This window comes from Hemitrygon akajei, chromosome 18, assembly GCF_048418815.1.
Source record: "Hemitrygon akajei chromosome 18, sHemAka1.3, whole genome shotgun sequence".
Taxonomy (NCBI): domain Eukaryota; kingdom Metazoa; phylum Chordata; class Chondrichthyes; order Myliobatiformes; family Dasyatidae; genus Hemitrygon; species Hemitrygon akajei.
This window is the reverse complement of record NC_133141.1, coordinates 27094269-27217679: the sequence shown is the minus strand read 5'-3', so window position 1 is coordinate 27217679 and position 123411 is coordinate 27094269. Positions and strand designations below refer to the sequence as shown.

The window sequence follows — 123411 nt, the reverse complement described above, 5'->3', positions numbered from 1 at the left end:
TATACCTTATGGTTTTATTGCCTCTTTGTCTGTGATATCACCTTCTGACTGTCTCCATTAACTCATTTGACCTGACACCCACTAAAACCCATCCCCATAGCAACCCTATCACAGATATTTTCTCTGTCCCATCCATCCCTCCTGCCACTCTCTCTGCAACTTAAAGCAAACTTTTTATTATATCTTTTGAAGGAACAAGAGATGCAGATGCTGGAGTCCAGATAAGAGTTTTGACCTGAAACATCAACAGTCCACCTGCCCTCCCCCCCACCCCATGGATGCTGCTTCACCTGTTGAGTTCCTCAAGTATCTTGTGTGTTGTTTTTTTAAATTCAGGTGGAAGTCTTTGACAGAAAACTTTGTCTCTCTCTCTCCACAGGTGCTGCCACTTTACCTTTTTATTTGATGCATATGGGCACTGCCAGGCACGGCAACTCTGCATACACACCCCACTCACGCCATCCTCTCCACTGTCGCCAATTATAAAACTCAGCATTCCCAGAGTCAGGAGGAAGAAAAGTTAGTCATGGTTTCTCCTGCTGTTCCAAAGTATCGCTGATGGAGAGTGTGGGTGTCAGGTGGATGACAGGACTGGAATTTTCTCCTGGTGGAATTGTCCACTGATACCCATTGCCGAGATTGAAGTCCCAGGCTGAGTCAGTGCACAGGGAGATATTGGATCACTCTGGTGCCTGAGTGTGCTGTGTCTTGGAGTGGGCAACTCTCGGGGCTGTAGCAACAAGGAGAAAGCACACTTCCTTGAGGCTGAATAGTAAATGCTGCCCTGGTCTTCCACGGCAACACACACAAAATGCTGGAGGAACTCAGCAGGCCAGGCAGCATCTATGGAAAAGAGTACAGTCGAGTTTTGGGGCTGAGACCCTTCGGCAGGACTGGAGAAAAAAAGCTGAGTAGATTTGAAAGGTGGGGGGAGGGAAGAGAGAAACACCAGGCCATAGGTGAAGCGGAGGGGGAGGGATGAAGCAAAGAGCTGGGAAGTTGACTGGTGAAAGAGACAGAAGGCCATGGAAGAAAGAAAAAGGGGAGGGGGCACCAGAGGGAGGTGATGGGCGGGCTTGTTCTGGCGGACGGAACATACATGCTCAGCGAAGCAGTCCCCCCATCTACATCGGGCGTCACCGATATACAAGATGCCACACTAGAAGCTCCGAACACAGTAGATGACCCCAACAGACTTACAGGTGAAGTGTCTGAATGGTAGTGAGGGAGGAGGTGTAGCACTTTAACTTTTCTAAAGGGAAGTCCTTTTATTGTGAGCTGGGACATCATGTTACAGCTGTACAGGTTGCTGGTGAGAGCACACATGGAATACTGTAGCTCTGGTCATCCAGCTATATGAAAGATGTCATGAAACTAGAAATGGTGCAGAAAAGGTTCATGTGGATAACAGGTTTATTATCACTGGCATATGTTGTGAAATTTATTGTTTTGTGGCAGCAGACCACCTTCTCAAGGGCAACTAGGGATGGGCAATAAATGCTGGCTTAGCTGGCAACACCCGCGTCCCGTAAATGAATGCATTTTTTAAAAAATGGCCCATGAAGAGAGGGGGGAGGCTGAGGTAAGGCATAAATGAAGCCATGGAGCAGGAGGGAACCAAATGGCCTGTTTCAGTCTTCTCCACTACTACAACAGCACAGACTCACTCACAGACAGCTGCCGATGGGCGTTGGAAGGAAAAGCAATACCAAAAGAAGTCATAAGTAAAGCAGCAAACTTTTATTCCATTCTTCTGATTGAATCTGGTTTATTACTTCTGTGGAAATGCTTTGATTAAAATATATTCTAAGTATGACATTTATGGGATTAATGTAATTACATAATACAGACAAAATAGATGTTTCTTTTATATAATTGCACACAAGCATCATCACAGAACATTAAGAATGTGCAAACTTTCAAGAATTAATTAGATTTATAATTTGTCTCACTAAATATGGTAGGAGCTTTAACTTTAGCTCAGTTGCCTTCTCCAGTCCTGAAGCCAATGGTAGTTGGGGCTCATTTACGTCACCTAAAACCCAGCCGGTCCTCTCATCAGCTGATTTCTGCACATTCGCACAGGTCAAAAGTCACTGGATACTAGTCAGAATCAGGTATCCTGGTGAATTTCTGCAGCAGCCTTCTCCTCCACTGAGACCCTAGCCCTCATGTTCTCAGGGGTCCTGAGAAGATTGGAAGACCCTGATGGCTATTCCAACTCTGGGCAGCTAAATGTGCACAGATCACACAAAACACAAGAAATCAGCAGCAGGAATAGGCCACTCAGCCCCTTTAAGTCTCCCCCATCATTTAATAAAATCGTACTGACGTACCCCAGACCTCACCTTCTCTTCTGTGGCAGGTCCCCATCACCCTCAATCCCCTCCAACCTTTCAGAAGTATACCCACCTACATATTCAATACTGCTAATAACCCAGCTTCCACCATCCGCAGGGCAGAGAATTCCAGAGATTCACCCCTCTTTGAGAGAAGAAATTTCTACGCACCTCAATTTTAATGACCACCCCCAAACCTTGTCTCCTTGTTTAAGATCCTCCCATGAGTGGGAACGCCTTGATAACTTCCCTGTCAATCCCCTTCAGGATCTTGTACAGTATGTTTCAAGAAGGTCACCCCTCATTCTCCTAAACTCAAAAGAATACAGAGCCAAAATATCCAGTCTCTCCTGGTGGATAACCCCTCATCCCAGGAGCAGGCCTAGTGAATCTCCTTTGGACTGCCTCCAATGCAACACCAAGACCCTATACAGCTGTAATACATGAATCAAAACCTCACTCTGTAAACCTGACCATCACTCCATGCTTTGTGCTTTAACTGCTAGGCTTAGGGAGAACCAAATGTGATCTTACAAAATATATACACTCAGTGGCCACTTTATTAGGTACACCTGCTCGTTAATGCAAATATCCAATCAGCCAATCACGTGGCAGCAGCTCAATGCATAAAAGCGTGCAGACATGGTCAAGAGGTTCAGTTGTTGTTCACACCAAACATCAGGACGGGAAAGAAATGTGATCTAAGTGACTTTGACCGTGGAATGGTTGTTGGTGCCAGACGGGATGATTTGAGTATCTCAGGAAATGCTGATCTCTTGGGATTTTCACACACAACAGCACAGCAGTCTCTAGAGTTTAAAGAGGATGATGCGAAAAACAAAAAATCATCCAGTGAGCGGTAGTTCTGTGGGGGAAAACGCCTTGTTAATGAGAGAGGTCGGAGGAGAACGGCCAGACTGGTTCAAGCTGACGGGAAAGTGACAGTAACTCAAATAATCACACATTACAACAGTGGTGCACAGAAGCGCATCTCTGAATGCACAACACATCAAACCTTGAAATGGATGGGCTACAGCAGCTGAAGACCACGAACATGCACTCAGTGGCCACTTTATTAGGTATAGGAGATGCATAATAAAGGAGCCACTGGGTGTCTGTCCATCCACACATCACAAGCGATGGGAAAGTTTGAATTATTTCTCCCACTTCTTTCTTTTAACACAGCGAGTCGGAGTCACAGTCTGCCCCAGGTCCACGTGAGTTATTAGGGGTACATCTGCTATCCCAGAACCACATCAATTGGGTCCTTCAGCAGAGGATGGCTGGTAATATGAGGTGTAGTGACATCCTGATTGTAAAAGGGATGGGTTTGTAGAGGTGGGTATTCCTTAGTCCACATCTTGTGACCTTATACAATCTTCTTCACTGTCCACCACAACACCAATTTAGGTGTCTTCTGCAAACTTACTAACCAAGCCATCTCCATTTTCACCCAAACTGTAAAACTAAATGACAAACAACAGCACACCACTGGTCACAAACTTCCTCTGACTCCTACCTCCAAGACAATTTTGTGTTTGATTAGCTAGCTCACCCTGAATCCCATGCGATCCAATCTTTGGATCATTCTGGACCTTGATAAAAGCTTTTTTGAAGTCCACATAGACAAGATGGACAATCATGTGCTAAACTGTCCACAAAACCAAGATCGCTCGTATTTACATCGTGGAGCAGGGTCTCTAACATCTGACTGATAAGTCTGCCCCCCACCCCCACATCAATATTACCATTCTGTTGTTGTATGCAATCCTACCCCAGAACTGGCAGCCTGCAGAATCAGTGTACATTAGGTAAACTGGTGCCAGCTCTATTAGCTGTGGCATCTGGCCTGGCATAAAAGCCAATCAGCTGTACCCAGCCCCTGGAAAAGTGCCATGAGCTGTTTCTCTGCTCGGAGGTGTTGCAGGAAAGGTGTGTTCCCTGGTGTAAGTGTGGAGAATGAGCAGTAAATTCAACCGCAGTTTTATTAACAGATTAATTGAAGCATTCTGTTGTAAACAGCAGTATCATTATTTCAAAACACGGTTTCGCTGGTTGGCAGGAGGAATGCTTTCTGTCACTGTCAAGGTCTGTGCGCAGTAATGTGTGTGCAAGGGTGGATCGCTGGCCCAGCTCCTGTTAGTGGCAAGAGGCACTGAAACAGCAGACCCACAGAGCGGGAAACAGGCCTTTCGGCCCAGCTGTCCACACTGACCAAGCTGCCCATCTACGCCAGTCCCACTTCCTCACATTTGGCCCATATTCCTCTAAACCTTTCCGATCCATGTACCTGTACAAATATCTTTTAAATGATGTTATCGTGACCACTTCTGACGTTTCTGCTAGCAACTTGTTTCATCCCTCTGTGTGAAAAACCTGCTCTCCTTGTCCCTATTAAATTTTTCCCTTCTCACCTTAAACCTGTGCCCTGTAGTTTTCGACTCCCTTAACCTGGGTAAAGGACTGTGACCATCCACCTTATTAATACCCCTCATGAGTTTGTAAACCTCTAAAAGGTCACTCCTCAGTTTCCTTCACTCCAGGGAAAACAGTCCCAGTGTATCTGGTCCCTCCTTGTATCTCAAGCCCTCCAGTCCAGGTAACATCCTTCTGAATTGTTTCTTCACCCTTTCCAATCTAACAACATCCTTTCTGTATCTGGGCGACCAGAACTGTGCACAGTACTCCAAGCATGGTCTCAGCAGCACCTTGTACAGCTGTAACATGACGTCCCATCTCCCTGTACTCAACGCCCTGACTGATGAAGGCCGGTGTGCCAAAGATCTTTTCCGCCACCGTGTTTACCTGTGTAGGAACTATGTACCTGAGCAATTGTCATCTGAGTGGGATATCATGAGATTGAGAAAGGGCATTGTACAAACATCAGTCTTTCCTTCACAGCTTTAATTTTAAGTCTCAGGTTCTGGCCCTTTTTAAAAGTCCTTTTTCTTTATGATATTCTTCCTCTTGGTCTCCCGATCCATTAAAAATTCCATTTCCTTTCTCTTCTGAAGGTGCTGATGAACTACCTTGGTCAAAGTCCCATCATCAGCCTTGGCCATTTGACATCTTTAAGGCACAATTTCAGATGACGGCTATCACTCAGCCGTGTGACTGCGGTGAGCACCACAGTTGGGGTCTATCCAGCCCTCATCCAAGGTCCATAATTACACTGGGATAAATTAGTAAAAGAAGCTAAAGAGAATGTGGGAAATTTTCAGGGAAGCCTGTTAGCATCTAAATACTCCTAAGCTTGGTCAAGCTGGACGTTGACACGCAATGCTGTCATCTGGTTGTCTGCCTTTCTTCAGCAGTGTGCTCAATAGGAAAAGATGGGTATCATCGCCTCAACTCCACCTTACCTGTGGCATTGAAGATATCTGGTGGATTGTGATGATTCACCCTCCAACTCTTGTGTCTCTGCCTTTCCTGAAGCTTGTGAGCTTTCCACAATAATGAACCAGCAACATCAGTGATGCTCTGTGTTGGCCAAGTCATTGCTGTGTTACCAGCAGCCTCTCTGTATGAATTTTGCTGCAGTTGACCATAACGTGCAATGTCTCTACTCTTCTCCTCACTTCTATCACCTCCTTCTAGTACACCTTCTCCTTCCCTTTCTCCCATGGTCCACTCTCCTCTCCTATCAGATTCCTTTGTCTTAGCCCTTTACCTTTTCCACCTATCAGCTCCCAGTTTCTTAATTCATCCCCTCTCCCCAGTCACTCACCTTCCCCCTCACCTGGTCTCTTCCAGCTTGTACTCCTTCCCTTCCCTCACCTTCTTATTCCGGCATCTGCCCCCTTCCCTTCCAGTTCTAACGTAAAATCTCAGCCTGCAACACTGACTGTTTAGTTCTCTCCACAGATGCTCCCTGACCTGCTGAGCTCCTCCAGCATTTTGTGTGTGTTACCCAGGATTTCCAACATCTGCAGAACTTCTTGAGTTTATAACATGCAATATGTAGCATCCACTTAGACAGAGGTCAAAAACGATCACCCAAATGTGTTAAGTCATTGAATTTTTAGCCCAGGGTGTTTTAGCAACATGTGAACTGCTTTTCAAGGTTCCTTGCTGTGAGATACGTGCGTGACCCCGTCCTCGCCACAGATACTGCCTGACCCACTCAATTGTTGGCTCGAGTAGATCCAGAGGTAACGTGGAAAGTTTGTGCCTTGGGTTGACTCTGAGGCCCAAATCACGAGTGTCTACAGTACCAGGATGAACTCCTGTGCTCAGATGTGTCCTCGCCATCCAATTACACCATGTGACCAATTATTCCACAAATCCATACAAATTGGGAATGTGGGAGGAAACCAGAGCACCTGGAGGAAACCCACGTGGACACAGGGAGAACGTACATGCTCCCTACAGATGGTGGCAGGAATTGAACCCGGGTCGCCGACGCTGTGGTAGTGTTAGGCTAACCACTATGCTACTGCACCACCCCAAACCCCCATATAAATTCCTCAGCCCTCTCGTTCGTCCCGTGCCCTGTTCTGATGTTACATGTGGCCAAGCCCGATGTCTGGTGAGGCTGGGCTATTGTTAGCCACTCGTGCTGGGGTTTTCACGTCTTCGATGGTGTTACTCAGCACTGACATTGAACATGAAGTGCCATCGCTGCAGGTTTCATAGGTCAAGAAAACCAGCACGAATTCTTTTGATTACAATACTTAAGTTTATATTAGGACTATAAAACACGTATATAGTAATTAAAATCTCCATGGTAATTATGCATTTGATTTTTCTTTCTTATCTTATAGCAAGGTTTTCTGTCAAATGTTTACAAAACCTGAGCAGCATTCTATTCACTATTAGTCCTCACCGCCGCTCCTGCTGTTTGTGGCATACTCTGTAAAAACTGTCCTGAATAATTCTGTTTGCTGACCTCTTAGTGCAAGGCAACAGTCTATAATAATCCAATAGAATCTATTTTGAGCTCACCAGTAAAGCTCCATGTGTGGTACCTCATTGGACGCTGGAATCTTGCTGAGCATTGTGTCAGTCCAATACCACAGCAAGTGCTACACTTAACACAGCAGTGTGCAAATTGCTCTGAGAGATTTCAATGTAGGAATTTCTTTTGTTCTTTCTTCTTCTTGTGTGTTTGAGGGGTCACTTGACAGCTTTGTTTAAGAGCTTGCAAAGCTTGACCCCAAAATGTCTTGATCCCCACATTCTTTCCAGTCCGGGGTCAGTTGGGAGCAGAATCCAAACGTGGAGCAGATGCTTGAGAGTGTTTGCTTGCAAGCTAGAAGGACATTAGGCAGGGCTGGGATGGATTAACTGTCTGAGATTTAAGAGCTTTTCTTTTGAGGATCAAATTAAAAAGAGTTAGCAGTCTGGCTTGAGCTTGTGCAGCGTGATGTCTGCATTGGCCAGGTTGGTTAGGGTCTTTTTGATGCGGAGAGCCGTCAGCCTAGCAGAGGGGCTCTGATACCAACATTCCTTCATCAGTTTAGCAAGAGAGGACAAAATCTAAAATAAAAAAGAAAGAAACATAAGCTCACGGAAAGAGGCTGGTGGTTAGTAAATTGGCCTTAACGTCGTCCCTAGCAGGCCAATATTTTCTTGAATACAAAATGGTAACACTGTGGGAGATGAATATTCTCAAGATTTTGCTGATCAGCCACCTTGTGGACTGATGCAAAACCTCCTCCGACAGTGGACAGAACAGTTTACATTTCTGTAGCCTCATCATCGCCCAAAACGTCCCAAAGTCAATAATCCACGCTTGAAGCCTGACACTTGAAATTTAGGGACACACACATCCAAATGGAACACAATAAACAAAAATAAAGCCGATGATCTGGGCATTTTAGATGCTGGTTTGTAATTATTGACAGAAAAACATGACTAAATATTGTAACAACTGCATGTAAGGTTTTTGGAAACAAATGTGTTCACTATTCAAGATTATTAATACATAGAAAATAATTTAAACCACAGAAAATAGTTGGATATCCTACAAGGATCAGTGTTCAGATATCTGATTCACCATTCATATTTTAAATCAAAAATACAACTTGAGGCTGAAGCAAGACTAGGGGATAGGGTCAATACTGAGGAGGTTGCGACAAATGACAAAACATTAATACATTTGCAGTATTGGGTTATAATTTACAAATGAACCAGCCAGATAAGCATACATAAGTCTCTGGTATCCTATTTTCCAAGTAATATAAAGAGATGGCATATTACTTGGAAAATCAGAAACCAGTGAATGAAACCAATGAACCTCCAATTAGAAATACCTAAAAGCCTAGAAGCAGCAAGGTTTGTCAGTGTGGTCAATATTTTGCTCACCCATGCTCATTTTACACTGGGCTAGACCACACAGTTTCAGTCCTTATTATAACCTTGGTCCGAATGTGGACCAAAGAGCTAATTTCCAGGGGTGAGGTTTGAGTGACTGCCCTTAATGTTAACACAGGATTTGGCTGAGTGTAGAACCCTGGTAAACTGGTCAATGAGAGTGTTCCTGACCAGCTGCATCATCTTTCTCTCACAAGGTCAGAAGTGGGGATGTTCACTGATGACGTTCAAGTTCCGTTGTAATTCAGAATTGGGTTTATTATCACTGACATATGTTGGGAAGTTTGTTGTTTTGTAGCAGCGATGCAGTGCAAGACATAAAAAGCACCATAAATTACAAAAAGAAATATACAGTATATAAAAAAGCATTGAATAAGTAATGCAAAAGGGGGCAACAATAGTGAGGTAGTGTTCATGGGTTCATTGTCCATTCAGAAATGTTATGGCAGAGTGGCAGAGGGGAAGAAGCTGTTCCTGAAACATTGAGTGTGTGTCCTCAGGCTCCTGTACCCCCTCCTTGATGGTAGCAATGAGAAAAGGGAATGTCTGGGCTAATGGGGGTCCTTAATGATGGATGCCACTTTCTTGAGGGACCAACTTTTGAAGATGTCCTGGATGGTGGGGAGACTAGTGCCCATGATAGATACTCAGCCCATGGCTGAGTTTCCAACCCTCTGCAGCTTTTCTGATCCTGTGCACTGGCTCCTCCACACCAGTCGGTGATGGAACCAGTCAGAATGTTCTCCACAGTACTTCTGTAGAAATCTGCTAGAGTCTTAGGTGACGTACCAAATCTCCTCAAACCCCTGAAGAAATTTAATTGCTGACGTGCCTTTTTTGTAATTGCATCATATGTTAGGCCCAGGATAGATCTCCTGAGAAATTCCTCAGTAAAGCAAGTAACATCCATGTCACAAAAGTTCTGGGCAATAACCTTCCCCATGATATTCAGCAACATCTCTGTCACAGAGGCTCTGCTATCGACATCTGAGGAATGACTACTGACCAAAAGCTTAACTAACCCAACCAGTTAATACATTACCATGAGAGCAAGTCATGGCTCGACTCCCCTAAAGCACTTCCAACAGCTGCAAAACATAGCTAGGTGTGTGACAGAACACTCCCTACCTGCCTGGATGGGTAGAGCTCCAACAACTCTCAGGATGCTCCAAGCTATTCAGTAGAAAGTAGGTCATTCAATCGGCTCCCTACCCAGCAGCCTAAACACTCCCTCTCTCCACCACTGGTGTACACTGTAGACAAAATGCACTGCCTCTGTGGACAAGAAGGGCAAGGAGACTGGAGGTCTCTCCTGGAGTTGGAGGACGGAGGAAAGAGGCTTGCTTTGACGTTGTTTTGTTGTTTGTTGTGTTCTGCGTTGTTCTGCCGAGCATTGTGGGCGTGCTATGTTGGTGTGGGCATCTGTGGTGACACTTCTGGGCTTCCCCCAGCACATCCTTAGGTTGTACTGGTTGTTGACAAAAATGACACATTTCACTGTATGTTTAAAGTTCAAAGTAAATTTATTATCAAACTACATAAATGTCACCATATACAACCCTGAGATCCATTTTCTTGCAGGCATTCACAGTAAATACAAGAAACACGGTAGAATCAATGAAAGACCTCACCCAACTGGACAAACAATCAGTGTATAAAAGACAACAAACTGTGCAAATACAAAAAGAAAAAAAAGAAACAATAATAATAAATAAGCAATAAATATAAAGAACACAAAATGAAGAGTTCTTGAAAGTGAGTCCATAGGTTGTGGGAACAGTTCAGTTATGGGAAAAGTGAAGTTATCCCCTTTGGTTCAAGAGCCAGATGGTTGAGAGGTAATAACCTTTCCTGAACCTGGTGGTGTGGGTCCTGAGGCCTTACTGATGGCAGCAGTGAGAGGAGAGCATGATCTGTGTGGTGGGGGATACTTGATGATGGATGCTGCTTTCCTGTCACAGGGCTCCGTGTAGGTGTGTTCAATGGTGGGGACAGCTTTACCCGTGATGGACTGGGCCAATGTACACGTGAGAAATAAATCCAAACTAAATCTGAATTTGAGTCTGAAAAGAAGGAAAAGGGGAACAGGTGCATGTAGTGTTGATGTTCAAGGAGTATTCTTGTACACAAGTCAAATGTAGCAAGCAATTATGGAGGATATGGTATATTAAGACTATAAGATCATAAGACATTGGAGCCGAATTAGGCCATTCGGCCCATTGAGTCTGCTCTGCCATTCCATCATGGCTGATTTATCATCCCTCTCAACCCCATTCTTCTGCCTTCTCCCCATGACCTTTGACACCTTTTCAACTGTAATCAAGAAACTATCAAGCTCCACTTTCACCCTACGCAATGACTTGGCCTCCACATGTGTCTGTGGCAATGAATTCCACAGATCCACCACTTTCTGGCTCAACAAATCCCTCCTCGTCTCTGTTCTAAAGGGATGTCCTTCTATTCTGAGTCTGTGCCCTCTGGACGTAAACTCACCCACTACAGGAAACACCTGCTCCAAGCGCACTCTATCTAGGCCTTTCAATATTTGATAGGTTTCATTGAGCACCCCCCCCCCCCCCCACTCATTCTTCTAAACTTTAGCAATTCCAGGCCCAGGGCCATCAACCTTGCCTGATGTGTTAACCCTTTAATTCCTAGGATCATTCTCAGGAACCTCCTCTGGACCTTCTTCACTGCTAGCACATCCTTTCTTAGATAAGGGGCCCAAAACTGCTCACAATACTCCAAGTGTGGTCTGACCAATGCCTTATAAAGCCTCAGCATTACATCCTTAATTCGCATGTCAAACCTGGTTCATCTGTACTGTGGATAAATCTGGTCACTCTAGTATAAAAAGGGTACAGGGAAGAACGGACAAAAGGTTTGGCAACATACTTGAACAGAGAATGTCTGTTGTGTGGGTCTGATGGGGAGGAAGCATTGACCAGTTCCAAGTTAGCAGGCTGCAGGTCAGCAAAGTCAGAGAGTGACGTTTTTGTCTGTCATTATATTCGAAGTAGGGCACATTGAATCATGGAGTCATATGGATGTGGGCTCTTCAGTTCAACTAGTCCATGTTGGCCATGGTGCAATACACAGCTAGTCCCAGTTTCCTGCATTCCGAGTCTAGACCCTCCATGTACCACCCAAGTGCTTCCTAAATAATATTATTGTACCAGGCTCAACCACATCCTCGGGCAGTTTGCTAAACTCACCACCCCCTGTGTGAAAACTTTGTCCCTCAGGTCCCTTTTAGATCTTCCTCCTCTCACCTAAACCTATGACGCCTAGTTTTAGGTTCTCCTACCTTGGGATAATACCGTCAGTGCCTCTCATCATTTTAAACACTTTAGTAGGGTTGCCTCTCATTCTCCTAGGTTCTAAGGAATAAACGCCTAGCCTGGCGAACCTCTCCCTGCAATTCAGACCCTCTAGTCCTGGCAATATCCTTCTCTGCCCACTCTGATTGGGTAACTTGTATGTCCTGAGTCAGAAGGGCACAGGCTGAACTCCCAACTCCTGAGGCCTGAGCACAGAGTCCAGCTCTGTGGGACCATTGACAGTTGGGAGGTGGCATCTTTCACAGGAGATTCTGCACAACGGCTCCACCTGCCCCCTCAGGTAAATGGAAAGATCCCGTGACAATATTCCAAGAAGAGCAGGCAAGTGCATCAGTACTTATTCCATTGTTAATATTACTGAGGCACAGTCAGTCATTGGCATTTGTGCCATCTTTCTTTGGCTGAGTGAGGAGGCAGTTTTGCAGCTGTATAGAGCTTTAGTTGGGCCGTGCTTGGAGTGCTGTATGCAGTTCTGGTTGCTCTCATGACATGAAGGATATAGAGGCTCTGGAGGGGGTAAAGAGGAGATATGCTCTGTTCGGCCTGGATTTGAGGCTATAAGGAGAGGTTGAATCTTTTTCCCCAGGTAGAAACGTCAAGTACTAGATGACATGCATTTAAGGTGAGAGGTGAAATGTTAAAGGAGATGCGCAAGACAAGTTTTTCTTCCTCACTGAGAATGGTGGGTGCCTGGAACAGGCTGCCAGGGGTGTTGGTGGTGTTTAAGAAGCTGTTAAACTGACGCATGTTGATTTAATTTAGCATCATGGTCAGCACAGACATTGTGGGCTGAAGGGCCTGTTCCTCGTTCTATGTTCTCTGAGTACTGTGTGCAGTTCTGGTTGCCCTGGATGTCAATAAACTGAAGTGTGTGTGAAAAGGACTTACAAGGATGTTACAGGGCTGACGGACATGTGTGACAAAGAGAGACTGAATATGCTGTGTGCATTTTCCCTGGGGTGTCGGAGGCTTATAAATTCATGGGGGGCATAGATAAGCTGGATAGTCAGTCTTTTTCCCAAGGTAGTGGAGTCTAAAAATATAGGGGTTAGGTTTAAGGTGAGAGGAGAAAGATTTAAAAGGAGCTGAGGGACAACTTTTCCACATGGAGCTGGTGAGTATATGGAAGAGGAAGTGGTAGAGGCAAGTGCAATTATATTTGAAGCTATTTGAATGGGTTTGTGGATAGGAAAGGTTCAGAGGGATACGGGACAAATGCAGGTAAATGGGACTCACTGAGTGAGGCAACTTGTTTGCCACAGACGAGCTAAGCCTGTTGCATAACTCCTTCACCCTGTGACTCTGTTACCCATTCAATGTCTGTAACAATTTTGGGTGCCTTAATGGACAAAAGTGGCAGATTCGTGATAGAGAGACTAAGGAAAGGCAGACTGTCCACAACCTCAGTGCCCCACAGGAACTGAGGTGTGTCCACTGCACCACGATCACCCTATGTGACTTCACCTGACTCGGCTTCAGCTCCTACTACTGGCACTCTCTCCATCCATTGTAGCTCTTCCAATATTGGCCAGCCTCCCTTGTTCTATTTTACAGCCTGTCCTTATCTAAAGCTCTGCTTAACTCGCACCAAGTCCCATTTAGTCATTTGCTTTGTGCTCTCTGAGTCCAACAATGCTTTGATTTATATCAAATATCCAAGATTTAAGATTCAAGTTTGTCACATGTCCATTGAAATATAGAGTGAAAAAGCATTGTTTGCGTTAACAACCACCACACCCAAGGGTGCGCTGGGGGCAGCCCGCAAGTGTTGCCACATTTTTCGGCACCAACATAACATACCCACAATGCTCGGCAGAACAATACAGAACACAACAAACAACAAAACAACAACAGCAAAAACAAGCCCTGTTCCTCCCTCCCACCCGTTCCCATACACAGTCCTTTATCCCCAGAATAGGCCTCCAGTCTGCAGTCTTCAGTGGACGCAGACTCGGGCCAGTAGATCACTGGCCATCGACATCCCCAGCGGACTCACGGAGATTTGCAGGCTCGGCTCTGGTCAAAGGACCTTGACTTCTGGACTTCTAATTCAACCCTTTGGTCTTGATCGTCAGCATCCGCTGATCACCAAATACTAGGCCTCGAACTCCAGTCTCGTCAATGAACTCCGGTCTCAGGGGGTCACAAGAACTCATTCCTCCTGTCCGCACAGACCTCCAACTCCAGAACCCACCAACAACTCAATTTAACAATGCCCTTGATATCTTTGTTAATTTCAGTAGCCTTCCATCTTCGAAACCCTCCAAATTCGTTGCTAGGTCATTCCTAGTTCCAGCATTGGTAGCTATGCCTTCATCAGCTCAGACCCCAACATCTTGAACTTGCCTCATACGGTACCTATGTGCATTTGTCTTTTCCTCTACACTGCTTCTTATAGGCTACTTCTTTGACCCAGACCTTGGCTATTGGCCCTCATATCTCATGATGCGGCCTGGTGTCAAATTTTGTTTAATAACGTGGCTTTGAAACAACTTGCAATGCTTAATTACAAAAGAAAGCTGCAATGTAAACGCATCCCACTGGAGTAGATGTTTGCGCGTAACCATTTTCCTCGTAGAGCAGTAGAGAGTTACATCACAGAAACAGGCTCTCTGGCCCACTGAGTCTGTGCTGACCATCAACCAACTATTTACACTGAAACCATTTTATTGTCCCCATGTTCCCATCAACCCCAGCCAGATTTTACCCCTCTCCCACACACCAGAGGCAATTTACAGCAGGCAATTAACCCCCCAAACCGTCCGTCTCTGGGATATGGGAAAAACCAAAGCTGCCAGAGGAAACCCACACAGTCACAGGGTGAATGGGCACACTCCACACCAATGGCCATGGCGAACTTGAACTTTAACAAGAGAGCAAAGTCCTTCAAATCAGGGAATGCCAAAAAAAAGGAGCAGATACATACCGGATCAGAAAACCATCTGTTGGGGACGTTGGGTCGCTGCTGATCAGTGCAGACGACTTTCCTCATGTCTTCAAAGCTGGGGTCAGTGGGAACCAAGTCATAAAATGGAGGCTTGTACTCTTCTGTGATTCCTGTTTCCAACACAAAGAACAATTAAGGAGCCTTTAGTCATATGTTCAAAACTGATCACTGCTTTTGTCCTGTGAATGATCTCTTGCATCAGCAGAGCAATGCGAGTTTACCAGTCCTGAACTCTGAGGCACAAAGGTGCAGCTGTATGGCCTAAGGCTCACACGGGAGGATGAGGAGTTGGTAGATAGGAGCCACAGAGAGTAGCCATTCCTAAGTCAGTCATTTTGGATTCGCAACAACATCTCCATCAGCACAGGCACACCACAAGGCTGTGTGCTTAGCCCCCTGCTCTACTCACTTTACATTATGACTGTGAGGGTAAACACAGCTCCAATGCCTTGTTCAAGTTTGCTGACGACACCACTGTCACTGACTGAATCAGAGGTGGTGACGAATTGGCATATAGGAGAGAGATTGGAAATCTGGTTGAGTGGTGCCACAACAGCAACCTCTCACTCAAAGTCAGCAAAACCAAGGAGCTGGTTAATGACTACAGGAATAAGAAGCAGGAGGTCTATGAGCCAGTCCTCATTGGGGGATCAGGGGTGGAGAGGGTCAGAAATTTTAAATTCCTTGCATTACTGTATCAGAGATTCTGTGCTGAGACCAGCATGTAGCTGCCATTGCAAAGAAGACACAGCAGTGCCTCTACTTCCTTAGATGTTTACGTAGCTTTTGGCAGCTAATACTTTGACAAACTTCTATAGATGCATGGTGACTGGTTGCTTCACACCCTGGTATGGAAACATCAGTGCTCTTGAACAGAAAAGCCTACAAAAAGTATCAGCTCAGTCCATCACAGGAAAAGACCCTCTCCACAATTGAACGCATTTACAATGAGCACTGACACTAGAAAGCATCATCCATCATCAAGGACTTCTGCCGTCCAGGCCGTGCTCTCCTTTCACAGCTGCTATCAGGAAAGAGGTACAAGAGCCATCGGTCCCACACCATCAGGTTCAGGAACAGTTATTATCCTACAAGCACCAGACTCCTGAACTAATGTGGATAATTTCACTCGCCTCAACACTGAACTGATTCCACAACCTATAGACTTACTTTCAAGGACTCAGTATTATTATAATAATAATTTTTTTTTTTGTATTTGCACTTTGTCTTATTTCGCACATTATTTGTCTGTCAGTCTTTGTGTGTAGTTTCTCACTGATTCTGCTGTGTCCACTGTGAAAATGAATCTCAGGGTGGTATATGGTGACATACAGTGTACGTACTTCGATAATAAGTTTACTTTGAACTTTGAACTGAACTTAAGTGGCAGGAGGCAGGTATCTGGGTAAACTGTCAGGACAGGGAATTGGAATAGGCAGACAGTGCAGAGTAACCCCATGGCTGTTTCCCTCAATAACAAGTGGACACTGTTGGCAGGGATGACTAGCAGAGGAAAGCCACAGCGACCAATTCTCTGGCTCTGTGGCTCAGAGGGAAGTGTGTGTGTGTGTGTGTGTGTGTGGGGGGGGGGGGGTTTGAGAAGAGGACTGCAGCGGAGATAGGGTTAGGGGAACAGACAGCAGATTCTGTGAACATGAGGAGACACCCAGGTGGTGCGTTGCCTCTCAGGCGCCAGAGTCAGGGATGTCTTGGATCGTGTCCACAGCATTCTAAAGGGGGAGGGTGAGCAGCCAAAAGTTGCGGTACATATTGGAACCAATGAGATGGGTAGGAAAAGGGAGGTGGTTCTGGGGAGAGAATGTAGGGAGCTGGGTAGAAAGCTGAAAAGCAGAACATCCTGCGTAGTAATCTCTGGATTGCTGCCTGAGCCACATGCCAGTGAGGGTAAGAAAAGGATGATTTGGCAGATGAATGTGTGGCTGAGGAACTGGTGCAGAGGACAGGGCTTCAGGTTCTTGGATCATCTACGGGAGGGATAACCAGTACAAAGAGAATGAATTATACCTGAACATGAGGGGGACAAATATCTTTGCAGGCAGATTTGCTCAAGCTGTTTGGGAGTGTTTAAACTAGTTTGACAGGGGGATGGGAACTAGAGTGATAGGTCAAAGGATGGGGCAGTCGGTGTACAGCGTTTAGAGATACTATGAGGAAGGATAGGCAGTTAATATGGCAAAACTGCAGTCAGTGGATGGGTTAAAGTGTGTTCATTTTAATGCAAGAATTATCAGGAACAAGGGTGATGAACTCAGACCAAAGGTCACTACGTGGAGCTACAACATTGTGACCATTTCGGAGACTTCGCTGTTGCTGGATGTTCTGGGGTTTAGATGTTTCCGAAAGGGACAGGGAGGGAGTGGCATTGCTAATCAGGGACAGTATCACAGCTGCAGAAAGGGAGGGTGTCATGGCAGTGTTGTTTACTGAGTCAGTGTGAGTGGAAGTAAGAAACAGGAAGGGAGAAATCACTCTACTGGGAGTAGCCATAGACGCCCCCCCATAGTGAGCAACACTGAGGAAAGTATTAGGTGGTAGATTTTGGAAAGGCGCAAAACTAACAGGGTTTTGTCATGGGGGAATTCAACTTCCCTAATATTGATTGGCACCCCCTTGGTACAAAATATATAGATGGGGCAGAATTTGATAAGTGTGTCCAGAAAGGATACCTGACAAAGTACTTACACAGGAAACTAGAGAGGCCATTCTGCATCTGGTGCAAGGTTAATGGCAGAATTCTTGGCAATGTGGTGGAACAGAGGGATCACAGTGTCCATACCCATAGATCCCTCAAAGTTGCTGCACAAGTTGATAGGGTAGCTTAGAAGGTGTATGATGTGCTGGTCTTCATTAGCTGGGGGATTGAGTTCAAGAGCCGCAAGGCAATTCTGCAGCTCTATAGAACCCTGATTAGACGACACTTGGAATATTGTGTTCAGTTCTGGTCACCTCATTGTAGGAAGGATGTGGAAGCTTTAGAGAGGGTACAGAGGAGATCTACCAGGATGCTGTTTGGATTACAGAGCATGTATTGTGAGGTTAGGCTGAGAGAGCTGGGGCTTTTCTCTTTGGAGTGAAGGAGATGAGTGATGAATTGATAGAGGTGTACAAGATGATTAGAGGAATAGATTAAGTGAATAGCTGGAGACTTTTAACCAGGGTGGAAATGGCTAGTACAAGGGGACATAATGTTAAGGTGATTGGAGGGAAGTATAGAGGGAAGGGTAAGTTTTTTTTTACACAAAGTGGTGGTGTGGAATGTGCTGTCAGGGCTGGTGCTAGAGGCAGATACATTAGGAACATTTAAGAAAATCTTAGATAGAAGATGGAGTGCTATGTAGGAGGGAAGGGTTAGATTGATCAGAGTCAGCTGAAAGGTTGGTGCACCAGGGCCCATGGGCCTGTACTGTGCTCTTTACTCCTAAGCAATAAAATTGGATGATTTGCATGCCTGGGATTTTATTTGACCTTGAGACCTTTGCGAACTGCAGGCTTTATGCTTCAGGTGCACTCCTGTGTGGCCCTGGTGAGTCTCGAGCCTCAGTAATTTTCAGAGTGTTCTCAAATGGGAAGCAGTATTGATTACATTAGAGCTGCTGATTATGTGTTGGGTTGATGCCAACATGGAGTGGTTGGGTCTGCTTTTGTTTTGCAATTTATTTATCATTCTCTATTTGTTCAAAATTAATGCCCAGGTATGATGGCAGTATTATAGTAGGCTAATCACAACACAGGACGTTTGAGTGACAACTAAGAAGAGTGTGCTAGGCACAAGACTATATACTGTAAATCTAAATTGCTGTTTGTGCACAGTTAATGCCAGTGTATATTTTTGGCATAGGCTGTTGGTCTACATCTGTGAAACATAGATTACCTTTGAGTCAAACAAAGGAGAGCTTTGGAGCTTTTTTTTACAAAACACCATTAACTGATAAACATTTGGAAAGTCAAAGTTCAAAGTAAAATTTATTATTAGAGTACATACATGCCACCACATACAACCCTGAGAATCTTTTCCTGCGGGCAAATCTATGGAACAGTAACTGTAAACAGGATCAACAGACACCAAACTGTGCAAATGCAGATATAAATTAATAGCAATAGATAACGAGCATGAAATAACAAGGTTAAAAGGTCAAACATTATTTAAGCAACTCTTACATTACTCACAACCTGGAGGAGAGCTATTCAGCCTGTTAAATCTATGCCAGATCTCCAGAGCAATCGCATTCCTCTCACTGAAAGCATCCCATCCAACTGGTACGGTAACTGCTCTGGCTGAGACCACAAGGAACCGTAGAGAGTCATGGACACGGCTCAGCACATCACAAAAAACAGCCTCTCCTCCACGGACTCTGTCTACACTTCCCACTGCCTCCGTGAACATAATCAGAGACCCCACCCACCCCAGACATTCTCTCATCTCTCCTCTCCCATTGGGCAGAAGATACAAAAGCCTGAAAGGATGTACCACCAGGCTCAAGAACAGCTTCTATCCCAGTTATAAAATTACTGAATAGACTCCTTTGTGTGATAAGATGGACTCTTCACCTCACAATCTCCCTTGTCATAGCCTTGCACCTTATTCTCTGTCTGCACTGCACTTTCTCTGTAAATGTTAACACTTCATTCAGTGTTCTGTTACCCTTGTACTAGCTCAGTGTACTGTTGTGGTGAAGTTATCTGCATGAACAAAGCTTTTCCCAACCGAGATACATGTGGCAATAATAAACCAATTTACCAATTTCCATCCCCCTACTTTGCTCCTTGTAGTCTATTCTACTGTATCTCGCACAGCCACCAGCTCTCCCAACACACGCTACTTGAGAGATCACTTACTGCGGCCAGTGAACCGACCAGCTCACGTGTCATGACGTGGGAGGAAACTGGAGCGCCTGGGTGAAACGGAGCCATTCACAGGGAGAACATGCAAACTCTACGCAGACAGAGTTCAATCAGGTCCAGATTGAACTCTGATGGCTGGAGCTGTGAGACAGCACCACATATTAAATCGGAATTAGTGACCGTGACTTATATGGCTGTGAGATAAAATACAGGTCGGCCACCTCGAAACGGCAATCAGTAATTCGGTCCCGCTGCTGGTTCGGACATCATTATCGCCAGCCTAGTTTCAAATTTCCCTCATCGCCCTGCTGCTGTTTTAGCAGAATCAACTGTTGCCAAGGTCTTTAAAAGAAGCACTTATTTTCATGACCTGTGCTATCTGGCCCCAGTCACGTCTTCATTGAATAAAGGAAGTGCTTCTCGCAGGGTAAAATGCAAACACCATTCGTTATCTATACAAGATGAGGTGGAAGTTCTGAAAATACTTGACAGCGGTGTGTCTGTGAAAAGCATACACGACTTGTATAACATTGGATCTTCCACAGTTTATGATGGAACAAAATGAAAAGTTGCTCCAGTTCTTTGCAGAGAATTAAAAAAACAGATGTGAACGTTGGACATAGAAATCTACAGCACATCACAGGCCCTTCGGCCCACAATGTTGTGCCGACCATGTAACCTACTCTAGAGACTGCCTAGAATTACCCTAGTGCATAGCCTTCTATTTTTCTAAGCTCCATGCACCTATCTAAGAGTCTCTTAAAAAACTCTATTGTATCCGTCTCCACCACCTTCGCTGGCAGTGCACAAGGAAAACAATGCAAGATGTTCACAACTAGATAAAGTTCTCAGAAAGTGGTTTAAACTCCGTGCCAGCGAAGGCGTAGAACTGTCAGGAGAGATGGTGAAGGAACAAGCGAAGTTATCTCATGAAGAATTAGGACTGGATTATCAATATGATTACAGTGAAGGGTGGCTTCAGCGTTTCAAACCGTCATGGTCCGGTCCGAAGTCTGCATTCTGGTTCATGGTCTGGTCCGTGGACTCCGGACTCCGGGTCCTCCGGCTGTCCCTTGTTTCGATTGGACTCAACCATAAGCACCTGATGCTCATCCTGGGGCTGGGAATATAAGTGGCCCTGGGATTGAGTGTGGTTGGGGGGGGGGGGGGGGGGGTTGTCTTGTCAAGGTTCCCTGGGGGCTAGAATGGCCACTTGCCATCTTTAGGCTGAGCTGGAGAACCATTGCTTCTGGGAGCCTTGCTGTCAGTGGTCAGAGCTCTCATTGTGGTATGGATTTGGCTGTTTCCCGGGCCAGCTGGGTGGCTGTCAGCCACTCTGAGCTAGGTAGGGATCCGGTTGTTTCTGTAGCCAGCCAAGGCTGCTGGCTGTGACTGTGACTTGGAACAACCCTAATGAAGAGATGGAACTGTCTGTTGTTCTTTGGTGTTTGGCTCTTCCTGTCCTTGCCCTGTGGGGTAAGTCAGTGTTCTGGAGTTGCCCTGTGGGATGATCTGTCTTGTCTAGTCCTTGCCTCTGTGGGGTAAATCAGAGTGTTCTGCTGTTGCATTGTGGGGGGGTGGGGGGAATCTGTCTTGTCTTGTCTTTGCCTTTGCTGGGTAAGTCAGGCTGTTCTGCTGTTACCTGACAGATGGTCCTGCCCCACCTTGGTGTGGAGTGAAAGTTGAGTCCCGGCTTGTCAAAGGAGAAGTCCTGGCTCTATGTTGATGTACAGTTCCTAGGTCAAGACTCAGGTTCTGGGTCCTTGTCCAGTCTCGTGCTCGGAGTCCACCCCAGGCGCCTTGTTCCCAGTCCCTCATCTTGGTCCTGCTTCCCTAGCCTTGTCTGTGACCTGTCCCATCCTGTTCCTAGTACTTCAGTGTCTGTGTCCTGCATTTGGGTCCAGTCCCAATGCCCCCCTTATGACACAAACAGTGACATGGCATAAAATTTCATGCAGTGTGGTGAAAAACGGTCAGCAGATAAGGAAGCTACTGGCTGTGCTTGATGAGTTTGCTAAGTTAGTTTCTGATGAAGTCTACAATGCTGACAAAACTACCAATTAACCTAACCACCTGTGAGTTGGCAAAATCACTAATCTGGCACTGCACAAATCCAGAACGATTGGGACCTGTGGGAGTCAACCTGTACCATTTCCCAGCTGAATTTGTAGCCACTGAGTTCATTACCTGCTGTTGAGTTAATCTGACATTTGAGAACCCTTTCATTTATTCTCCAAATCTTTGACCAAGCTATTGCACTCTGAGACCTGCTACCCACTGCTATGTACATCTTTCCTGGGAACACGTCTTCGCCGCCAGTTTCTACCACATGCTTTCCAGATTCGGTTCCGAGCTCGTCGATTCGGACCCCAGGTACTCACTTTCCATTGACCGCTTCGCCCACCGCGTTCTACATGCCATGCTTTCCGGCACGAGGAGGTACCTGGCGTCCCTCTCCCAGTCACTTCCACACTCCGGGAATCTCTCCGCCGCCAGTAAGGGACCTGTCCGTTACTTTGTCCTCCGCCGGTTCTTTGACTTTCTCACGTCCTACAAGGATGGGAAAATCGTCCCGGCGTCTCCAGACCGCGATCCCTGCTACCGACCTCAACGGCTCCAACAATCCGGAGCGGATTCAGCTCCCGGGCTCCAGCGACCCCGCACGCCTTCAAAGTGCCGATTGTGCAGCCTCCAACTCCGGCTCCAGCCTGGGACTTGACGCGCTGCCTCTGGAACCCCCACCACCACTCCACAATCCTGTCTGTCTCTCAGGTCCCACCGCATCTCCAGGGCCCTCGGAGACTCCATCTTCATCTCACGCCACCGTCCCTGAATACCCCAAACCTCCTTCCCTTGTCCTCTAACACTACCAACCCCCTCCCTCCCACCGCCCCTCCGATCCCAGCTCTCGTCTATCCCCTCTCTGAGGCAGAACATTCTGTCCTCAGTAAGGGCCTCACCTTTGTCTCCCACGCCCACCATGACACTGAGCTCTTCTAACGCCGCTTCCGTCTCCCAGTCTGTCTTTGGCAAGAACTCCACCCCGCATCGATGATCCTTCAACCCTTCTCTGCTTCCAGGACACCATGCCCTGGTCTTCTGCCTGCTCTGCACCTTTTCATTGCAACTGCTGACGAGACACCAACCGTCTAGACTTCAACACTCCTCTCTCCAATTCCAACCTCACTCCTTCTGAATGCTCGGCTCTCCACACCAACCCTAACTTCACCATCAAACCCACAGGTAAGGAGGGTGCTGCAGTAGTCTGGTGTACTGACGTCTACATGCTGAGGCCACCACTCAGCCACCTCCTCTTACGCCTCGAACAGGATGCCACTAAGGAACACTAGGCCATTGTCGCCCACACCATCACCAACCTTATTACCTCTGGGGATCTCCCATCCACCGCCACCAACCTCATAGTTTCCACACCCCACACTTCCTGTTTCTATGTCCTACCCAAGATCCACAAACCTGCTTGTCCAGGTAGACCCTTTATCTCAGCTTGTTCCTGACCCACTGAACTCACGTCTGCATGCCTCGACTCTGTTTTATCCCCCTGGTTCAATCCCTTTCTACCTACATCCGTGACACTTCACATGCTCTGGATCTTTTTAATGACTTCAGGTTCCTTGGTCCCTATCATCTTATTTTTCATATGAATGTCCAGACCCTGTAGGCCTCCATGCCCCACCAGGAAGGCCTCAAAGCTCTCCGTTTCTTTCTGGACACCAGATCCAACCAGTTCCCCTCCACCACCACTCTCCTCTGCCTAGTGGAAACTTGCCCTCACTCTAATTAATTTCTCCTTTGGCTCCTCCCACTTTTTCCTACAAAAGATGTAGCCATGGGCATTCACTTGGGTCCCAGCTATACCTGCCTGTTTGTTGGCTACATGGAACAGTCCATGTTCCAAGCCTACACTGGTGACCAGCCCGCACTTTTCCTGCGCCACATCGACGACTGCATTGATGCTGCTTCCTGCACCCGTGCTGAACTCGTCAACTTCATCAACTTTGCCGCCAACTTCCATCCTGCCCTCAAATCCACCTGGTCCATTTCCCACACCTCTATCCCCTTCCCTTTCTCGATCTCTCTGTCTCTATCTCTGGAGACAGCTTATCCACCAATTGCTTATTATAAACCAACGGACTCTCACAGCTACCTGGACTATAACTCATCCAACCCTGCTACTTGTAAAAATGCCACCTCCTTCTCTCAATTCCTCCATCTCCACTGCATCTGCTCTCAGGCTGAGGCTTTTCATTCTAGAACGAAGGAGATGTCCTCCTTTTTCAAAGAAAGGGGCTTCCCCTCCTCCACCATCAATGCTGCCTTCAACCGCATCTCTTCCATTTCACACATGTCTGTTCTTACCCCATCCTCCTGCCACCCCACCAGCCTCTGCATCCAGCACATAATTCTCCATAACTTCCAAAATCTCCAATGGGATCCCACCACCAAGCACATATTCCCCCACCATACTTTCTGCTTTCTGCAACTCCTTTATCCATACGTCCCTCCTCACCTATCTCCCTCCTGGCACTTACCCTTGTAAGCAGAACAAGTGCTCCACCTGTCCCTACACCTCCTCCCTCACTACTGTTCAGGGGCCCAAACAGTCCTTCCAGGTGAGGCGACACTTCACCTGTGAGTCTGTTGGGGTCATCTACTGTGTCCGGTGCTCCTGGTGTGGCCTCTTGCATATCAGTTTGGCCCGATGTAGATTAACAGACTGCTTCGCTGAATATCTATGTTCTGTCCGCCAGAAAAAGTGGAATCTCCCAGTGGCCACCCATTTTAATTCCACTTCCCATTCCCATTCCGACATGTCAGTCCATGGCCTCCTCCACTGCCGTGATGAGGCCACACTCAGGTTGGAGGAACAGCACCTTGTATTCCATTTGGGTAGCCTCCAACCTGATGGCATAAACATCGATTTCTCAAACTTCCAGTAATGCCCCCTCCCCTTCACCATTTCCCATCCCCTTGTCCCTCTCTCACCTTATCTCCTTGCCTGCCCATTGTTTCCCTCTGGTGCTCCTCTTGCCCCGTTTTTCTTTCTTCCATGGCCTTCTGTCTCTTTCACTAGTCAACTTCCCAGCTCTTTGCTTCATCCCTCCCCCTCCAAGTTTCACCTGTCACCTAGCGTTTCTCTCTCTCCCTTCCCCACCTTTCAAATCTACTCCTCAGCCTTTTTTCTCCAGTCCTGTCGAAGGATCTCGGCCTGAAACGTCAACTGTGCTTTTTTCCATAGACGCTGCCTGGCCTGTTGAGTTCCTTCAGCATTTTGTATGTGCTGCTTATTTATCTGTGATCTTTGCTCCTGTTGTAATAAGACCGTAAGACATAGGAGCAGAATGAAGCCATTTGGCCCATTGGGTCTGCTCTGCTTTTCCATCATGGCTGATTTTTTTTCTCAACCCTATTCTCCTGCCCTCTCCCTATAATCCTTAACCCCCTTGTTAATTACCAAAGACTCATTGTTATTATTCTTTTGAACAGACCTTTTGTACAGTAAGATGGACTCTTGGCCTCACAATCTCCCTCATTAGGATCTTGCACTTTATTGTTTACCTGCACTGGACTTTCTCAGTAGCTCTTGCACTTTATTCTGCATCGTTATTGTTTTCCCTTGTTCTAGCTCAGTGCAGTGTGATGATTTGATCGGTATGGACAGTGTGTAAGACGAGCCTTTTCAGTACGTCTAGGTACAATCTCTGCCTTAAATCTACCCAATGACTTGACTTCCACAGCCCTCCGTGGCAAAGAACTGGATGATCCACCATCCTCTGGTTGATGCAAATCCTCTTCACTCCGTTTTAAAGAGAAGTCCCTTTATTCTGAGGCTGTCTCCTCAGATCCAACACTCTCCTACTCTTTCCACATCCACTTTAACCAGACCTTTTTTAAGTATCTGGTCTCAATGAGATTCTTCTTTGTCCTTCTGAATTCCAACATGTAAAGGCATAAAGACATCAAACACTCCTCATTCATTAACCCTTTCATTCCTGGGATCATTCTTGAGAACTTCCTCTGGACCCTCTCCAGGGCCAGCACATCTTTCCATAGATGTGGGGCCCAAAATTGCTCAGTGTTCCAAATGCAGTCTGACCAATGCTTAATAACACATCAGCAGTACATCCTGGCTCTCTTGAAATGAATGCTTACTTACTCACTTATTTTCCTTATTCAACCTGTAAATTAGAGGATCCTGCTCTAGGATTCCCAGGCCTCTTTGCATCAATGATTTCTAAATTCCCACCCCACTTAGAAAACTACCTACACTTTTATTCTTCTTGCCCTTAGTAACTCTTCAAGCCAGTTCCCTTAGTGATTCAATGACATATTTCCTTGGAGAAGACTAAGGAAATCATTGTGGACTTCAGGAAGGTGCCAATGAACCATCACCCCCTGAAAATGCATATGGCTCATCCTCGGCAGAGTTAAGTCTGACAAATTCCTGTGAGTTCACGTCACAGATGACTTCACCTGAACAAAAAGACACTGCAGCACCTCCACTTCCTAAGAAGACTGAGGCAAGCAAGGTGCCTCCCCACCCACATCGTAACTGTGTTTTACAGGAGCACCATTGAGAGCATCCTGACAAGTTGCATCTCCATCTGATATAGGAGCAGTCGAACATCAGACCAAATGTCACCACAAAAGGACTGTGAGAACAGCTGAGAGGATCATAGGGGTCTCCCTACCATGTATCAGGGACATTTATCAGGAGTGCTGCGTACAGAAATATTATTAGTATGAAGGATCCAACATCCTCTTTGACTTTCTACCATCAGGCAGGAGACTACGTTGCATCAAAACAATGGTCAGGGTGGGAAGCAGTTTCTTCCCTCAGGCCATTTAGCTTCTGAAGTTCCTGCTGCATCGTATTCGAAATGGCACTAAGTAATCTGTTTCGTACCTTACAGTATTTAATTCATGCATTTTAGTTTGTTATTTACACGTGATTCATCTGTAGATTTTACCTTTACCTTCGTAAGTTATCATGTGTTATGTGTACTATGCTTTACTCCCTGGTTCGGAGAAACATCGTCTCATTTCTTTCTACATTATATGATTATATATGTTACATACATGTACATCATATGTTAAATAAACTTGATATTGTTTAAACTGAAATGTACAAGACGAATTGTCAGACAGAACTTGGCACTGAGCCACATTGGGGACCAGGACCTTGGTCAGAGTAGTAGGTTTTACATTAGGAGAGAAGTTCAGGAAGGGAAACACAGAGCCTGGGCAAGCCTACACAAAGACTAAATCAAAGGATGTTTGGCAAATTCCTGCAAGCCTTTTGGCAGCTGCCTGATAGCGTTCACTGGGGCACACTTTCAAAATCTATGCTCAGAGCACCCTCTAATGGACGAGGTTGGTAGCTGCAGCCTCCTTTGTGGGACCGAGATCACGCAGACCCACACCACACCTCAGGACAATATTTTATTTAGAGCAATACACTCAAAGAAAATAATGAATTGCTGCACTGAGACAGTGTCACCTTTGTCCTTCCCCCTCCAAAAGCAACTTTATTGATTGAACAGATATATACAAACATGGCCTGGATTGAAAAAAAATCAGCGTGGTAGCTGTGCTCTGGAACCTGACAGGCATTTCAAGAGGATTTATTAGTGACTTGCAGAAGGAAAATTGTGAAGTACTTAAAGCTTTGGTGAGCGAACCAATGGGAATGGAGCTAATTAGACAGAACATTCAAGCAGATAAGAAATACAGTGCAGCACAGGAACAGTCCCTTCAGCCCACTGGTCTGCTGACCACGATGCCAATTCAAACTAATCCCATCTGCCTGCACATGATTCCTCTCCCTCCATCCCCTGCCTCCTCATGTGTTTGTCTAGATGCCTCTTAAACATTGCGATTGTATCTACTCCTACCATGTCCCTTGGCAGCCCATTCCAGGTTCCACTCTGCCTTGTAAACTCCCTTTAAACTTACCTCTCTGACCTTAAACCTACTCCCTGTAGTATTTGACATTTCCACCTGGGAAAAAAGACTTTGACTATCTAACTGTGCAGAAGTCTTGGGCTCATATATAGCTAGGGTGCCTAAGACTATTGCACAGTAATTTTATGTATTGCCTTGTATTGCTGCCACAAAAAAAACCAAATTTCATGACATATGTGAGTGATGAGAAACCTGATTCTGATATGGGTCTCTATTGTGGACTGAGAGTGGGAAGGGGACAGGGAGAGGGGAAGCATGGTTGGGAAAAGTGGAAGGGAGAGGGGCTGGGGGTGGGAAGCACCAGAGGTTCATTCTATAAAGATCAATAAACCAATTGTTTGGAATCAAATTACCTTGCCTGGTGTCTCAGGGCTGGGTGTGTCTGCACCCACTCCACCCCCTGCCTCTAGCACTCCTTCTCTGCCACCTGCCCCACACCCCTCCCAGGGCGCTCCACTCTCGCCATTCCCAACATCCTTTGTTCCCACCAGACTGACAAACTTACTTTCTGATCCACGTTGACTAACACAGAGCTACACAAGTCTTAGGCACCCTACCTAAATATATGTGCCAAAGACTTTTGCTCAGTACTGTATGTCTCTCATGATTTTATCAACTCCTATCAGGCTGCCCCCTCAACTGCTGATGCTCCAGAGAAAACAATCCAAGTTGGTCCAGCCTCTCCTCTTAGCTAATACTCTCTACTCCAGGTCTATCTCTTTCTGCAGCTTCTCCAATGTTTTCACATCCTTCCTGTAATGAGGTAACCAGTACTGCGGTCTAGCCAGAGTTTTATACAGCTGCAAAATGACTTCTCAACTTTTATACTCAATGCCCAATTGATGAGGACAAGCATGCCACATGCTTCCTTACCATTCATCTACTTGTTGCCCCTCAGAGAGTTATGCATTTGCACTACAAGATCCCTTGTTACATCAATGCTCCTGAGGGTATAACCATCATTTACTGTATAACCATGACAGAATAATTAAAATAGGCCATAGGGTCCACTTGTGTGCTATATAATTATATGATTCTTGAAAGAAACAGATTCATTCTAACTCACTTAGGGTCATAGAGTCAAATATTTATGTTCGTTTTATTCCGTATCTGTACTTCAACCTCTAACTTTAATTTGTATATCATTCTTTATTCATTTCCTTGATTGTCATTTTTTGTTGCACATCACAAATTGGCCAATGCATTACAGCAAATTCCTAACACAAGTAAATGCATATGGTAAACAAAGATGATCCTTGATAAAATGGCTACTATGTTCTGCACGTTGCAACACTTCCTAAGTATTTCATTGCCTGCAGAGATTCTTAAAGGTGTGGCATAAATGCAAATTTTCATACTTTTCTATCATTGCAAGCAAACCTGATTGAATACATAGACTGTGTGTAGATGTTTCCTGAGGAAAGCTGGGCAGGAATGGTATGGGCCTTGTCAATAGCGTCACATCAGCTCCAGTCAAGCTGACACACGCATCCCAATGCCGAACATCACCCGATCTGAGGTAAGTCCCCTCTTGAAGGAGTGCAGTCTGCGCGGTAAGACGTGCCACAGCCTGAGTGCCAGAGCTATGCTGAGAAATTGAAGGAGACAGTGGAGATCACGTCTGCGGATTTGTGATCCTCCTAACATCTGGCTCATTGTCAACATAAATGGAAAGGGTTGTCGTTCATTCAATTTCCCAATCCTGCAGAGTCTCTGCTGTCTCTCAGAATCAAAAATCAGGTTTGTTATCTCTGACATGTGTTGTGATATTTGTTGCTTTCTGGCAGCGGTACAGTGCAGGACACAAAAAATTATCATAAGCTGCGATAAATAAATAAATAAATAAACAGTGGAAAAGAGGAACAGCGAGGTCACGTCCATGGGTTCATGAACCATTCAGAAATAGGATGGTAGAAGGGAAGAAGATGATGCGAAAATGTTGTGTGTGTGTCGTCAGGCTCCTGTGCCTCTTCCCCGATGGTGGTAATAAGAATCCAGCAAAGGTGCTGTCTGTCAAAACCACTCCACTTTTGCTTGCTAAATGCATCGCTGAAAAGGGACCATGTGGTCTGACAGATGGCTTCTGTGGTGGTGAGACCCCATCGTCACTCACTCAGCTGCTTGGGGAAGGCCTTGTCGGTGGAAGCTGTCCGTAAGTCAGCTGAGGACAGACATTATAGTTCAGATGACATAGCTGGATCTGAGTTGGAGTACAAGGAGATATCGTGCCTAATGATGTGGTGTCATGACAACAACCTTTCCCTCAATGTCAGCAAAAATAAAGAGCTGGTTATTGGCTTCAGGAAGCAAGGTTCAGCACAACACCCGTATAGACCAATGGTTCTTAAGTCCATGTGGCTATCCTCCATTTTCCTGCCACATTCCAAAGACACACTAGTTAGGGTTAGTAAGGTGTTGCTGCCAGAAGCTGGGTGACACTTGCGGGCTGCCCCCAGCACATCTTCAGACTGAGATGGTTGTTGATGCAAGTATCACCAGTTGGTGTAAATATCACCAAGAGCTTGTTCTGATCCAACAAAGTAGATGTCATGGCCAAACCCACCCATACCTCTACTTCCACAGAAGGCCAGAATGTCCCCGTGAAGCTCATGAATTATAGGTGTACCATCCTATCCAGATGCATCACAGGTTGGTACAATAACCACTCTGCCTGTGACCACAAGAAACTGCAGAGAGTTGTGGGCACAGCTCAGCACATCACTGAGACCAGACTTCCCACTGTGGACTCTGTCTACAGCTCGCAGCCAACATAATCAAGGACCCCTTCCAATGCAGACATCCTCCCTTCTCTCCCTCCCATCAGGCAGACGGTACAAATGTGTGAAAACTCGGACCACCAGCTTCCATCCCACTGCTACAAGTCTCTTGAATGAACCTCCTGTCAGATAAAGATGGACTCTTGACCTCCCAGTCTAGCTCATCATGGCATCTGTCTACCTGCACGGCACTTTCTTGGTAAATGGAATGTTATATTCTGCATTCTTTATTCGTTTTCCCTTGTACTACCTCAATGTACCGATGTGATGAAATTATCTATATGAATAGCATACAGTTACCTATTACTAAGTGAGTGCGCAAAAGAAAAAGTCAATTAGCCCAAAAAGTTAGTGTTTATGCTCCATATAAGCCTAATGATAGCCTACTTCATCTCACTCCATCACCATGTCCTTCTCTTGTGTTCTTCTTAAATACTCTTCACCTCAAACACTCTCTGTGGCAGTGCTTTCCACATTCTGACCTTTCCTCTGGTAAGTAACTTCCTTCTGATTGCTTACTGGACTTATCCCTGGCTGTTATTGATCGCTCCCAGATTTGGAAACATCTGCAATCAGTGATATCATTTCTACATCCACCCCAGCAGCAGTTGTAAAGCCTTCCATCCACTCACTCCTCAGGTTTTTCTTTATTGGATGAAGAGGCTGAAATGTGGCTCTGGAGTGACCAACAGATCAGGTGGGGTTGCCCTTGTAGATTCATCCATCCCAGAGTAACATAAGCACCAAGAAGATAGAAGCCCCTCTGCCCATCAACTCTCCCCCATCTTCCAATATGATCTTGGCTGATCTGCCCCAGATCTCCCCCTTTTCTGTGTCAGTTACTCTGACCCTTCAATCCTCCAACCCTTCACAAATATATTTTCTACCATGTGGCAGTGGTGGAAAGTGTGAGCGTATTCAAGTTCCTGGGTATGAACATCTCAGAAGATCTAACCTGGGCCCAACATGTTGATGCAATCATGAAGAAGGCACACCAGTGGCTCCACTTCATCAGGAGCTTGAGGAGATTTGGTTTGTCACCAAAGACCTTTACAAATTTTGCAAAGATGTACAACAGAGAGCATTTTAACTGATTGCATCACTGTCTGGTATGGAGGGTCCAATGCACAAGATTGAAAAAATGCTGTAGAAGGTTATAGACTCATCCAGCTCCATCAGGGGCAAAAGCCACCCCACCATCAAGGACATCTTCAAATGCCGGTGCCTCAAGAAGGAGACATCCATCATTAAGGATCCTTATCATCCGGGACATTCCCTCTTCTCATTACTGTTATCAGGGAAGAGGTTCAGGAGCCTGGAGACGCACACTCGATGTTTTAGGAATAGCTTCTTCCCCTCTGCCATTAAATTTCTGAATAGACCATGAACACTACCTCACTATCCTATTTTGCACTATTTATTTATTTATTTATTTATTTATATTTATTGTGATATAGTAATTGTTTTATGTCTTGCACTGTACTGCTGCCACAAGAAAATACATTTCACAATGTGGTGGTGATAATAAACGGGACTCTGATTCTGATTCTGCTCCTTAAATACCCACATCCCTGCGGGGTAGAGAGCTCCAAAGATCCCCGCTTACTACACTGTCTATCCTATAGCTATTCGGTATCCTGTCCACTCAGGAATCCTTTCAGGATCACGATACACTGCAACTGTGAGGGATGGTTCAATCGCACCTCAGCTCCTGACAGGAAGGTAAGGAGACTTAGACCACGCCTGCTCTTGTAAACTCTCAGTGTCACATTGAAACAACCTTTGGACATGATTGGCTAGGTGGCTGGAATGTTTTGCAGATTATTTGCATTTTCCAAAATGGCTGCCACACTGAGAAACGGTTTGCTCATCGTCAGTACTTCTAGTATGGATATTGTTTTTTTATTGTCACTTTGTACTGGAATACAGTGAAAAGCTTGGCTTTGCAAGCCATCCATATAGATCATTCAGAAACGTTAAGTACTTTGATGTGGTACAAAGGAAAAGTAGTAAGAGAATGCAGAATATTCATGGGATAGTCCTGATGAAGGGTTTCAACCCAAACTATCAACTGTTCGTTTCCCTCCATTGGTGCTGCCTGACCTGCTGAGTTCCTCCAGCATCTTGTGTGTGTTGCTGCAGAATATAGTGTTATAGTATAATGCAGCCTGTCAATAGATTCTCCAGCACACATCAATAGAAGTTTTGGATGACATGCCGAATCTTCGCAAACTTCTAAGCAAGTAGAGGCGCTGCTGTGCTTTCTTCAAAATTTCACTTACTTGCTGGTCCCAGGACAGGGCGTCTGAAATGATAACCCCAAGGAATTTCAAATTGCTGACCCTCTCCAACTCTGCTCCACCGATAAGGAGTGGCTCATGAACCTCCAGTTTCCTCCTCCTGAAGTCAAGAATCGGCTCCTTGGTCTTGCTGAGATTGAGTAAGAGTTTCCCCCAGACATTGTGGCTACAACACTCCGGCCAGACATAGTCCTGTGGTCCACAACAGCCAAGCTGGCATATGTTGTGGAATTGACAGTACCATGGGAAGATGGCGTTGAAGAAGCTTATGAGAAGAAAAAGACCAAGTACTCTGAACTGGCAACTGAAGCTGCTCAGAACGGCTGGAAGACCAAGATTTTCCCTGTAGAAGTGGGATGCAGGGGATTCGTGGCTACATCTGCAACCAGTCTATTGAAGAAGATGGGGCTGAGGGGTTATTCACTCCAATGAGCAAACAAGTCCTTGTCAAATGCAGCAGACAAAAGCAGTAACTGGATTTGGATTAAAAGGAAAGACAACAACTGGGCTGCAAGATGAAGACAGGAGGGTATGGAACTGAGGGGGGTGTATCTGGGACACCAGGTAGTACGGTTGAGCCCTCTGGAGACACCGTGGGCTTATCAACACAACGTCAAAGTAGGAGGGTGCCCACCTGATGACCCCGATGAGGTACCTACTCTCGTCGCCACTCCAAACCCACTGCCAACATCGTGAGTGCCGACTTATCATAGGGGTTGAAATATCAAGTCCTAGTAGCTCTACTACTGTACTGATGTTGTGGCACTACTCAGCTGGATTTTGAATCTCCCTCCTTCGTCGCCAACTTTGATTCAGCCAACAACACTGGTGTTGTCAGCAAACTTGAATATGGCATTGGAGATGTGCTCAGCCACGTCATAAGTGTAGAGTGAGTAGAGCAGGGGGCTAAATGCACAGATCCTTGTGGTGCACCTGTGCTGATGGAGATTGTGGAGGAGATGTTGTTGCCAATCCAAACTGACTGGAGTCTGCAAGTGAGGAAATTAAGGATCCAATTGCACAAGGAGGTATTAAGGCCAAGGTCTTGAAACTTATTGATTAGTTTTGAGGGGGTGGTAGTATTGAACGCCGAGCTGTAGTTGATAAATCCTGCTGTCCAGATGTTCCAGGGTTGAGTGAAGAGCCAATGAAATGGCATCTGCTGTTGACCTGTTCTGTTGGTAGGCAAAATGGAGCAGATCCAAGTTGCTTCTCAGGTAGGACTTGATATGGTTCATCACCAATTTCTCAAAACACTTTATCACAGTGGATGTAAGTGTTACTGGGTCATTGTCAATTGAGGTAGGTTGCTACATTATTCTTAGGCACCAGTATAATTGGAGCCTACTCGAAACATATGGATACCTCAGACTGTCGAAGTGAGAGGTTAAAGATCTCAGTGAACACTCCAGGTCTTTAGTACCTGGCCAGGTGCCCCATCTGGGCCGGATGCTTTCTGTGAGCCCACCCTCCTGAAAGATACTGTCACATCAGTCTTAGAGACTGAAATCACAGGATCATCAGGACTGTGAGAGTTCGGGATGTCTTCTCCATGTTTTGATGATCAAAGTGAGAATAGAAGGCATTGAGCTCACCTGGAAGCGAAGCCCTGCTGTCTCCCATGTCGCTTGCTTTAACTTTGTAAGAGGTGATAGTATTCAAGCCCTGAAACACCTATTGAGCATCCTTCAGTGATCAAGTTTAGTCTGGACTTGCTACTTCACCTGTGAGATGGCTTTGCGGAGTTCATACCTGGACCTCTTGTAACTTTCTTGGTCGCTAGACTGGAATGTATCTGATTTGGCCCTCAGCTGATTGCGGATCTCATGGTTCATCCAGGGCTTTTGGTTGGGGAAGAATCTGAATGATTTTGTGTGGACACTCTCGTCTATAACTATTTTTATGAAGTCTGTGACTCAGAGAAAAGCCACACGTTCGTGGGGAGGAAGTACGAGCTCATATAGACGGTGCCGGAATTGAACTCTGAACTCTGACATTGTGAACTGTAATAGCATCATGCTACTGTGGTGCCCATAAATACTTTTTGAGATGGTGCAAAGGAAAAGCAATAACAGAATGCAGGATATTCATGGGGTAGTCCTGATGAAGGGTCTCACTCCAAAACATCGACTGTCCATTTCCCTCAGAAGATGCTGCCCGACCTGCTGAGTTCCATCCAGCATTTTGTGTGCAGAATATAGGGTTACAGTTACAGAGAATGGTAAATCGGTTTGTTATTGTCACCTTCTAAAGAAATACAATCGTTCACAATCTCACACACATTAATATTGGGGAAAATGAGACTTCCTGAATTTCATAAAGCCCTAAACTCTATAAAACTCTGCTTAGACCACACTTGGAGTATTGTGTTCAGTTCTGATCGCCTCATTATAGAAAGAACATGGAAGCTTTCAAGAGGGTGCAGAGGAGATTTATCGGGGTGCTGCCTGGATTGGAGAGCATGTTTTATGAGGATAGGTTGAGTGCACTCGGGCTTTTCTCTTTGGACTGAAGGAGGATGAGAGGTGGCTTCATAGAGGTGTACAAGATGATAAGAGAGATAGATCTAGTGGATAGCCAGAGACTTTCTCCCAGGGTGGACATGGCTAATCCATGGAGGCAGAATCTTAAGGTGATTGTGGGAAAGTATAGGTTGGATGTCAGAGGTAGGCTTTTTACATAGAGGTGGGTACATGGATGCCCTGCTAGGGGTGGCAATACAGGCAGATATATTTGGGGCACTTAAGAAAATCTTAGACACATGGATAATAGAAAAATGGAGGGCCATGTAGGAGGAATTGATCTTAGAGTAGGTTAAAAGATTGGCATAACATCATGAGACAAAGGGCCTTAACTGTGTTGTACTGTTCTATGTTCTATATTCCATGGTTAAACTTGGAATGGAGTGGTGATGAGAGAAATATTTATCATCTCAACAGCTTCCACAGAATGACTGGATTTCCAACACAGAAAAAATCTGAAATAGCATTGCTATTTCCAGAAACACCAACCCTCATGAACTTCTTCCCACACTCTTCCTTTTCCATACATCTCCAATAACGAAAGCCTGATAAGATTAGAGCAGCCAGACAACCACTTCTGTCTTGTTTCTAATGAAGAAGATTATATCCCGTTACTCTGTCTCTGTCCAAACTAGTGCTGACATGAGATTAAACTGTTTTCAGTGAATGATAATTCATCTTGAAATAAACATAAGATTAAGTAACTCTGAACGAGCGGAGAGAGTTGATGACAGGAGTCTATCAGTCACAACTATGTGAAAGTAGATTATCAGTTTCCTGGGGTCACAAGTTTGGCAATCTGCTTTATTTGTTAATCGCTGGAGAAGTTGTCCAGTTTAGTTACTCACTGAATTCTGCAGAGAGAGAGAACGTTACAGTATAGAAAGAGACTATTTTAGAGGCATAGAGTCACAGAGCATTACAGATGAGGAACAGACTCTTCAGCCCATCTAGTCCATGCCAAACTGTTATTTAGCCTAGTCCCATCGACCTGCACCTGGAGCATAGCCTCCTATACCACTCTCATCCAAATTTCTCTCAAATGTTGAAATCAAACCTGCAACCATCACTTCCACTGGCAGTTCGGCCACACTCTCACCACCCTCTGAGTAAAGGAGTTCCCCCCCAGGTCCTTTCACCTTTCACCTATGGCTTCTAGTTCTAGTCTCAACTGACATAAGTGGAGAATACCTGTTTGCATTTTCAACTTCTGGTCAGTGTTTGACATTTCTGAGTACTAGTTAGGGTTTATTAGCCAAGGTTGGTACCATTGGCTAGATCTAGAAACTACACTCTTTTATCGTCAGCCATACACACTGATTTCCCATTTTCCCAATATGGCATTGCGGACCAATTGCCGTTTATAATGCATCCCTCATTGCACTGAGAGAGTCGTATGCACCACCTTCTTGAACCACCGGCTGTTTGATCCAAGTGAGTGGCTCCCTCGGGAAGCAATTAAAAGATAAACCAAAAAATATGGCACAATTTCCACAGGTTGGCCAGACAAAGTAAGGAAGGACTGATTCCCTTCCACCTTAAGTGCACCTGTTTTCAACAATCCAATACTTTTCCCCTTAGCTCCTGAGAGTTAAATAAAGAGTGCTTCAAATTCTCAGATTACCATGATAAGAGTGAATTTATGGTCACCAGACTTTTAGTCTAAGCTTCCGGATTGCAAGATCAGCAACATGCTCCTCGGAGGGAAATTGGAACTCAGCCTCTGTTTATTGCTGAGGGCAGGAGATTGAATGAAGTTCTGGCTCTCAGCCATCCTAAGGGTCTGGACAGTGTGAAGATGATATTTCTCCCTGTGGGAGAATCTGGAACCAGGGGCCACTGTTTAAAAATAACAGGTTCTCTGTTTTAAGACAGAGATGAGACCAAGTTATTTTTTTCTCAAGGTGAGTGGTGAGTCTTTGAAACTCTCTTCCTCGAGGGCAGTGGAAGCAGAGTCCGTGAATATCTTTAAGGCAGAGCTAAAATAGGTTCTCGATAAGCAAGCAAGGGTGGTGAGATGTTACTGAAGAACGAAGAGCTGAGGTCACAATCAGATTAGCTAAGACCTTATTGAATGTTGAAATAGGCTCAAGGAGCCGAGAGGACTATTCCTGCTCTTATTTTCTTAAGACCTTAAGGTCATAAGACATAGGTACAGAATTAGGCCATTTGGTCCACTGTGCCTTCTCTGCAAATTCAATCCTAGCCGATTTATTTTTCCTCTCAACCCCATTCTACTGCTTCTTCCCTGTAAGTTTGACACCCTGACTAATCCAGAACTTATCAACCACCACTTTAAATATACCTAATTATCTGGCCTCTATGACCATCTGTGTCAATGGATTTCACAGTTTCACCATCTTCTGGCTAAAGAAATCCCTCCTTATCTCTGTTCTAAAGGGACATCACTCTATTCTGAGGCTGTGCCCTCTGGTCTCTGACTGCCCCACTACAGGAAACATCCTCTCCACGTCCAGTCTGATCAGGCCTTTCAATATTCAATGAGTTTCAATGAGATTCCCCTCTCATTCTTCTAAACACCAGCGAAGAGTCTAGTACAGGTCCAGAGCCATCAAACTTCTATTAATATGAGAAATTTGGTTCAGCCATTTTGGAGCAGAATAGCTAATAGTATGAGAATTTTGTTTTGAAGGAAACCAAGAACAGCAAGTCTGTACCTGGAGTAAATGCAAAGCTGGATAAGTGCAGGATTAAAAGCTCATGGCACAGATACGGTCCAAATGTTCTTCCCAATAGTTGAACAGAGTAGTGGAACAGGGAAGTATGTCTAGGGAGATATCCTTGCAGCAGACACCCTTGAGATGCAGGTGAAGAGCTGCCCATTTATAGATAGAAACACATGGCAGCAAAAGCGAGGAATGTCACTGTGTCACTCAAAATGGAAATGGGTCTTTTGGAAGTCTCTGCCGGTCATCAATGACCCATTTGCACAGATCTTACACTATACCTATCATCTGTCTCCAGATTCTACCACTCATCTTTGCACAAGGGGCAAGTTACACCTACTAGCCCACCGACCCACGCATCTTTGGGAGGTGGGTGGAGACCAGAGTCACCAGGGGAAACTTCACATGGTCAAACAGTACTTAATTCATTCTGGCTCCTTTGTTTTCCATTACTAATTCTCCAGACTCACTTTCTATAGGACCGATATTAGATTTGTTAACTTTACAAAATACATATTTATGGAAACTCTCACTGTTTTTCATTTCTAGCTGGCTTCATCCCATACTCTCATTGCTCTGTCCAGTTTAATCTTTCATCCGCACTTTGCGGTTTTTCATCTTCCGTCCAGTTTCTTGACCAGGCATCCATCTTGGCCCAATAATGTGTTTATTTATTAAGTCTGTTACTACTCTTAGTTTATTTAGTGAACCACGGGAATTTTCTTTCTCATTGGAATGTATCTGTTCTGTGTATTCTGAACGATTCCCATCAACATCTGCCACTGTGTCTCCACTGACTGAACCCAGCTCACTTTAGCCAGCTCTGCTTGTTGTCCCCTCTTTGTCGTTCTTATGTAAGTTTAAAATACTTTTCTCGGACCCACTCCTCTCTCTCCCCGACTGAACGTAAGATTCAATCACCTTCTGATCGCTGCTACTGAGAGGTGCCTTCACTGTGAGGTCATTGATACTGTCTCATTGTACAATACCTGGTCTAGTGTAGACTGCTCTCTGCTTGGTTCTAGAGTGTGCTGTTCTACAGAATCGCCCTGAAAACGTTGTGAACTGCCCATCCGCACAGCATGCGTACATCTGAGTTTCTAGTCTACTGTATGAATAGACTGAAACTTCCCCACTCACTTCACTCTGCCTTTCTGACAAGCTCCCATTACTTTTGTTCACTCTTCCAGGGCCTGTACAGCATTCTCACAAGCAACTTTAAGCCCTTTATTGTTCCCTGTAACAGCTGATTCTCCCCACATTCCCACCAACTCTCCGCAGGTCAGGATTAAATCTGGATCTCTGGAACTGGGGGGAACAGGAACTCTATAACTCCTTAAATGCCAGAATGGGTGATTTCTTCATGCTCCCATGCTTCACTCTACTTCAAGGCCCCGCTACTAATATTTCCCAACAGCACGCCCGTCCCCTCGATGGCACTTACCATTGGTCACCGTCCTCCTGGCAATCTCCCACAGCACAAGACCAAATGCCCAGACATCTGTCCACTTGTACGACTCAAAACGATCGGTGCGGATGGTCTCATCCAGGACCTCTGGGGCCATGTAACGCTTGGTCCCCACTTTAGGGTTGTTTCCAATGTCCAGGAAGTCGTTGTTCTGAGAGTGCATGACAGCCAAACCTGTAGTGCGGTGAAGGAGAATGTTACGATGACTTGGAAAACGTTACGTCAGACTGAGGCACAGACATATCAAGGAAAGGAAGATCGGATTTGGTCAATGTGTGTGGCTGTCGCCAGTGTACTTAGAAAACTTAACCTCAATACTGCTCAGGTACAACTCCCCCAGGAAGTGGGAAAATATGCCACCACCGTTCTAGAGGCCCACAAAGCCCCCACCAATACCTGTGCCAGGAAGGAGAGCACAACCCTGGCACGACTAGTTGTTACAATCAAATGCAGTGTTCATACAAAGCATTCATCTGATTCAATGCCGTGCAACACTTCCGTAAAAAAACCGGTCACCCGACCCACTCATCCACATTCTCACAGCCAAGTCTGACTCTCATTGTTTGCGCGTTCTTCCCCCTTGTAAGTTTATTATCAAAGTACATATATATGAATCCATATACTACCCTGAGATTCATTTTCTTGCGAGCATTCTCAGTAGAATAAAGAAATACAATAGGATCAATGAAAAACTACACGGAAAGGCTGATGGCCAACGAATGTGCAAGATGTGTTGACCTGTTACCAATTGCTTGCCGCTGATTAGATAGAGAACAGTTACTGATGATTGCTTACCGATTGTGTCCAGCCAGCTTGCTGCCTACAAACAACCGGAATGATGCTCATCGACTATTGACTGTAATCTGACAGTTCACAGCTTGACAGCTGATTTGCAGGCGTTTCACTGCTTGTGCACAGGCAACCTGCTGTTGATTTACAATCAACTGTCTGGTGATTTATAGACACCTTACTGCTGATCGCATTTTGGCATATTTACAGGCAGCTTGCTGTTGAGGCAACTGATTGCATTCGGCCAACTTACCCCTCATCTACAGGTAATGTTGCGTATTTACAGGCAATGTACTGTTTATTTACAGGCGACTTGCTGTTTATTTACAGGCAACGTGCTGTTTATTTACAGGCGACTTGCTGTTTATTTACAGGCAATGTGCTGTTTATTTACAGGCGACTTGCTGTTTATTTACAGGCGACTTGCTGTTTATTTACAGGCGACTTGCTGTTTATTTACAGGCAACGTGCTGTTTATTTACAAGCGACTTGCTGTTTATTTACAGGCAACGTGCTGTTTATTTACAAGCGACTTGCTGTTGACTGACAGGCAACTTACTGCAAATTGACTGCTGCCTGCATTGGGCCAATCTGCTGTTGTTTTACAGTCGACTTGTTGCTGATTGACTACTGATGGCATTTTGTTAATTTAATCAGGAATCCTGATGAAGGGTCTCAGCCCAAAACGGCATTTCTTTATTCCCCTCATCAGATGCTGCCTGACCTGCTAAGTTCCTCCAGCATTTGGATTTACAGGTGATCTGTTATTGATCTACAGAAAACTCGCCACCGATTGACAGACAAACTGCTGTTGAGTTGCAGGTAACTTGCTTCTTGTTTACAGGCAGCTTTGCGGCTCATTGGCTACTGATTGCTTTCAACCAATAAGCTGTTGAGCAGAAGCAGCTTGCTGCTGAACGTTACAGGCAACGTGCTGATTGGACAGCATTTGTACACTTGCAACCTGTCAACGTTGTCCGTGGATTTAATCTTGGCAATTAGCTGATTGGACAAGCCGGCATCTAGACTCAGTTGCTGGCAGGATAATGTTTGTATTTAGACCCTGCTTAATTGACTAAAGTGGTAATTTGCGTTAAATTGGCTGTTGCATGTGATTAGGCAGTTGCTACTGATTGGCTAAAGCTTGCTAATCACTCGCAACTTGTTTCTCATTGGCTTTCGTTTGCATAAAGCCAATTGTTACTGCTGATTTGCTGGCAAATGCATGCATGCAATTTTGCCGCCAGTTGACAAATCATTGCATCAGACAGCTTGCTACTGATTGGCTATCAAATGCATACAAGTAATTTGCTGAAAGTGTACAATAATCTTGTTCCTTGTTGGTTAATATTTCATTATGGCAGTTCACTCCACACAAGAACTTAGTGCATGCAGGAAACTGGCGCTTTTTTTTTGCATGTTTGTCCTTCAAGACTGGCCTCACGGTATGCCTAGAAACACAAATCGGTTGTGAGGGATCTTCCACGCACAGCATCATCCTTATCACCTGCACAACAAAAGCACCAAGAAAGAGTAAATTAAAATAGTAGCTCACCAGACTTGTGTCACATTTTAACATGGATCACTTTGAACAGTGGTTGTTAAGTTGATACACACAGCACTAAGTTTGTGTGTGGCAGTAACTGAGCGACAAAGTCATTTGTTCTGCTGGTAATTTTATCTCCATACGGAGCCATGAAATACAGAGTGACAGGGAAACTGGCATTCCACTGCACCTTTCACAACGTCAAGGTGGCCCTGACAGCTTTGCAATCACTTTTTGAAGTGTTCGAAGTTTTGAAATGTACCTATACGCACGCAGAAAGCCAGTGCATGCAATACTAACCAGAAAGTGGGCATTGGTAATGTTGATAGAGGGAAGAGCATTGGCTAGACCATCAGTGCTACTTCCCAAAATCTTCTTTAAAATAGTGCTGTGGGAAGCTGCTGTCTCAGTGTTTTCAGTTTTTATGCCACTGTGTGCGATTGAGTCAACTTTATTTGATGCAAATACAGGTGTGCTTCCAACAACCCCAACTAATGCAGCGGAACAGAGAGGGGGGATTTTAATTTAACACTGTACTTGAAGGATAACACCTTCATCAGCACTGCACTGGATTATACAACCTCTCACGGTCCCAGAACACATTTCACACAGTCAGGAAAACTCACTAACATTCTGCTTTCTGAGGAGGCTGAAGAGAGCTGGACTGTGCACATCCATACTCACGTCAATCTACAGATGCACACTAGAGAGCATCCTAACATGCTGCGTCACTTCGTGGTACGGAAACTACACTGTGGCGGACTGGAAGGTTCGACACCGGGCAGTCAAAACTGCCCAACACATCACTGGCACCAGCCTACCCGCCATCAAGGAGGTATATACACAAGGGTGCCAGAAAAAGGACAGTAAAACAGTTACTTTCCCCAAGTAGTAAGATTGATCAACACCTCCACCCACTAACCCACCCCTCCACACCTCCAACCACCACTACTTTATCATTTCCTGTTGTCACCTCATGTACAGACACTCCTGTGCCTCCCAAAATACAATCAATCTGTGTATATAAGCTATCTATATATTTATATTGATTGTTTTTTATTGTGTTCTTTATCTTATTGTGTTTTTTATGCAGCATCAGTTCTTCTTGTACTGGAAATGAGCCCATGCCCTCCAATTACTCCCAAGTGACCAATTACCCTACTAACTCCGTACGTCTTTGGAATGTGGGAGGAAACCGGAGCACCCGGACGAAACCCAGGTGGTCATATGGGGAACGTACAAACTCCTTACCGACAGCAGCCGGAATTGAACCTGCGAGGTTGTGCGCCGACCGCTATGCTACCGTGCCGCCCATGAAAACCATCAGGAGATTTTATGAGAGAGAAAGGAGGGAACGTGAATAAGGAAACCTCAAAACGCAATAACAATATATTATGATGGCGTGTCATCCCCGAGCTTACTCCATCAAAATAACCAGTGCACCCAATGATATCCTCATCCTTTCTTTCCTCCCCAACAGCACTGTGGGAGAACCTTCACAAGAAGGACTGTAGCAGTTGAAAGAGATGGCTTCCCCCACCCCCCCACCTTTTCGAGGGCAGTGGGGAGATGGGGAATAGGGGAATAAATGCTGGTCTTGCCGTTGATGCCCACCTTCTATCGCATCACTTTAATGAAAGCTTGTATTTTAGTTCATTATGCAGACAAATGAGCGCCGTGTTCAAGCTCACCTGTTCAGAGGTGGTGAGCGGAGTCTGGGCAGTGTGCCAACTACAACAGACCGCCAGTGCCCCCTGAGGGAGAAAAGATCAGCCGAGGTTCCTGCGCCTCACCACAATTCCAGAAACCTCGGTCAGAATATGAGTGTGTTTGTGGGTGTGCAAGTGCAGTTGCGAGTGCAAATGAGAGTGTGTACACACGTGTGCCTAAATATGTGTGCTTGAAAGTGAGTGTGTGTGTGTGTGTGCTCATTTCTGAAGGTGTCCAGGATTTGGCCTGCTCACTCTCACTCTCCTGGTAGAAGACCTTCTGTTGGGGCCTCTACATCCATTTTGCCTGAATGTTGAAGCAAGGGGCACAGTCTCAGAATGCAAGGATGTCCCTTTCGAACAGGGGTGAGGGGTAATTTCTTTAGTAAGAGGGTGGTGAATCTGTGGAGTTCATTGCCACAGACGGCTATAGAGACCAAGTCATTGGGTATATTTAAAGTGGAGGTTGCTAGGTTCTTGATTAGTCAGGGCGTTAAAGGTTACAGGGGGAAGGAAGGAGAATCGGGTTGAGAGGGACAATAAATCAACCATGGTGGAACAGTGAAGGAGACTCGATGGGCCAAATGGCCTAATTCTGCTCCTATGTCTTATGGTCTAAAAGGGGGATCCAATCGGAAGGGAAGCTGCCCATGGTGTTGAACAGAGAGCAGAGCGGCTGTGTAAGTTTTGATCAATGGCGAGCAGGTAGGAAGCAGCATCAGTAAAGCAGGTAGACAGTCATCACTGGCCACCAGGATGTCAGGACAGCTGGAGACCAGAGGACCCCTGCATCCATGTCCAGGAGTGTGGGCAGTGGGCTGAAGCAGCCTTCCGAGACACAGGAGCACTGGGGTTATTGATGTGCAGGAAAATGCTTGGCACAAGAAGGGAACTGAAGCTTCTTCGTGACTGGAAGACAAAATGTAAGGTGAAGGATGTTGAACCGCGAAGAACTGAGCAGGATGTTGCTTTGCTTGTTTACCCAACTTCATTAAAGGAGGCACTGGAGAGAGCATATCTGGAGAGTAGTTGTTACCTAAGTCTGCTATGCAGCATTGCTTGTTTCTCTTGACAAGAATATTTCTGCTTTTCAGGTCCCGGTGGGCGATGGCTGCTTTGCCCGGTGTTCCAATGATTTCTGCGTGTAAGTGGACCAGGCCGCTGATGATGGAAAGTGCAAGCTTCATGCAGCCCTGCGTGTTGACAGCGTTGCACTGAAGGTAGTCGTACAGTGATCCGTTCTCATGGTAGTGGGTTATGAGCCAGAGCTGGGTGCTTGAGTTTCTGGACGTCATGTCTGAGGCGATGAAGCCTGGGGAGGGAGGAGGCAAGCACAACTGGTTAGAATGTGTTGGGCATCCCAAAATTTTCATGCTGTGTCACGGAGTACAGCACGTGGGAGAGGAGTTAGGTGGGGAGGAGTGGGGAGCTTGCTCACGTTCCACAGAATGGACATTATGAACCCACTGGCCCAAGAAAGTGTTTTTGTTCCACACTAGTTCTTCCCATCCTACTCTCTCACTCTGTCAGCAAATACTCATGTGCATTTCTCTCCCTCTTGTATGAGCGCGTTTTCCCTGAAATGCATCAACGTGCCCCATTACAGGAGAGACGTGGAGGCCTTGGAAAGGGCGCAAGGATGCTGCCTGGATTTGAGAGCATGTCTTATGAGGGTAGATTCAGCGAGCTAGGACTTTTCTCTCCGGACCGAAGGAGGATGAGAGGTGACTTGATAGAGGTGTACAAGATGGCAAAAGGCATAGATGAAGTGGAGAGACAGAGTCTTTTTGCCAGGGCGAAAATGGCTAATATTAAGGGGCATAAGTTTTATGTGATTGCAGGAAAGTAGAGGGAGGATGTCAGAATCAGGTTTTTTTTACACAGAAAGTGATTGAGTGCTTGGAACACCCTGCCATGGGTGGTGGGAGAGGCAGATACATTGGGGACATTTAAGAAACTGGCATGTAGATAGGCACATAGATGATAGAAAAATGGAAGGCTACATGGGAGGGAAGATTTAGATTGTTCTTAAGGTAGGCTAAAAGTTCGGGACAACATTATGGGCTGAAGGGCCTGTACTGTGCTGTACCGTTCAATGTTTTAAAGGGTATGAACTATAAGGAGAGGCAGGAGAAACTTGGGTGGTTTTCTTTTCAGCATCAGAGACTGAGGGGGGAACTGATGGAAGTACAGGTTGACCACCGATTTTCCAGAAACTGACGGTTCAGCACCACTTTTAATTACAAGGCCAAGTATCGCTCATTATTCATGAAATGTATGTTAGATGAGGTGAATGCTGGCAATTCTGTACAGACACTTATTAAAGAATTTAACATGAAAGACATTCTTTGGTTCATTACTCGAGGATGGGGGAAGGTAGAAGCGTCAACACTAAAGAATGGCTGCCATAAGCTGAATGTTTGATAATGTGCCTGAAGAAAAACTTGACGATGATTTTACAGGATTTCGTGTACCAAAGGAGAAAGCAGTTGTTCATGATTTGTTTGTGTATAATCAAAGATATAGCAAGTAGTTGAGAATCAGTTCAAAATCAAATAAACTGCAGATGCCGGAATTCTGAAATAAAAACAGAAACTGTTAGAAACACTCAGCAGGTCAGCCAGTCGAGGGAAGAACAGGGTTAAGGTTTCGGACCTGGGAAAGAGAGAGAAAATTGTTTTTCAGAAACAGAGAAGATGATGGAGACGACTGGATGGGACAAGGAAAATAGCTGTGATAGGGTGAGGCCAGTGTTGCCATGGGGATGTTCGAACAATTCATCCTGCATTTAGAAGATGACAAAGAAACATTGTGTGTTGCAAGCTGTTGCCAGACTATGCTAATTGAGAGAGAAAAAGTCCTGAGTCGACATCACAGAGACACAAAAAACTAGAGAACTGGAGATGCGGGTATCTGGAGCAACACAAAAAATGCTGGAGGAACTCAGCAGGCCAGGCAGCAACTGTGGAGGTAAATGGACAGTCAATATTTTTAATCAGGGATGAAGGTTGGGTTTTGGTTCAACAATGAAGGGAAATGCCCCAGGCTCTTGTGATGTAGATAGAGATATTGAAGGCTTGCTGTTAATACTCAAAGTGGGATGGTTGAGCTCAGGAAGATGGAGGTTGTTACAGAGGGTGTTGGAGGAGTGGGAAGAGACTGGGAAAGAAGTGAAAGGTAGAAGCTAAGATAGGATGAAATTAGTTCCATAGGGAAAGAATGGGCTAAAATAATATTGGAACTATGTTGCTTGTGCATTTTCAGGACGAGGTAGAGCTGTGGTTGGACTACTGTGAGGATGGAGGGAGTGACCCCCCAGTGAGATGTGGTCACTCTGATGATCTCTCATTCCCAGTTCTGCAGCACTTACCTAGAATGTTATCGTGCCTCAGTAAGACTGTGTTGTAGATCTCTGTCTCCCGAAACCAGGACTGTTCATCTCTTGAAGAGAAGATCTTAACGGCTACATTTTCCCCCTGCCACATGCCTCTCCACACTTCACCGTAGCGTCCTTTCCCTAAGCAAAGGCAAACAAAGATTAGGAAACAGGAGCTGGGATTTTCCAGTGGCTTTGCAGTGGGAAGGGAGGCAGCGAAGGTTGGACATTCATTTCTCGCTGTGGAACCAAACTGTACACCAAACGCCCAGTTTGAATTGAAGCCGAGTCAACTGATTTTTAACAGAGGTAATATTTGACCTGAGTCGGGGAAAATAGACAAGTGCGCCATGGTAGTGTCGTGGTTAATACAACTCGGGGTGCTCCAAAGTTCGGAGTTCAGTTCTAGTTGGTGCTGTTCTGTAAGGAGTCTCTGTACGTCCTCCCCATGGAACGTGTGGGTTTTCTCTGGGTACTATATACTGCACGTAAAATATATAATTATCTTACAGCTAAGCTGGGAAGAGTGTTGTGCATTTAATATTTCAGTAGTATAGTACATATATTGTTTGACTAAGCACTCTTTGTTGTTTACTTAAGTCATTACAGGTTATGTGTAAAAGTACATGAATGGCACACATCACCATGTCATATGTGCGTGCTTCACTAAAGTAAAAATTAAGTAGACACATTCATCCCTGGGCTTGTGTTTTTCTTTCAATTAGTTTTGAAGTTACAAAACATAACACTGATGAAGGGTCTCAGCCCAAAACACAGTTTATTCCTTTCCGCAGATGCTGCCTGACCCGCTGAGTTCTTCCAGCACTTTGTATGCATTACTCTTTGATCCACAGGCTAAGTTAATGCGACTCAGTAGGAATGGCTATTGCCACTGACTCAGAAGGTTTCTGGTTCAAGTCCCATTCTGTAGACTGGAACACTGCCATGCTGAGGCAATGGGCTGCTTACAACAAGACCATCATTTCTACTGAAATAGACAGGCTTAAATAAGGCCTCCGTCACACACACCTGAAGACGATGTTACTATAAATGGCAGAGAATGATCCTTAACTCTCTTTTATTTACCTGACTTGGCTGAAGGCAATCATGTTGCTTGTATGGGGAATCACTGTCGTCGTTTTGGTCCTGAGAACTGTTTCTCTCGAGCTTTTATGTCTCTTTTCAAATACACTTTGTAGATTGCATGTGACACTGTGCTGTTTAAGTTGACCCTCGTTGCTGAGCAAATGAGTTTTGATTGTTCAAGAATAGCATGTTTACTCCAGCTGGGTGAATCCGCTCACCCCCTCCAGCCCATTAGCTGACCGTGTTGTCCACTGACTTTTAATTCCTTCTAATTCCCATTAATTGGAAGCTCAGCACTCTTTGGTCAGTACATATACTCGCTGCAGAGGTGCAGGGTAACTGGCAGTACTTGGGAGTTGGTAGTCATGTGTGACTCGGCTGTCCGCTGTGCCTAGCCACCCATGACTGAGATGGTAGACACAGCACAAACAGCACCTATGAAAATGCCAATTTCAGTAGAATCTCAGACGGTGACGAGGAGGCGTACAGGAGTGGGGTAGATCAGCTTGTTGAGTGGTGTTGAAACAACAACCTTGCACTTAACATGAGTAAGACCAAAGAATTGATTGTGGACTTCAGGAACGGGAAGTCGAAGAAACACACAACAGTCGTCATCGAGGGATCAGAAATGGAAAGGGTGAGCAGTTTCAAGTTCCTGGGTGTCAACATCTCTGAGGATCTATCCTGGGCCCAACATATTGATGCAATTATGAAGAGTGCACAACAGCAGCTACATTTCATTAGGAGTTTGAGGAGAATTAGTATGTCATCAGAGACTCAAGTGAATTTCTACTGATGTACTGTGGAGACCATTCTAACTGGTTGCACCACTGTCTTGTATGGAGAGTCACTGCACAAGATCAGGAAAAGCTGCAGAAAGTTGTAAACTCAGCCAGTTCCATCATGGGCACTAGCCTCCCCCGCACTGAGAACACCTTCAAAAAGCAATGCCTCAAAAAGGCGGCGTTCATCACTAAGAACCCCCATCACCCAGGACAGGCCCTCTTCTCATTGGTACCATCAGGGAGGAGGTACAGGAACCTGAAGACACACACTCAACATTTTAGAAACAGCTTCTTCCCCTCTGCCATCCGATTCTGAATGGGCACTGAACCCATGAACATCACCTCACTATTTTTGCTCTCTTTCTACACTACTTATTCAATTTTTATATATATTTCTCATTTCTTAAGATTTATATTATACCATGTACACCGTGCTGCTAGTGTTAACCAACACACTTCACGACATACAGTTTGTCAGTGATTATAAACCTGATTCCAATTCTGACTAAGAACATTGTGTTTTGTTTGTGATGACAATGGGAAAAATTGGGAACTGTTTCTTGCCTCACTACAAGTCAATTGGGCATAAAATGCTTTGAAGTATCCTGAGGTAATGAAAGACACCATGTAAATGCAGTACTGTTTTAACAGAAGGAATCCATACAGCTTGGCATAGCTTAACCCAGAACAATCTAAGACATATCTCTCCAACCAGCTCCCTCCACATCTTACTGCGTTTCAGACCCTTCATTAAAATGCTTTCCCCCTCAAGGCACGATGCTAAGGTTAACAAAGCATGAAAATGAATTCTAAGAAGGTAAAGAGGGTGCTTGGAATAGTTTGTACTAACCTACACATTCGATCAGTGTGATTTGCCTGGCCACTGTTCTCTGAACAAGGAAAGGGAGACCAGAGCCACTACCAGAGGTGCAGGAATGATCAAACAGGTCCTAAGGTGAGAAACAAAAAAGAGGCATTTTAATTAAGGATTAGAGCAATTCTTTGCAAGAACTCACAAGACATGAACAGCAGTTGAAGACATCATTGTTTAACAAAATTGTACGTGACATCACAGAAAGAGGCCGATAAACCCTCTTGCTCCATGTGGGATTCTCTTATATTCCTCATATAGTTGGAAGAATTTGGGAACATAATATCCAATCCTCTTTCTCAGGAATTATATAAGGCACTGGAGAGGGAACACTTGGAGTACCGTGAACAATTTTGGTCACTCTGTTAGAGAAAGATCTTATTAAACAAGAAAAAGTGCAGAAAAGGTTTGCCAGGATGTTACCTGGACTTGGGGGCCTCAATTACAGGAGGGGTTGCATAGACTAGGTACATATTTATTCTCTGAAACGTGGGAGATTGAGTGGTGACCTGATAGAGGTGCTGTATATAGAATCATGAAGAGCATAGACAGGATGAAATCACGTAGTCTTTTCACCAGGGACGAGTAAAGATGAATAAACTCTTTCAGGCTTCCAGCTGAGTACAGGTATCGATTATAACCGATGTTTCGATGACAAACTGCCATCTTCTTCAAGGAAAGAGGGCATAGGTTTAAGATCAAAGGGTGAGATTTAAAAGAGATCTCAGGGGCATCTTTCTCACACAAAGAACGGTGCATACTTGGAGTGAGCTCCATAGTGATTGAGGTGGGAATATTGGCAGCATTTAAAAGCCATCTAAGATTAGTACGTGGATAGGTGAAGTTTAGAGGGCTATGGGCCAAATGCAGGCAAGTGGGACTATCTTACTGGGCAACACAGTCGGCAAGGACATCTTGGGCCGAAGGGCCAGTTTCCATTCTGTATGGCTCTATGACTCTACGACTGGAATTCAGAGATGGGTGCTCGGTGACGTATGGTAGTAAGGGAGATATTGGTGGTAGGTGAAGGAAGAGCCAGGCTTAGTAGTAACTCACGTCACTGCTGGTGACCACTGTCACTCACCGACATTAGCATTTGTATAACATCTTAGTGAAGATGCCTCCCCCACCATGAATCACATGGATTAGGAGAAAGAGGAGTGGAAATAATAAAGTGGTCGGGAATTTCCAGTCTGTTATACCGAACAGTCCAGGTGGCAAGAGGGTCTGCTGGTTGGATGAGAATTGAATTTGCCCCGATGTACATTTCTTTGTGTTAGCAAGATATGACTGTAATTACAGAGGGTGACAGTAAACCTCACTGTGCCAATAGCCCTTTAGAACCACCCATTCCTTTTCCATTTGTACCCTTCAACAGCTGATAGGGCTATTGTGTTCCCTGCTGTGATGAACATCCATAGAGTTGTTTCACTCTTAACCTGCCCTGCATTAAGCCAGCGTTTGTGTTTCCCAGCTCCTGGACATTTTGTTACTCACAGACCAAAGGAAAGGACGCTCCCAGTTTGCTCTTTCAGAAACATTTTACCTGCTCTTCCTCAGAGAGCAACTTCACAGTTGGTCAATCGTGCCAACTCTTGTTTCCCTTCTATGCTACGTTTACAGAATTCTGCAGGCAAGGAGAGACTGAAAACTTACGCCAATTGTGTTGTCTCCAAGCTCAGCTATTTTCAGCATTTCTGTCTGGTTCAGTTCTTCGTCCTTGTTCAAAAATGGCATCATTTTGTTTTTACAGAGTTTCTGGTGGAACAGCAGCAACAGGACTACCAGAACACACAGCACCACAACTGGGACTACCACTGTGACCAGGGAAGAGAAGTTTTCCTTTGTTTCTGAGAAAAGAGAAATCACAGGAGACAATGAGCAGTAAGTATCAACCTCATAGTGTCACATGTTCATGCAGCCCAGAAACAAGTCCTTGGCCCAACTGGTCCACGCAGACCAGGATTACCATCTAAGGTGGTCCCAATATCCTGCGTTTGGCCCATATCCCTCTAAATCTTTCCTATCCATGTACCAGTCCAAGTATCTTTTAAATGTTGTTAATGTATCCACCTCAACTGCTTCCTCTGGCAGCTGGTTCTATATACCTGTGGTAAACTATGTGTATACCTGTCTGGACACGCCCCTCTGCTGACTGCTCCTGTGGCTCCTCCCACAGACCCCTGTATAAAGGCGATTGGAGGCAGTGCTCCTCCCTCAGTCTCCAGGATGTCGTGGTCACGTTTGCAGCTAATAAAAGCCTATCTTTTGCCGCCCGTCTCTGAGAGTTTTTGATGGTGCATCAATACCCACCACATTCTGGGTAAAAAAGTTGCCTCTCATGTTCCTATAAAAGATCTGCCCTCTCAACTTTAACCTATGCCATCTTGTTCTTGATTCCCCAAATCTGGGAAAAAGACTATGCGTATTCACCCTATCTATGCCCTCATGGTTCATCCACCTCTATAGGATCTCCTCTCATTCTCCTGTGCTCTAATAAATAAATTCTAACCTCTCAATCTCTCTCCACAACTCAGTCTGTTGAGTCCTGGCAACATCCTCATAAATATCCTCTGCACTCTTTCCAGCATAATGACATCTTTCCTATAGCAGGGTGACTAAAACTGAACACAACGCTTCAAATGCAGCCTCAACAATGTCTTGTATAACTGCAACATAACATCTCAGCTTCTATACTTAATGCCCTGACTGATGAAGGACAGCATGCCAAAAGCCTTCTTTACCACCCTGTCTACCCGTGACGCCAATTTTCAGGGATCTATATGCTTATTCTTGTAGGCTCCTCTCTTCTACAACATTGCAACCTCTACACCAGGGCCTCTGCTGTTTGTGATGTATACAAATGACCTGGATGAGAATATAAATGGATGGGTTAGTAATTTTGCAGATGATATGAAGATTAGTGGAGTTGTGGATAGCATAAGAAGACTGGCAAAGAATACAGCGCAATACAGATCAATTGCAGATAAGGGCGGAGAAATGGCAGATGGAGTTTAACCTGGACAAATGTGAGGTGTTGCACCTCGGTAGGGCAAATGTAAAGAGACAGCACACTGTTAAGAGCAAGACCCTTATCAGTGTTGATGACAGAGGAATCTTGGGGTCCACGTTTATAGCTTCTTGAAAGTGGCAACACAGCACGGGTTGATGGGGTGGTTAAGAAGGTATATGGCATACGTGCCTTTATTAGTCTAGGAATTGAGTTCAAAAGTCAGGAAGTTATGCTGCAGCTTTTTGAACACCAGTTAGGCTGCATCTGGAGTATTGGATACAGTCCTGGTCACCCCATTACAGGAAAGGTGTCGAGGCTTTGGAGAGGGTGTAGAAAAGGTTTAGCATGATGCTCCCTGGATTAGAGGGCATGTGCTATAATGAGAGGTTGGACATACATGAGTTATTTTCTCTGAAATGGCGGAGGCTGAAGGGAGATCTAATAGAGGTTTATAAGATTATAAGAGGGATAGATAGAGTAGACAGACAGTATCTTTTTGCCGGGGTTGAAATGTCTAATACCAGAGGTCATACACTTAAGGTGAGAGGGAGTAATTTCAAAGCAGATGTGAAGGGCAATTTTATTTACACACAGAGCCTGGAATGCACTGCCTAGGGTGGTGGTAGAGGCAGAAACATCAGGGTCTTTTAATGATGTTTAGATAAGAACATAAATATGAGAGAAATGGAAGGATATGGACATTGTGTAGGACGAAGGGATTAGTTTAGTTGGCCATTTGATTACTAATTTAAGTAATTCAGAACAATCTTCTGGGCCAAAGGGCCTGTTCCTGTGCTGTGTTCTATGTTGACATTACCCAAGGCCCTACTGTTCACTGTACAAGTCCTACCCTGGTCAGTCTTCCCAAGATGCACCACCTCATATTTTGCTGAATTAAACTCCATTTGCCATTTCTCAGCCCACTTACCCAGCTGATCAAGATCCTTCTGTAATCCATGGTAACTAACTTCACTATCTATTCACCATAACTGGGTGGTAAACACACATTCTAACATGGGTACAGGAGGAGGTCACCCAGCTTCTCCAACCTATTCCAGCATTCAGTGACTGATCTGTATGTTCCCTTCATCTACATGTACGAACAGTTGGTTTTGTCTCCATTTCCTGCCTATTCCCCAGAACTTTTCCCTATTTCACATCATCAAGAGCCTGGCTCTATTCCACTTCATTCCCTGAAGAAAAAACTGATCATTCTTGGATATAACATTTCCAATGATCGACCATCCTCAACAAACTGTGGAGGGAGGGTATTCTATACTGGACCCCAGTATTCCATAGTCCACCTCTTAGTTTTATGTGTCTTTTCTCTGAGTGTTCTCACTTGATGAAACAACTTTCATCAGAGATCAGAGATCTCTCTCCACTTGAGGTACCCCACTTGACCACCCCACCGAATTTCCTGCCCTCCCAGAAATTTAAGATACCTTGTTCCCAATAGAATACAGTCACAAAGGAAGACACCAAGTTCTCTTACCACTTTGTTTAAGTCATATTTAACTTCTGCAGTGTTTACTATGAGTGGAAAAGTTGATTTATTGACTTTAGGGGTGCAATATAATTTCTAGAAAAAAATCCCATTCAAAGGAAATGAGTACTAATTGGAAATGATTACATGGAGTTGGAAAAGTTGAATATCAAAATATTCCAGTGAAAGGTTTTAAACTAAACTGGTTTCCCTCAGGTGGAGAACTAACACTGGACAGTAAAACACACACAAACTGCTGGAGGAGCTCAGTAGGCCATCAACACCTATGGAGAGGAATAAACAGTCAAAATTTCAGGGCAAGAGCCTTCCTCAGGACTGAAAAGGAAGGGGGAAAATCCAGAGTAAGATGGCGGAGGGGAGGGGAAGGAGTAAAAGCTGACAGGTGAAAAATGAAACCAGGTGAGGGGTAGGTATGTGGGTGGGCGGGGAGGGGAAATAAAGTGAGAAGCTGGGAGATGATAGGTGGAAAAGGTAAAGCACTGAAGAAGGAATCTGACAGGAGAGGAGAGTGAACCATGGGAGAAAGGGAAGGAGAGGCACCAGAGGGAGGTGATAGGCAGGTGAGGAGAAGAGAAGGGGTGATAGGGGAGCCAGAATGAGGAATGGAGAAGGGGGGGGGGGGGAAGTTAGAAAAATCAATATTCACGCTATCAGGCTGGAGGCTACCCAGATGGAAATTGAGGTATTGCTCCTCCAACCTGAGAGTGGCCTCATCGTGGCAGCAAAGGAGGGCATGGACTGCCAGTGTCAGAATGGGAATGGGAAGCAAAGTTAAAATGGGTGGCTACCAGGAAATTTCACCTTTCCTGGTGGATGGAGCAACGGTGCTCGACAGTGAATGTGGGAAACACGTAGAGTATATTGGAATATATACAGACATGGTCCCATGTTCTGTACAGGTGATTTCAAGAGTTATTTGGATTTAAAACCCTGTGTGTGACATGTGCTTCCTGTGCACATATCTTACTTTCTTTTGTTGTTATTAAATCCATGCTTTTCTGATAAGATGCCAATGCCAAGGTTTCCAATGTTACGATGTTAACAGTCAGAATGTGCAGGCTTTGACCACAAGGTGGCTCCAAAGTGGCATTTGCAGCTTAATCTTTTCGACTGTGAGGCTTCCTCTCTTGGGTCAGGTGGCTTGAACAGGCAAAGGTCAGAATGAAAAGGCACAACCTTGAGCTTATGGTTACCACCAGTGGTAGATCTTCCCCGAGTCAAGAAACCAAGCCACCTTGTGCCACTCTGCACCAGTCTCTCTATGCCCAGTCTCAAGCGGTACATGTAGTACCATTCACGACTTTAGGATTTAGAACCCAAGAAATAGGAGCGGGAGTAATCCATCCTGTTATTCATTATAATCAGGACTGATCTTTTTACCACCATTTCCATATCCCTGATATCGTTAATATCCAGAGATCTATCAATCTCTTTTTGACTGAGCACCTGTAAGATTCCAGGGTAGAGAATTACTAAGTTTTCCCACCCTGTGAGGGAAAGATTTTATCCCCTCATCTCAATGTTAAATAGACCACCCCTGATTCTGAGAAGGTATCCTCAGCCAATGGAAACACCCTGGATCTATCCTTTCAAGTCCTTTGACTATTTTTCAAATTTTGATGAGATCTTCTCTTATTCTTCTAAACTCTGGAGAACACAGTCCGAGTTGACTCAATCTCTCCTCACGTGAGAAACCCACCATCCCTGGACCACTCTAGAGAATCCTCGCTGCACTCTCAGTGGCAATTAGAGGTGAAGAGATCAGAACTGCCCACGGTACTCCAGGTGTGGTCTCACCAAGACCCTATACAATTGGAATAGGATTTTCCTTATTTCTGTACTCAAACCTTCTTATAACAAAGGCTAACATATCACTTGTCCTCTTAATCACTTGCTACACCTGCATATTGACTTTCATTTTCTTGCATATGAGCACATCCAAGTCCATTTGAACATCATCACCACTGATCTCTTATCATTTACCATATCCTCTGCTTATCCATATCCCTGTTCCCTCAGCTTATCCATATCCCTGTTCCCTCAGCTTATCCATATCCCTGTTCCCTCTGCTTATCCATATCCCTGTTCCCTCAGCTTATCCATATCCCTGTTCCCTCAGCTTATCCATATCCCTGTTCCCTCAGCTTATCCATATGCTCCCAACCCCAACACCTCTGTGCATCCCCCTCCCCACTCACACCCTCACCTAGTGTAGGAACAAAAGCAAACTCAGAAACAGGACAGTTGGGTGACCTTGGGCAAACAGCTGGTCCAGGCTGTGAACAGCTGGTTCCTTGAGATACCCTCCTAGTCCTACCATTATCCCCATTCTTTGCATTCTGCCTGATAATTAATTTCTGTGCTCTCACCTTGTCGACTTGTCTCCTATGGGACCGTATTGAAAGTTTCTGGAACTCCAAGTGCACTTCATCTATTGGTTTCCCCATCTACACCAGCAGATTTCTCTTCATACTGTAAATCTATGTTGCTTTTCTTCAAAGTATCTGTTATTATATCTTCCATTTTAATATTTTTCAGACATTAGGTGACCAGCTCAGATTCTTCTTTCCTTCTTTTCTTAAACAGTGTGATCACATTTTCTCCCATTCATTCCATGGGCATCATTCCTGGATCTATGGAATTTTGGAAGATGAGAACCAGATCATCTATCTCTATGGCCATGTCTTTCCAAACTTCAGGGTGTAGATTATTGTGTTGTTGGCTTTCAAGCTCATGAACTTGTCTAGTTTTATTTTGTTGATCAATACTTATTTCCTTTGCTCCTCATTCTCACACAACCCTTGATTCTCTAACGTACCTGTCAGATTCTCCACTGTTGTCTTCAATGAAGACAGATACAAAGTAATTGTTTAATTTCACAGCCAGTTATTCCCAATTATAAATTCTCCTGCCCCTTTCTACAAGGGGGTACTTTTGCCCTCATTAAACTTTCCCTTTTAATGTTCCTGTAACATTCCTACAGTCCTTTTTTATGTTCCTCACCAGTTCACTCTCAAGTTTGGCCTTCTCTTTGTTTACTGTTTTTTTGCTCCTTTGGTGCTGAACTCCCAATTCTCGGTCTACTGCTATTTCTGGCATCTTTCTGGGTTTTATTTCTTTCATTAATTTATCTTGTCACCCACAACAAAATCATTTTCCAAATTTCTGTGCTTCAGAGGATTTTTTTTTGCTACTTATGCATTCTTTTAGTGAACACTAACCATTGCCTGCTCTTCATTAGGAATATAAGGAGATTTGGTTTGTCAACATCGACTCTTGGAAGATTCTCCAGATGTACATTGGAGAACATTTTGACTGGTTGCATCATCACCTGGTATGGAGAGGCCAATGCAGAGGGTTGTAAACTCAACAAACTCCATTAGGGACACGACTGTCCCCACCTTCAAGAGGCGATGCCCTAAGAAGGCAGCATTCATCATTAAGGACCGTCACCATCTAGGACATGCCCTCTTCTCATTACCACCATCAGAGAGGAGGTACAGGAACAGCTTCTTCCCCTCTGCCATTAGATTTCTGAGTGCTCCATTAACCCATGAATCTTATTTTTTTGCACTGTTTGTTATTTTTGTAATTTAAAGCAATTTTATGTACTTGCACTGTACTGCTGCCACAAAGCAACACACTTCACCTCATATAAGTCAATGATGATAAATTTGATTCCAATTCTGGTTCACCGTCACTCCTTTCAATGTATTCTCTAAATCAACTACAACCAATTCCCTCATACCTTCATGGCTTCCTCTGTTTAGATTTAAGGGTTTAGTTTCATATGAAATTATATTTCTTTCAAACTGAGGTAACATTCTGTCACATTATGGTCATTCTTCCCCAAAGGTCCCTTAAATAACAAAATGATTAATTAACCCTTTCTCATTCCACAAGGTCTACACTAGTCCTTTCCCTAGTTGGTTCCTTAAGATATTGATCTAAGAAACCATCCTCCGTGAAATGCTCCTCCTCTCTATCACAGCTGACTTGACTTCTCCACTCTATTATGACTCTGTTACTCTTCTTAAACGCTTCTCTAAGTTCCAGGCCTATTCTGTGCCTGGTATTACAACTACTATTTGGTGGTTCTCAATAATGCCTACCAATATTTTCTGCCTTTTTCTCTTTTTTGACTCCACCCAATATGGCTGTACTTCCCCATCAGGTCTTGCTGAGCCAAGGTCCTTTCTAACCACAATACTGATCTACCTTCCTATTTATAGCACCACCCTGCCTCCTTTTACGTTCTGCCTTGTCCTTCTTAAGCATTGAACACCCATGACTATTTAATTCCCAGATCCTGTCAATGAGACCTGAACCTTTAATTAATCTTGTGCCATTAGCTCATCTACCCTGTGGATGTTAGTGTCTTTTGCTATTCTAGCTTTTAAAATTATACCTCAAATGGCCTATCAACCAATCATGACAATATAGTTTGGACAGGACACAAGGAAAATTCTGTGGAATTCAACATGAAGCTATATGATCTTCTACCTTCCACGTGATAGAGATGATGAAGCCTTAGCTTAGTATTTAATCTGCAAGGCAGCCTCTTTAGCAGTGTAGTCCTATCTCAGACTGCCTTTGGATTAAGCACACCTTTGGATAAGATTTGAACCTACAACCTTTCAACTCAGAGAGCGTTAACGACTGAGCCAAGGTTGTCCCAAGATATACTTCCAAAATGTAATCACCTCCTGGGAATACACAGATTGATGATATTAGAAACAGGCAGCCTAACTCCGTTGTAACAGTGAGGTATCAGCCTTATTGGCAAAACCAGATGTTTACATAGCAGCAGTGTCACTACAGCTTCTGAAGGAAATAATGACCCTGAAATTTCATGGGGGTTCTTACTGGGAAGGATGCACCATGTCCTGCTGTGACACAAAGGTAATGTTGCGAGGCTGCTGGGGACTTCTTGTTCTTTTCCTTCATTTGGGACCCAGTATCTGGACAAGCCCAATCATTCTCTTCCCACCACTCGACCACCATAACTCTGACACCCATAAAATAGTCAGGCTGGATTTCCACCATAAACGCAGGCAGCAAGTCAGTGCAGGAGGACACCAGCAGATTGCATCTCTCCAGATCTTCAAAGCTGTTCCAGCACTAGTGACTGCCCTCTGCCTTGCTCCAGGACAGTAGTCTGTGCCTGTTCAAGCCAAGGCACATGATAAAAACCATACAGCTTTGTCCCATTGATCTACAGAGGTAAATGTAACAGAGGAACACCCACAAAATGCTGGAAGAATTCCGCAGGCCAGGCAGCATCTATGGAAAAGAGTACAGTCAATGTTTTGGGCCGAGACCCTTCATCAGGCCTGGATGACGAAGGGTTTCAGCCTGAAACATTGACTGTTTACTCTTTTCCATAGATGCTGCCTGGCCTGCTGAGGTCCTCCAGCATTTTGTGGGTGTTGCTCGGGTTTCCAGTATCTGCAGATTTTCTCTTAAGCGTAACCGAGAGACCCGTTTACCTTCCACTTTTTTCACGGTGAGGTTGCGGTTACAGAAGTGGCCTACGCAGCATTGCATGCTGACAGATGGTGGTGAGTTGTCACAGGGTGCCTCTTGAAGGTCGTTTGTTAAACAGCCTTTCACCACCTCATCTGGGAATTCACTGATCACTGAGACATAACACTTGGAGCCAGTACATTGGTCCTCGGTACAATATCCGTTCTGACACACACAGTCATACTTCTCCGATGTCCCTGAAAATGTGATGGAAGCAATTAAACATGGCATTATTAAGGACTTCATATCAAGTCTTACAGTGTTACCCTGGTCTCACAGCACCAGGTGCTGTGGCCGTTACTGGAAGGAACATGTCCATTATTACTGTTCCGGGAAGGCAGGGGTTGCGCTGGGACATTGACAGGATGCAGAACTGGACTGAGAAGTGGCGGATGGTCAACCTAGAAAAATGTGAAGTGATTCCTTTTGGAAGGTTGAGTTTGAAGGTGGAATACGGGGTTAATGACAGGATTCTAAGCAGTGTGGAGGAACAGAGGGATATTGGGGTTCACTTCCATAGGTCCCTCAAAGCTGCCACACAAGTTGAAAAGGTAGTTAGCCTTCACTAGTTGGGGGATTGAGTTCAAGAGCTGCAAGGTAATTTTGCAGCTTGTAACATCCTAGTTAGACCATACTTGGAGTATTGTATTCAAATCTGGTCATCTCATTATAGGCAAGCTGTGGAAACTTTATGGAAGGTTAGAGATTTACCAGGTTTCTGCCTGGATTAGAGAACAAGTCTTATGAGGAGAAGTTGAGCAAGCTAGGGCTTTTCTCTTTGGAGTGAAGGTGGGTGAGATGTGACTGAATAGGATGTATAAGACGAAAAGAGGGCATAGATAGAATTGGCAGTCAGAGATTTTATTTTCTGACTGTCAAATGGCTAATACAAGGGAGCATAGGTGATTGTATGAAAGTTAAGCCGGGACGTCAGAGGTAACTTTTTTTACACAGTGAGTGGTGGGTGCGTGGAATGCCTTGGCAGGTATGGTGGTTGAGGCAGATACATAAAGAACATTTAAAGGACCCTTAAATAGGCACATAGATAAAAGAAACATGGAGGGCTATGTGGGAGGGAAGGGTTAGATTGAACTAGGAGTGGGTTAAAAAGTTGGCACAACACCATGGCTGAAGGGCCAGTGTTGGTACTGTTCTATGTTTTTAACCCAGATCCGTTGATATCTACAAAAAATCTCTAACTTGACTCTACTCGGTAAAGAAGCCTCCACAAGCCTTTTCAGGTAGGGATTTCTAAAGATTTATTAACTATGTCTAAAGAAGTTTGCCCCGATTCCTCTTTGGAACACTAGCCAAGAGAGACATCAGCCCCATATCTGTGCTATTAAACCCCGTACGCTTCAATGAAATCACCTCTCAGTTTTCTGATTGATGACCAAGGATTAACTTCATTCGCCATATACATTTACATGTATTAGGAATTTGCCGTGGTGTGTTGGCGTGACATGCAACAAAAAACAACATTCGACAATTACTAAGAATAAAGAATTAACTAAAAATAAATTGAGAAGTATAGGGGAATGGAACAAAATGTGCGTGTATATAAATACACACATATATATAGCAGCATGTATTTACAATGTAAGCAGCATTATGAAAAGATTGCACTAACCAGCTCACTAAGTCCTCACAGACATTTTCAATCTGTCTCTTGAACTATGCACTGTTCCATCATGTTTCAAGGAATCTGTACATACAGGCCTGGTCTCTATACAAGAGGTCTGTCCAAGAGACTGATATTTTTATTTCTGCAGGCAGAAATTAAATAATAATCTACAAACACAACACTTTGATATACCTAGCTTAGACTTAGAGATCAAGTTTTCATTGCAGAGGAAACCTGTGCAGCACTGTGTTATCTTCTCTGGGACTTGTGATTGGTTGCATTTCTTATCACTGTGCTCATTCAGACAACCCTTCTGGTGGACCTGCTTCCCATCCTCAATGCTGAGAGTCAGATAGCAGAAGTGGCCAAAGCACCGCTGCTCTGCGCAGCCTTCTCCTTCACACACACACTCAGTCATCTGTGTACCTGTGAGGAAACATTGCATCATTTATCAGGTTCATGGCCTTTCATTAGAAGGCGGAAAGCTGGAAATGCTACACTTTCTAAGTGGCAGGGAAGAGATGGGATGGAGAGAACAAGGGGAATGAGTGTATTCAGGAGCAGATCAAAGTATGTATATGTCACCACATACCCCGAGATTCATTTTCTTTCAGGCATTCACAGTAGAACAGAGAAATACCATAAAACCATAAGATATAGGAGCAGAATTGGGCTATTTGGCCCATCGAGTCTGCTCCACCATTTCATCATGGCTGACCCAATTATGCTCTCAGCCCCAATCTCCTGCCTTCTCCTCATACCCCTTCATGCCCTGACCAATCAGGAATCTATCAAACTCTGCCTGAAATACACATAAAGACTTGGTCTCCTCAGCTGCCTGTGGCAAAGAATTCCACAGATTCACCACTCTCCGGCTAAAGAAATTCCTCCTCATCTCTGTTCTAAAAGGATGCCGCTCTATTCTGAGGCTTTGTCCTCTGGTCTTAGACACTCCCACCAGATGAAACATCCTTCCCACATCCACTCTATCAAGGCCTATCACTCTTCAAGAGGTTTCAATGAGGTCACCCCTCATTCTTCCGAATTCTAGCAAATACAGGCACAGAGCCATCAAGCGCTCTTCATTTGACAAGCTATTCAAACCTGGAATCATTTTCATGAACCTCCTTTAAACCCTCTTCAGTCTTAGCACATCCTTTCTAAGATAAAAGGTTCAAAACTGCTCACAGTGCTCCAAGTGAGGCTTCACCAGTGCTTTATAAACACCAGTCCTAACATTACATCCTTGCTTTTATATTGTAGTCCTCTTGAAATGAATGCTAACATTGCATTTGTCTTCGTCACCATAAACTCAACCTGCAAATTAACCTTTAGGGAATCCTGCACAAGGACTCCCAAGTCTCTTTGCAACTCAGATTTTTTGTATTTTCTCACCATTTAGAAAATAGTCAACCCTTTCATTTCTTCAACCAAAGTGCATGACCGTAGACTTCCAAAAACTGTATTTCACCTGCCATTTCTTTGCCTGTTCTCCTAATCTGTCTAAGTCCTTCTCTCACCTCTCTAACTCCTCAAAACTATTTGCCCAGCCACCTATCTTCATATCGTCTGCAACAAAGCCATCAACTCCATCATCCAAATCATTGATATATAATGTAAAAAGAATCGGTCCTAACAGCGACCCCTGTGGAACACCGCTAGTCACCAACAGCCAAGCAGAAAAGGCTCCCTTTATTCCCACTCTTTGCCTCCTGCCAACCAGCCACTGTTCTATCCATGCTAGAATCTTCCCTATAATACCATGGACTCATAGCTTGTTCACAGCCTCATGTGCGGCACCTTGTCAAAGGCCTTCTAAAAATCGAAGTACACAACATCAACCAATTCTCCTTTGTCTATCCTGCTTGGTGTTTCTTCAAAGAATTCCAACAGATTTGACAGGCAAGATTTTCCCTTGAGGAAACTGTGCTGATTAAAGCCCATTTTATCATGTGCCTTCAAATACCCTGAGCCCTCATCCTTGATAATCGACTCCAACATCTTCCTACCACTGAGGTCATACTAACTGGCCTATAGTTTCTTTTCTTCTGCCTCTCCCTTCTTGAAGAGTGGAGTGACATTTGCAATTTTCCAGTCTTCCAGAACTAAGTGATTCTTGGAAGATCATTACTAATACCTCTACAATCTCTTCAGCTACCTCCTTCAGAATCCTTGGGTGTACACCATTTTGTCTAGGTGACTTACCTACCTTCAGACCTTTCAGTTTCCCAAGAACCTTCTCTCTAGTTATGGTAACTTCACACACTTCATGACCCCTGACACCTGGAACTTCCACCATACTGCTAGTGTCTTCCACAGTGAAGACTGATATAAAATACTAATTCAGTTCATCTGCCATTTCATTACTACCTCTCAGCATCGTTTCCAGTGGTCTGATATCCACTCTCGCCTCTTTTACACTTCAGTACCTCTTTATACAACAGTACTTCCAGTCAAGTTGGCTCCTGTGTACAATGCTCCCACAAGACATTTTCTGGATCGACCATCAAACCATATATTACACTTCTTTTATGTCTTTTACATTTTTTTTTCATCTTGAATGTGATTCTGGAATCGTTGGAGCCTGTGATTTGGAGTTTTGAGGTTGTTTGGGTGTTTCAACGCTCTGCAGTCTCTCAGAGGATTCCGGGAGACAGAGGCAGCGTGCGCAAACCTCGTGGTGAGAAGGTTGCGGGTGTGGGTGTATGAGCTGATGTTCCACTGCATTTTGCCAATGGAAGCTTCCATAGTTTGCCCATTAAAGTGATGAGGGAGATTGAAATTTCGAGGTGAACGTGGAAGGTGAGTGCTCGCTGGTGGGATCGCTCTGCTGGCAGAGAGGGGAGACTGCCAACTGATTGCTGGTGGGATCGCTCTGCTGGCAGAGAGGGGAGACTGCCAACTGATCGCTGGTGGGATCGCTCTGCTGGCACAGAGGGGAGACTGCCAACTGATCGCTGGTGGGATCGCTCTGCTGGCACAGAGGGGAGAGCTTGCTGCTGTGCCCAGAGAATGTTACCCAGGTTTTCTGCTTTTTGGATATGGACTTGGACAATGGACTCTTCTCAATGTTTTTTTTATATTGTGTTTTTCACCTGATCTTTATTGTTTTTTTGTGTGGGGGTGGGGTGGAGATTTGAGGGTTGATGTGCCTGTTTCATTTTTGTTTGTTTTTTTTGTGTGGGGAGAGGGGATTCGGGAGTTGATGATCGTTCTCTTCTTTCTTGGTTTCATGGCTATCTGGAGAAGAAGAATTTCAGAGTTGTATACTTTGATAATTAACCGTTGTGTCAATGAGAAACTAGACACAAAGACTGACAAATAATCAATGCGTAAAGGAAGACAAACTGCAATAATACAAGATAAATAAATACTGTAAATAATACTGAAACCATGAGTTGTAGAGGCCTTGAAAGTGAGTCCATAAATTGTGGATTCGGTGAAGCGTTGAGTGGTAGTGGTGCTGGGTGGACGAGAATGGTGACTGCTTGGCTGACCTGACTAATTAAGGTCTAAGAGTGTCAGGAGGTAATTTGTAGTTGGTTTGTTATTGTCACATGTACAGTGAAAAACTTTTTATTTTGCTTGCCATCTAAACAGATCATTTCATCACATCGGTACATCGAGGTAGAACAAAAGGAGAAGGAATATAGAATATAATGTTAGAGCCACAGAGGAAGTGCAGTGCAGGTCAACAATAAGGTTCAAGGCCACAATGAGGTAGATTGAGAGATCAGGATTTTGTCCGTTCAACACGTACAAACAAGCTGGATGAACTCAGCAGGTCGGGCAGCATCCGTTGAAAGGAGCAGTCAACGTTTCGGGCCGAGACCCTTCATCAGGATTGAAGAAGGAGGGGGCAGGGGCCCTATAAAGAAGGCTGGTAGGTGCCAGGTGAAAAACCAATCAGAGGAAAGATCAAGGGGTGGGGGAGGGAAAGCAGGGAGGGGATAGGCAGGACAGGTGAAGAAGGAATCTAAGGGGAAAGCACTATGGGTAGTAGAAGAAGGAAGAATCATGAGAAAGGTGATAGGCAGCTAGAAGAGGAGACAGAGTGAAAGTGGGATGAGGGAAGGGAGATGAAGGGAATTACCGGAAGTTGCAGAATTTGATGTTTATACCAAGGGGCTGGAGACTACCCAGACAGGATTTTGTCTTTATTATACAAGAGGTCATCTCAATAGTCTTATAACACCAGGATAGAAGCTGTCCTTGTGCCTGGTGGTACTTATTGCAAACTTTTGTATCTTTTGGCTGACGGGACTGCAGGAGAAGAGAGAATGTTCAGGAAGGGAGGGGGACTTGATTTTGTTGGCTGCTTTTGCGAGGCAGCAAGAAGTCTAAATGGTGTCAAAGGAGAGAAGGCTGAGTTGTGTGATGAGCTGAATCATGTTTACAACTCTCTGCAGTTTCTTGCTGTCTCGGGCAAAGTAGATGCCACACCAGGCCATGGTGCAACTGGATAGGATGCTTTCTATGGTCCATCAATAAAGGTCAAGAGAGATATGCCAAATTTCTTTAGTCTTCTGAGGAAGGTAGAGGTAATGAATGCACTTTGTATATTTACTGTACATGGTTGGACCAGGACAAGATTGAGTGTGGAGAAGAAATAGAAGTTTTGAAGGCATAAGAAAGCTTGAGTTCTGTCAACCAGGATAGATTATGACTTCTGGCTTTAACTGCAGAGAGTTGGGCTGTGCAGGGAAAGTGGTTCTCCGTTAGTAATCAGGTGACACAGAATTAAGTTAATTGTCAAAGGAAACAGAGGTGGAGAAGTCTTTTCAATGCTGTGGTGCAGACTTCGCAAGCTGAAAGGAAGTCAGTAGAAATTCAGCAGTAACTTTCCAAATGTGCATACTTTTCCTAGAAAGAAGAACTAAGGAGGGAGATTTACCAGTCACCGAGATTACCTTTCACATGAAGAAGGGAGCAGACAAGTATCAATAGTGCATAAGTAAGGAGTGATCTCTCCGCCATCGGGGATCTGCAATGTGAGGGAAAAATATGGTTTTATTGATTGCATTTTAATGAAGGCTTTATCAAAATCAAGTTGGTATTCCCCATATTTCCTTCTCTGTTACTAACTACACACCCTCCAAGGTGGCCTGAAATATGATTGGCAAAGTTTCACAGAGAGTCTGTGGAGAATCAATACCCTTACGGTATAGGTTAAACATTAGTCACTTTCACACATGTTTCTGCAGTCCTTGATTCACGTCCAAGGGAACACTGACCAAGCCTGAGAAGCATATTTTTGGTTGAAAGAATTTGGGGCCAACTTGTGCATATCAACATGATGGAAAATGATCTGATTCTCCATAAATCTCAACAGGATCCATCACAAATTCCTAGGATAGGGACAGTTTGGGTTTGACTCGGAGTGTAGCTCCCTCTGCACTGTTTCATCACACACTCCAGGGTCAGACACAGACTGAAGCTTCTTCTACACTGCTCCAGCATATTCTCTAGCCTTGAGTTCAGGGATACAGCAGTCAAATAGTTAAAGAGAAAGCGGCGGGCGAGAGGAAGGTTGGGATTAGGGGAGATAAAGGTCACTCATCTTGGAAAAAGATTCAGAATAATGCACCCTTGGTTTCATGGACGCTTTGAGCACCAGGGGTCAGAAGCCCTGTTTTTCACTAGAGTTATTTGGTCCAAGGTCAGCATTCTCCTCCTCTCTCTACACTTAGCCCCTACCCCCCTTATCCGTAACCTGACGCCCAAGAAACGTTTAGCTCCTGTTGATTGGAAATGAGTCAGTGTGTTGATTGGAAATGAGTCAGTGTGTTTGAGTGATCCATTGCTTTTGGAGACTTTTGCACACGGGTTGGTTCACACAGACAGGAGGAGGTGATTCCGTTCTTCCAGGCATTTTTTAATTTATTGAGGTATTGCATAGACTAGGCCCTTCTGGCCCTTCGAGCCACGCCACGAACAATTCCCCGATTTTAACCCTAGCCTAATCACAGGACAATTAACAATGACAAATTAATCTACCACTCCTGTGTCTTTGGACTGTGAGAGGAAACTAGAGGAAAGCCACGCAATCACAGGGAGAACACACTTACGGGCAGCGGCGGGAGTTGAAGCTGGGTCGCTGGGACTGTAAAATGTTGTGCCGTCCTCCCCCACCCACATCCTATCTATGGATCTATCAATCTTAGCTGTGAATTATCTACATACAGTCCCTTCTTCAATTTTTGGGTGGAAGTTCCAGATTATTATACCCCCTCCCCCCCATCACACCCGTGTGAAGAGCTGTTCCTTTTCCTTAATCCGAAGATGACACATTGGAAGAAAGACTTTCTCTCTATCTACCTTGCCAGTTCCATTTGTCATTTTTACAAATCCAGTCTAATCGTACCTAAATTTTCAGTACTTGAAGGAATTCAGTTTGTATAACGTGTCTTTGTAATTAAATCCTTTCAGTTCTGCTAACTCTCAGATGAATCTGCCTCTCCTCACTCAAGGGCCAATATATCATACCCGAGGATCACAAAACGAAAAGCAGTGGCCAGGCCCTCTGTACAACCATAACAGAGAAAGTCCAAGGGAATGAAAGCCATAGGTTCTCTCTTTCTAAAATAAAAAACAAAGAACACCAGAAACACTCAACAGGTCAGGCAGCATCTCTGGAGAGAGAAATGGAGTTAATGTTTCAGGTCAGATGAAGAGTCTTGGATGTGAAATTTCAACTCTGTTTCTCTCTCCACAGATACAGTACAACTTGCTGAGTGTCTCCAGCATTTTCTGCTTTTATTTCAGATTTGCAGTATCTGTCCTTTCAGTCTTTTCTTCCTCTCACTTGAGGATACCACTCCCCCCACTGTGGCCTCATTTTCATTCATGGATAAAAGTCAAAAGTCAAATTAAATTTATTATCAAAGTACTGTACATATATGTCACCATATAGTACGTTGAGTTTCATTTTCTTGGAGGCATTTACAGAAAAATGAATAAATACAATAGAATCTATGAAAACTATACATAAACTAAGACTGACAAATGAACAATGTGTAAGGGAAGGCATATTGTGCAAATAAATAAATAAATAAATAAATGAATAATACCGAGAACTTGATTTGTAGAGTCCTGGAAAGTAAGTCTGCAGTTTGTGGAATCAGTTCAGTGTTGAGGTGAGTGAAGTTATCCACGCCGGTTCAGTAGCCTGATGGTTGTAGGGTTATAACTGTTCCTGAACCTGGTGGTGTGGGACCTAAGGATCCTGTACCTCCTTCCTGATGGTAGCAACGAGAAGAGAGTGTGGCCTGGATGGTGGGGGTACTTGTTGATGGATGCTGCTTTCTTGTGGCCGGGCTTCTTGTAGATGTGCTTAAAAGTGTGGAGGGTTTTGCTAGTGATAGACAGGGCTGTATCTATTCACTTTCCGTAGACTTTTCCATTCCTGGTCATTGGTGTTTCCACACCGGGCCATGATGCAACCAGTCAGGATACTCTCCACTGTGCATCTATAGAAGTTCGTCAAAGTTTGGATGACCACCCTTAACACAGTTAAAGCTGTCAAAGGATTTTTAAAATCTTACCATAAAGATGACAGTAGCATACCGGTGGAGCTACTGGATTCATATCCAGAGATCTGCATTATTAATCTGGAAACATGAGTTCAAATCTATCCAGTGGAAACTGAGAAATTTAAATTCAAGTAATGATATATACATGTTTGAAAATATGACTATGAAACTACTAGACCGTAATTTTACAAAACCTTCTGGTTCACTGTGGTGCTTTGACGTAGCAAAACTGCTGCCTTTATCTGGACCCACTTAGGCCTATAAGTGACTCCAGGCCTGTTTGATTCTTTACTATTTCTTCAGTTTCAGGGCAATTATAGCTTCAAGTAGAGGCAGGAAAACTTGCGTTGTTTTCTCTGGAGCATCAGAGGCTGAGGGAAAGCTGATACAAGATTATAAAATTATGAGAAGAATAGATTCCCTCTTCTCATTGCCGCCATTGGGGAAGAGGTACAGGAGCTATACTTAATGTTTTAGGAACATCTTCCTCACCTCTGACATCAGGTTTCTGAATGGCCTATGAACGCTACCTCACTATTCCTCTTTGTTTGCACTGTTCATTTATTTAGTAACTTATAGCATTTTTAAAATGTTTTTGCTGCCTCAAAACAACAAATTTCATGACACACAAGACAGTGATAATAAACATCATTCTGATTCAGAGATGTAGACAGTCAGATTCTTTTTCCCAGGATAAAAATGTCAAACGTTAGCACATAAGTTCAAGGTGAGAGGGTGGAAAGATTAAAGGAAATGTTTTTTATACAGAGAGTGATGGGTGTGTGGAATGCACTGCTGAGGGTGGTGGTGGTGGATAGTGGTGTTTAAGAGACTTTTGGATAGGAAACGGAGGGAAATGGAAATGGACGGAGGCTTCTATATACAGAGAATGGAGGGATATAGATAATTTGCAGGTAGTATAGACAGTTTGATTTGGAATGGGGTTCAGCACACCGTGGTGGGGGAAAGGGCCTGTTCTCGTGCTGTACTGTTCTATGTCCTATCTTCTAATTAGGAATTCTGACCTTGTCAATATCCCTTGGATGAAAAAAATAACAACAAAAAATTCCTCCGAGCCCTTTCTCCCACAAGCACTTTCCAAGATGTGCCCTCTGACTGACTTGGCTGGGAATGCTTTGGAAAACTGCACTCCATCTCCGAGGCCCATGTCTGCAGGTGAAGTCATCACAGAGGTGAATGGCGTACTGAAAACTTAAACAGGAAACAGATGCTTTGCGATTAAGAGACAAGAGATATGGTAATAACAGGAAGTGCCCTGGTCAAGCTTTGCGTGCTATCACCAGCTGCTTCCCAGTCCTATTGTTTGATTACTGGGAAGGTCCACACCTCTTGGAAGCAGCAATACACTACTGTTCATTGACATTATCGGAATGCAGTGCAATATTTCACAGTGTTGAAAATAAACTGATATGGTGGATCAAGTAATTTGTATGTTTCCTGATAAGAGGCTGCCAAAAGAACAATCAGGAATCTGATAAACCACGCTGTGAGGTCGGGAGCGGTAATGGAACTGGATGCATGCGGTTTGAGCTTGCGTTTACACTGGATGGACTGATATCCTAATGGCTTCTGCAGGACTGGCAATTGTCCCCAGCAACCCGACACCATGTGAATCAGTGCCAGCCTTCGCCGTTCTTACAGGAGTCATAGAGTCAGAAGGAGCTACAGAAACAGACCCTGTGGCACAACCTGTCTGTGCTGGCCACAATGCCGATTCAAGCTCGTCTCATTTGTCTGCATTTGCCCTATATCCCTGCAAACCTTTCCCATCTCTGTACCTGCCCAAGTGCCTTTTAAATGTTGTCAATGTACCTGCCTCAACCACTTCCTCTGGCAGCTCCTGCCATATACCAACCACACTCTGGGGGAAAAGTTGCCCCTCCTAAACCTATGCCAACTAGTTCCTTTGCTGCCATGATGAGGCCACTCTCAGGTGGGAGGAGCAACACCTCATATTCCATCTTCAACCTGACAGCACAAACATCAATTTCTCTAACTTCCAGTAAGTTCTGCCCCATCGCACTTCACTTCTTTTAGTGGCCAGACGGGTTATTACAATAATTCTGTTGTTTCCCTCTTAACATTAGCGAGGCCTTTTAAATTACTGAAATATAATGTCCGCAGTTGAATTCACAGTGGGATTTGAATTCACACCTCCAAAACCATGTTCCAGGTCTCCCGATACTAGTCTAGCACCAGCTTTCTCAACATGCTCACTTCAAATGTCCATAATGATGAAATGGAAAAGACCACAGTGAGTGCAAAGGCTGCTCTGTGTATATATAGGGAAGTTAGGGGAGAACACATACCAGAACTGATTGCGGTGTCAGGGGTGGATAGGATGAGCAGCTTCAAGTTCCCAAGTGTCAACATCTTGAAGGATCCATCCTGGGCCCAACACGTTGATGAAATCATGCCAGCAGCTCTACTTCATAGGAGTTTGAGGAGATTTGGTATGTCACCAAAGACTCTACAGATGTACCGTGGAGTCCATTCTGACTGGGTGCATCACCGCCTGGTGTGGAGACTCCGATGCAGAGGATCACAAGAGACTGCAGAGGGTTGTAGACTCAGTCAGCTCCATCACAGGAACGACCCTCTCCACCATCGAGGACACCCTCATGAGGTGATACCTCAAGAAGGAGGCATCCATCGTTAAAGACCCTCACATTCTGGGAAATGCCCTCTTCCCATTACTGTCATTGAGAAGGAGGCACAGGAGCCTGACAACCCACACTAAAGGACTCAGAAACAGCTTCTTCCCCTCCACCATCAGATTTCTGAATGGCCTATGAACCCATGAACACTACCTCACTATTCCTCTTTCGCATCACTTATTTATTGTTGTAATTCATAGTCATTTCATGTCTTTGACCTCTGCTACCACAAAATATCAAATTCTGATTTTCTGTTGGAAGAACTGAAACTCAAGTACTAAAGTTTCTCGTGTAGTCACGAGTTCAGGGAACAATTTGGAGTAATACCAAGTCATTTCCAGATAGGCAGAAACGATTCTGTACATCATCTGGAAGGTTGCTAAATCCAACTGATTTCTACGGCAATCTTTTGCAAACATAGTATCATCTTTATAAAGAAAATGGTACTTTAACTATGATGCTATGTGCAGATGTGGAAAGGGTTCACACATTTTGTTTCAAAGTGGGAAAGCGATGTAGTGTATTGATCAGTAATGCAAAACGGAGTCATATAGTCACAGAACATCATGATGCATGATATAAGCAACATGTTTTGGCGTGCCCTGCCAATAGACCAAACCAGAATAAATTCCAAGCTCTTGTTTCAGTTCCTAGCTTCCTTCAGGTAACAGTGTGATTAGATCTCGCCAGCATGACCAGATGCATTACAGCAAGCCCCTGTCTTGTCTGTTAGTCTATCAATCTGTACAAGAAAGACTTGAACACATGAATGTAGTTAAGTCAGAAAGAACAGTGGCCAAACTTGGGCTGATTTTGGACACGTTAAACAAAAGTTCATTGTGGATAATGAACATGCTTTGAAGGATTTAAATATATTGGATTACAATGCACAGAATAATGATGGTAAAAACAAACAGATAAAGATGAAGAAAGCATGACTGCTAAAGTAACCTCTATGAGACAGTGAAGATACTATATAGGGTGCTCACTGATACCTCCTGTAACTTAATAAAGTGGCCACTGAGTGTATATTCATGGTCTTCTGCTGCTGTAGCCCATCCTCTTCCAAATTCGACATGTTGTGCATTCAGAGATGTTCTTCTGCACACCACTGTTGTAACACTGAGTTACTGTCACCTTCCTGTCAGCTTGAACCAGTCTGGCCATTCTCCTCTGACCTCTCTCATTAACAAGGCGTTTTCACCCACAGAACTACCGCTCACTGGATGATTTTTTTTCAATAGTTCAATGGTTCTATTTAATATCAGAGAATGTGTACAATATACAAACAGAAATTCTTGCTCTTTTCAAACATCCACAAAAACAGAAGAGAACCCCAAAGAATGAATGATTACAAAATGTTAGAATCCCGAAGCCCCCTCTCCCGCCTCCCGCAGCAGCAAGCATCAACCCCTCCACCCCGCTTACCTCAGCACCCATCACCCACCAAGCAAGCACTAGAAAAGCCCCAAAGGGAGGCCATGATCTGCAGTCCAACAAAAGCTAACTATTCACCCAACAATTCGACGTGCCCCAGCTCTCCCTCCTAACAAGGGACAGAGAGGTGTCTTTGTCACACCCGTTTCACAGCGAGAGGGGAGACCAATAAAACAAAACAGCTTGCTTATTATGATGTTACAGTCTGCTAGGTTGCTTTTATTCCAAGTTCTACAATGCGAGAATTGGCAGTAAACTTTCCTGCACCATCGAGAGGGAGGGAGGGGGAAAGAGAGAGGGAGACGGGGGGGGGGGGCGGAGAGAGAGAGAGAGAGAGAGAGAGAGAGAGAGAGAGAGAGAGAGAGAGAGAGGGGGAGCGAGAGAGTGGAGGGAGGGGGGAGAGAGAGGGGCGGGGGGGGAGAGAGAATCCGCTGTTCATGATGTTCTGTTTCTCCTGCAACATCTCAGTCGGCGACACCAGCATGGAATCGACTCATTCACAGGGCCACAGGACCTTACCTTGAAGGTGAACATCTTCCAGGCCGCATCCTGGGATATTGAAAAATGGCAGCACAGTAGGTTCCAGAGGTGGGAACCACCGCTGTAAAGATCCACAGTTTCAGTGCAGCTGTAGATCATGGACTCCATCTTTGTCACAGACTTTGTTTTTTGAACCATTCTCAATAAGCTCTAGAGACTTGTGCGTGGAAATCCTAGATCAGCAGTTTCTGAGATACTCAAACCACCCAGTCTGGCACCAACAATCATTCTGCAGTCAAAGTCACTTAGATCACCTCACATTTCATTCAGATGTTTGGTCTGAACAGAAACTGAACCTCTTGACCATGTCTGCATGCTTTTATGTATGAGTTGCTCCCACATGATTGGCTGATTAGATATTTGCATTAAAAAGCAGGTGTACCTAATAAATTAACAACTAAGTGTGTGTGTGTGTATGTATGTATGTATGTATGTATGTATATATATATATATATATATATCTATATATATATAAAATGAAAAATTGCATTGAAAAATCCTTTTCCAAGTGTTATTTGGTCAATACATTCAGTAGTGGTAACATTGTTTGAAAACCAAAGCAACATAATCTCTCAAACTACCCCTGGTGTGTTATAACCTTCTGATATTTGAGGGGCTTTCCCACCCATTTTGACTATTCATGTGCAGGAGAGGAAAGACTCTAGCTTGTGGTTCTATCCCATAGAGTCTTTGTATGGGTCACTTTGAGCTTCAGTGCATCTGCCAGCTTGTATTCCCACAATGTGGAATGCGCCAGTAAGCAGCTTTCTCTTGTGGTCATCTCGTTGGGGTGGAGGTGGGTGAGCAGTGGAGAGAGGCACATTGTCTCTCTACTGTGCTCTGCCCCAATACTGCCAACTATTCTTAACTGCCAATGCGGATGACCCAGAAAGTAATCTTTATTGAGTGTTTAACTTCCTTTAATGTAGATTTCCATGTTGCAGCCGTATAAAACTTTGGTTAGCCTTCAATCATTAGATTCTGCAATGGTTCTGGAGGACTGGAAAATTGCAAATGTCACTCCACTCTTTAAGAAAGAGAGGAGGTAGAAGAAAATAAATTATAGGCCAGTTAGTCTGACTTCAGTGGTTGGAGAGATGTTGGAGCCAATTGCTAAGGATCAGGTTTTGGGGTACTTGGAGGCACATGAGAATATAGGCCGTAGTCAGCACGGTTTCCTCAAGGGGAAATCTTGCCTGAGAAATCTGTTGGAATTCTTTGAAGAAATACCAAGCAGGATAGACAAAGGAGAATCAGTTGATGTTGTGTACTTGGATTTTCAGAAGGCCTTTGACTAAGTGCCACACATGAGGCTGATTAACAAGCTACGAGCCCATGGTATTACAGAGATCGTAGCATGGATAAAGCATTGGCTGACTGGCAGGAGGGAAAGAGTGGAAATAAAGGGAGCCTTTTCTGGTTGGCTGCCAGTGATCCATGGTGTTCCATAGGGGTCTGTTCGGACCGATTCTTTTTACGTTATATGTCAATGACTTGGATGATGGAATTGATAGCTTTGTGGTCAAGTTTGTGGATGATATGAAGATATGTGGAAGGGCAAGTAGAAAGGCTACAGAGGACTAAGGCAAATTAGGAGAATGGGCATAAAGTGGCAGATGGAATACAGTGTCTGGAAGTATATCGTCAGGCACTTTGGTAAAAGAAACAAAAGTGTAGACTATTTTCTAAATGGAGAGATAATTAAAAAATCTGAGGTGCAAAGGGACTTGGGAGTCCTTGTACAGGATCCCCTAAAGGTTAATTTGCAGGTTGAGTTGGTGGTGAGGAAGGCAAATACAATGCTAGCATTCATTTCAAGAGGACTAGAATATAAAAGCAAGGATGTAATGCTGAGGCTTTATAAAGCACTGGTGAGGCCTCACTTGGAGTATTGTGGGCAGTATGGGCCCCTCATCTTAGAAAGGATGTACTGACATTGGAGGTTCATAAAAATGATTCTGGGGTTGAATGGCTATCATACGAAGAGCATTTGATGGCTCTGGTTGGCTGCCAATGACTAGTGATTTATTTTTACATTATTTTTGTTGTTATGTTATAGGTCAGTGATTTGCTTGATTGAATGGATGACCCTGTGGCCAAGTTTACAGGTAATATTGAGGAAGCAGGGAGGTTGCAGAAGGACTTAGACAGATTAGGAGAATGGGCAAAGAAGTGGCAGATCGAATACAGTTTCGGGAAGTGTATGGTCATACACTTCAGTTGAAGAAATGGAAAGGTTGACTATTTTCTAAATGGTGAGAAAATACAAAAAAAAACTGAGTTGCAGAAGGACTTGGGAGTCCTTGTGCAGGATTCCCTAGAGGTTAATTTGCAGGTTGAGTCGGTGGTGAGGAAGGCAGATGTGATGTTAGCATTCATCTCAAGAGGACTAGAATATAAAAACAAGGATGTAATGTTGAGACTTTATAAAGCACTGGTGAGGCCTCACTCAGAGTATTATGAGCAGGTTTGGATCCCTTATCTTAGAAAGGATGTACTGAAACCAGAGAGTGTTCAAAGGATTCCAGAATTGAATGGCTTGTCATATGAAGAGTGTTTGATGGCTCTGGGCCTGTATTCACTACAATTCAGAAGAATGAGGGGTGACCTCATTGAAACCTATTGAATGGTGAAAGGTCTTGATAAAGTGGATCTAGAGAAGCTGTTTCCTATGGTGGGAGAGTCTAAGACCAGAGGACACAGCCTCAGAATAGAGGGATATCCTTTTAGAATAGAGATGAGGAGGAATTTCTTGAGCCAGAGAGTGGTGGATCTGGGGAATTCTTTGCCACAGGCAGCTGTGGAGGGCAAGTCTTTATGTATATTTAAGGCGGAGTTTGAAAGATTCTTGATGGGATATGGGAAGAAGGCAGAGACTGGGACTGAGAGGAAAATTGGATCAGCCATGATGAAATGGCGAAGCAGGCTCATTGGGACAAACAGCCCAATTCTGCTCCTCTATCTTATGGTCTTATGATCTTATCTAAGAAATCAGGTGACAAGATAGAGATACGTCTCTACCAAAGGAGATGTAAGGCACTCCTTCCCTCCGCTAAACTGCAGGTCACCCTTGGGCAAGGTGTAACACCAGCTTAGCTCCTGATCAGGGTCATGTGAAGCCATTGGAGCAGGTGGTGGATGGTCATATGAGCAGCTTGTGCATATAACCATATAACAAATACAGCATGGTAACAGGCCATCTCGGCCCTTCTAGTCCATGCCGAACGCTTACTCTCACCTAGTCCCACTGGCCTGCACTCAGCCCATAACCCTCCATTCCTTTCCTGTCCATATACCTATCCAATTTTACTTTAAATGACAAAATCGAACCTGCCTCTACCACTTCTACTGGAAGCTCATTCCACACAGCTACCACTCTCTGAGTAAAGAAGTTCCCCCTCGTGTTACCCCTAAACTTTTGCCCCTAATTCTCAACTCATGTCCTCTTGTTTGAATCTACCCTACTCTCAATGGAAAAAAGCCTATCCACGTCAACTCTATCTATCCCCCTCATAATTTTAAATACCTCTATCAAGTCCCCCCTCAACCTTCTACGCTCCAAAGAATAAAGACCCAACATTCTAGTAAATCTCCTCTGTACTCTCTCTATTTTGTTGACATCTTTCCTATAATTCGGTGACCAGAACTGTACACAATTGACCAGAACTGTACACGATATCACAAGTCCTGGTTATGTGACCACTGACGCCAGGCAGACAATCTCTGAAAAGTATTGATAATGACTGGGGTCACCTGTTTAATAAAGACACTGCCCAGAAGAAGGCAATGGCAAACCACTTCTGTAGAAAAATTTGCCAAGAACTATCATGGTCATGGAAAGACAATGATCGTATGACACGGCACATAAAAATCGAAACTAAGAAAATACGTGCTGGCATTGGAGAGGGTTCATGAGAATGATTCCGCATAAATATGCTTATCATATGAGAAGTAATTGGTGGCCCTGAGCCTGTACTCACTGGAATTCAGATGAGTTGTGGGGAAGGGGGTGGAGAATCTCATTGAAACCTATCAAATATTGAAAGGCATAGATAGAGTGGATGTGGAGAGGATGTTTCTGATAGTGAGTGAATTGACAGTGAGTTGAGAAGATCATCGGGGTCTCTCTTCCCGCCATCACGGACATTTACACTTCACGCTGCATCCACAAAGGAAACAGCATTATGAAGGACCCCACGCACCCCTCATACAATCTCTTCTCCCTTCTGGGAAAAGGCTCCGAAGCATTTGGGCTCTTACGACCAGACTATATAACAGTTTCTTCCCCCAAGCTATCAGACTCCTCAATACCCGAAGCCTGGACTGACACCTTGCCCTACTGTCCTGTTTATTATTTATTGTAATGTCTGCACTGTTTTTGTGCACTTTATGCAGTCCTGTGTAGGTCTGTAGTCTAGTGTAGCTTTCTCTGTACCAGCAGTTATGGTCGAAATGACAATAAAAGTTGACTTGACTTGATCTAGGACCAGAGGGCACAGCCTCAGAATACAAAAATGTCCCTTTAGTACAGAGATGAGGAGGAATTTCTTTTGCCAGAGGGTAAAGGAATCTGTGGAATTTATTGCCACAAGTGGCTGTGCAGGCCGAGTCATTGCATACATTTAAAGTGGAGGTTAATAGGTTCTTGGTTAGTCAGGGTGTCAAAGGTTACGGTGAGAAGACAGGAGAGTGGGATTGAGAGGGATAATAAATCAGCCATGATGGAATGGCAGAGCAAACTTGATGGGCTAAATGGCATAATTCTGCTCCGATGTCTTATGGTTTTATGGTCTTATTTGGGATATTGTGTGTGATTCTGGTCATCACATTACAGGAAGGATGTGGAAGCTTTAGAGAAGGTGCAGAAAAGGTGCACTTGGTGAGGGCGCCCTTCAAGGACCTTTTAAATCTTTCCCTCTCAACTTAAACCTGTGCCCTCTAGCTTTGGACTCCCCTGCTCTGGGAATAGGACTGTGACCATTCACCCTATCTATGTCCCTCATGATGGTATAGACCTCTATCACGTCATTCCTTGGCCTTTGACAAGATCCTAATCTTCAGTAGGGGTCATGGTGGAGTAGCGGCTAGCATAACGCTATTACAGCATTCGTGACCCTGGTTCAATTCTCGCCATGGTCTGCAAAGAGTTTGTATGTTCTTCTGGTCTCTTCCCACATTCTAAAATCGTATGGGTTAGTAGGTTAATTGGTCAGGCATGGGTGTAATTGGGGGGGGCACAAGCTCACTGGTCCGAAGGGCCTGTTATCTCTTAATAAATAAATGAAAAAGTAAATAAGCAAATTGGATGGATCACCCTCTGCTGTCCTTCTTACTGACATCTGGGGACTGAAGTATAAATTGGGAGAACCGTCCCTTCGACCAATCAAGGAACAGCCAGACGGGGTCGTACCTTTGCCAATATCCCAGACTCCCCCATCGCAACCCTGGGTATGTTATCGTTGTAATGCTTTCTCAGCCTGTGACCATCATTGGCCACTGCTCCATCATTTGGGATGCTTGTTGAACATTTTGCAAACATGCATTCCATTTGCAACTCACCCCAAGCCCCCAGATTCTGAAGCAGCCCATGCAACACAACTTGAAGAACATTCTGGCACAGGCAAATAACATTGGTTCCAGGCAACGACCATTGCCAATGAGAGAGAGTCCAACCAATTCTTCTTGAGATAAAACTCTGAGAAGTACATTAAGACACTCTCCACAAAAGTGTTTGATGCTTGGGACATTACACATCCTTAGTGGGAGCAATACAAAAGGGCCTTTCAGTTAAGCTCAAGAGTGAAGAAGAGATTTAAATTACAAGAATGTTGCTGGGACTCTGTGGACAGTAGCTTTGCAGGTTTGTACTTTGTTCCTTGTAGAGTAGGAGACTGAGAGGCGATCTTACAGAAGTGTAAAATCTCATGAAGGGGCAGACAAGGTGACTGCGCACAGTCTTTTTCCTGGAGTTGCAGAATGAAGAACTGGAGGGCCCAGGTTTAACGTGAGAGGGGAGAGATTCAACAGAAGCCTGAGGGGCAACTTTTTCACCCGGATGTCAGTTTGTATATGGAACGAGCTACCACAGGAAGTGTTTGAGGCAGGTACATTAACAATACATAAAAGGCGCATGAGTAGGTACATGGGTAGGAAAGGTTTAGAGGAACATGGCCAAATATTGGCAAATGGGCCTAGCTTAGATGGGAATCAGCATGGACCAGCTGGGCCAAAGGGCCTGTTTCTGTGCTGCAAGACTATATTAAATTACCTCTTATGTTTAAACAATGAGTTTTAGTATTAGACTCTCTCATGAGGCGACATCCTCTGTTCAGGGGATCTTCCACTCAGCGTGCTCATGGTTGTCTGAATTGAGTACGAGAGAACACTGGGACAGAAGGAAGCCATTCAGCTTGCCCTGGCTGTTCTACTAATCAGTGAGGTCATGGCGGACCTGTGTGCCATCTTTTCCAAGGGTTGCATGTGTGGGGAGGTACAGGTAGAATGATAAACTTGCTTACAGCAGCATCACAGATATGTACATAGATACAGACAACACGCAGAGCTTAAATTATACTAGACAGCAAAAGAAAAAAAAGTCGAGCTAGACATGCCCCCTCCAGCCGCCACATGCCGCTGAGCACAGTGGTAGTTTGAAATGGATTTTGAGAAGGTTGAATAACAAGTAGGAAATGCAGAATACCTCTCACAAGGTACATGGAGACCAGAGGAGGAAATGCCCCATGCTCGATGTTCTCCGAACATTTTCCGACTATGCTTCTGTCAAAAGATTGTTGTTGAAAGGAACAAACAGCACACATTCAAAGGATGGTGATTGTAATCATAAGTCTTAAAAAAATACAGGTGTCCTGTTGGGTAACCTTGCTTTTGAAACTTGTTTTTATTTCAAGTAGGAAACTGGGAAACAAAGCCATCAAAGCTGCGTACGCATTGAGCAACTCGAGGCGCCAGGGGCCACCACACTGCCACTGGCTGTGCCTATGGTCTAGACATTGCGTGTGTCTTTCACTTCTTCATTAAAGTCTTGGAGCAAACAATCTTCGCCTTGAGCACAAAGTAATGAAGAGGTTTCCGCAGCAACTCGGAGACTAATTTCAGGACAAAGGGCGTGCTAGCTTACAGCCAGGAAGCTGACGAAGTAGTATTTACATTCCAAATGTTTGAACTTTATGGAACAAGAATAACTCAATTCAATCACTCAAGGTCAGAACAATTAGGAATGGATATATAGTTCTTAGCAGACAGGAGAAGACTAGGCCAAGAACAAATCTGCTTCCCAGTCGCCATTCCTTCCTTGAAAAATTACCCCTCCACCCTCTTTGTCCTTAACCAGAGGAGGCAAGACTAATGACTGGTGAAACACAGCAGCTAAACAGAGGAGTTTTACACTAGTGTTATCAATTATTATGTAGCCATTGGTAGGGCTTGCTGGCTTCAGCTCAGAGACAGGTTGTTCGTGTGCTTTTTACTCATCTTTTGGCAAAAAGAGATTTGATTTTAAAGAAATGTTTGGTCACTATGATACAAAATTGAGTGACCGGCCTCTAGAATGAGATCCCTCACATGAAACCCCTTTTTCCTTGCAGGAGCTCACAGGTTTACTTTTGCCTAATTTTTCCCCATGTTGTTACTCTTGTGTTCTTTCACCGTTGAGCACTGTTGACTAAAACAGATGAAAATGGAAAATCCATGTCCAAATTAGGAGCTGCTGTGGACAATGTGCATTTGACAAAAGCTGTTCTCTGAGTAATTTAATCAGCAAGCTCTTATTGCTTGATAAGTCTTTACTAATGAGCTCTCATGGAAAGGCCCTAAGAAGTCTCTTTGAGACCTTCTGAGTCCAATTCATGATGCACTTCAAGATAATGAAATCAATTATCTCAGTAAGGGATTAAATCAAAGGAGATGGAATAGTGCCAAATTTGAGTAACAGAACAGGTGGATCATCTGACCCATAAATCCCTCAGATTTTGGCCACAGAATGTGCAGCTTGCTGTCCAATAATGAGTCCAAAATATCTCAAAGGAGGATAGCCCAAAGGAATAGAATTATAGAACATCGAACATAGAACAGTACAGCACAGGAACAAACCCTTCAACCCACAATGTTATGCAACTAATTATGCTAATGACATCTAATCCTTTCTGCCCACATGTGCTCCACATCCCTCCAGTCATATTCGTGTGTTTATGAGCCTCATAAACACCTCTATTGTATCTGCCTCCTCCAGCCCTGGCAATGCATTCCAGTCTGTCCTGTGAATCCCCTTTGAACTTTCCTCCTCTCATCTTAAATGCATACCCGCTTCTATTAGACAAAATTACGTTTGAAAGCCGCTTGATAGTTTTACACTTTACAGTCTGCATCACTCACCACGTGTGCGATTACCATCAAACCCAAGAGAATGGCTACTCGGCCCTTCTACAGAAGTCTACAATCATCATCCTACCTAGAGCAAGAAATGTTGTTCACTGTGGGTAGGTTTCTCTTGGAGTCATTGATGACCCTCGGGTGCTTATGACTGTTGTCCTGTCAAAACTTTGCAAGTAAAACTGGAATTCAAGGGGCTAGATTCTTCTTCATCTTCTTCCTGTGCGGCAAACCTGGAATGGAGAACAGGAAAAGTCACGATGCCAATATAAAATCAGTGCAAGACTCTTTTTTACCTGCCTGATTGTCCCAAGCTTGCTTTTCCACTTCCTGCAGAGAACAGGGAGGTAACTTATCCCAAGACTTCAGCTGATCATCAGACGGCCAGCAGTAGGTGGAGATGTAGGAGTAATGAATTTGTTCTTATGCTGTCGTGTTATCCTTTCATGCTCACAAGATATGGCCCTCGGGCATATGGGCCTCGGTGAGCTTGTGGTTCCTTGTTTCATTGGGTCTGCCAACACCCACTCACTCACTTACAGTTCTTTTGTCACTCACCCACACGAGGGACAATTTACAGTGACCAACCTGCACGCCCTTGGGATTTGTGAGGAAACATGGGGGGGTGGGGGGAGCACACGCTGTCACAGGAGACCGTACATAGAAATTGCCTGAGGCCAGGATTGAACCCTGGTCTCTGGCGCTGTGAGTAGCCATTCCATTTGGCCTCAAGATTTGGTGGTGTTCTTGTCTGAGTATCTACCGTGGCTAAGTAGGTGTCTGTGTAGAGTTTGCACATTCTCACCGTGACCCTGTGGGATTCCTCCTGGTGCTCTGGTTTCCTCCCACATCCCCAAGACACCGGTGAAGGTAATTGGGAGAATCTGGGCTCGTTAATAGGAATGTGGGAAGAATAAGATAGGATTAGTGTAGAAGGATGGTTTGTACAGACACGATTGGCAGAAGGGCCTGTTTTTGTGTTGTGTGTCATAGAGTCAAAGGGCACTACAGCGTAGAAACAACCAAACTAAGCCATACTGAGCTGTAATTTTGCCCAGTCCCATTGACTCGCACCAGGACCATAGCCCTCCATACCCTTCCTGCGAAATATACGTATTCAGACTTTTCTTAAATGTTGAAATTGATTCTGCATCCATCACCTCTGCTGACAGCTCATCCCACACTCTCATCATCCTCTGAGTGAAGAAGTTCCTCTACAGGTTCCCCTTAAATATTTCACCTTTAACCCATGACCTCTCGGTCTAGTCTCAGCCAACCTCAGTGGAAAAAGCCTGCTTGCATTTATCCTATCTGTACCCCTCATCATTTTGTAGACCTCTATCAAATCTCCTCTTAGTCTTCTTTGTGCCAGGGAATAAAGTCCTAACCTATTCATCCTGTCCCTATAACTCAGGTCCTCAAGTCCCAGCAACATCCTTGTAAATTTTCTCAGCACCCTTTCAATCTTATTTACATCTTTCCTGTGAGTAGGTGACCAAAACTGCACACAATACTCCAAATTAGGCCTCACCAATGTCTTATACAACTTCAACATAACATCACAACTCCTGTACTCAATACTTTGATTTATGAAGGCCAATGTGCCAAAAGCTTTTTTAATGATCCTATCAACCTGTGATGCTACTTTCAAGGAATTATGGATCTGTATTCTCAAATCCCTCTGTTCTATCACACTCCTCAGTGCCCTACCGTTAACTGTGTAAGTCCTACCCTGGTTTGTCCTCCCAAAGTGCAACACTTCATACTTGTCTGCATTAAATTCCATCTGCCATTTTTCAGCCCATTTCCCAGCTAGTCCAGATCCCACTGCAAGCTTTGGCAGTCTTCCTCACTGTTACTACACCCCCAATCTTCATGTCATCCACAAATCTGCCGATCCAGTTAACTACATTATCATCCAAATTATTGATATAGATGGCAAACAACAACTGACCCAGCACTGATCCCTGTGGCACACCACTAGTTGCAGGCCTCCAATCAGAGAGGCAACTGTAACCCAGGTTAATTAAACCCAAAGATTTAATGATGGCAAGTTCTACCTGTGGAGGGATGAAAATGAGGTTTACCAATTAAAAAAAATAAAATTTGAAAAAAAAAGCGCTATGCGAGGGCAGAGTGTGGCTGACACAGGACGGACAAGGAGAGAAACGCACCAACGATTAGAAGCTGAAGACATGAACTATTAACTTTACCCTACTAACCTGAAACCCTCAGGGTGAATCCCTTGGAGGAGACACAATAGAGATAAAAGATTTATTGAAGCTATGGCTACAACAGGCAGCAGCTATAACGAGACAATATCGGCAGAGATGAGTGTCCAAGATCCCTACCGTGTAGTCAGGAATTAGTTCTGTAAAATTATACCAAGGGGTTTGGTCAAGTTTTTGTACAAGTTTGTGAACTGACTTTCTGTGGATGCTCAACTATTTCATTCCAACGAACCAAGAAACAAGATGGCGACCACCCAAAATGAAGAATCAGCGTGGGAACGAAATGTATAATGATGCAGAGAATTTAATATGGTTGGATGTACAGGTTTATTTTCATTCGAAGAATCTGAATTTGATTTTCTGCAAAAACTGATTATTTTTGCAGAGACTTTGATAAGTTACTGAATGAGATTTACTTTGTTTAAAAGTTGTGATGTTGGAGAATTGTCGTGAAAGGAGTTAAACTGTGTATATATAAATTTTGAACTTAAACTTGTAGATGTACTGTCTAGAACTGAAACTGAAGTTATATATAATACTTGAGAATAGGAATTATATTTGGTTTTCTAACAAAGTAAAAAGGAAAGTTTAGTTTGTAAACTTTTAAATAGGGAATAACACTAGATCTAATTAGTTAGAGAAATTGGAGTAACAAAGGTTATTCTAATGAATATCACTGATTTTAGCCAAACAGGAATTTGGCTTTTGTTGATATCTAAGATTTGGAACCTAAACAGAATGTTGGAATTTTGAATTGTTCTTGCTCATGTAAATATTTTGTACATATTTTTCTTTTTTTATAAACAAAACTTATTTCCAGAAGTGTGTGGTTTCTTTACACAGCCTCCTTCCCAATACCTAGAACCTTCTGATGGCCTATTAGCACCCAGTGTAATTTGATGTTCTCTAAAGAATGCGGCGATTAGTCACACTCGATAAGACCAGTGCTACACAGGTGTTAAATAACCATCTACTACCACTTTCTGTCTTCTCCCGCAAAGACAATGTTGAATTCATATTTACTGCTTCATCCTGAATGCTGAGTGACTGAACTTTCTGGACCTGCTTCCCATGCAGAACCTTGTCAAATGCCTTGCAAAAGTCCACGTAGACTATGTTCACTGCCTTTCCTTCATCATTCAGTGGTGAGCGGTTGAAAGGGTGAGCAGCTTCAAGATTCCAGGTGTCAACATCTCTGAGGATCTGTCTCGGCCTAACGCATTGACACAATAACTAAGAAGGCACAACAGCAGCTCTACTTTGTTAGAAGCTTGATGAGATTTGATATGTCACCGAAGACTCATGCAGATTTCTATGGCTGAATGGTGTAGAGCACACTGACTGGTTGCAAGACAGGCTGGTACAAAGGAGCCAGAGTCCACAGAATCACAAGAGGTTTATAGACTTAACTGTCTCCATCACAGGCACAACCCTCCCCACCATCAAGGACAAAAGGCTCAAGAAGGCAGCATCGATCATGAGGCCCCTCATTATCCAGGACATGCCCTCTTCTACTTCCTACCATTGGGGAGGAGATACAGGAACCTGGAGACCCATGCTCACCAATTTAGGAACAGCTTCTTCCCCTCCGACATCAGATTTCTAGCCAGCCCAAGAACCCATGACCTCATTACTCCTTTTTTTTTGCACTATTTATTTATTTTGAGACTTCTTAAATTACTTGTGTATCTTTACATTGTATTGCTGCCGCAAAACAGCACATCTCACGTCATGTGGGACAGTGATAATAAACATGATTCTGGTTCTGAAGATCAAAATTTGCCCCAGTGTAGTTGATAGTGAACCCATGAGCACTGCCTCACTATTTTTACTCTCTTTATTAGTTTTTAAATAGATTCCTTACTGTAATGCTGCCGCAAAAGCAACAAATTTCACGGCACCTGTTGGTAATAAACCAGATTCTGGTTCTGATTCTGATTTGAAACTGTAAGACTGTAAGAAAATGAAGGGATTTCAATAGAAAAACAAATCAAATTTGGTTCAGTGTAAAGTGAAATTTTCCTTTGTCTAATTAAAACTTGATTGGAGTTGTTTCTGCACCCTCTCCCTTTATCCTTTCTCCCAAATCCCCTCCCCCAAGGCTTCCAACAGCCGAACATCCTCCTGCTTGTAATACAGGAAGAGGGATCTGACCCTAAGACACTCCTGCTGGAATTTGAGGACAGCAGGCAGGATATTGAATCCAAATGTGTTTAACCTTTGTGATAATCCGAAAGGAGGCTAAAAGGAGGTTTGGAAAATGAAAAGCAACACTTTCCAAGCACATTAGCTTCGCGCTCTTTATCGTAGATTGGTTAGCAGCTCGGACATGTTTGGGGTCCAGTGCTGTTTGCCCATGTCCCACCCACTCCAGAAAGCACGGGGTACCCGTAACAATCTGGTATTGTGCCCAAGTACAGAATGCGGGGGATACAGCTCAGTACATCACAGGAACATTCTCAAAGAGCACTGCCACAAGAAAGCAGCACCCAGAATAAAAGCCCCTTATCATGCTCTTTTCGCGCTACTACCATCGGGCAGGAGGTACAGAAACTTTAGGTCCCACACCATCAGGCTCAGGAACAGCTATTACCCTTCAACCACCAGGCTCCTGAACCAGCATGGATAACTTCATTCACCTCAAATCTGAACTGATGCCGTCACCTACAGACTCATTTTCAAGGACTACTTACAACTTACGTTCTCAGTATTATTTACTTACTTTCTTAAATTTATTATTTGCATTACTTGTTGTCTTTTGCACATTGGATGTCTGCCAGTCTTTGTTAGGTATATGTAGTTTTTCATAAATTCTATAATATTCCTTCATTTTCCAGCAAGAAAATGAATCTCAGTGTAGTATATGGTGACATATTTGTACTTTAATAATAAATTTAATGTGAACTTTGAACTTCAAAGCACCAATCTTCAAATGTAAGTGCACAGTTTGGCACTGGGGCCATCACAGCCAATCCTGATGTGGCAGTTGCCTCTGTTCCCTTTCTTGGGCCTTGTTGAACAGTAGTCTGGTGCACTCAGATCAAAGTGCTCACAAGGTAGTTCAGTTCCGTTTACTGTGGGCCTTTTGCCTCTGTAGTTCTGTTTACAGGAATGGACTGCAGGCCTGTAGGACTAATTCTCCATGAGGAATGCTAGTCGACCCCTTGATCCCTAGAGCCTGTTTTCACCGGCCTGAAGGGTTGCCAGTACATTACAAATCCACTGACTGGTACTTATGCACTAGGAACCATTCATCCATCACTGGGGCGCAGCGGGTAGAGCCGCTGTCTCACAGCTCCAGAGCCACAGGTTCGATCCTGACCTCGGGGAGTTTGTACGTTGTCCCTGTGACTGTGTGGGTTTCCCCCGGCTGCTCCAATTTCCTCCCACTTCTGTAGGATGTGTGGTTAATTGAAAGTTGTCCCCAGAGAGTGGCTGAGAGTGATAGAGTCTGTGAGGGAGGGGAAATTATCGGGAATGTGGGCTTTTGTCCATGCTGTATGAAAATCAGTAGAAAAACATGTTACTAGTACTTTCTTGAAGTGGGGGATCTCCCATAATCTTGAACAACATTAATCCCTCAGCCAATATTGCGAAAAAAAAGATTTCCCTGGACATTTATCTCATCTCCAGCATGGGAGCTTGCTGTGCATAAAGTCTTTACAGACCTTGTATTAACACAAGATCTTTCTGGAACATCTTATGTCAGCAACTTGCAGTTATCATGTTCTCAACTCCAGAGTTACTCTGATCCAAGCATAAAATTTATTGCAACTAAACATTTTTCTATTATCTGAATATTGCTGATGGTAATCTGTTTTGCTGCCCAAACATAACATTTCCCTCTATTAGGCTCTCAACATACTAGATATTATCAACCCATTGATTTGTTTCAGTCTATGAGAGACAATGGTTAAGTTCAAATTTCAAAGTTCAAGTTCAAAGTAAATTCATTTACATTGTAAATAAATTTACTTTGAATTAAAATAAAATATACTTTAACATTTCTTGGAAAGCATAGTATTTGCTTTCTGATTAACCACTTCAGTTTTCTCCTTGTCTGTAACGAAACTGATTCGTTGCACAAGCATGATTGACACTTCACTTTTCGTTCATGTAGTTATTAGTAGATCGTCTATAATTCTGGCCGGATCCCTTTTGGAATCCTGCATTTAATTCTGAGTATCACATTTTGGCTTTGATCATAAGACTATAAGACACAGGGGCAGAATTGGGCCATTCGGCCCATTGACTCTGCTCTGCATTCTATCATGGCTGATTTATTTTCCTTCTCAACCCCATTCTTGTGTTTTCTCCCTGTAACCTTTGACACCCTGATGAATCAAGAACCCATCAACCTCTACTCTATAAATACCTAATAGCTTTGCCTTCACAGCTGTCTGTAGCAATGAAATCCACAGAATTTCCACTGAAGGTGAGTACAGGAAAATTTAGCGGAGATGGCAGAGACAGTGGTAAGTGCCTGGAATGCACAGCTGGGAATAGAGCTGGCAGCTGATACATTAGGGACATTTAAGAGACTCTCAGATTGACACATGGATGAAAGAAAAACGGAGAGTTGTGTTGGAGGGAAGGGTTAGATTGGTTGCAGAGTAAGTTGAAAGGTCAGTACAACATTGTGGGCTGAAGGGCCAGTATTCTGCCTTCTATGTTATAAAGTAATACAGCACGGAAACAGCCTTGGCGGGTGGGGCATTAAGTGAAAATTTCAGAACTTAGAGTGAAATCATGCAAGGATATTTAATTTTTCAGAACAAAGAAAGGTAAGAACATAATTCATAAGAGCTACGAGAAGGAGTATGATAAAATCTGATCTTAGCATTAGCTACACTTCCCTGTTTCCATGACCCTCGTCACACCTATATAAAAAAAAATCTGCTTTGAAAGGCTGCACCTCCCGGATGGAGAATTGTAAACGTTCACTTCGCTCTGAGAGAAGATATTCCACCTCCTCACACTAACCAGCTGCCCCCTTATTCTGAAGCTGTTGCTCCTGTTTCCACATTTCCCCAGCAGGAGAGAGCTCCTTACAGAATCTACACTGTCCACTCCATCCGAACTTTGCATGTTTTCATAATATTATTGTAAAATTCAATTGTATTTCTTTTTTGCTGTAACTGCCTACAAGAAAATGAATCGCAAGGTAGTATTTGGTAAGATCTACTGATAATAAATTTACTGTGAACTTTGATCTACATTCTTCTAAGTTCCAATGGAGTAATTACAATGATCAGGCTGTCTCCCTTCCTCACCTGGATTCACCTGTCATCACTTCCACAACTTCTCCTCATGTCTTTACAGGGTTATCTCCGCTCACTGATGAAAACCCTCAACCTGAAATATTGACTGTCCATTTCTCTCCACAGACTCACTCAGTTCCTCCTGGCGGTTACACTTTCCAATAGTGATGAAGTAATTGATCAACTATGGCACTGCATTTCTGGCAGACTCCCACAACAGTCCCAGCGTGCAATGAACGTTCTTAGTGGCAGAAGATACTGGCTGGAACTCAGCAGATTTCCCCCGACATGTCACGGTCCTTCCTGAGTGAGTGGTGGAGGATCAGAGGGCTGAGCCTGATCCAGGGCTTCCTTGACTCACCTTTCCTTGTGAGCAGGGTCGCCCAGGGAATCGTCGGGAGAGCAAACCCTGGCTAATTCCCCCTGCTTGGTGTCAGTCAGCTTCCTCAGTGTTACATACCTCTGCCATACAGCAATCAGTGTAGTGGCCCATTGAGCTGAAAGCATCAGAGACCCTGTTTTGTAGAGGCAGATATGTTAGAGGCATTTAATAAACTCTTAGGTAGGCACATGGATGATAGAAAAATGGAAGGCTACGCAGGTGGAAACGGTTGGGGTTAAAAGGTAGGCACAAAATCATGGGCCGAGGGGCCTGAACTGTGCTGTATCATTCTATGTTCTATTGATTTCTTATTTATTAACTGAGCTTCTGTGAGAGATATCAAAAACAAATGGCAGAGTTATTTTCAGAGGGGTATAGGCAAAACGGGGGCAAATGGGACTAGCTTAGATGGGAATCTTTGCCGGCATGGACTAATTGGGCTGAAGGGCCTTTCCCCATGCTGTATGACTCTGTGATGCATTGAATGTCTGCTGTGGATCTACAGCCCTCCTTACCCTCCAGGCGTAGACCCATCCTGGACTGATGCTCCTGAACTATTGTTCTACATTGACCGTGCCATCTGCTTCCTATAGCTGGCCAGGGTACATTGCAATGACAGCCTTTTAACACTGAGTGTTCTACATGAACTATTCTCTTCCCTTCCTTCACTTCCCTTCAACCTCCCCTGTGGATGATTCAGAAGCAGCTGATAGTCCTGAGGATTAACAATTGCCAGTTAAAGTTGAACCATCCAATTTCCTTCTCTCCTGATGATGCAGATTCAGGAACGAGGCTCTAAATTGTCCTCTATAATCTTTGCCAAGCACGAGTCTGTGAAGTTTTCATTTGCTGTGGAAATCGCAACCGAGTTCAGCTTTTGTACCTGCACTTCTAAGTACGAGACAGTCAGAATTTTTTTTTCTCTGCAAGGTGGAAATGTCAAATGCTAGAGGGAGAACCTTGAAAGCAGGAGGTGGAATTTTAAAGGTTTGCAAAACAAGTTTTTTTATGCAGAGAGCAGCAGGTGCCTGGAAGGGGCTGCCAGGGGAAATGATGGAAGCAGAGTCCTGAAGAAGGGTCTCAGCCCGAAACATTGACCGTTTATTCCCCTCCATAGATTCCACCTGATCTGCTGAGTTCCTCCAACATTTTGTGTGTGTGTTACTCTGGATTTCCAGCAACTGCAGAATGTCTTGTATTTAAAGTTAGCTCTTCCAGCTTAACCCCCAGCTGACTTTCAAGGCACAGAGAGGAACAGCAATCAATTACAAAAATAAATAAATTGTGCAAAAACTGGAATAGTGAGGCAGTGTTCACGTGTTCAATGTCCGTTCAGAAATCTGATGGCAGAGGGGAAGAAGCTGTTCCTGAAATGTTGAGTGTGTGTCTTCAGGCTCCTGTACCTCCTCCCATAGTAAAAACAAAGAAGGCATGGTTGCCATGGTAGCGTAGCGGTTAGTGTGACACGATTACAGCTCAGGGCACTCTGGAGTTCAGAGTTCAGTTCTGGCGCTGTTCTGTAAGGAGTCTCTGTTTGGAATGCGTGGGTTTTCTCCGGGTGCTCTGGTTTCCTCCCACAGTCCAAAGACATACTAATCAGTAGGTGAATTGCTCATTATATTGTCCCATGATTAGTTTCGGGTTAATCGGGGTTGTGGGTTTGCTGGGGCTGGAAGGGCCTACTCAACACTGTATCGCTAAATCAAATAAATAAACAAAATGTCACGGGTGATGGATGTCACCTTCATATTATCAACATTCATATGAAAGCCCAGTTTCTGCTAAAGTGATGTATATATTTTCAATGTTAACATCTTTGCTCAAACACCGCACAGAGCAATTCCAGTCAAATCAAAAGAAACAACTCAGGTTTACCCAGTACCATTCACAACATTAGAACATTTCAGGTCACCGACACAGTTGAAGTTGTAACTACTAGATAGCTACAGTACTGGCAGCTTGATGCTCAACATACAATAATGTGCAGGTCGTCCATCTTTAGATGAGACTGACGGGAGAACGTAGACATCAGACTGGCAGCATTTCTGTCTGTCAGCCTGAATTATGTGATTAAGTCTTCAGTGGGGAATGAATCCATGACCCTGAGATCTAAGTTGTAGCCTACTGAGCTATGCTTAATGCCTGGCTTCCTTCTGTGTAATGCCAGTGTTTTCATGCCTCTGCAAATCTTTATTTACTCAGACGGTCAGATGAGTGCAGCCTGAGTCTCTGCTTTCATGAAGCTCAGTATGTCAATACTGGGAACACTGTGCACTTCTTTAGCCTGGATACCCACAGCTGGCACCAGACATACCACGTGGCAGTCTGGCTTGGACCACAGACCTCGGAAACTGGAGGAAAACAAGCAATTGGGGTGGGAAATAGTGCAAAATTTCGAAGAATTTCCTTTGAGAGAATCAGACAGGTTGGATGGAAGTGTGAAAGGGTAGATTCTATATAATCTGTGGAAAGTCTTTTGTGGATTCATTGCTTTCCATCAAATTCAGACATTTTTAATGTAGGATAACTTTCTGAGATGCTTGTATCGTTTTGTGAACAGGGAATGTGGCGGAAAAATACTGTTGCGGCGAATCATATGCCTAAGACTCCAACAAATGTTAGTGGTGGCTGAGTGAAGCTTTAAATATTAGTTGAAGATTATATAAATGAATTTATTTTAAAGTAAAAGCATGCATCTGAAAAGTTTTTAAAATAACCACACTATTTATATTAAGGTGAACTGCTGTGACTTGAAGGCCCAGAGAATCTTTTCTGCCCCTGTTGAAGGGAGCAGTAGAACCAGAGGAACAGACCCTTCATTAGGACCTCGGCCTGAAATGCCGGCTCTTTATTCCCCTCCATAGATGCTGCCCGATCTGCTGAGGTCCTCCAACATTTTTGTGTGTTGCTCCAGATTTCCAGCATTTGCAGAATCACTTGTGTTTATCAGAAGACAGAAACAGGTTTATTATCACTGACATACACTCAGTGGCCACTTTATTAGGTACACCTAAACACCTTGTTAATGAAAGTATCTGATCAGCCAATCATGTTGTCGCAACTCAGTGCATAAAAGCATGCAGACATGGCCAATAGGTTCAGTTGTCATTCAGACCAAACATCAGAATGGGGAAGAAATGTGATCTAAGTGACTTTGACTGCAGAATGATTGTTGGTACCAGATGGGGTGGTTTGGATATACTGACCTCCTGGGATTTTCAAATGCAACAGTCTCTAGAGTTCACAAAGATTGGTGCGAAAACAACAAAGAGAATTGCAGTGAATGTCAGTTCCGTGGGTGAAAATGCCTTGTTATTGAGAGAGGTCAGAGGAGAATGGCCAGACTGGTTCAAGCTGACGGGAAGGCGACAGTAACTCAAATAACCACGTGTTACAACAGTGATGTGTAGAAGAGCATCTCTGAATGCACAACACATTGGACCTTGAAGTGGATGGGCTACAGCAGCAGAAGACCACGAACACCCACTCAGTGGCCACTTTATTAGGTACAGGAGATCCCCAATAAAGTGGCCACTGAGCGTAGTTTTACCTAATTCTTCCCTCATTCAGTCACTACAGAGTCCAGCATGGATGCAGCACGCACCGCCTCCGGCACTCTGGTGAGTGGCCAACTCTAATGCCTCTCCCTGATTGGCTGCAAGCAGACGACAATGCAGCTTGAGGCCTAGTCCTTGCTACAACCAAGGCCGCACAGCTCCCCCATTGTTCACACCCACCTACCCCGCCGTTCTCCAATAAGAATTGGACTCGCAGCATACCAATGTCCAACAGGATCTTGCGATTACAAGAAAAGTGACTAAGATGATCACTCGCTTGTGCCCATGTATTCCCTATCTTTTAACCTACTCTGAGGTCAATCTAACCATTCCCTCCATTTTTTCTATGTGTCTATCTAAGAATTTCTTAAATGTCCCTACTGTATCTGCCTCTACCACCACCCTTGGGGGCGGGGGGGGGGGTAATCCACACACCTACCACTCTCTGTGTAAAAAAAAAACCTCTCTCTGACAACCCCCTATACTTCCCTGCATTCATCTTAAAGCTATGCCCCCTCTGGTACTGGCCATTTCAGCCCTGAGAAAAAGTCTCTGGCTATCCACCTGATCTATGCTTGTACACCTTTATCGAGTCACCTCTCATCCTCCTTCGCTCCAAAAAGAAAATCCCTAGCTCACTCAACCTGTCCTCAGAAGACATGCTCCCTAATCCAGGCAACATCCTGGTAAATCTCCACTGCACCCTCTCCAAATCTATTCTTCCTACCATGAGGCAACCAGAACTGAACACAATATTCAAGTGTGGTCTAACTGGAGTTTTATTTACCTTGCAGATTCTTAAGAGGAGAAAGAGGGGTAGAAAGGTGCAGAGAGAAAGTTCTAGAGCGCTGGGGCCTTGGAAACAGAATGGCAGTGAATGTAAGAGCGATGAGTGCCAGGGACAACCAAGATGGAGTAAAAAATTGACAAGGTGTTCCAGAGTTGAAAGCGATTAAAGAAATGGGGGTGGTGTGTTGGTATTGAGTTCTTTGTTTGCAAAGCCCAAAACTCAAAAGAACATTTTAAGCTATATCCGATATAGATGTCTATGGATACAGTATCCACCTGTTCTTCAAAGACTAGATTACTTCTCTATCCAGCCTCTGCAGCAAGGTTGAACTGCCAATACCCACTATCTGAGCAGTGGGTTCCCCCTCCCTAGCAAGGACGAGATACTTTGAGCTAACAAAATAGTTTAAACACAGTTTATTTTAACGATACACGTTTAAGTTTAGACAAATAGTTCTGAACACATATTTCACACCCACAGAGAATTTCCAATTTATGAAATATTTCCAAATTCCAAGAAAAACTACAAAGGGTTTCGCAAGCACAGTTATGATTCTTACAAAATAAAAGAGCATTGCACGTGAATGAGTCATGTTTCCAAAACTGAAGTTTGAGGAAGGAATTTCAGTTCTGCTTTCTGCATTCCATATTTCTTGGGTGTCCTTTTAACTTCAAACAAATGACTGTTTGCAATTTACTTTAAGACATCAGTGTTTGGGAAGTTGTTGGAATCGATTGTTAGGGATGAGATTACGAGTACCTGGACGTACATGACAAGATAGGCCAAAGCCAGCATGGTTTCCTGAAAGGAAAATCCCGCCTGACAAACCTACTGCAATTCTTTGAGGAAATTACAAGTAAGGTAGACAAAGGAGATGCAGTGGATGTTGTGTATTTGGATTTTCAGAAGGCCTTTGACAAGGTGCCGCACATGAGGCTGCTTAGCAAGATAAGATCCCATGGAATTACAGGGAAGTTACTAGCATGGATAGAGCATTGGCTGATTGGCAGAAACAGAGAGTGGGAATAAAGGGATCCTATTCTGGTTGGCTGCCGGTTACCAGTGGAGTTCCACAGGGGTCGGTGTTGGAATCGCTGCTTTTTATGATGTATGTCAATGATTTGGACTATGGAATTAATGGATTTGTGGCTAAATTTGCCAATGATACAAAGATAAGTGGAGGAGCGGGTAGTGTCGAGGAAACAGAGAGACTGCAGAGAGACTTAGATAGTTTAGGGGAATGGGCAAAGAAGTGGCAAATGATATACAATGTTGGAAAGTGTATGGTCATGCACTTTGGTGGAAGAAATAAACGGGCAGACTATTATTTAGATGGGGAGAGAATTCAAAATGCGGAGATACAAAAGAACTTGGGAGTCCTTGTGCAGGATACCCTAAAGGTTAACCTCCAGGCTGAGTCAATTGTGAAGAAGTCGAATGCCATGTTAGCATTCATTTCTAGAAGTATAGAATATAAGAGCAGGGATGTGATGTTGAGGCTCTATAAGTCACTCATGAGACCACACTTAGAGTATTGTATGCAGTTTTGGGCTCCTTATTTTAGAAAGGATATACTGACATTGGGAGGGTTCAGAGTAGATTCACGAGAATGGTAACAGGAATGAAAGGGTTACCGTATGAGGAACGTCTGGCAGCTGTTGTGCTGCATTCCCTGGAGTTCAGGAGAATGAGGAGGGATCTCATAGAAACATTCTGAATGTTAAAAGGCCTGAAAGATATAGCAAAGTTATTTCCCATGGTAGGGGAGTCCAGGACAAGAAGGCACGACTTCATGATTGAAGGACATCCAATTTAGAACAGAGATGCGGAGAAGTTACTTTAGTCAGAGGGTGGTAAATCTGTGCAATTTGTTGCCACGAATGGCTGTGAAGGCCAAGTCATTGGGTGCATTTAAGGCAGAGATGGATAGGTTCTTGATTAGCCAGGGCATCAAAGGGTATGGGGAGAAGCCAGGGGAGTGGGGATGACCGGAAGGATTGGATCAGCCTGTGATTGAATGGCGGAGCAGACTCGATGGGCCGAATGGCCTACTTCTATTTCTATATCCTATGGTCTTAAGAACTGAAGACTGGTTCTTGCTTACACCAAGGAGTTGAGCAAGGAATATTTATTAGAAGTTTAGCTTTGTCATAAAACAACTCTGATCTTTTGGAAAGGTCATCTTGCTGCAGTAGGAAGCTGAGTTTAGCAAAAAACCCTCTCAGATCCTTGAAAGTGAATAGCCATTACAATGTGTGAATTCATTTTGGGTATGAGAGCCAGTGCAGGTCAGTGAACACTCAGTTGATGATGAAGTTACTGTAACTATTTGGGTTCTATTTAGAAAACACGAAGTATGCCAAAGAGTGCCTTTAGTGATTGTGCCATCGAAATGCCGGAGTAATTTTTTCAGCTATATTTTAACCCAACAGCCAGTTTCATGTTAATTGAATCCATGCAGTTTCTGGATATCCTCCACCCCATTCCTCCAAGAAGAGGAGAAAAATGACTCATTAGGAGAACCGAGTTACTTTTGACACATCGAGTCAATATGTTAGTAACCCAGTTTCTGTCATGGGAATTCAGTTTCCCTTTAATCTGAAGTCTGGCTGCTCTCTCAATTGGCCGGCACATGCACAAGACATCAAGGGACGGTGGACAGGCCACTACAGGCTGCTGCTGTGTCCCTCCGTTGTGATTTGTTCAGCACCGCAGGGTGTTAGGAACGGACTTATTTTTGGCTGATTGCAAAACCCTGCATTTCTGGGAAGCTGAGAATATTAGCATAAAGCTGCCAAGTTTGTTTCTTGGCAGCTATAAAGAATGAAACTGATTCTCTCAAAGTTTTTAATCTTTCACATGAAAGTCGGCTGAGGGTTAAGGTGGAGGAGCCTCACCTTGGCTGGAGATTAGCTGAGAGTAATCTTGTCCCTTCGATCAGTCGCACCAAAAGCTTCCCAACACTGACACCATCTTTTCATTTGTCGATGCACGCACAAGTCAGACCTCAGTGACTATGAAAGGTCTGTGCCCTCCTCAAGCCCTTCAGCCTTTGTACAGCTAAACTGTCGCTGAACTTCCTCTTTAATAAAATATGGAGCACAGGATGTGGTGCTGACAGATCCTGGTTTCAAATGGCAAGCTGTTTTCATCCTCAACTTGTTTTGCTGTCAAATCATATTCCCCGTTGGCACAAATTAAAAGCAGAAATCTAAATGTGAAATCCAGACTGTTCCCATGCAGTTTTGGGCATTTGCAAGAGATCTTGTTTTTTGTTTTCTTATTTTCATCACAAAAACAAACAGAAGAAAAGCCTTGGGAGGCTCTTTCGATTTTCAACCAGGAGGAGACCCCTCAACTCCTCAGCCTGCTGTTCCATTTATGATTCAGCTCCTGATCTCCTGACTCAACAAGGCATACACTGACGCTGATAGTCCCAATTCCGTTTCAGCTCCGGTCCGATCACCCCTTGAGTGAAGCAATGTTCCTGGTTTCATTTCTGGTCATCCTAGTTCAAAACCCAAGGGCACAGCTCACATGTCCCTGATTTCCCCAGAAAGGAAATATTTTCTATGTATTGTCTTCTTCCATTTTAGCCCACTCAGTTAAACTGCTACTCTTACACTCAAGGATTATTAACTGAGTCTGTGGAGTCTGTTATCAGACACTCACTGCAATGGTTTTGATGAATCGGTGCTATGCCCTGCTTCTAAGACCAAGGAAAGATTTGGTAATTGATGCCAACAAGCCACATGATCCAAGTGATCACAGGTTCAATGCCAGGCTGAGCAATCAATCCAATTGGCGCAGTGATGCTGAACATATTGTAGAGGGCATAGGTGCTGGGGCCATTTCTTTTCACATTATATGTCAATGATCTGGATGACAGAATTGATGGCTTTGTGGCCAAGTTTGTGGATGATACAAAGATAGATGGAGGGACAGTCAGTGGTGAGGAAGTAGAGTGTCTGCCGAAGGACTTGGACAGCCTAGGAGAAATAGGCAATCCTAGAATATGTCATAAAATTTGTTTTGTGGCAGCAGTACATTCACAAAATTAATTTGTAATTAATTAATCTGTACATCAATACAGTAATACAAACTATAAGTTATAATAAGAAGTGCACAAAGAGGGATAAATAGTGAGGTAGTGTTCATGGGTTCATTGTCCATTCAGAAATCTGATGGCAGAGGGGAAGAAGCTGTTCCTAAAACAATGAGTGTGTATCTTTGGGCTCCTGTACCTCCTTCTTGATGGTAGCAATTGAGAAGAGGGCATGTCCTAGGTGATGGGGGTCCTTAATGGTGGATGCTGCCTTTTTGAGGCATTGCCTTTTGAAGGTGTTCTGGATGGTGGGGAGGCTGGTGCCCATGATGGAGCTGGATAGGGTTACAACTTTCTGCAGCTTTTTCCAATCCTGTACCGTGGCCCCTCCATACCAGACACCGATGCAACCAGTTAGAATGCTCTCCGTAGTACATCTGTAAAAACTTGTGAGTGTCTTTGGTGACACACCAATTCTCCTCAAACTCCTAATGAAGGATAACCACTGTCATGCCTCCTTTGTAATAACTGCATTCATACATTGGGCCTAGGATAGATCTTTAGAGATGTTGTTGCACAGGAAATTGAATCCTCATCCTTTCCACTTCTGATCCCTCAATGAGGACTGGTATGTGTTCCCTCGACTTGCCTTTTCTGAGGTCCACTATCAATTCCTTGGTCTTACTAATGTTGAGTGCAAGGTTGTTGTTGTGACACCACTCAACGAGGTGATTTATCTCACTCCTGTATGCCTCCTTGTCACCAGCTGAGATTCTGCCAGCAATAGTTGTGTTGTCAGCAAATTTATAGATGCCAGTTGAGCTATGCCCAGCCACACAATCGTGGGTACAGAGACAGTAGAACAGTGGGCTCAGCACACATCCTTGAGGTGCACCAGTGTTGACTGTCAGTGAGGAGGAGATGTTATTTCCCATCTGCACAGAACATTGTATAGGTTAAGACTTTATTTACTGGAGCACAGGAGAATGAAGGGAAATTTTATGGAGGTATACAAAATGTTGATGGGTATAGATAGAGTGCATGCATGCAGGCCTTTCCCCCTCATTTTGGGTGAGAGTAGAACTAGAGGTCATAGGTTTAGGGTGAAAGGTGAAATATTTAAGGGGAAACTAAGAGGAAACTTCTTCATTCAGAGGGTCACGTGAGTGTGGAACAAGCTGCCAGTGTAAGTGGTAGATGTGGGTTCAATTGTAACATTTAAGAAAAGTTTGGGTAGATACATGGATAGGAGGGGAGGCATGTGGTCTGAGTGCAGGTAAATGGGACGAGGCAGAAGATCAGGTTGGCATGGACTAGGTGGGCCAAAGGGCCTGTTTCTATGCTGTAGTACTCTCTGACCACGATTCCACTGATAACGTGGTCCTGCTTCTTTACGGTGCGATCCATGAATGAAATAACTTTGGTCTTCTTGAAGTCAGATTGTGGCAATGACATATTAATGGCACAGAACTGATGCCATTTTGGCACGACATGGGGCTGGGCTGGATATCATACCTGGAAGGGCTACAGAGCAGCTGGATTGGGGATTAAAGAATGGCCAAGTCTGGCATTGAGATATATTGTTGGGGTGACGAGAGGGAGTGGTTATCTATGTGAGTGGCCAGAAATGGGAAAAATTCCTGAAGAGTTTGTTTGTGCTACCATCTATCACAAATGCAGGAGACACAAAGACTGCAGTTGCTGGATTCTGGATCAACTCACAAAACACAGGTTAGGCAGCATCTATGGAGGGAAATGAACAATCGATGTTTCAAGCTGAGACCCTTCATCTTCACTGGATGAAAGGTCTCAGCCTAATGTATCAACTGCCCATTTCCCTCCTGACCTACTAAGTTCCTCCAGCATTTAGTGTGTTGAGTTGTCCTTATGCTGGAGAAAGGATATACTTGGATCTGAGGGGGCAAAGTGAGAAGACTTGCCAGTGTATTTCTCAAGATGCACTTGGCATTGTCCCATGAGGATAGGTTGGGAACCTATAACCTTTAGAGTTCAGAAGAATGAGAAGTGATGCCTTTGAATCCTACAGGATTCCAAAGCCATTTTCCTAATTGGATTTGGAAATGAGGAATGTTAATGTAAGGAAAAGAAAACAATTATTGAAACACTCAACAGGTCAAGCAGCATCCATGGAGAGAGAAACAGTTAAAGTTTCAGATCAAAGGGTTTTTAAACTTGTAATGCTAATGCTATTTTATTTTTACCTCTCAACATGCACCAATGTCATCATGATTCTGTTAGTTTATTTTGTAATGTAAGATACATCTAATTTATGCCAATTTAAGTTTATGTTAACTTACACTCACTGGCCACTTTATTAGGTTCATCTGTGCACCTGCTCATTAATGCAAATATCTAATCAGCATCTCGATGCATAAAAGCACGCAGACATGGTCAAGAGGTTCAATTGTTTTTTGGATCAAACATCAGAGTGGGGAAGAAATGTGATCTAAGTGACTTTGACTATGGAACGATTGTTGGTGCCAGATAGGTCATCTCAAAAACTGCTGATCTCCTGGGAATTTCACGCACAACAGTCTCTAGAGTTTACAGAGAATGGTGCAAAATCATCCAGTGAGCGGCAGTTCTGTGGATGAAAATGCCTTGTTAATGAGAGAGGTCAGAGGAGAATGGCCAGACTGGTTCAAGCTGACAGGAATGCGACAGTAACTCAAGTGACTACGTGTTACAACAGTGATGTGCAGAAGAGCGTCTCTGAACACACGACACATTGAACCTTGAAGTGGATGGGCAACAGCAGCAGAAGACCATGAACATACATTTAGTGGCCACTTTATTAGGTACAGGATTAGGCAATAAACTTAAACTTTGAATCTTGAACTTGGGATTTTGTTCTTCAGAATTGTAGATGGTGGGAGTTAATTGATGGGAATAGACACACATTATTCAGCTGTCAAAAGCTGTGTGGTAATAGTCAGTGTAATCCCATGGCTCTGTAGTTTCTTGGAGTGATCTAGTAACATGGTATTTTATATATCAGGAATTGATTGGTATGATTTGGTCCAATGGACTCATATTCAATGGGAATGATTTGGTCCTGTGGTAATGCTCACAAAGGGATTCAACATGTGTCCTTTGGTCCCTTGGAATTCATTTCATAGGAGTAAATGAGGCAGGAATTAAAGTATTAAGAGTAATTAAGAAATTGTTTGGAAGTGGGAGTGAAGAGGAAGTGATCTGGTGTGCTAGAATGCTCCATAACAGTCATAGATGACAAATGATTTTGTCCACTGGGAGCTGTGACTCAATCAGCTTTACAGTTTGATCAGCGATTTGGTGTTTGAACATTTCAGGAAACAGTAAAACAATGACAAAACACATGGATCACCTGCCCTTCTTTTTATGACAGGGTCTGCAGCCTCAGGAAACTGGGATCTTTGATTACTTTTGGATATAAAACACAAATATCGGTGAGTTGATAACTTGGTGGTCTTGGGGAGCATCAAGTGCTTAGCCCTGTAAAAGATATTTCTTGCTCTCATTGTATATGAAATAATGATGAAGCTTATGTTTCTTGACTTCATACAGTAGGACCTGTATTATTTTGTTCTTGAGAATGTTGGCATCTATGCAGTCCAGCCTACTTGCCCATGTGCTATTTTAACAGGAGGTAACAGAGCTGACTGCATTTGTAAAGGGCCCCTGGTCAAGTGTCATTATATTCCGAAACATCTAACTTTTGTGTGAAGAACAATGTAGAAACCAAAGTTGTAGGTCATTAATCCTTATCACTTCACCTAAAAAACTTTGAATGTTACACACATTATTGATAATTGTGATACAATCTTGTTGAGAGATTGGAGACACAAGAAACTGCAGATGCTGGAATCTAGAGTAACAAACTTCTAGAGAAACTCAGCAGTTCAGGCACAACCATAGAAGAAAAAGCACAGTTGAGATCTTGGGTTGAGAACTGAAATGTTGACTATTCTTCTCCAAAGTGTAGACTAGTGATTCATGGGGTTGTATTTGGTGACCTGTCCTAATTTCTGTTTTGTTATCAACTCTGGTTTGACTTTCCCTCCTGTTCCAACAGTCAGAATGACTGCAAGCCCACTTTGACCTGGCGATGGCAAACTTAGAGACATTCAGTCATACTAATAATCTTCAACGCCCAAGTCCTTAAACTCCTTCCTTCACATGAATGGTTGTGAAAATTTGTAACACTCTCTCCACAAAAAATAATCTGTTGAGACAAGTTTCAAAGATGATATTGATTGGTTTGTACAAATAAGCAGGTTGAAGGCTGTGGGACCTGGAGTGCACAGAATCAGAATCAAGAATTGAGATTGTTTAATATCATTTCCAGTACACAAGTGTGAAGGAGAACAAAATAATTGTTACTCCGGATCCGATGCAGCACAAAAAAAAACACATTAAGATAAGAGACAATAATAAAAAAACACAATAACTACAGATAGCTTGTATACTGTATATAGATTGATTGTATGCCCATAAAGTGACACTGTGCACAGGAGTGTCTGTGCATAAGGTGACTGACAGGAAATGATAACGTAGTGGTGGCTGGGGGTGTGGAGGGGTAGGTTAGTGGGTGGAGGTGCTGATCAGCCTTACTGTTTAGGAAAGTAACTGTTTTTGAGACTGGTGGTCCTGGTGTGGATGCTACATAAACTCTTCCCTGACGGGAGTGGGACAAACAGTCCATGAGCAGGGTGGGTGGGATCCTTCATGATATTGCAGGCTCTTTTCTGGCACCTTTCTGTACGTATGTCCTTGATGGTGGGTGGCTGGTGCCGGTGATGCGTTGGGCAGTTTTGACTAGCTGTAGTAGAGCCCTCCTGTCTGTACCGTTGTTTCTGCACCAAACAGTGACATAGCTTGTTAGGATGCTCTCTACTGTGCGTCTGTGGAATGCATATGGATGTGCAAAGTTCAGTTTTCCTCAGCCTCCTCAGAAAGCAGAAGTGTTGGTGAGCTTTCCTGACTGTGTACAATGTGTTTTGGGACCGTAAGAGGTTGCGTGTGATGCACACCAAATGTTTGCAGTTTCCACTGCTGTGCGATCGATGTAAAGAGGGGTGTGACTGGTGCAAGTTCTCCTGAAGTCGATAACCATCTCCTTTGTCTTGTTGACATTGAGGAAGAGGTTGTTTACCTGGCACCAGGCCTCAAGATCTGCTACCTCCTCTCCTTAGGCTGTCTCATCGTTGTTGATGAGCCCCACCACTGTCATGTCATCAGCGAACTAAATAATGTGATTTATCGGGTCTTTGGCCGTGTAGTCATGTGTGAGCCAAGTGTACAGCAAAGGGACCAGCTACAGTTTAACTTAGCAGAGGAACTAACGGAGTTAATGACCTGATCCAATGATTGGATTTGTATCTCACTAAGATCATTCTGATCATTAATGTGGCTTCCTTGGATTACCTCCACTCTCTTGCAATGGGAAACTCTGTGGATCTTCAGGCCCAGAGGTTTCTTACTCCCACAGCCCACTCAGATTGATATCATACCCACTGATGTGGTTCAACATCCTGAGGCACGTCACAGGAGACTTTCAAATTTCAAGGTCAATTTATTATGAAAGTATGTATATGTCACCGTATACTACCCTGAGATTCATTTCTTGTGGGCATTCACAACAGCACAAAAAATACAGTAGAATTGTTGAAAACTACACACAAAGACAGACAAACGGCCATTGTGCAAAATAAAAAAATATATAACAAATAACTCATACTGGGAATCAGTGGGTGTGTTTTCTTCCCATTCACTTTGAGAGCTTTTAAATGGATTAGGAACGCTATCTGTTGCTGACCTTGTCAAGTTAATGGGGAGATTTCCCAGATTTATTACTGCAATGACAACTTGCTTTTGGATGGTATCTGCATTGTAAACAAAATCAGGACAATTTCTGGCATATTAAATGAAATTAAAAAAAAACTAGACGTAGGACTCTGACTCCCCCTCTGCTTCCTGGCCAACAGATCACAAACAATAAGGTTACGCAGCAGTACCTCTGCCATAATTATCCTCTGCAATGCTGTGTCCGCTGCCCGCTACTACATTCTCTTGTCTTGCCCCTCATGACAGGCAGAAGATACAAATTATCGAGGGCAAGTACCACCAGACTCAAGGACAGTTTCCATCCCGCTTTAGTACGATCCTTGAATGGGCCGCTTATATGGGAAATGATGCCCACTTGACCTCCCAATCCACCTTGTCATGACCCTTGCACTTTAGTTGTCAACCTGTACAACACTTTCTCTGTAACTGTACCATTATATTCTGCCCTCTGTTTCCCTTTGTGCTACCTCAATGTATTTGTGTATGGAATGATCTGTCTGAATGGTACGCAAACAAATGCTTTTACTCTGTGTGACAACAGTAAACCAATACCGACAGCACAACACCATAAGATATAGGAGCAGCATTAGACCATTTGGCCTATTGAGGCTGCAGCAATAATGGCTGATTTTTTTTAACTGAACCCCATTCGCCCATCTTCTCCCTGTAACCTTTAACCCCCTTACCAATCAAGAGCCTATCAATCTCTGCCTTAAATATACCCAGTGGTTTGGCCCCCACAGCCCTCTGTGGCAACGAATTCCACAGATTCACCATCCTCTGGATGAAGAAATTCCCCCACATCTCAGTTTTAAAGGGCTGTTCCTTTATTCTGAGACTGTGCCCTCAGGTCATAGACTCTCCTATTAGTGGAAGCATCCTCTCCACATCCACTCTGTCCCGGTCTTTTAGTATGCGGCAGGTTTTAATACGATCCCCCCCCATCCTTCCGAGCTCCATCAAATACTGGCCCAGAGACAACAAACACTCCTCATATGTTGGACCTTTTGGTCCTGGGATCATTCTTGTGATTTTGAATTATTCACTTTTAAAGTACTCCACCAGCTGTTAAACAGTTTTGGAATATGGCATGCCCTTCATTAACATTGCAAAAAAAAACCCAGAAATGGTTGCCAGATGTAATCTTCCCACACTTTCAGAATGTGGTTACCAGTGGAAATCTACATCTGATATGCACAAGGACTAAGAGACTGAAGGAAGCAAGTTTACCAGAGTCTCCAGAGTTCGACCTGGAGAACTGAAGAGTGATTCACTTTGGAAGGTTGAATTTGAAGGTGGAATACAAGGTCAATAACAGGAGGAACAGAGGGAACTCGGGGTCCACGTCCACAGATCCCTGAAAGCTGCCGCACAAGTTGATAGGGCTGTTAAGAAGGCGCATGTTGTGTGAGCCTGCACTAGATTGAGTTCAAGAGCTGTGAGGTGATGTTGTAGCTCTGGTTAGGCTACACTGGTCACCTCATTATAGGAAGGACGCGGAAGTTTTAGAGACGGTGTGGAGGAGATTTACCGGGATGCTGCCTGGATTAGAGATCATGTCTTATGAGGAAAGATGAAGTGAACTAGGGCTTTTCTTTATATTCTAAGTACTCCCCAAATCACTGAACTTGATGTTGCTGTTACGGGGAAACAGGCTGATTTGCATAGAGTAAGCTCCCGCAAACATGAATGGGGTAAAAGGCTGATCATTCTGCCTCTGTGGCATTGTCTGAGGGAGAAATTTTGGCAAACTCAAAATGGGGGGGCGGGTGCGGTTGCTGGTGATGAGCACGCAGTCCAAACCTCCAATTGAGAAACAGTGTTGTGGGATCTTTTGCAAATGCCAGGCAGCATCCCAGACTTGATCTGAAAGACTGGCACATTGGTCCAATGACAGTTCTCTCGGCACGAAACATCGCCTGCTTATTCACTTCCATAGATTCTGTTTAATCCCTCCAGTATTTGTTGGGTGTTACTTTCGTTCTCATAGATGCTTGTTTTGGATGAGAATATTACAAAGAGCTTCAGGCTGAGGGAAATTGTGGGTGTAATAGAAAGCTCGAGAATGACATGAAAGCAAAATGCCTCTTTTGCCACGATTGCAAGGGAGAAGACATCAAGATGAATTTGTTACCTGCTGAAGGCTCGGTTATTTTGATAAATGGGTGGGAGGGAGAAAGGCAAGGGCAGGTCTCCGGCACAGACAGTTGTTCTGCTGTAATTACTGAGCAGCGGAGCCACAGCAGATTATGATGAATGGAGATTGTGAAAGTTGTTTTTATCTGTTCCTGATTCACAGGAGGCTGAGCTGATGAGGCAGTGGGATGGCAATGAGGGGGTGGGGAGTGCAAGGCCAGGAAGAGGTCAAAATTGCTCCAGAGTGCTCTCTCTTTCCTCCCTTCTCTCTCTCTCTCGCACTGATTTGTACTCTGCATCACAAACTTTAATTTTCCTGCTGTGAAATTGCACTATTTTCCTTTTGGGGTGGTGGAGTGTTGAACTTCGGTGGTTTTAAAATGTTTCTACAGAACTTCTCCACCTCTCTTAATCGCCACAGCATGGGAACAGGACCTGTGGCTCACCATGCCTGTGCCAACCATCAATCAACCTCCCGCTGATACTGACCCCCTTTACCCACCGTCCTCTCTAGATTTCTCTGCTTTGGCAATTCAAGGGCTCACTCAGATGATTGATAAGTGTAGTGAGAGCCTCAGCCTCCACCATCCCTTCAGGCAGTGTGTCCCACATTCCAGCCTTCCTCTGGGGGTAAAAAAAAAATCCCTCTAAATCTCTTAGTCCTCAGTTTAAACCTATGCCCTTTACTCTTGGATCCATTTGCAACAGGAAAGGATGGTGTTCAGTCAAATACAATCAGCTAACATCTATTTGTGGGCAGCGGGCGTCGAAAGCACTGAATTACTTCCACAGGTTTCGAAACTATGCAAACCACCAGAATGCAGCTTATCCAAGATTTGTGAATGGTTGTGAGAGCAGCAGGAATGACAAGAACATAAGACATTGCCCTTTGGCCCACAATGTTGTGCCAATATTTTAACCAACTCCAAGATCAATCTAACCCTTCCCTCCTACATAGCCCTTCATTTTTCTATCATCCATGTGCCTATCTAAGAATTTCTTCAAGTTCCCTTAATGTATCTTCCTCTACCCCTCCAGAACGACCCACCACTCTGTGTAAAAAACATTCCTCTGACATCCCCTCCCATACTTTCCTCCATTCATCTAAGGATTATGCCCCCTGGTATTGGTCATTTCCACCCTGGGAAAAGTCCCCAGCAACCCACTTGATTTTTGCCTTTTATCATCTTGTACACTTCTATCAAGTCCCCTCTCATCCTCCTTTGCTCCAGAGAGAAAAGCCTGAGTTCGCTCATAAGCTATGCTTTCTAATCCAGGCAGCGTCCTGGTGAATCTCCTCTGCACCTTCTCTAAAGCTTGCTCTTCCTTCCTATAGTGAGGCGACCAGAATGGAACACAATATTCCTGATCACAAAAGGCCGTCTGATTAAGTGAATAAAAGGTTCAACATTCTTGCAGTTCCCCACTTACACAACAAGCAATCAGCTGGAGGACCTTAGCGAGTCAAGCGACGTCTGTGGGGTGATCCGAAACACAAATGATTCCTTTCCCCACACAGATGCTGCTTGACCCGTTGAGTTCCTCCAGCAGATCGTTTGTTGCTCCAGATTCCAGCATCTGCACTCTTTGCTGTGAGTGGCTCGGAAGTGCATCAGTTCTCCAGCCCAAGCTGTGCTCTTTAAAAATCGTACTGATGGAATGGTGAATCTCTGTGACAGAGGAGGTCTGGACACACAAATTGCTCGCTGACCCATGATATCACAGCCAGTGCAAGCACAAAGTTCAATAATTTCTAAGTTCAAAGTAAATTTATTATCAAAACACAAATCTGTCACCATATACCACTTAGAGATTCATTTTTTTGGCAGGCATTCACAGTAGAACAAAGAAATACAATAAAATCAGTGAAAAACTACACAGAGACTGACAACCATTGTGCAAAAAAGCCAAACTGTGCAGACACAAAAAAAAACAAATAATAAATAAATAAACAAACAAATTAAAAAATAATAAATAGTAATACTGAGAACGTGAGTTGTAGAGCCCTTGAAAATGGGTTCATAGGTTGTGGAGTCAGTTCAGAGTTGTGGTGAGTGAGGTTATCTGGACAAGTTCAGGAGCCTGAAGGTTGTAGTTATAACTGTTCCTGAACCTGGTGGAGTGGGACCTGAGGCTCCTGGACCTTCTTTCTGATGGCAGCAGTGAGAAGAGAGCCTGGCCTGGAAGGTGGGGGTCCCTGATGATGGATACTGCTTACTTGTCACAGCGGTCCTTGTAGATGTGCTCAGTGGTGGGGTGGGCTTTACTCGTGATGGACTGGACTGTATCCACTAACTTTTGTGGAGCCAATTTTAAATGTTTCTACACATCAGGCAAATGATGGTGCTCAAGACAGCAAGTGCCTGATTTCACCCACTTACCAAGCTGACCAAAGCCAAGGGGAGTAGAATTCTTGCTCTTATGTAGATTGGGGTTGCCAACCTTTTTTATGCCATGGACCCCTACCATTAACCAAGATTTGGAACCCCTGATGTAGCTAGATCTTGCAGGAAGCAAGGATGACAATGGGAGATATCAGTCCCATAGAATTCTTGGGCATTGCGTGTGGATGATTGGAATAATCCTCCGTTTTACGCGAGCTTGCAGCTGAGGGATAAGCACACGGAAAGGGACTGGAAGTGGATTAATACATGAGCAAGAAGTCAGCAGAGCAGGTAAAAATTAATGGGGGGGGGGGGGGGTAATGAAAGCACACTGATCACGCCATCAAGGCAAAGTTGGGAAGTAATCAATATTCAGAGAGCAAACAAGGTAACCAAAGCTTTGCTTAGGCCACACTTGAAGCCTGGCATGTTGTTCTGGTTACCCCATCGCAGGAAGTCTATGGAGACCGTGGAGGGGGTGCAGGATGCGGCCTTGATTACAGGGCATGAGTTATAAAGGATAAACTTGGGTTGTTTTCTCTGGCGCGTCGGTGGCTGAGGGGAGACCTGATAGAGGTTTATAAAATTATGTGAGGGGTAGATAGGGGAGACAGCCAGTATTGCTTTCCTAGAGTGGAAATGTTGAATACCAGATGACATAGGTTTAAGATGAGGTGGCAGGGACGTTTAAAGGGGATGTGCAGGACAAGGTTTTCTCTACACAGACACAGATAGGTGCCTGGAATATGCTGCCAGAGGTGGTGGTGTAAACAGATGTGTTAGCGGTGTTTAAAAGGCTATTAGACAGACACATAAATATGGAGTGATACAGGTCATGTGCAGGCAGAAGGGATTAGTTTAAGTGGATTCACGGTCAGCACAAATGTCATGGGCTGAAGGGCCTGTGCTGTACTGTTCTATGCTCATTGACTTTGGAGCCAGGAAAAATAGTACAGCTAGCAATCAGGACTGTATAAATGTGTGTCAGCTGTCACTGGCAGTGGGGGGGGGGGGGGGGGTCACTCTCTCAGTAGTGTGTTAGAAGTCAGTGATTTAATGGTCTGCACCAAAAATCTGGTCTCTGGTCTCTGGTCTCTGGTCTGACACCTTAATATCATGCTGAGGTGATGACCCACTCTCGCAGGTGACTGTACAAAACCCTATTGCACCACCTTAAAGGAAAATGGCAGCACCCGGCTCCGGCTGAAATTTACCCTGCCGATCAACCTCACGGAAGAAGCAGATTATCTACTTACTATGCCACTGCTGTTTGTGGGAGCTTGCAATGCATAATTTGACCGCATATATTAAAACTTCAAGAGAAATTTGTTGGCTGTGAGGTGGCGAGGACCATTGCGAAGGGCGCCGTAGAAATGTGTGTCTCTCCTGCTATGTAAACCAGCCCAGCCTTTGAAAACACAAACCAGACTTTGTGGCTCAGGTAGGCACCAACGCATTGACACTGGTTCACTGTGGACCAGACAGTGTTGGTTCATTTCCTTGCTTCAATGATCCCCTGGACTTGAAGAGCAGAGACGAAGAGTTTCGTGACAGAGAAGGAGATGAAAGTCGAGGGATGTTTCGATCCTCAACATTCTTTTTGGTGATCTATTGAAAGGAGGGAAGATTGCCCGGGAACTGTGGACGTGATAGATAGATCCGGGGAAGGTGAGGGAAACTTTGTCAGAGGGGTCCAATCTACTTCCAATGCCAGGTTAACACCCAGGGGATCATTTCTGCCTCTGCCAGCTTGGGATGCCAGCTTTGCCAGCCTGGTGGTTTGTGGTGAGCGGGATATTAGTCCAAGCGTGCCTGTCTGTGATGAGTTACGTAACAACACACAAACTGCTGGAGGAACTTAGCCGGCCAAGTAGGATCCGTGGAGGAAAATGGCCTGTTGACATTTCAGACCGACACCCTGCATCACAGGAGTTAATGTCTGTGGTGAGCGCATACCAGCTGTCAGCAACTTTCTGACCTTTTGATAGTCAGAATTGAAACAAATCGGCAAACCTTCAGGCAGAGCGCATCTAAACTGCACTGCTGCTTGAGAATTTCTCTGCCCTCACACTGACAAGGGTAGCGCGTGTTTGAGAAGTGAGCTTCATTCAGAGTGGTTTGGTCGGGCATCACTCGCTGCTGTTGGAGAGTGGGGGAGGGCAGGGAGGAGAGAGGAATGTCTCTTCCCAGGCAGGAATCAAATCCAAACAGCACGATTATAATTTTGCCACACGCGGCACATATCAGGAACCTTTTCCTCCAATCCTAAACCCGTCAACACTCCTCACCCTTGTCACTGCTCATAGTCGAAACAAAACCTCCCAACCTGCCCTTAAACAAATAAAGCTTAACTTGACTGGCAAGCTCTTAAGTATTGGCCCCATTTACGGGAACCATATTAGCTATAATTTATTGATAAATACTACTTTTGCCCTGCGTACACATTAAAGAGTGAAACTCTGGCATCTGATTATGAAGCATGCTCTTGCATTACGACAAAGCATATAATTTATCTTTCTCACCAGGCAATGTTATCAACATTTGAACACATTTCATAGATATAGGGTAGAATCATATGCTCCAATGTAAATATTCACGGCAGGCCACTAATTAAGGTAACTAACACTGAAAGAAGTATTGCCTCAGACTTACCTTGACAATTCTTAGTTTCTTTGCTAATGAAGTGGCAGTATACAAATGCAGATTAGTTCCCCATCAGGGCTGTGAAGGCAATGCTCCAGTACTGCTCTCCAGATTGTCTCAACGTTAATAGAAATAAAAAGACATGCACGCTTACACATACACACAGCCAAAGGAAAAGAAAAAGGAATTAAGTTTCAAAAGCCCTCCCCTCATTGTCATAGCCAGTCCCCTTGACTAAATCTGTTCCTTCAGTTTCCTGTTTCTCTGTAGCCTTGGCAGCCGTCACTGTATGGATGTGGGAGAAACTCAAATACTTTCTTATTGCTGCCTCTTCCTGTCTGGCTGTTATCCAGTGTTCAGATTTTCTTATTTTACAGCTTTAATAGTGTATTTCCTATATGATTACCCCATCCCTGTTTGAAAAGGCCTCCCACACTATCGTGCATTTGACACGGTAACACAATACTGATTACACCATCCATGTGGGCAGTGGCAACACTTTGTAATTTTGCTGTGTTTGCAGTTATTTTTTTTCTCTGAGCTTCCTATTTTCTATTCCAGAAATAATATTTTTGAGAGCAACCCAGCACTGAACTCATCAGGAGGCTGGAACCTGGAGTTCTATTACTGAGCAGTCAGGGACTTGGGAATTCGAGCCAAACTATTCATTTAAAGAGGTGGAATTTTATCTCTCATTATAGAATTGCATGGAATTTACAGCCTAACAGGCTATTCTGCCCAGTGGCTCTGTACTGTGATCTGTGCCTCGCATAAACCTCTCATCATCTCCTATTCCTTCTCAGTCAGAAAGATTATCCTTCAGTGTCCAGCTGCTGTTCGCCTTGTGCAGGAGTGAGAAGGGTCGCTGATCAATCTTTGGCAGAGAGATTTATCTTGAAATCCTCATTGGATTCATTAGAGGCTACCTCATATTGGTAATGTCCAGTTTTAATTTCCCATACAAGAGGAACCACGTTCTGTACATCGAAATCTGAGGCTTCCAACTTTTCATAATTAATTACCTTCTTCAAGATGTTCCATAATCCTAATTATCCTGACCAGCATTTGATACTTCAACCCCTCACATGCTGAATTTTTAAAATGTACTGCCAAAGGTTTTTTTTAAAAAAAACTGGCATTACTATATTACTTTCTCTTCTCAATGGCTGACTTACTGAGTTTAAGATAAGAAAGCTGCTGGTACACCTCACCAGCCCACTCTGCCTTGACAGCCCTGAGCTCATAATGAAAGCATTGCTCTTTCAAAATAAATCTGTACAAATCACATCTGAAAGAGCAAGTCAGAATAAATCACATCAGTTATGTTTCAGTCATTCCTCAACAAACCCATCTCCTACTTTAATAAAATAACTTCACAGGAGAGCAGTGTGGGAAGGGCTGTGAATACACAACATAACAGAAGTAGTAATATTATTGACACTTACATGCTTTCTTTATACCAATATTATTAGTGCTGAATTAAATCAGTCCACGAAGACATTTTGAAACCCCCTGCCCTGATAACTATTGACAGACAATGAAGAGCTGAACCAGATCATTCTGGACCAAGCCTGCTGCCCATTCTCATTTCACTTTGTAGTCACCGACCTGTCCACCTGGAACTGATTGAGCTGCATGCTGAGTGCTCCGACCTGTGAGTAGGCCTCAGGTGTCTTACCCTGGGACCTTGCCCTAGAATGCCTTTGCCCCTTGCCACTCTCTAAGGATTTCGAACAGTTTTTTAAAACATCTATGATAGGTAATTAAGAAAAAAAAATCAATATTTACTAGACTTCTGTATTCGCCAAAACATGTGTGGAAATCTGGGATGTCTGACGGCAAGTGGTTCTCTACAGGGCTTGATTTATTCAGGTTTTCTGTAATCTCAATATGGATTTGTTGGGAGAAATGCAATGGAGTTACATTGTCAGATACCTTCAGTAAATGCATCCATCATCCAGGGTGAGATGAGAAATATGGCATCAGTGGGTGCAACTTTAGAGGCAGACAGGTAATCGAGGGCACGATCTGTGCAGAATGTTTACATGGTAACTGGTGATACAAGTCAGAGGTGCTGGACTGCAGCTTGAACCCATCTGTCCATTCTCCTCTGACCTCTCTCATTAACTGTCACTTATTGGATGCTTCTTGTTTTCCACACCATCCTCTATAAACTCTAGAAATGGTTGTGCATGAAAATCCCAGGGGATTAGGAGTTTCTGAGATACTCAAACCACCCATTCTGGCACCAACAATCATTCCACAGTCAAAGTCACTTAGATCACATTTCTTCCCCATTCTGATGTTTGGTCTGACCAACAACTGAACCTCTTGACCATGTCTGCATGCTTTTATGCATTGAGTTGCTGCCACATGATTGGCTGATTAGATATTTGCATTAACGAGGTATGTAGTTGGTCCTAATAAAGTGGCAGCTGAATGTAAATAAAAAATGTAAAAGGTAAATAATGATATAGTGTCCTTGAGTTCATGGACTATTCAGAAATCTGATGGAGGATAGAAGCTGTTCATGAATCATTCAGTGTGGGTCTTCAGGCTCCTGCACCTCCTCCCCGACGGTAGTAACAAGAAGAGGGCATGTCCTGGATGGCGAGGGTCTTTAGTGATTCTTAATGGTGGTGAGGGTTTCGTCTGTGATGGAGCTAGTTGAGACTGCAACCATTTTCAATCCTGTGCATCGGAGTCTCTATACCAGATACAACCAGTCAGTTTGCTCTCCGCCGTCCATCTGTAGAAATTTGCGAGTCTTTGCAAAATTACTGGTGTGGCTTCTTTGTGATTGCCCTGATGACCCCTCAATGAGGACTGGCGTATGTTGTCTTGACTTCCCTTTCCTGAAATCCACAATCAATTCCTTGGTCTTGCCGACATTGAGTGCAAGGTTGTTGTTGCAACACCACTCGACCAGCTGATCTATCTCACGATCGTTCACCCAAGTGTAAGAAATCTTATACGAATCAGCTCTCACTAACTATACTGTAGTGTGGTAATGTCTAGATAACCCTCTGTGGTGATGTTGACTGAGTGAAAGGCAAAGATCTGGACATTTGCGTCCACTGGATTGAGTGCATGGGGGCTCTGTTTGGTGCCTCAACAAAGCATCAGATTAAACCCCCCACCTGATCCCTCTGACTCCTCAAGTTGCATGTCAAAAATCTTCTCCTTGATCACTGGTGCAGCACGCTTGCCTTTGTCAGTCAGGGAACTGAGGGTAGAAGCTGGGATATTATGTTGCAGTTGTACAAGGTGTTGGAGAATTATATACAATTTTGGTCACCCTGCTGTAGGAGAGATGTTATTAAACTGGAAAGAGTGCAGAAAAGATTCATAAGGGTATCACCTGGACTTGAGGGTCTGAGTTATGGAGAGAGGTTGGGCAGGCTAGGACTGCTTTTCTCCCCTTTAAGCACATGAAAATGAAAGGTGATCTTATAGACTTGTATAAAATCGCAGATAGGGTAAATCCACTCATTTTTTCTCCCAGGGCTGGGGAATCAAGAACTAGATGGCACAGGTTTAAGTTGAGAATGGAAAAATTTAATAGGAACTTTTTTCACCCAGAGTGTGGTCAATATATGGAACGAGCTGCCAAACCATGGGTTGGTATGGACTAGTTGGGCCAAATGGCCTGTTTTCATGCTTTATCACTCTCTGACTCTATACCTCCAGGATGATGAGGGTCAGACAATAGTATCACTTCTGTCTTAAAACAAGCCAGAGTCTAATCTCAACTGTATTAAGATATTCCACAGAATCCTAAAGTCCAACTCTCTGAACAATTTACATTTGGTTTCCTGGCCCTTTCCTATTCTCTTTTTTTGCCTCCTTAAGTGTAGAAGATTGGAATTCCCATTCCACTGTGTAAGACAAGAGGAAGGAAGGACGAGATCTGATTGAAATGCCCACTTCACGTCACATCTCAGAAAGGTCAATGGAATCAGGATAACTGATTGTCAGGACACGCACGTTGATTAAAGGGAGCATGGAAAGCCTGACTTGAACGCCAAGACTGAGCAAGGATCAGAGGGGAAAATTCACCTGTTTACTGTGCTGCTGCAGACTTGTTTGTTTTCAGAGTATTTTGATGGTAATCAATTCATTATCATGGAATTCCACAGCAGTAGACCACTTCCTTTCCATTACAGCATAATATAGTCTGTTTTATTTCACGTGGCAAACTACTTACAGAAGAATTCCATATCTTTGTTCTCATTTGAAAGAAACAAATCATTCCAAAGGAATTTTGATTGGGTTTAACATTGTTTTAAACTTGTTGTACATTATTGTGATGGCATGTCCCATCTGAAGTTGCACATGCTTCTGCAGATTTCATGTCAACTTGGATCCGCCATTATCTCCAACAGGTTTATAAATTTGAAGGACATAAAATTACTTGGTTTACACTATTTAAAAAAAATTTCTCCTGGGTTTGGTTGCACAGAAATTTGTCTTTGATTCAGTCGTGGACACAGTACAATCCATCACCAGCAAAGCCCCCCTCACCATTGCCACAAGAAAACAGCGTCCATCATCAAAGACACCCCACCCCCAACACCCAAGCCAAGCCCTTTCCTCGTTACTACCACCAGGAAGGAGGTATAGAAGCCTCAGGTCCCACACCACCAGGTTAAGGATCAGTTATTACCCTACAACCATCAGGCCTCTGAAACAGCATGGATAACTTTATACACCTTCCCTCTGAACTGTTTCTACAACCTAGAGACTCACTTTTGAGGACTCTTTATAACTGATGTTCTCAGTATTTTTATTTGCATGGCTTGTCTTCTTTTACACATTGGTTTGTGATGGTGATTCACTTTCCAGGGCCCAAGAGGTTCTTTCCAATCACCTTTCCAAAGGGTCAGGTTTTTTGGTGATGAAGTTAAACTTCTAACCAATATTCTTTGCTCAGATTTTTGTAGTAGACAAGAACCGGTCTCCAGTTCTTAATGCAAGTTGATGCAGTAATCAGTTTAAAGTTAAAAATAACAGCCTATTAGCCCACAGCAGGCAACTGGTTGCCAAGTCTGCTTTGCAAAGTGAAGTAACCAGGATACTTCTTGTTTCCATTAGCCAAACGCAAGATAATGGGGGTTATGTCATTTAGCACATCGAACATGGTTACAAGTGGGGATGCTTGTGTACTCAGAGTCGGCCCTCACAGCATTAACTGTGGATGGTTGAGATCTCTGTCACCAGAAGCGGTTAAGGCCATCTATGTGAGTTACTTTGTCCCAGTAATGGTATCAGGAAAACGTAATGTGCAGATGATGTCATCAAGTAGAAAATAGTACAAATATTATAAACATTGGGATTTGTTAGGAATAACAAGGAGAATGACAGAAAGAGGAACTAAAATTCATCCCTCAACCATCACTTTCTATGATGGATTCATTCATCTGCAACTCGTTGGTATGCCCTCCTAGTTAATAAGAATTGTACCTGTGTTTGGAAATCCTTTGCAGTTTATAAATATTTTGTAATTTGGAAAACTTTTATAAATGAGAAATCCTCTGAGTGTGAATTATTTGTCTAAATTTAAATGTATATCATTAAAAATAACATGTGTTTAAATTATTTTGTTAGCTGGAAGCATCTCTTCTGTGGTAGGGAGGGGACACAGCACTCAGACATCAGGTATTGGTAGCTAGACCTCTCCGTAGAGCCTGGACAGGGAGGTAAGCTAGTCTTTGATACAGTATATCCTCGTTATAGTGAGGGTATCTGTAGACCCCTATATTGGATAGGGCTTAAAATCCCCTTTTGAGCTTAGGGCATTGCGGATAATGAACCCAATACCATCACATATTGTTTGTCAGTTTTTGTTTTCTTAAAAACATAAAATTCAATTGTTTTCCTTTCTCTCTGTAAATGCCCACAGAAAATAAATTTCAAGGCAGTATATGATAACATATGTACTATGACAACAAAAGTACTTTGAACTTTGTGGCTCGAGGACACTTTTAGAGGGTTTAGAAATGTGTTAACCAAAGCAAAGCAGTAAAGCAGCTTTTGGCTGCGTCTTTAAATGGGTAGTGGAGAGAATTTGTACAGGCTGATAAACCTGTGCTTGGAATCTCTCTCAGTAGGTAGTCACAGAGTAATACAGCACAGAAACAGGCCCTTTGACCGAACATATCGATGCCGACCAAGATGTCCATCTAAGCTATTGTGGACATGCACCTGTCCAAATGTCTCCCAAGTGTTGCTGGTGTACCTGCTTTGGGCCATAAACGCACCACCCTCTGTGAGAGAAAGTTGGCCCCAGGTCCTTTTAAAATCTTAAACTCATTGGGCAGAGTGCAGCTGTCTGCTTGTTGGAAGGGCAAGATGCTAATGTTATGGATCACCTCCAAGTGAAAGGTAAAAAGGCCAAGCTGTCCGTTTTCACCAACGTCCTCACACAGTCCACTGTTTTTGCAGATTAATCCAATAATTCAATTAAATAAATAGATTAAATTAAATCTATTAAATCAAGATTAAATAATCCAAATAGGACATACATGGTAAATGGTAGGGCATTGAAGAATGCAGTAGAACAGAGTGATCTAGGAATAATAGTGCATAGTTCTCTGAAGGTGGAATCTCATGTGGATAGGGTGGTGAAGAAAGCTTTTGGTATGCTGGCCTTTATAAATCAGAGAACTGAGTATAGGAGTTGGGATGTAATGTTAAAATTGTACAAGGCATTGGTAAGGCCGAATTTGGAGTATTGTGTACAGTTCTTGTCACCGAATTATAGGAAAGATATCAACAAAATAGAGAGAGTACAGAGAAGATTTACTAGAATGTTACCTGGGTTTCAGCACCTAAGTTACAGGGAAAGGTCGAACAAGTTGGGTCTTTATTCTTTGGAGCGTAGAAGGTTGAGGGGGGACTTGATAGAGGTATTTAAAATAATGAGGGGGATAGATAGAGTTGACGTGGATAGGCTTTTTCCATTGACAGTAGGGGAGATTCAAACAAGAGGACATGATTTGAGAGTTAAGGGGCAAAAGTTTAAGGGTAACACGAGGGAGGGTTTCTTTACTCAGAGAGTGGTAGCTGTGTGGAATGAGCTTCCAGTAGAAGTGGTAGAGGCAGGTTCGGTATTGTCATTTAAAGTAAAATTGGATAGGTATATGGACAGGAAAGGAATGGAGGGTTATGGGCTGAGTGCGGGCCAGTGGGACTAGGTGAGAGTAAGTGTTCGGCATGGACTAGAAGGGCCAAGATGGCTTGTTTCCGTGCTGTAATTGTTATATAGTTATATGGTTATTAATCTGTAGGTAAATTACCAGATAGATAGACATTTTTTCTTTAAATCCTTTCGTCTTCTAGTCATACAAAATCTCGGCAATAAAAAAGTTTGAATGATAAAAGAATCATGTAGTCAGGATCTTTGATTTTTAAAATTTCAGGGAAGACGTATCACATTGTTGAATAACCATTGGGGTATGGGTGTGTGGGTGGGGAGTAGTCATGCGAAAAATCTTTCAGGAATGCCTCAACTTCCTCAGGAGGCTAAAAAAATAACCTCCTGAGGAAGAATAGGAAAAAACGGGTGTATTGCATTCCAGAAGTGCATCACCTGATGCATTTAATTGGACTTTTCCATTAGCAGCCAAGTCACACACACGATACAGGAAGGAACAAGCAAAGGACAAAGGATGCTATTTTCTTTTGAAGCTTAAGTCGATCTGGCATGTCACCAAATACTCTAACAAACTTCAGCAGATGTACTGTTGAAAATGTCCGTGCTGGTTCTATCATGCCCAGTACTGCAGTTTGAATGCACAGAAATGTAAGAGGCTGCAGAAAGTAATAGGCAGCCCTCCTAAGCACTGACAGCATCTCCAGGAGGCATTGACTGAAGAAGCCTGAAGTCCTACACCACAAGGTGCAGGAACAACCATCAGGTTCTTACCTGTTCAACCCTAACCTTAGCTCAGCAACAGAACACTATGGACCACCTCTTGTATTACCAGAGCTTTGTCTCTGACTGTGGCTTTTTCGCACTAATGGCTTCTTTTACACACTTATTTCTCTTTACTCTCTTGTATAATTTATATTGTATGTTTTCTGTACCTATGTGTCTGTGATGTTTCTGCAAGCAAGATTTTCATTGTGCCTGCACCTAACAGTACTTGTGCATATGACAATAAACTCAACTTAGGACACAGCAGATTCTGCAGATGCTGGAAATCTTGAGCAACAGGGAAAAGAACACCCAATGTTGCAGATCAAGACCCTGCAACAGGTCCAGATGAAGGTCTCAGCCCTAAATGTTGACTGTTCCTTTCCCTCCACGGATGCTGCCTGACCTGCGGAGTTTCTTCAGCATATACAATGTCTATAAAAAGAATTCACCCCCCCCCCGGAAGTTTTCATGTTTTATTGTTTAACAATATTGAATCACAGTGGATTTAATTTGGCTTTTTTTGACACTGATCAACAGAAAAAAACTCTTTGGTGTCAAAGTGAAAAGAAATTTCTACAAATTGGTTTAAATTTATTGCAGTTATTAAACACAACATAATTGATTGCGTAATAACTCACCCCCTTCAAGTCAGTATTTAGTAGGTGCACCTTTGGCAGCAATTACAGCCTTGAGTCTGTGTGGATAGGTCTCCATCAGCTTTGCACATCTGAACGCTACAATTTGTCCCCATTCTTCTTCACAAAACTGCTCAAGCTCTGTCAGATTGCATGGGGATCACGAGTGAACAGCCCTTTTCAAGTCTAGCCACAAATTCTCAATTAGATTGGGGTCTGGACTCTGACTTGACCACTACCAGACACTAAATTTATTGTTTTTAAGCCATTCAAGTGTAGCTTTGGCTTTTTACTTGGGGTCATTGTCTTGCTGGAAAGCAAATCTTCTCCCAAGTCACAGTTCTCTTGCAGACTGCATCAGGTTTTCCTCCAGGATTTCCCTGTATTTTGCTGCATTCATTTTACCCTCTACCTTCACAAGCCTTCCAGGGCCTGCTGCAGTGAAGCATCCCCACAGCATGATGCAGCCACCACCTGTCACAGGTCTCTTGGTGGCCTCCTTCACTAGTCACCTTCTTCCACAGTCACTCAGTTTTTGAGGACAGCTTGCTCTAGGCAGATTTACAGCTGTGCCATATTCTTTCCGTTTCTTGATGATTGACTTAACTGTACTCCAAGGGATATTCAGTGACTTGGAAATTTTTCTTGCATCCATCTCCTGACTTGTGCTTTTCAAAAACCTTTTTGTGGAGTGTTCTTTTGTGGTTTTTACCAGGATACTGACTCAGCAGCAGTTGGACCTTCCAGATACAGGTGTATTTTTACTATTAACAATTGAAACACCCTGATTGCACACAGTGATCTCCATTTAACTAATTATGTGACTTCTAAAACCAAGTGGCTGCACCAGTGATGATTTGGTGTGTCATATTAGAGGAGGGTGAATACTAATGCAATCAATTATTTTGTGTTTTATATTTGTAATTAATTTAGATCACTTTGTAGAAATCTGTTTTCACTTTGACATGAAAGAGTCTTTTTCTGTTGATCAGTGTCAAAAAAGCCAAATTAAATCCACTGTGATTCAATATTGTTAAACAATAAAACATGAAAACTTCCAGGGCGGGGTGGTGAAAATACTTTATGTAGGCACTGCATTATGTGGAACCTGACCTGATGGATATATGTGGTGCTCCACACAAACCTCTACAAACATTATTTCATCTTGCTGCATTACCTTTTTGACTACATTCTCCCCATGTGTTAATGCAACTTCCAATAAAATCCATCCAATCTATTTACCTGAACCATGCCCTGGTAGAAATGAGTTCCACATTTTCACCTGCATCTGGTTGAAAAGAAAGCGCCTCCTTGTCTCTCTGTTCAGTTATCTGATATTTATGAACCTTATTTAGGATCTTAAAAATAGATTTTTAAACAGCACGTGGCCATGAGCATTGGTGGCAATGATTCTCCCCTAAACTGAGGAGGAAGTTAACAGTCAATCACTTTGGTATGCCTTGAGTTACATATGGGCCAGAGCGAGTAAGATGATAAATTTCCTTCCCAAAACAACAGTTGCTAAACAAATGAGCGTTATTCAAAAATCTAAACTTGTTCAGTCATTTTTGAATTTCATGCAAAGATGGAATTTGAACTCATATCCATGGATCAATGGCATAGAACTCTAGCTCCTGATCCAGCAACTTAGCCATGAGGTTACTCAATCCTTGAAGGATTGTTACCTCCAGGTATGAGCAAGATTTAAGATTGAAGATTCATGTTTATTTCTCACGTGTACATTGAAACATCAAAATGTGAAATGCAGCATTTGCATCAGCATCCAACACAGCTCGTAAGTGACGCTACACATTCAACACAAAGGCACATCACACTTCGTAATTATTTGTAAAACTGGTTAGCTCTCAGCCATATTTTTCTTCTAGAAAACCATGCCTTAGTTTTTCCAGACTAAGTTTCAGAACACAGCTTCAGAGTGTGCATCGAAGGTGCATTGTATGAAGCTCCACATTATTTCAGTTTAAACGGTGAGAGCCACTGACTTGCTGGAGCCTAACAGGCAATTCCATCTTTTATCTCATCATCAATTTCTGTTTCCAGCAATGTTAATCTTATATTTCTTGGCTGCTTTAGAACGGAAAAGAGCTATTTTTAAACTGTGTTTTTTCTGTCCCACCCGCAATTGTTTATCTTGTGCACCAGTCATGCTATTAGACGGCTATGGTTGTCAATGGTTCATTTTTTTTGATCGGAATTGAGAATTTGGTTGAGGCAGTGTTGCCTATTCTGAGACATGACCTGGTTTTCCATATTCCTTATTGCCTCACAAGTTGTAAGCATTATACACTCAGTGGCCACTTTATTAGGTACCTCCTAATAAAGTGGCTGTAGCCAAACCACTTCAAAGTTCGACATGTTGTGCATTCAGAGATGCTCTTCTGCACTCCACTGTTGTAACAGATGGTTATTTGAGTTACTGTCACCTTCCTGTCAGCTTGAACCAGTCTGGCCATTCTCCTCTGACCTCTCTCATTAACAAGGCGTTTTCACCCACAGAACTGCCGCTCACTGGATATTTTTGTTTTCGTACATTCTCTGGCATGGATTCCAAACCTGGGGTCCACAGACCCCTGTATTGGTCCAAGGCATAAAAGAAGGTTGGGAACCCCCTCTAGAGACTGTTGTGCATGAAAATCCCACAAGATCAGCAGTTTCTGAGATACTCAAACCACCCCATCTAACAACAACAATGATTCCATGGTCAAAGTCACTTAGATCACATTCCTTCCCCATTCTGATGTTTGGTCTGAACAACAACTGAACCTCGTGACCATGTCTGCATGCTTTTATGCATTGAGTTGCTGTCACATGATTGGCTGATTAGATATCTGCATTGACGAACAAGTCTACAGGTGCCCCTAATAAAGTGGCCACCAAGTGCATGCTTCTGTAGTTGTCACTACAGAGGGGCTATTGATGGTGGCCCATTAATCATGTCTACACTACATGAGGGGCTATTGATGGTGGCCCATTAATCTACAAATCCTTGGGACAGTGACGGAAACCAGGGCACCCAGGGGAACTCATGCAGACACCAGGGGGATGTGCAAACTCCACCCAGGCAGCACCAGACGTCAGGATCAAACTGTGAGGCAGCAACCCTACCCAGTCACTCATATGGCTGTTTAGCAATAGACTAGTTATTCTTTGGAGGGAAATACAAAAGCTTGAACGTGTTGCTAGTACACCAACTCAGTGCTGAGGGAGAGCCATGATACCTGGGGTGGAGACATTTTGCCAAAGTTCTGTTGGTCCTTTCACCTGACGTGGAAGATCCCATGACATTATTTGAAACTTTTAAAAAAGTATCATATTTGCCTGCGGAATACCAAAAGGCCTGCATAGATTGACGTGGAGAGGATGTTTCCATTAGCAGCAGGGTCCAGTATCTGAGGACACAACCTCAGAATAAAGGGATGTCCCTTTAAAACTGGGATGAGGGTGGTAAATCTGTGGAATTTTGCCAGGGACAACTGTGGAGGCCAAACATGGGGTGCATTTAAGGTAGAGAATGATAGGTTCTTGATACAAGGGTTAAGAGTTATGGGGACAAAGTGGAAAAATAGGGTTAGGAAAAAATCAGCCATGATTAAATGGTGGAGCAGACTT

At 43.9% G+C, this 123411-nt stretch overlaps 1 protein-coding gene across 3 annotated transcripts; it reads right to left on the bottom strand.

The window, feature by feature from the left end:
- Positions 1-1725: 1725 nt before the first annotated feature.
- Positions 1726-111416, bottom strand: LOC140741218 (activin receptor type-1-like). 3 transcript variants are annotated; one of them, XM_073071163.1, is made up of 12 exons: positions 111235-111416; positions 82029-82182; positions 66285-66358; positions 61567-61800; positions 59714-59947; positions 51361-51554; positions 49684-49783; positions 46957-47103; positions 44623-44898; positions 39519-39716; positions 14922-15052; positions 1726-7817 (listed from the first exon to the last, which is right to left on the bottom strand). In XM_073071163.1, exons 3-12 carry the CDS (start codon positions 66349-66351, stop codon positions 7674-7676), a joined length of 1725 nt encoding a protein of 574 aa, XP_072927264.1. In that variant the 5' UTR covers positions 66352-66358; positions 82029-82182; positions 111235-111416; the 3' UTR covers positions 1726-7673. The 3 variants fall into 3 exon arrangements, with proteins under 3 accessions (XP_072927264.1, XP_072927265.1, XP_072927266.1); XM_073071164.1 differs by lacking the exon at positions 61567-61800; XM_073071165.1 differs by lacking the exons at positions 61567-61800; positions 66285-66358; positions 82029-82182; positions 111235-111416 and adding an exon at positions 61122-61206.
- Between the last annotated feature and the right edge of the window lie 11995 nt (positions 111417-123411).

Bases quoted from the DNA above. Each gene is read 5' to 3' on its own strand.
- LOC140741218 (XM_073071163.1), bottom strand. From the start codon at position 66,351: ATGGCGGAGAGATCACTCCTTACTTATGCACTATTGATACTTGTCTGC. The intron at 61,801-66,284 runs GTAATCTCGGTG...GTTTCCTCACAG, and splicing joins CTCCCTTCTTCATGTGAAAG to GTACACAGATGACTGAGTGT. The intron at 51,555-59,713 runs GTAAACGGGTCT...CTCTTTTCTCAG, and splicing joins CACCGTGAAAAAAGTGGAAG to AAACAAAGGAAAACTTCTCT.